Source organism: Ictalurus punctatus, chromosome 28 (genome assembly GCF_001660625.3).
Source record: "Ictalurus punctatus breed USDA103 chromosome 28, Coco_2.0, whole genome shotgun sequence".
In the NCBI taxonomy this organism is placed as follows: Eukaryota; Metazoa; Chordata; class Actinopteri; order Siluriformes; family Ictaluridae; genus Ictalurus; species Ictalurus punctatus.
The window spans coordinates 9,510,771-9,654,949 of NC_030443.2; the positions used below are offsets into that span (position 1 = coordinate 9,510,771).

Genomic DNA, 144,179 nt, shown 5'->3' on the forward strand with positions numbered 1-144,179 from the left:
ACAGGTTTGTCCAAACACTATATCTTGGTTAAATATAGGTGTGCAACAAATATTGGAAGCCTTTTAATCAATTCTTTGTGCTACCTCCCTTTTCCAAGATAACAGCTCTGAGTCTTCTCCTATAATGCCTGATAAGGTTGGATAATACATGGCAAGGGATCTGAGACCATTCCTCCATACAGAATCGCTCCAGATCCTTAAAATTTCGGGTCCACGCTGGTGGACTCTCCTATTCAGTCCACCCCGCAGGTTTTCTATGGGTTTCAAGTCAGGGGACTGGGATGGCCTTGGCAGAACCTCGATTTTGTGGTCAGTAAACCATTTTTAAGTTGATTTTGATGTATGTTTTGGATCATTGTCCTGCTGGAAGATCCAACCACGGCCCATTTTAAGCTTTCTGAAGGATGCAGTCAGGTTTTCATTTAATATCTGTTGGTATTTGATAGAGTCCATGATGCCATGTATCCTAAAAAAAATGTCCATGTCCTCTGGCAGAAAAATGGTCCCAAAACATTAAAGAGCCACCACCATATTTAACCGTGGGCATTAGATACTTTCCATATGGCTAAACTCTATTTTGGTTTCATCTGACCATAGAACCTGATCCCATTCGAAGGTCCAGTAGTGTCTGGCAAACTGAAGAAGCTTGAGTTTGTTTTTGGATGAGAGTAGAGGATCTTTTCTTGAAACCCTTCCAAACAACTTGTGATGATGTAGGTGACTTGTGTTTTTACCAAAGGTGTGCCAATATTAGTGGAGGGCACTGTGTATGTGTGTATGTACAGTATCTCACAAAAGTGAGTACACCCCTCACATTTTTGTAAATATTTGATTATATTTTTTCATGTGACAACAATGAAGAAATGACACTTTGCTACAATGTAAAGTAGTGAGTGTACAGCTTGTGTAACAGTGTAAATTTGCTGTCCCCTCAAAATAACAACACACAGCCATTAATGTCTAAACCGCTGGCAAGTAAAGTGAGTACACCCCTAAGTGAAAATGTCCAAATTGGGCCCAAAGTGTCAATATTTTGTGTGGCCACCATTATTTTCCAGCACTGCCTTAACCCTCTTGGGCATGGAGTTCACCAGAGCTTCACAGGTTGCCACTGGAGTCCTCTTCCACTCCTCCATGACGACATCACGGAGCTGGTGGATGTTAGAGACCTTGTGCTCCTCCACCTTCCGTTTGAGGATGCTCCACAGATGCTCAATAGGGTTTAGGTCTGGAGACATGCCTGTCCAGTCCGTCACCTTCACCCTCAGCTTCTTTAGCAAGGCAGTGGTCGTCTTGGAGGTGTGTTTGGGGTCATTATCATGCTGGAATACTGCCCTGCGGCCTTGCTCTGCTTCAGTATGTCACAGTACATGTTGGCATTCATGGTTCCCTCAATGAACTGTAGCTCCCCAGTGCTGGCAGCACTCATGCAGCCCCAGACCATGACACTCCCACCACCATGCTTGACTGTAGGGAAGATACACTTGTCTTTGTACTCCTCACCTGGTTGGCACCACACATGCTTGACACAATCTGAACCAAATAAGTTTATCTTGGTCTCATCAGACCACAGGACATGGTTCCAGTAATCCATGTCCTTAGTCTGCTTGTCTTCAGCAAACTGTTTGCGGGCTTTCTTGTGCATCATCTTTAGAAGAGGCTTCCTTCTGGGACGACAGCCATGCAGACCAATTTGATGCAGTGTGCTGCGTATGGTCTGAGCACTGACAGGCTGACCCCCACCCCTTCAACCTCTGCAGCAATGCTGGCAGCACTCATACGTCTATTTACCAAAGACAACCTCTGGATATGACGCTGAGCATGTGCACTCAACTTCTTTGCTCGACCATGGCGAGGCCTGTTCTGAGTGGAATCTGTCCTGTTAAACCACTGTATGGTCTTGACCACCGGGCTGCAGCTCAGTGTCAGGGTCTTGGCAATCTTCTTATAGCCTATGCCATCTTTATGTAGAGCAACAATTCTTTTTTTCAGATCCTCAGAGTTCTTTGCCATGAGGTGCCATGTTGAACTTCCAGTGACCAGTATGAGGGAGTGTGAGAGCGATGGCAACAAATTTAACACACCTGCTCCCCATTCACACCTGAGACCTTGTAACACTAACAAGTCACATGACACCGGGGAGGGAAAATGGATAATTGGGCCTAGTTTGGACATTTTCACTTAGGGATGTACTCACTTTTGTTGCCAGCGGTTTAGACATTAATGGCTGTTTGTTGAGTTATTTTGAGGGGACAGCAAATTTACACTGTTATACAAGCTGTACACTCACTACTTTACATTGTAGCAAAGTGTAATTTCTTCAGTGTTGTGACATGAAAAGATATAATCAAATATTTACAAAATTGTGAGGGGTGTACTCCCTTTTGAGAGATACTGTATATATACATTGCATTCTTGTATTTAATGTGTTCACTAGATAGTCTACTGTCAAACATCCCTTACTTGTACAGTGTGGTTTCAGGTTTTAGGCATATGGCTAAATGCAGGCAATTGCAGAAAGCTTTCCAAATATGTCCACATGGAATATTCCAATCATAAATAGTAGTGAGGTTACAGTGCCTATTACATGTCTTCCTAAATACTGCAACAAAAAATGGGGTTTTAAAAGTTGTAAACATGACAAGTAAATAGGAAATTTAAATAAGTGACTAAAGTGACCTAGAGGAAAAACTCAGAATAATGTCATGAAAAAACTATGCACACTAATCACTGATAATCTCTTTAAGAATTTAAGAATAGAATTTAAACATTGATATACACATATTAATTGGCACCCTGTCCAGGGTGTACCCCGCCTTGTGCCCTGTGCTCCCTGGGATAGGCTCCAGGTTTCCCCGTGACCCTGAAAAGGATAAAGCGGTATAAAAGATGGATGGATGGATGGATGGATGGATGGATACACATATTACCAGAGCTTTTAATAACTTAAACATCTGGGGGTCCAGAACAGCTAAAACATACTGTATGTTCCACTTTTGTAGGTTCACCATGCTTTCTGTTATTAATCTTATTCAGAATTCTTTCTCAGTCTGGGTTTAACAGTCAAAATATCCATATATAGTTAAAAGTCTGACTGTTAGAGTATCTCAATGTGACTAATGCTCTGTATCTGTCTTTATGTGAAGCAGAAAACAACCCCAGGCTTTCAATGCATCAAACATTCCATAGGAGCCTGGATGATGTCAGAGCTTTCTCTTACTACTGATGTCATGGCAAAACACTTCAAGCTATGTCGGCCCATCTGAACCCTTGGTGCAGCATAATGATGAATTTGTGTTCTGCTAAAGATGTCAAAGAGAGAGAATGAGAGAGAGAGAGAGAGAGATGTTTACAAATGATGCTAAAAGGAGGCAGAAACAAGTAAACAAGTGAGCAAGAGTGCTGAGTCAGTGCTATGCTGTCCTATAAACATCACCTGCAGTGTCACTGTCCACCCTCCCTTCAGAGAGCAGAGAGACCATATTGACTTGGCAGACATTGCATACCCTAGATTAGAAAAGCACTTGCACAGGCCATTTTTAAAGTAGGCTACATCTCCTGATATGGCCCCTTTTCCCTCCAAGGGAGCGATTTCTCTTTTTTTATTCTTCTATCCGTCTATCTGCGCCAAGCCAGCCACATGAGACTTGAGACAGGTGGCAGTGCCAAGACATTTGCATGCAGTAAGAGTGGCATTAGATTTTGCTGGCTGCAGGTAGTGTTAAAACAAAAGAAGCAATATTATATGCTTTTGCTTTTCAGCAGCTTGGGAGCAGAGAGAGTACTGAGCTCATACATGCCAGCACCATCTGGGCGTAAATAAGGAAATATCACCAAAACAAACAACACCCCAGTGAAATAGCAATGACAGCAGCATAATGGAGCTTACCTGCACAGCAGGCCTGCTCAGCGGAGACCATTTCAATTTGCTCAAAGCCTCCAGTTTGGCTTTGACAAGACAAATGGCAAAATGTGAGCACAGGCATTCTAGTACATTCTAATGTACAAGTGAACTAATATAAACAGAACAAGCAATATAAAAATTGCAACACCAGGCTCCAAAGCTAGTTTTATAAATCTGATCCAAACTGGATGTAAAAAAAACAAATCAGATCAAGTTGTCTTGCAGTCCAAATATTGCATCAAAAAAAGAGGTCATGACCATTTCACATTGCGTTTTCAAGTTCTGATAAAATATGCATTGCCATACATAACAGGACAATAACAATTTTCTTTTTATCATTCTCTTTGGCAATACATATCTTCTCAAAGCCACTACACAGACATCAGTGCTTTTTGGCAGAGATTTAGCAGATCTCCAAAGACGTCCCTTTGCCCCAACACAACAGTGCAGAGTAATCCATCTCTGTCTCTGCACTCCCCAAAATGACCCTCCCTCTAAAAAGAGGCCATCCCAGATGTGAAAGCAACACCACGCCCTCTCCAATCAAACTCAGAGAAGAGTCAGCCTTCTGACCAGGTTGCTGAGCAAACCAGGAATTTAAAAGGTTAAGGATAAAAAGAAGCATAGACTATTATATGAAGGTCAGTGCAGGTTAAATGATCAAAGAACAGAGATGAGCTTTTCCAGGGACTAAATGAGTGTCCTTGTAAGGAGGGCAATGAAACATAATCATGACTGTAATATATTTCTGCAGCTGTTTCCTTCAGACAATACAGAATGAAACATTAGTGCTCAATAGGGAAAAGTCTATTGAACATTAGCGTCTCAATCCGCAGTGCTATAACAAATCTATTGCCTTCCTTACTTTAAGTTCACCTTCACAGACACTCAAACAGGGCTTTGCTCTGTAGGTCTGTAAGCAAACATATTTAAAACCATCATGTATCGGTGATTGTATACTAGCAGCAAATTTAGTTCTTCCTAATTATTCATTAGTGAATTCATTAACGAATGCATGCAATTTTACATGAATGATTTATACAGTTCATGAATGATACAAGATCACAGAATAAGAAGAGAAAAACTGTCAGGGTACAAAAATAAAAAATTCACTGACATGAGTGAACTGAAAGTCACAAATGGGCTTAACATAACACAATGTAAAATATCACATGTCCAAAAATGGGTGGATCGAGAAAAAGCCAGCTGGAAACACAAAGCTTTGTATCTTGAAAGCTATATCGTTAAAGCAGGTCATTTTTAACACTGGGAGACAGCTAATGTGGCTTATATCTAATCTTTACTCCCGAAAAGACAGAGGAAGGTTGCCTTGAGTGCCACCAGAATCACACAACCCCCCAGTGCTAATGGTAAACGACTGTGGAGATAAATGCTACGTGTCAAGACAATCAACATCAAAAGAGACAAATTAAGCTAATCCTAGGTCCCTAAATAGCAAGACATGCAGCTTGTACCTAAAATAGTAATGTACTGCTAACATCAGTTACCACAAATGTTGGATTAATGCGTATTAAGTAAGGGGTCAGTTATTATATAATAAATGCATAACACGTGTAACTAGAACATTTATAATTTATGTCAGATCTTCAAGATAAACATACATACATACATACATATATATATATATATATATATACATACACACACACACAACAGATATAATATTCATATAATGTGTTGAGTGTAACATATTGTAATAATTTTGTGCATAATTATAACACACAACAGTGTGCTACCATTAACAAGCAAAGTTGATCATTTTCCTGTTACAGCACATCCCAAAGTGTTTTATTATTTATATCACAGCAATGATTACTTTTTTTATTGATTAAATAATGATAAAGCATACATTTTCATTGTTATCTTCTTGTCTGATGCTAGAAGTTGGTCCTGAACCAGCAACTGCTGTAGCCCCTGAAATTGTGTGAGATCACCATATCTACTGTGTCAGCAATGGACTCCAAGGTCAACAGGTTGGGTCCAAGGCCAAGTGGTTGGGTCTACCCAATGACTGTAGACTGTATATGGTTGAATGTCATAACAGGTTTACAAATGAAGCCAAAATGTTTCTGAGGACCTCTAGTGTCTGACTGTAGTAGAGTTTTTAACCCCGCCCATTCCCATGTTTGTGAATGGAAAATAAGCGAAACATTTTAGTTTAGTTGACCTTGATATTATCCCAAATAAATTTACTTACAATGAATACATTTGACAGAGTGTTTAGCACGTCCGCCTCACACCTCCAGGGTCGGGGGGTTGATTCCCACCGGGGCCATGTGTGTGCGGAGTTTGCATGTTCTCCCCGTGCTGCGGGGGTACCCTCCGGTTAATCCAGTTTCCTCCCCCAGTCCAAAGACATGCATAGTAGGTTGTGTGAGTGTGCCCTGCGATGGACTGTCCAGGGTGTACCCCACCTGGTGCCCGATGCTCCCTGGGCTAGGCTTCAGGTTTCCCCGTGACCCTGAAAAGGATAAGTGGTATAGAAGATGGATGGATGGATGGATGGACATTTTATAAGAGTTATTTGATGATAATTAAAAGGGCGTGGTTGACAGTATTGGGGTGGGCTGAAATGAGCTTCATGAATGCACACGCACTTTTCAACACATACCTGAAGCTCTTACTACGACCATAGCCCAGCAAACTTCATTTGACATTATTTAAACTTTGTACAAAACATTAATAGTGTTGACAATTTTCATAGTTCTGTAGCAAAGCCATGTCTTAATCTGCTGTAAACTGGTCTAACGGCCCCTCAGGGAGTCCTCCCCATCCAGTAGCTGCTAGGTAGCAAGCCAAAATGCCTTTAAGGGAAGATGAAAAATTACCTCGCTTGCTAGCTTTCATAATATTAATTTGGATCGGATATTAAAATTGACCAAATCAGAACCTATTGAAATAAATGATCAATTATATGAACATGCAGTTCATTTAGGTAGCTAGGTTATCCAGTCGCTACTTTTCAAACAAACAGAACATACAGATCATAGAGCATATTCAAATGGGTAACTTCCTGCACAGTCAGCACTAGATGAAAATCATGGAGATCAGCGATATCTCTAACAAGAAGTTTGATAGAAAACCTTTCCTGTTTACTTGTCAGAGGTCTGTTTCAAATGGGTCTAACATACCATTGCTGAAACATCAGCAGATTCTTGGCAGAAGAAAAGGCCTTGGATGGGTGGAAACAATAAAAGACATGGTCCTCAGCCAGTAGAGGAGGGAGAGGAAAGTGCTAGTGGTATCAGAATTAATCAGATGCAGAGTAGTACAAAGTTAAGACAGTCAGCCAACATCAACAAGGAAGCTGGACAACAAAGGAAGGCATAGTCAATAAAGTTATAAGCTGGTCTGATTGGTGGAAAATCCCACATGCCAGGTTTAGCTTCTTCATCAGATCCACCTATGACATCCTGCTGAGTCCCAGCAACCAGTGCCGATGGTCCAGGTCCCAAATTCAATCGTACACACTCAACAAACATCTTATTTTCTCTATTATTATTTTGTAATTATTCTCCGTTCTTATCTATATTGATGCTTTGGCAATATTATATGTAAACAATCATGCCAATAAAGCACTCTGAAATTGAAATGAGTTACATTTTGCCTCACAGGGAGCTAGATTAGTGTTCGTGACACAATTTTTGGTGTCTCTGGCTCTTCAGGCTGTTCTCAGTTGCTTGTTGACATTTTGGCAACATCGCAATCTCTTAAAGGGCATCTAAGCCACAGCAATGACACGCAGCACTCAAGACATGAGGATGATTAATAAGTTAGTCCCACTTCAGCGGTTGCTTGTTTTTCTCTGGCAAAATGTGTAATTTGCTATCCTCAGTAAACCCATACCAGACTGACTCATCTAAGGCCCTAGTGTCAACTAAGTACTAGCTAGCTTGATTTTCACCATTGCTTAGGTGAAATGTAAGCTGAAGGAATGCTAATCTGTTAGCTGGGTTAACAATAATTAAAAAGAGATGTTTTTGAAAGCACTCATTCTCTGGTTGTTTTTGTGTCAGGACATGTTTAGCTGATAGCAAAAAAAATGATACAAGAGTGGCCCATTCTTAAATCTTGCCTAGAGCCCCATAGACCCTCAGGCCAGCTGCTCATCCATGCACTGCATACAGCTTTATGACACTGGATCATTTGCACTAACATTTGCAACATAGATCCTTCCTATCAGTGGTTTGGGCAGAAAACAAGACATGAAATATTGTATCTAAGATTAAAGCAAAGCATCACTGATTAATATGAAGTTCTCGCTCACTGTCATGTCATTTCAGGTCAGTAATAAACTACCATGATCTTACAAGAACATCTTAGTAATAAGATCCAGTGAAGTGTCAATGTGTATGTGATAATGTCATATTAACTGCATATCAACCATACAGTTTATTCATACCGTATTTTACATAGTAATGAAATGTGATGTTACACTAACAATGCTTTCACAATGCTTCGTTGTCTCCTGGCCGTGGGTGGCTTTGGCATCGCTGGGGTAAAAACTCATGACTTCCTGATGCTATAGGGTGACGGCTTTTCTGTTGCACCACTCGGTCACCCCAATATCATGAAATCGTTGTTTGTGTGTGTGTGTGTGTGTGTGTGTGTGTGTGTGTGTGTGTGTTTTAAATTTAAGTATCATTAAACTCTTTTTCCACATTTTTTTAAGAAAGAAACACCAGTTTTGCTGGGAGTTTCTTATCAAAATTACAGTATATATCAGGACACGTGAAAATGTCTTTGAGAATTGAGTTATGATATTTGAGCCATATCACAGACCCCTATTTAAAATCTTTAAATCTTAGACACACTCCGAAATGTGGTCATATATTACTCTAATTCTTCAAATAGCGATAAACCAAAAATACAGCAAAAATCCAAAATGTAAATGAAGTCCACATCAAAATTATACCGATTTAAACCATTACCCTGAAAATTTGAGAATAACGTAAAGATCAGACCTTTCTCAAACATAAAATGGCAAAATTTGTGGTCATCATAAGCAAGGAGAAAAGCGGACTTGTGTAATTATTGTTGTATTTGGAATGTTAAAAGAAAAATGATAAATTTAAATACACACCATAATTTGTTCAACAAAATGTCTTCTAAAAATTGACTTTCATTAAGTATCTTAGTGTTACTGTGAAGAAGCCAAATTAGATATTTTCTTTTTAAACCTTCGATATAGTAATAATTGGCAGTGATATTCCATATAAAACACAAGCCCAGGGCCTTTACTAACAAGTGTAAACACATCTCACGTGACTGACGAAGAGCATCCATTTGTGTCCTCCAGAATCTTTTCATGTAAAAGAATATAATGACGCTCCTCAACTACTCCGCGTTTTAGAAAATCCGCAGAGACGACTGATCGATTAGCCTTTTGTCCCTGATATCTGATCAACATCACACAGATCGGAGAAAAAAAAAATGTCTTTCAACTTCAGACAAAAACAAATGTAGACACAATTCAACAGAAATCAAACCATTGCACAATTTAATACTGAGAATATATCACCACTTTATATAGCCCACACATTTCTGAAAAGCAAAATATTTAAGCATTAACATAAAACCCTTTTATAACTGATCCAAATGATAACTTAAGATTTGTGATTTCAAATATTATTAAAATTATTGATACTCTTGAAAGATACAGCCCAGTGCATTCATTTGCAACATCCACATAGGAAACGCTTAGATTCCCCGAAATATAACATCATTAATCCTCAAATAAAAATGATACAGTAACTGCCACTGAAAACATGACAAAGTCAAGGTTCATCCTTTAAAGGTAGGAAATCTTGTGTCTGTACAATTATCTCAGATCTGTACATTTATACAGGAAATACAGCCTAGCTTTTTCATCTTTTTTTTTTCTTTTTTATTTAAACGCCACTTTCAGCGAAAAGTAATTCAACTCAAATCTGTAAACTTGAGGCTCTGGAGTACCAAGGAATCTGCATAGTGACACTGCAGTGACTTGAGATTTGTTCGGAGTGTGTCGGCTAAAGTGCTAGAACAAAAATACCATAAAGAGACCATGAATTAAAAAAAACAAAACAATAATAAATAAATAAAAGCAAAACAACCTGCATTAACTGAAGACAAAAGCACAGCACCAAGCGTTTCCATTAGAACTACTGAGAAAGGGAGGTTAGTGAGTCTTTATACTGTCTGTAGAGCATTTACAGAGATATTACCCCACGTCCCAGCATGAGCACATCCAGTGGGAATTTTCACCGTGTCCTCCACAAGCGAAGGTTAAAATGCCCACCATGTTGCAACTAGCCATTAAGTCCAGACACATCCCTGAAGGACTACGTTTCCCATCATGCCATGCTCTCCCGCTCCTCTGATGGGCCGTTTGACACTTTCTTCACCTTTTTCACACCCTCCCCCATGGCAGTAGATGTAGTTACCCTGTGGAGAGAACAGATTCCATGCTGAAATTATTTGCAGAAGAATAAATGTTGATCTCTTCAGCTGAGAGACTTCTGCCCCCCGCCCCCCCACCAGTTTGAGGTGGGCGGAGACATACTGGAAGTAAGAGACACTGCATAAACTTACGAATGAGTAAGAATTAACTCATGTCTCTACTCCACCCAGTGTTCTTCACCACATACTCAACCTCTTATTAGAAACCACACGGTTGAGCTGTTTCTGTTGCTGTGAGGATGCCACCACCAATCATTATACAGTCTGATATGCACACACAGTTTGTCTAGTTCACCTATATATTCGTATGTCTTGACCATCCTTGGTAAATACTTATTAAGTGAAGACTTTATCACAAACTATTCCTTAACCTTTAGAACCATACTATACACTTGAAACTAAAACTTGCTGAAACACTCTTTAGAGGTTACACTCACCCTAAAACCTTTAAAACTGAAATGAATTGTTTTGTAAGAGACAGTCCCCCCAGGATTTTACGATTTTGCGCTTGCAGAAATGAACGCAAATTCAAGCAAAAATTGCAAGCTCTTCCAAATATTGCAAAATTACCGCAGATTTTGAGCAAATTTGGGGCCGAGAGACGTAGTGTGACGTCATCACAATGCGCATTCAGCCAAAGTCTTCCTCGATTCATGTGAATTGAACATGAGTACAGCTAAAAGGTCTCATTTACCAAAAAAAAAAAAAAAAAAAAAGTTGCATTGCAAATTTTGAAAAAAGACACACCAAAATCAAGCATTTTTAGTCATAAATCACACACACAAAAAACCTGTGAAATCCTGTATGGACTGGAAAGAACAAATAATGTCAGTGTTGCTAGAAATTATAATCTATCCATCCAAACTGTCAAAATATCAATGAATTGTCCATATTTCTGCCTCTACAGTGCTCCTCTGGTCTTGGCACTCAGGTACTGAGCACTGAGAACATGGCCACATTATGTTAATTAGTCAAGCAATCATATGCCTGAAGTGTTTTACTCCTTGCAGTAAGTTGACTCAGTTTTAATTTATTAAAGAATGACGTGTCATACATTTTTAACCATTTATAGTCACTTTTAATATCCATGAAACAAGCTAGTTCCTCATAAAAGCTATAGTCATTCCCTCACTAACCCCCCCATCTTGTGTTAAAAGAAAAAAAAAAAAAATACAGCTTTGCAGCTTACAGAGAATGCGCATCATGAAAATGTTCCTGTGGTGGAAAATGTTAAGTTACAGCTTTACCTCTGACAGTTTACGCTCCTTTACAGAAAACTTCAATAATTATGAGTTTATATGGAGCAACTGCGGTACAAGTTCAAGTGCAAGGTGTTACTAGACAAAACAATCACATATTTGAAGGAGCGCATTAAAGAAATCGATCGCAGAATTGTGAAATCCTGGAGGGACTGTATAAACCTGCGCTTTGCATTGCAGTCGGCACTACTGTCAGAGCTGTGCTGGTGTAGAAAATTAATCATATGCCATATTAATGGGCGATCCTTCATGGTCCTGTAGGTTCATTTTGTACAACATCAAGAGAATCAGACCCTCTCTCACCAAACAGGCTACACAGCTACTAGTCCAGGCTCTCGTCATCTCAAAACTAGACTACTGCAACACACAACTCTCGGGCCTCCCAGCCAGCTCCATCAAACCCCTCCAGATGATTCAGAATGCAGCAGCATGCCTCGTCTTCAACCAGCCCAAGAGAACCCATGTCACACCCCTCTTCATCTCCCTCAACTGGCTTCCTGTAGCTGCCCGCATCAAATTCAAGGCCTTGATGCTCAAGTACAAGACCTTGTCTGGAACAGCACCCCGCTACCTCAACACTCTCCTGAAGGCTTACGTTCCCTCATGCAATCTGCGATCATTTAATGACCGACACTTAGTAGTTCCTACTCAGCGTGGCTCAAGATCCCTTTCCAGAACCTTCACACTAACCGTCCCTCAGTGGTGGAATGAACTTCCAACCTCAATCTGCACAGCAGAATCTGTCACTATCTTCAAAAAAGACCCAGCTCTTCCGTGAACACCTAACTAACCCCTAATTTATTGAAGAAGAAGAAAAAGAAAAGAAAAAAAAAAAAAAAAAAAAAAAAAAAAAAAAAAAAAAAAATTTACTCTGGCTCTTACACCTCTACTTTGTGCACTTTGCTTCTCTAGAACTCAATTATAAATCTTGTATGGTAACACTACTTGTATTGTTCTCCACTCGATATATCGCTTTGCTTGTATTTCCTCATTTGTAAGTTGCTTTAGATAAAAGTGTCTTCTAAATGAATAAATGTAAATGTGATCAACACTTTCTGACCAATCAGAATCGAGGATTTGACAGTGCTGTGCTATAAGTACAGTTAGCTTATAATTGTTTGGGTTTCTTCCAGCTATATTGAGAAGTTGTGTGTTTGTACATGTTGTAGTTTTAGGCCTCGTGGTTAGCCTCATAGTTTTCAAGCATATTAAGAAGCTCAGTGCTCGAATCATTTCTCTTGCCACATTTTAGCACCAACAGACCCGAGCTCAAGCTGCACACTTTTCCTGGCTTCAGCAACCTGGATGTGATGTGCGTGCTGTGTGATGGTGTCTGTCACGAGTGGGACTGTAAGCTGCAGAACTAAGCTGCTCTGAGCTCCCAATGACTCATCGGTCATTTGATTTTTAATTTGCATTTCCTTTTCAACGGATTAGTAAACTGAGCTCAAGTGTTAGCAAGGTGCTATATAAAGAAAACCTGTTATTCTTAGCATTTCGAGTTTGTCCAATTAGCTCAATTTGTCTACATGATTATGACTAATCAGCTCGACCCCCACTCCCTCCTTCCCAATTCCACCTAAACGCAATCTCAAGACGTCCCCTTGCCTCCTTTCCAGCTGACGTGTATTAACAGTTCATTTTTTTTAAATGAACTATGGGTGGAGTTATCATAAACCAGGGGGTGTGGTTAATTTCTTCAGGAAAAGGTGCAAAGCTGAGCAGTTCAGTTTTAGCTAGGGGCGGAGCTAATTTCTGGGCCATAAAAATGTAAACAGAAGGCTGTAATGAATAGATTAGCCAGATCCATTACAAATCACAATTTTTTTATATATATTTAAATTACAGGATTATTTCAGGTCTACAAAAATTTATACATGATAACAAACTGAAATCATGATTCTGAATCAGTATTCCTGTCTCAAAAGCCTAATCTACAACCCTGTAATATTTATAACCACTCCCATTTTTAAGATAAATTGTTAAACATTTTATACAACATTTGCTGAAACAGTAAGTACGAGTCTATATTACATGTACGAATATTACGTGTGCAGTAAACGCATCATATGGAAAACATCTGGCAGCTTGACTCGCAGTTTAATGGCTTGTTGGTTTATAGTTTGAAGAGAAGAACAGGAGCCATGATCCAAGCACCAGGGTTCAGAATTAGGGGCAGATGTAAGAGGAAACCATCCCCCTGATTAAAACAATGACAGACAGCCTTTTGGGTTAATAAAATGAAGCGATATTACTTCTCTCAATATTTTAATTCCATCCACATTAGATTTACAGACCTAGTCAGCACAGACGTGCTGAGAGTTTTAATATTAGAAAAAAGTTGTACTATTTTTCGATTATATTATAATAAATTCTATTACATTAAGTTTATTAAGAAAGATTCATTCTTTAACCATCCCAAACTTCAAATAAACATCTCTTAGTGCTGTTTAATCACATTGTGTTGGCTACCAGATTTTTTTCCTGTTTCTGTTTGAAATCCAGCTAGCTGCCCTCTGAGCTCAGGAAAATGGAGGAGACGTTTATTGCAGGCGTTTACTGCAAGACGAGACAAAGAATCTGCTTTTATAAGATTAAATGTCACTCCCAAATATCATTATTTACATTACATAGAGTAGATTGTACCTTAAATGATGACACATTTGTGTTCTCAATATAATTTGAGATTACTGGGTGATTTTTACTTTCATACATTTCCTCATTTCCCCCTGAAATGGATTCCTGGCTATTCTACTGCTACCATCATTTTGATTATTTATTTATTTTTATTTAAAACAAACAAAAAAAAAAACATGTCGATCACTGCCTACCACACAACAAAATTAAATGTCTGAAAAATCTCACATCCACTCTGCACAGAATACACAGCTGGAGTGGCATGGAGCCAGCCTTGGCCGTAATGAACAGGAGAGAGGTGGTGTATTCACCTAAGGGCCAGCTGATCCTCCACCACAACCAGCAGCACCTGCAACTCTTTCTCCTGGGATCAGGAGAGGCCTAAAAAAATGCCAGGCCACATGGCGCCTGCTTGAGTAGCTGGGTCATGTCAGCTTCCTGGCAACAGCAAGGGAACATTCTGAAGTGAAAATCTAGGCCGATAACCGGAGGCTGCAAAACCATACGAACAGATCCTGTACTCACAATAGAGCCTGAATTCAGAACCAGACCTCACCAACCAAGCCTTGGATGATCTATTTGCAAATGTATGCTTTAATAGAATCCATTTTTGGCCCATGCTTCCCTGTCATCTATCTTCTCTGTTCTTTATATGACTCATCGGGCACAATTTGCACATCTGCCCTTCTAGTTCACTTCCCATCCATAAAAAAGGAGTGAAAAAAAGGCATGAGATCGCTCACCCACTGCCCTGTACAGATTGAGGTGAAGGACTTGAGGAAGGACTCACCCTTAGCGGGGTGAGCAAAAATGCAGAGAAATGTGGAGAGAAAAATGGTGCAGGTGAAGAACAAGGACACATGTTGCTAAGCTATTTCTGGCTGCGACAGAGCGAGGGACAGAACGAGAGAGAAAGAGAGTGAAAAAAACAGAAAGGCCCTGCTGGCGCTAGAGATGAAGCGGGGGCTAAATCCCACAGGCACTACTATCAGCAGGCAGTCGAACAGCATTGTGGGTAATGTAAGAATCTATTAACCAAAGTGAAAATAGACCAACATGTTGATTAAAAAAAAAGTTTAAACTAAAAAGTTATGTACACCGAGTACAATACATTTCATTACAATATAAACCTAGGACGTGATTGGAGATCACATGTTAATTTGTTTTCTTTAAGAGATGCAGGGAAGAGGCAGAAATTAAGAAATGGGACACTGGCAATGCCTTTACATGAGGGGAGCAATGAGCAGGGCTTCTGGCTGTACTGTGCATCTATTTACAGTATACAGCATGAGTCATATTTCTGTGTTTGTGTGAACATCTTACACATCATCCATCTCCATGTCCTCCTCGTCCTCCACAGACAGCAGCAGGTAGGGATTAGAAGAAGCTGGACGGAACTTGTGGCCAGTCAGGACGAAGAAGGTCAGAGTTGCCAGTTCATCCAGCAGCTGTGAAGAGCAGCATAAAGGCGTATTACATCACAACATTAATGTAAGCCAAAAGTTCTTTCAGTTCCCATCCATCCATCCAATCAATCATCCATTAATCCGCCATCCATTAGCTCAATTCAATAAAAAAATTTTGTATAGCACTTTTAACATTGAACATTGTCACAAAGCATCTTTACATATATAAATACATCAATTCAGGATATACATTTTAAATGTATAAATTTTTCCCTATTGAGCATGCTAGAGGCGACGGTGGCAAGGAAAAACTCCCTGAGACGATATGAGGAAGAAGACACAAAAGGGAACCCATCCTCATCTGGGTGACACTGGAGAGATTATAAATAAATCCCTTCTATAACTGTGTACTACATGGTCAAACAGTGCAATTGTGTACCTAGGAAACTCATTATGGTTTTCACATGAAGTCTATATTGTTGAACTTTTCCACTATTCACTGATGGAGACTTGAGTGCAAAACTGCGGTCCTAAGCCATCGTAGCATAACTGTTCATATGAATTGCAGTCCGAAGCCATTTTCCTGGTTTCCATCATCCATTAATCCAGTGGTTCTCAAACTGGGAGCCACCAGCTTGCGTTGGGGGTGGAAGAAATAGAAATTCTAGAACATTTTTTTTTTAAAATTAATTTGACCTGTATGTCAGGATTGACAACCTTTGAACTATGATGCACATAACCATGAAAAATATTAATAAATGAAATCAATTATACACAGCACACTAAGACACACACCAAACAGAGACATCCGTTGATATACTAGTGTACCGCTAGCTACACGCTGATAAAACCTAAGACTCTTTTAGATAAAGGAGGTAGTCTCTTAGCTGAGAAAGTTAATACAGAAGAGCCTATCGTGAAAAAAAAACAAGTTGTAAAAATTTGACGAGTCTAGGGGGCCACAAAGGGATACACCCCACACAACGGGGCCTCATGCTGAAGAAGATTGAGAACCACTGCATTAATCCATCCATCCATCCATCCATCCATCCAATGTCAAAACACTTAAAGGTTCTGGATGACTACTAGCTTCATTTCCATTATTCTGCAGTCCAAACAATTTTAAACTGGGAGAGAATGCAGTAAAATATTGCTCTGTTCTATTGAAGTAGCATGTGGTATTAATTTTCAGGCGAGACCATGTTTCTGGCTTTGTCTCAATACTCTAATTGATGGCTCCTCGATTCGGTGTCCTTTAGCCCATGACCTGGAAATCGATCAAAGTCCTCCATCATTAAGGATGTATCAATTATTTAAATGAGCACATTGAAATCAAGGATAAGGAGAAAGAAGGCTTCCAGATTGAGGACACACAGGTGCTTATTGTAAAGCGTGACACATAGTAGTGGTATAAACTCCCACCACAATATGTAGCGCACTATTTAAGTGTGAAAACTTACAAAAGGCTTTCAGTAGTAGGTGTTATGAAGGTTCAACTGGTGTACTGGCTGTAATTCTTCATAAGGTAGAGTGTTTGTCTACACTGTTACACCAGTATGGGACACATTTAAATAAGAAAATATGGAATGTTACGGATAATCTACAAAAAATGTGATGGGACAGAGGAAAAATCAATGACCAAAAGACATCAAAATATGTGTGAGTTTCCAGAAAACATGCCCAGATTAGACGCCAGTTGAGGATTGAGTAGAATATTGTACAGGCTAAAGCATCATCCTTTATATGTGTAAAGTTAAACGTACGTGTGCAATCCTTTTCTAATTGATTTTAATGTTATTCATTCAGTGTGCAATCCCACTGTGATCCATTATGCCACAGAACAAGCGATACAGCTGTGCGATCATTAATAAATGTCATTCTTTGAGAGAGGGCACCTCATTTAGCAAATACTTTTGGGACCGATTCCTGGATTGTCAATGGATCTATTGATCGTCAGGGTGAGGAGGAGTTAAGAAGCAAGGAGGGGATGCAGGGATGTGAAACAAGGAAACAACTAAAGAATTGAAAAGAACCCAAAGGCCTATAGTTGATGTATTCATCTTCTTTACACTCTTAATGCCCATGTCCACTTCCCTTCATTTTAACATAATACTGCTGTGTATCGCTTCTGTGAGTTTATTTATTTTCAGTTAAGAGCGTTCTGAATTTCTTCATTTTCTTCTTGCATATTTGAGTTTGGAAGGACTATATTTGCTAAAGGTGAGGTCATGTTTACAAGAGAGCTACTAATCAGAATTACTCACCTGCTTATTTTTGTACACAGAGGAATCAGATATTGTTAGGGAAATGTTGTTCCAAGAATTAAAAAAAAAAAAAAAAAAAAAAAAAAAAAAAAAAAAAAAAACATGCTCCTGCACACTGCAGAGCTATGCTCTGCTGATCAGTGTAACTTTTTCTTTTTTTAACTAGCTGGAATGGGGAAATAGTAGTTACAAGAAATATGAATTCTCTGCTTTTCATTCAAATACGTGAAAAATACAGCAAGACACCAGGCTACACCAAACAATTCCTGCACACTTTTCTAGTACTAGCACTGTTCCCGAGTGGTTTGCGCTGCTGGGGAGATACCGCTGTCGATCAATATGGATCTGCCACTGATAAATGCTTATTTATCATCAGATCTTTAGACTTTTAATAGTTGATACCATATTGCCAGGGACTTTATAAGCACATTTATTCACGTATTGTTAAAGTCACACGGTCAGAACTAGAGGTAGAAGAAATAATTCCAAAACGACCATAAAGCTTAAAACATAAAATTTTCAGGAAGCCAGCCATTCTATAATTTGTGATTCATCTCCATGTAGAGCGGGGCATGGTGGCTTTGTGATTAGCACGTTTGTCTCGCACCTCCAGGGTTGGGGGTTCGAATCCTGCCTGTTTGTGTGTGCGGAATTTATAAGTTCTCCCCATGTTTTGGGGGTTTCCTTTGGGTACACAGGTCTCCTCCCACAGTCCAAAGACATGTGTTGTAGGTTGATTGGCATTTCCAAACTGTCCACAGTGTGCATGCGTGCGTGTATAAATGTGTGTGTGTGTGAGATTGTGCCCCGTGATGGGTTGCCACCCTGGCTTGTGCCCCAAGTTCCCTGATATAGGCTCCTGATCCCCCGCAAGCGATATGGAAAATAGATGGATGGACCTACATAGAGCATTAGGACAACATTCACTCGCATAACAGATGAAAAGAAGATAAAAAAATTTTTTTTTAAAATTTAAATGTCAAATAACACAGTTTATAAATGGTGAAGTCTTGAATGTCTTATGCAGAGGGGAAAGAAATCTCTGAAGAAAAGTATGTTTTCATGTCGTATTCATGGCTAATACAGTCTAATTTGTACCTTTCACACACACCTACAGCTCCATCATCGTGTACTCTTACTGCTGAGAAGAATTTCAGGAAGTATATTGATGACTGAATAAGTTGGCGCAAGAGGAAAGAGAAACATCTTTCACCCACCTGATAGAGCCATTTCCACTGGAAGGGCACGATGACCTTGATGAGGATGGCGATGATACGGGTGAAATAAATATAGCACACGATCTGTGAAGTAGAAATACAGATATTAATCGTGCATACACGCAGACTTCCCTCACATCATTCAACTCAGTCAGTTATCTAATCATTATAAGGTAATTACTGACATCTGGAGTGTAAATAAATATGTAGGGCTCTGGCATTTGAAATCAATGAGAGAGAGCAAGGACAACAGTAACATCAAGAGTCGCATATTGAAAACATAATATGCTGTTAATAAGTGATTGATTACCCATAACTGATCGATTAGTTAAAGATTTAGAAAGCATCAGTAAGGAACAGGTATGAGTCCCTAAGGTAATGCATGACACTATCACTGCTAATAATGTTATATATACTATAAACACAATAACAGGCTGCTGCTTGCTGGTTAGTACAATGCCAGTGACAAATAGGTTCGCTCATAGAAATGCAGTGCATCCGGAAAGTATTCACAGCGCTTCACTTTTTCCACATTTTGTTATGTTACAGCCTTATTCCAAAATGGATTAAATTCATTATTTTCCTCAAAATTCTACAAACAATACCCTATAATGACAACATGAAAGAAGTTTGTTTGAAATCTTTGCAAAATTTATTAAAAAAACAAAACAAAACAAACAAAAAAAAAAAAGCACTGTGCGCTGTGAATACTTTCCGGATGCACTGTATGCAACTGTATTTCATGTTTATCTGAATAATTACGCTAGTAATGGGCTACAAAAGCTAATGGTTTACATACTATTTCTAATATATCGTATACATGTGTTAATGAAGGAAAATGGTCTTCTCTGATCAGGGCTGCAGAGTGGAACAAAAGTTTGGCTAAAGATCAATAGCTTATTTAATAGATCATAAACTTGATTAGCCAGTTGTTATCCAAACAAATGCTACTGCAGAAGCACTGGGATGTTCCCATTTGACCCATTTCTGTGAGCAAACCTACAAATCTCCACTGCAATAACCAGCTATTAGTAGATAGTTTGTATACTCAAAAACTATAAGGTTCTGATAAATTAATCTCAATTAACAGCTTAGTCAACCTCACCTTACTATATACATAATATTTTCTTTAGTACCCAATACTTAATACTGTAGTTGCTTAATATATACAGTTGTGCCCCAAAGTTTGCATACCCTGGCAGAATCTGCTAAATCTTAATACTGTTAACAAAATAAGAGGGATCATAAGAAATGTTTATTATTTAGTACTGTCCTGAATAATCTATTTCACATAACAGATCTTTACATATTAGTCCACAATACAAGATAATAGCCGAATTTATAAAAATTACGAAGTTCAAAAGTTTACATACCCTTGATTCTTAATACCGTGTGTCGTTACCTGGATGATACACGATTGTCCTTTTGTTTTGTGATAGTTGTTCTTGAGTCCTTTGTTTGTCCTGAGCAGTTAAACTGCCCACTGTTCATAAAAATCTTCCAGGTCCTGCACATTCTTTGTTTTTCCAGCATCTTCTGCAAATTTGTCCCTTTTCCAACAGTTGCTATATGATGTTGAGATCCATCTTTTCAACAAGGTATGTAAACTTTTGAACAGGGTAATTTTTAAAAATAAATTCAGCTATTATCTTGTCTTGTGGACTATATGTAAACATCTGTTATGTATCATAGCTTTTTCAGGACAGTACTAAATAAAAAATAACATGGGATTTTTATGATCCATCGTATTTTGTTAACAGTATTAAGGCTTAGCAGATTCTGCAAGGGTATGCAAACTTTTGGGTACAACTGTAAAAAAAACAACAAAAAAACAAAAAACATGCATTGGTAAATAACTACCAAGACGTCTCCATAAGGAAACCAAAAAGACAAACACGAAATACTCTACAAACTGGACAGCACCTAGCAATTTATTCATCAGCCAGACTATGTTCCACTCTCACGCCACGTCATCAGACTTATTTCAGCAGCAGTGATGCCCAACAAATTCATACCTCCGAAATGAAGAAAAGAATCTCAGAAACATCAGTGCTGCAGCTCAGTACAAATTATAATACATATTCCAACACGGTAAGTCATGAATAGATGAATATAAATCACTTGTGTCATTGTACAGGTCAAGCAGAACCGACATCTAATAAAAATTCTGCAATGAGGGAGAGCTCTACAAAAGAACGTGATATTATGTGAAAACCCATTACAAAGAGAGTGAGTGTCAATGGTCTGGATACAGAAGAAGAGAATCAGATAGCAAGAGAAAATAGGGGAAACCAATGCGCAAGTGAGAATCTTTCATGGATCGCACACTCAATACGTTTGCACAATGAGGAAGAAAGTGACGGACTTCTGGGAGGGTTCATGAAGGGCACATTCACATATGCAGTCTTTTTTTGTGGTGCAGTTCATTTGGATAGTTGTTAAAAGAATCAGGAAAAAACATTTGCTGGCATTCATGGAAATTATATATAATTTTCAGCCATAACGTTAAAGCCCTATACTGTGTTGGTCCCCCTCGTGCCGCCAAAATAGCTCTGACCCGTCAAGGCATGGACACCACAAGATCTCTGAAGGTGTGCTGTGGAATCTGGGACCAAGATGTAAGCAGCTGTGAGGTTGTTGTGAGGTGGGGCCACCATGGATTGGACTTGTTTGTCCAGCACATCCCACAGACGCTTGATCGGATTGAGATCTCTGGAATTTGGAGGCCGAGTCAACACCATGAACTCTGTCATGTTCCTCAAACCATTCCTGAACAATTTTTGCAGTGTGGCAGGGAGCAGTATCCTGCTGAATGAGGCCACTGACGTTAGGGAATACTATTGCCATGAAGGGGTGTACTCGGTCTGCAACAAAGTTTAGGTAGGTGGGACGTGTCAAAGGTAACATCCATATGAATGCCAGGACCCAAGGTTTCCCCGCAGCACATTGCCCAGAGCGTCACACTGCCTCCGCTGGCTTCCCATAGTGCGTCCTGGTGCCATCTCTTCCCCAGATAAGCGACGCACATGCAACTGGCCGTCCACATGATGTAAAAGAATGTGATTCACCATACCAGGCCACCTTCTTCCATTGCTCCATGGCGCAGTTCTGATGCTCACATGCCCATTGTAGGCACTTTCAGCGGTGGACAGGCGGTGGTCAGCATGGGCATTCTGACCTGTTTGCAGCTTGCAGCCCCATACACAGCAAGCTGCCATGCACTGTGTTCTGAAACCTTTCTATCATAGCCAGCATTAACTTTTTCAGCAATATGTGCTACAGTAGCTCTTCTGTGGGATCAGACCAGATGGGCAAGTTTTCACTCTCCACGTGCATCAATGAGCTGATTGGTGTAAATATATACACTGTAGATCGATAGATAGATTCTTTAAATGAGCATTTTTGTTTAACTGAGAGTCAGTACGTTTACATGAACAACAATATTTTGATATTTAACTCTAATGAACAAAACTAGCATGTAAACAGCAATTTTTTATTACCTTAATCCAATTAAATTCATACTCGAAGTAAACACAAATTGAATTGAGACATGTGGAGTACTCCTACTCATACTCCTTTCAAGAGAGTATGGCTGCGTCCGAAAATGCGTACTTACCTACTATATAGTAGGAGATATACATGTATTTCAGGTACTGTGTAGTAGGTAAGTATGCGGTTTTGGATGCAGCCCACGACTTCAAGCAGTCGTTTATTTGCGCGTTTAGCATGACAAAAAATTAACTGCACTTGAAGCTTTCGTAAAATTAAAAATGAAACACCCAAAACTGTATACGGTTCCATAACGAAGACATGTTGATGGGTGGAATTCTGGAGGGAATGTCGGATGGCGTGGTGTGGGGACGTAACGACGCAGACCATTAATCTACATTCAATAACATGTAAAACACGAGCAGGAAAGAAGTATTCAAAAAGCAACTCATGTAAACACCTTAATCTGAATTAAGGCACCTGAATATTGTCTTATTCAGAATAAGGTCAATAATTAGATTACTGCTGTCCATGTAAGTGTCAGTCAGTGTTTGACTGAATGCGTGATGTGTGAAGCTAAATTGGACCGAAGAGATCATTTGAGCACGCAAATGGACTAACAGGTGAGACAGTGATCCAAAACTGGGCAGTGGTGGCTCAGTATTGATTTACACTTCCTAATACTCACCTGTGCCTAACCCGTGTTAACAGTGGATAATCTTACCCAGATACTGTAGATTTATACCCAAGAACTGCTGCTGTAATCATAAAGACTGTCTTGTGCTTATCCAAGGACTTATTCTGAACAGCCTTTCAATATATAATACAGTAGACTCCTTCTCCTATGCAATGTTTTATAGTTGAATAGCATGGCTACTGTTGCAAAATGCACTGTAATATTTAAAGGTAATGCTATGCAACATATTTTAAAGTAAGGCAATATTAAAAATGCATTGTTTCTTGCAGCTGCAGTTCAAAAATAGTCTGCAGGGAAAAAAAAAAACATTAACTGCATGTTTAGTGGAATTTTTTTTTGTAGTTGTTTGAAGTACAACCTTATCCCTTAACTTGTCAACTAATTCTGCCTTACTTGCAAGCCATATTAAAACAACATTTTGATGCTCTGCCTAAAGATACAACCAAAACCGTCTTCTATTTCAAAGCAATGCGACACAGAACATGAAAGTGTGATCCCCTCTGGACACCAGAGTTTTCAGCAGGTGTGAAATGAGAAAAGGCGAGAGAGGCAGAAGGGGAAAAAAAACAAGAAGAAGAGAGTATTAGACAGTGAATAATGTCAGTACTTACCATCACATAGTAGTGCCGGAAAAGCTTCAGCTGAGCCAGATTGATGGCAGCTTTTAAAATAACAACACACAACAAAAGGAACGCTATTATCAATTGATTTGGGCACAGAAAGAAGCAAAACCTCACAGTGATTTTAATCACATAATTTAAAGCATGTAATAGTTGGTAATTAAGCATACAAAAGGGGAATCAGCATGTTATTTAAAACGGAACAATATACTGGAGCTGAGACAGAAACATAGTGTGACCTCTTTCTTTTATTTTTATACAAGGTTTTTTTCTGCAATCAAGTGAAGTGGGACAGACACAGGGGGGCTTTGGGAATAACCTGTTCTGATCCTAGTGTTTACACACACGCACAACTATTCCCATCTCATATTTCTATGATGGGAATTACTTTTTTTTTCAGTGAGATAGCTGGATTAGTACAGTGGCGATGTATTAAAACCGGGGCGGCCAGGGGGTGGGGCTGGGCTTGGGCAGGGGGCACCGCCACTCGGGTCAACATTGGTGGATGAACAGACATTGATCGTTCCATTTAGGTGGGCTTTTTTATTTTATTATGAAACCACTTTTACCAACCGACTGTTATTCACTTACTGCAAAAGGTTTTAAAATGGATATTCACTACACTGCTTGTCTTTTCATTTGTATCACCATCAATCACATCCCAAGACTTCTGGCCACTTTGTGTTGTTGCTAACGTGCGAAAACGACTTATGGTCAAGCACTAAACTTTAGACAGGTTCGGCCACCAATAATATTGCAAACGATAAGCTGAATAGAAAAGGGAATGGTCACTTTTGTGTGCTTGTGTGTGTAGAATATTATTTCCAGGATATAATGCACAATGTTAGCAGGTATGGCAAATAAAAACGTGAGGTTTGAACATCAAGTCAATCGAATACCGCTGCCCTAAACAAAAACATGTCAAGGGTAATTTCTCTCAAACTGCCAAACACTGACTCTTCACATTCAAAGCAACGGGGAATTAAAATGTGTTGATGTTGATTATTTTGAACACACAGTAAGCTGCTGATACCCATTATACTACTCACAACCATCCTCTTGAATTTTTTCTTGCCTTTTTTGTCTTGACTGCTATTAACCTGGAACACAGTTTGGGCTTTTTATACTTTAATGTTTGCATACATCGATTGTTTGGAATATCCACATCTTATGTAAAATTTGAGAAAAATAAAAATTAACAGAATATTTTGAAAAAGAAGTGGTCATGACCATAATTTCTATCTCCAGATATAATTTAAAAAGAAAAAAAAAAAAAAAGAGGGGGAAAAAAAAAACAACAAAAAAAAAACAGTACATGCCATCTGGTAGTGTTAGAACAGATAACAAGAAGGACAGGCTGGGCCACAGGGGGCCGAATATTACAACTAAGAGGATCCAAAAACCTCTCTGAGGATATAAAAGACAATCGAGTCAGTTGTAAAAAAGGAGGGCAAACAAGTTATTAAAGTGCAACTCCAGGGAAAAATGGAACAAAAACATGATCTTAAACAATATTCTCTTGATCATTTCTGACTTAGAACAAAAGTAATGTTCCGACACGAACACATTTTGCTAAAAAAAAAAAAAAAAAAAGCCTTTAGATACAAGAGATGCACCAAGCTGCAATGACATTTACCGCCTGTCTGACATCTGCAATCTCCCCTGGGGTGAGAGCACAGTGTGTTCTCCCAGACAAATGGCTGCCAAAAGGTAGGGTCTGAGGAGGGAAAAGCCAGCTCGGAGGCACCAAAACAAAAAGCAACTCCTGAAGAAATGCATAAAGTATGCACAACATTGCACTGTAACTTGACTGGGAGTTTTGAGTTTAAGGAGAAGTCAAATCTCATTTGCTGTCGTGTTCCATCGGGCAAATACATCTATTCAAGTCCGACTGAGGAAAGGAAGCCTGAATGTTGGGATTCAGTTATAAAACTCCTTGTGATGAATCTGTACATCTCAATACTCTAGTGTCAAAATAACTGCAGTAGAGCTGCTAAATAAGCAACGGCTTCAATCAGGAATCCCTGAGGTGCCAGCGAGGACTGTGTCATTACCTGCACTGTGTACTGCTGCTTTTACTTGCGCTACAACTTTACACACGGACTCGATCTTAAACTGTGCATACGACAGTGTTGGCATGGAGTTTTTCCATTGTCTTGTACGTTGAAAAAACACATGACCGAGCTATAACCATTCTATTTATTTCATAGCTAAAAGTATTTCAGAACGCTAAAGATGGGTTTTACTTTTCACATAAAAGCTGAAACATACCTAATATTCAGTGTCAAACCATTCTACAACTGTGACTGTATAATGGCCAAAACTAAGCAGTGGCTCACTGAAAAGGTCAAAGCAAAATGGCAGCCCATTAAGAGCGATAAAGTCTAATAGCACCTTAAACAGGACCCTGTAATAAACAGCAAGCAGCTGGAGATGTGCTAAAATGGGCGACGGGTGACCCCCTTTTGCAGTGACCGAGCACAGACGAGCATTCTGTATCTGCTGTAAATGAGCTAAGGGCTTACAATAAGCTAAGCATGCTGACAAAGTCGTGAATAACTTATTCAAATTGGCTAGCACCATAAACGACAACATGATTCCAAATATAGTCGGGAGAGCAATTCTGTTAAGGTCTACATACAGTATGAAGACGGTAAAATATTGGCTTGACTGGATGTGACAAACAGTATTAGCTCCAGGTTTATTTCCCATGAGCAGCCTGAACATACAGTAGATACTGGTGTAGTGTGTTTATGGAGTTTAAATAGACATTGTACACACTGTGAATACTACTTTTTAAACATTTACTTTAAAACTAAAAGACTAAATGAACCTGACCTCCAGGCTGAAGCACGCTTTCTACAGCTTTCATTTTTAATGCTATGTGGTGGAACACACACAGTGTTGGGCAGCAGTGTCACTACAATTACCAAACACCATCAGTTTAACTATATTTCCCTGAAGAGAACTGGTTGAGATCTGTCTCTGACACTGTCTGAGGAAAACGGAGTACCTGCACTGGTAATTCCCATTTTCTAGAAGGACATGAATGCAGTGTGTGTAAATTTGTGTCAAAAATATTTAATTTGTTTAATGTTAATCGCTCACTCAGGATTGTCCTGAAAACCATCCACACACTCACACACAATATAATTTGTTATAATTTGTAATAAGCTGAAGAGAGGACATGTATGCCAGCAAGGAGTGGAGTGTCAGTGTAGCTCAACTAGCCATGTAGTTTGTACAAAAGACCATTTCCTGCTGTAAAAACCAAATATTATGAATCAGTTATACATGACAGCCAACTGTGACCGTCACACATTACAGTTAGATTTAAAACAGGACTAGAAACAGACTTGACCTAGATAGGTCACTTCTAGATATTGTGTGGATGTGTGTTTTTGTTTTGTTAGAGTGATGGAGTATAAATGTAGGTTTTCACTTATTCAACTGAAAGATTAAATTTGATCATTTCAAATATTGAAAGTTGATTACAATAATGGCTGGAATAGGAAAATCATTCAAATCGACTGATTTATTTCTTTAATATATTAATTTGAATTGAATTCAAATTAAAATCATAATTTGTCAGCCCTGAGGATCTATCGTTATCAGAAGCTCAGTCCAAAGCATTCAAAGCCTTTCTCCAGATCACTGGCATGCTGACTCATATTGTTACAATGGAAATCAGTCAAGCCACCAACACATCCCAAATGGGTAGAACGAGTCAGAGCTGAAACGTGAAAAGTTTAAGTACTCCATCCGAGGCATAACTAAGACATTTTTCAAGGTCTTGCAGCCATTTCGCTCTTATTTTGTACAAAATATTTGTATCTGAACAGGAAAGTCTTCAGGACAGAGGAGTTTATATTTTTCTGTAAAATGACAAGCTGTGTGTTTTGTTTTGTATTTTTTGAGAGAGAGAGAGAGAGAAAGCAAAATGTAGATGCTGGTGAGGGAGCGACTGTTTATCTGTGCTATAACACGAGTGATAACGGGAATTAACTTGTCTCGCGGACATTCCGCAACATTAAATCTCGGTATAAACTGCTAAAACGTGCGACATAAAGAAATAAAACATTATAATCATTGGCAAATCATTTCGTTGTAAGTGGAATAACACACCAGACCGTACTGATATACTCCGGGGTGGTCCTTTGTGTGTTATTTCTTATGCATGTATGAAGAGTTGCTTCTGGCTTTGAGCATTGTACGAGTGCAATGAGAGTTGTATATATACACAATGACAATAAAGATTCGATTCAAGTCAATTATCAGACATGAAGTGCTACTGAATAACAGCTACTGAAGAGACTTGCTCTTATTACAGTGATTAGAAGGGACAGTTCCATGTCTAATTCATTAAAATATTGAATGACCTTGAAATAAGCGTAGATTAGAGCACAAACGATACATCAGATTTCAACCCATCCTCCAGTGCCACTTTCAGACATGTCCGTTCAAATAGTACATTTTTCAAACGTATTTCCATGCTTGTCGAGTACCCGAATCCCACAGTTTCTCCTTTTTATTATTCCTACTGATGCTACAGAAAGTAAGGATGATGGTTTAAAGCAGCAGTGTAATCTTAAGAGCCCTCTGTTGGCTGAGAACAGAACTGCATTTGCAGGTAAGTCCCTGAAACGTCTTCCAACACTGTTCATGAAAAGCACATATATTACAAAGCTTTGGTCTAGTGTAGGGAGGAGCTCATTTCCAGGAGGGAAAGATATTTCAGCAGTATTCCTGGACATGGCTCTTCAGGTTTCCTCTCTCCTCCCCCAAATCACTGGCTATGCTAAACTGCTCATACACAGTGTCATGCGATGGACTCCCGTCCCATCCAGAATGTATATTCCCACCTAGATCCCAGTGTTTATAAGACAGGCTCAGGGTCTACAATGACCATGATAAGGATTAAGCACTTACTGAAGATGAAAGAAAGATCTAGAAACTTCTCATGTTTGTCAAAACGTACGTTCATGTGCTTTCTGAACAAATGGATGCTTGGTACCAATAGGCAATCACAAAACTGATCAAAAGTTGGTCAGTTTTAACCAAAACTAATGGTAAAGTTTGCATATCCTCATTTTATGTTCAGATTTTCCTGTAAGCAAGGCCCTGTGTGTTAGAAATCAGTGAAGCATTACTTCGACAAAAATGCAGTGACTGAATTTCAAGTCTACCTTTTCCATCAGTTGCTGATGCCTCTTGTAAATGCCTGATAGACCTGCCAGGGGAAAAAAACAAACAAAAAAACAAACAAACAAACACACACACACACACACACACACACACACACACACACACACACACACACACACACACACACACACACACACACACACAGAGAGCAGTCAAACCCAGAGAATTCCACAGAAACATGAATATTTCTAATTTGCTTGAATTAACATGAATCATTAATATTTCAACAGTGTTTGCATTAATATTCAAATATAACCAGCAGGCCTTAAAGAGATCCATGTTAGATCTAGGTGCCATGACAAAGCTCTGGGAAACATGTGGCAGCTTGTGAGCACACTGAAGCAGGAGAGGAACAGGAACTCGTACCAGACAACCGGGAAGAGGATAGCACCACAGCACAGCAGGTCCACCAGGAACAGGATCTCCATCCATAATCCATACTCGCTGGAGCCTTCCTCTGTCGACTCGATGATGATGTACGCCACGTTTGCCAGGACCTGGAACCAAGTTTCACCTTGGATCACTACAGGTTTTACACTACTTTATCTTGTATCTGAACATCTCGTATGGTTCCAAATAGCTATTCCTCATATCATGTGCTTGAACAAGGCTAGTATAAATAACATTTTAAGCAAGGCATGTGTGTATGCCTTTACTATCGCACCACTGAACAAACACTACGATGACACTGATTCACAGATTCAAAAGAAGAATTATTTACAGGCTACGGTGCATAAAAATGGTTTCATTCCTTCTCGTTAGAACAGTGTGAAAAAACACCCACCAAGATGTAGCCATAACAACAATAGTCTAACAATAGCCTCTGTATGTAATTCAGGTAATGACTAATCAAAAAGAACACAAAGCCTCCATTTGTTAAATGCAAATCAGCAGCCCTAAAGAACAAAACATGACAGGGTGTGCTGTTTTATGGAAATAATCAATGATAGGGTAGCATGAAGATTATATTCTTATAGCAGCATGTTCCAAAGGGGTTTATTTATTTAATATAGAAACAATAACGTATTCGAACAAGTTCATTACTATAAACCTGTGATTTGCCTTGAAGCCGGTATTACTGTCAGAGCTGCTGATTAGACTCAAGAGTTCAACATCACTGTGGTATAAATACTAATAAGCAGCCCTAGAAAGTGTTAGAAAATACCTACCAAATGCTGTGGAGTTCTTCACCTCCACCTCATCCATTATTTTTTAATGTGTACTGCTGCATGTCTAGCTGTTATGGCATGCATTTGTTTTATCTTATGTTATGGTGTATGTTTGTGTTCATCAAAACATTGTTAACAATTAGACATCATCAAATAGCATGATAGTATTCAGACCCTTGGTTAAAGCACTCCAACTCGAACACTGGTGCACTCTGTTTGTTTTGATCACTTTGAGATGTCTTCAGAGCTTGACTAGAGTCCACTTGTGGCAAATTCAAGTGACTGGATAAGATTTAGTAAAAGAACACACCTGTGTCTATAAGGTCCACAAATCACAGCACATGTCAGACCAAAATCCAAGCCACGAAGTCCAAAAGAACTCTCCGTAGACCCTTCTGTGACCAAACTGCATTGAGACACAGTTCTGGGCAAAAAGGTATAAAACATTTCTAAATCTTTGTATGTTCCAAGGAGCATACTAGGCACCACTATTGTGAAATGGTAGAAGATTGGAAGCACCAGGGCTACTCTGTCTGCCCAAACACAGTAACCAAGTTAGAATGGCCTTGATTAGGCTGGTGACCAAGAACCCAATGGTCACTCTAAGAGAGCCTCAGAAATCCTCCATAGAGATTTGAGAAACTGCCACAAAGAATTACTCTCTCAGAAATACTCCAGCAATCAATCCTTTTTGGTTGAGTGGTTAGATGGAAGCCACTCTGGAGTAAAAGGCACATACAAGCACTTGAAGGACTCAGAGCACGAGGAAAAAGTCTCTCTAGTCTGGTGAGACACAAATTTAACTAAAATTTAAATTGAACTCTGGATGCTTCTGGCAAAACCAGGTACTGTGAATCAACTTGCTAATACCATCCCCACAGTGAAGAATGGTTGTGGCAGCATCATGTTATGCTTCTCAGTGGCACAGATAAGGAGACTGGTCTGAATTGAAAGGATGGATGCAGCCAATTACAGACAGATCCTTGTAGTAAACCTGCACACAACCTCAGACTGGGTTGATGGTTCATCTTTCATCATAACAATGATCCAAAGCATACAGTGCTGGAGTTGCTCTGAATGTCCTTGAGAGTCCAAAGCCCAGAGTTAAACATAGAACATCTGTGGAGAGACCTGAGCTTGACCTCAAGAGAATCTGCTAGAAAGAACAGGAGAAAAAGGCCATATCTTGGTATGCAAAGCTTGTCAAGACTTACCCAAAAAGATTCAAAGCTGTACTTGCTGCCAATGGTGCTTCTAGAAAGTAGTATCTGAACAATTATCTAAGTGAGACCTTTCAGATTTTGATTTTTTAAAAATAATTTTAAAAAATTCTTAATTTATTATTATGGATTTCTTTGTGGAGATTAATGGTACAAAAACTTTTTAAAGTAAACATTTTAAATGAAATCTCAAACATAAAGTGAGCAAAAGCAGAAGGGGTCTGAATACTTTCCAAACCAACTACAAAAAAAGACTTACAAAATTTGAAGGTGTACCTGTAGAGGGATGACAATCATGAAGATCTTTTTGTCCTTGTCTGAGAGGATGTGTTTGACAAAGGCCCAGCCAGTCCCTATCAAAGCTATAGTGATGAACAGCAGCGCCCCCTTCAGCCTGCAGAGAAAACAGTTCTTTACAACCATGGAAAAACACACACTGCTATATGGTCAGTTCTACAGTTCTGAATCACTCACAGGTGTGTGATGTAGTAAACCACAGCCCAGCCTTCAATAGGAAAGCCTTGGTTGGAGATGTAGTAGTAATCAATCTGCAGAGCAAAGAGCGTTCCATTAAAAACGTGAAAACGGATCTGAATTAATACTTACAAAATACAAGTTCGATTTAACTGCTGCTATTGCCACACAAGGTGATCTCAGCTAACATGGCTCAAGTAGGCTTTATAGCACTTCGTACTCTTAGTAAGCTTTAGAAGTGAGTGAAAAATGTTATCTTAATACATCTTAAATAGTCCTAACAAGTGATCCACTGATCATTCGGTTTCAAAAAATGTAAAATACATTGGCTATGTTAAAAAAAAAAAAAAAAAGAGAGAGAGACATTAAAACAACTTTAAAATAAATAAATTAAAAGATAAATGATTATCTTTATTATATTATAAAAGATTGCGTGAGTGTGTTCACTGTATTTTGTATTTGTATTTTGAAATGGTCAAACAACACTGAGGGAATTTCAGAAAGACCCAGTGTGTTATTCCACAAATACTGGATTGATACCAGAACATGCAAAAAAAAAAAAAAAAAAAAAAAAAAAAAAAAAAAAAAAAAAAAAAGAGCAAATTTACAGTTCCAGATCTTCCAGGTTTAACTGTCATAGAAATCATAAATGAATAATCATAAGCATATGCTCACAGCATGGAAAATGAGCGAGAGGGACTTGGTGAATGGAAGAGCTGCCATGAGCCAGTGGATTTTGTACACGTCGGCTCTGTAAAGAAAAGAAAGGAAGACGGCGAGAAACACAAAGCAAGAAACAGTGTATTACATTATGTCAGTGTTGTTATGGTTTGCGCTACTGCTTGTTTTAGTGCGACAGTAAGTCTGGTTGCTGTACCTGCGCGTGCGGAGAACATGGACCCACAGTGTCCCGATGAGAAGGAAGAACACAGACATGCAGATGTAGAGTTTGGGCAGAGGAATCTCTCCAGCAGACAGGAAGCTGTCTGGATTCTTCTCCTCTATATTGATCTGAAATCAGACCAATTCAACACCTTTGAGCGCTAGAGCATCAGTCAGTTTACATTACTTTTACTTATAGTTCACTTTCAGAAGCGAAACTTATAAGAACACTTTCCCACTTGTACTTTGGTTTGATACAATTAGTTGAGTGTGAAGCTGCTTTCAAACTGTGCTGTGGTTCAGAGAAACAATTCCTGGTTCAAGCAGCGGTCTGGGGTTCACTTCAGGTCAGTACCAAATAGAACTTCCTGTTTCAAGTTTCACTGTGGTGGGGAAAGTAATGTTGGGCTCTGCAGAAGAAATGGAAATCCTTCGTGATATATGGAACATTCACATGCAAGTGACTATAACTCAAAAATGCTGAATTTCTGCTGCATTTCAATGAAGCAGCTTGAAGCCTTCACCAATTACTGATCAGTCTCAGGTCAAATTAAAGAAATATTAATTCAATTAAATGAATAATAATGAGATGTACCCTTTATTATGCTTTTACCCAAACAGAAGAAGTGGCCCATAAAATGGCTATATACAGTTAGAAATGAGTGACCTATGGTGCATTCAAGCCATGTCGGAAAGATCGTACTAGTAAGTCCAACGCACAGTGGGATTTTCTTTGAGCTCCAAGTTGGGGGGGCGCGTCGGTACGAAAACATGGTGGAATCAGCAGTTGCACTGTAAACTGATGGTAAGTTTGTTTCAGTTTTGAAATTGAAGTTTACTCATCTCAGAAGCTGATTTTAGTTATTGTGTTTGGTATACGCAGCAAATTATTGTCAGGCTTTTTCTAATTTACGATAAAACAAGCTGACAGCCTGCACAAAATATGATAACATTATACAATTACGATTATAATACGTAACGAGAAAGTTTACAGTGGCTTCATAAACTGATTAAAAACACACTGATGGGCATTGTTTGTTCCACATTTTCTAGAAGTAGAGTTAACAAGTTTCTTTATTTTTTGTAGTTAATTAAGAGAAAGTACACCACCATCTTTGGCCAACCAAAGTGACTTGAACGCACACGACATCATAATTACGACTTCCCAACTCATAAATATGAACTTCCCAGAAGGACTTGAACGTACAGGCGAATCAGGGGTCTCAAACTCATTTCAGGTAACAGACTAACATTTACACCTAGTCCAATGTCAAGTGGGTCAAACATTGAAAAAAACTGTTTCATAGGACCTGAACACATCAACAACTTCACAAGACATTTTTCATTTAGTGGGTCAGAACAGAATCTTTACTGGTCCAGTCCCGGCCCACTGGCCACATATTTGACAGTCACGGACTAAACAAACCTGCATTGATGATGTACAAACTAGGGATGGGTGATAGCGTTATATAATGGTAGAAATTTTCCCCACAATAAGAATTAGTCTTCCCACAATAATAACAATAAAGAGTAGTTGATGACGTATTTCTACGTGGCGGTCTGCGACCCATTCGCAGCTCACGTGCAGAGTGAAAACAAGTACGGTGGAAGGCGGGCGTGAAGCTGAGGAGGAGTTTATCGCTAAACGAGTAGCTACCTCTGCAGTCTGGAACTGGTTTAGTTACAGAAAATCAGTTTTACTTTTAGATCAATGTTTGTGTTTCTGAGGCTCTCAAGATCACACTATCACTAGCCAAAAACAGTGGTGCATGATACTATATTTACATCGTCACTGATATCATTATCGCAATAAATACCAGAAAATATTGTGATATAGTTTTAAGTCCATATCGCCCATCCCTAGTACAAACTCAAGGACTTGGGCCAAACATGAAAACGTCCTAAAATTCACAATATGTTACTGTGTACAAAGCAATATCATGGGTTTTGGTACATCATGATATCAGCTTACAACATTGTACTTTCATAGAAGACATTAGCAATTGTCACATTATTCTGTTTTGGAAATATTTGTATAGTTCTTGAAACTGATTTGTTAAGATGATGACTGTTAGCCTTACAGCATAAGGACGTTCTGCACTTGGGAACATTAGCTATACTGTATGATTTCCTTATTAAAAGCTGCAGGATTCTTGAGGAAAAAGAGATGTTTGGCTTGAAAGAGAGATCACGATTCTTATGTTATTCTTTCGAACAATACGCACTGAATATTTATTAAATTCTTACATTACTGGAGCAGATGTGGTTGCTCTATTTTGCTGGCAGATGTTTGTGAATGATGTCTTGTCTGTATTTTGAATGACTGATTTAATCACACTTAGTAAAATCAGGGGCCAAGAGCGCAGTGTGTCCTCTCAAAGTTAAAAGGAAACCAGGGATATTAATGTCTGATTAAATAAGTAGCTCATGCCAAAGTTTCTGTCCTTCTGCTGAGAAAAGCAAAACAAGACGCAGAAAACTGGTCTTGATAAATACGCTCTGTGCGCAGCCATGATTCATTACTCCATCCGTTGCTTGTTTTAGTAATCAAACACTTTCTCTCTTTCTTCTTCTGTAGATTTGCTATGTTTCGGGTGTGTAGGTGAGATCATACGCAATGTCTGTTGGTCAGAACATAAGGGAGATATACCGGTGCTCTGTTTTTATGCTATAGGTGTGTGAACTGTGAACGCTGCAGAATCGACGCACTTCCTAAACGGAATTGCATTGGGAACAGAGACGGCGATTTTAATACGATTTTCGTGTAGTCACAGGTACAGAGATAGTCTGAAGACTGACTGACATTACAGTTATAATAGTGGGAATTCTGGGATTCAAATAATTTTTTGAAAATAAAAACCCTAAATAAATAAATAAATAAATAAATAAATAAATAAATAAATAAATAAGTTTGGCTCACGTCAATGCTGAAAGTAAGTGTGTTCGGTAAAGACACATCCTGGTTGGCAGCAATGGAGGAGAAGCAGTTGTGGAAGTAGAAGTTGTACAGGCCTTGCTGCTCCTCTGTCGTTACATTGAAGTAAAACTGAAAAAGCAGAAGCAAATCAATAAAGTCCAGGTGTGAAAACAAATTGATTGTCCTTACCAGAGGGCCTAGCTTTCTGCTGAGTCAGGTGTTTTTGGTATTACCCTTTTTTTCTCCTTTATGTGTGTGTTTCTCACACTGCAGAATTTCATCCTGGACAAGGAGCATTTATCAGTCCTAGAGAAGGCGCATTTATCAGGCATTTGACATGTTATAGAAGGCTATAAAGCGAGATTTCTGACACAGCATTTCTAGACCATTTAATTTAGTTTTGCACTGAACCTACGAGACTAACACACCCAAACAAGTACTGGGAATGCTTTAGGCCTGTCACGATAACTACGTATGTTAGAGGACATATTGTCCCAGAAATAATTGAGCCAAACAATATTATTGTCATGTTAAGACCATTTTATGTCGCTGATATAATGGTAATATAAATAGCATAATAATGCAAGAACACCCTTTCAAAGAGCAGCAAACTTTTAATTCTTAAGACTATCTAGACGTCAGAATGGGAATGTCAACAAATGAAATTTCACATCATATTTATTCATTTTAGTCAGTTTTACTCAAACTAAAATGGAAATGAATATTAGTCAGTGGAATTTTAGGTGAAAAGGAAGTGATGCAAACCAAAATATTCACACATTTTATATATTAACTTAAACATATAATAACAAAAAAACACGTGAAAACGGCTCGTCATGAAAACCTGATCTCCTGAAATAATAACATCACAATAAGTACGCTACTGTAATACAATATTGTGAATTCTTTATGGTTTAGTTATTCATTATCAGTGTTTCAGTGCGCTGTTATGGAAAGAGCGTATTCACGACGTATTCAACGCCTTACTGAAGTTCAAGTTCATTTGTGCCATTTACTGCAGAAGCGAGTTGGAATATGTTTATGTTGTGTAAATGTCTGATTAATCTCATACGTGTACAGGATGTGTTCAGGTGAGTTATTTAACCCGTTAGTAAAGCGCTTCAGTTTACCGCTGTTCATTCACTGTTCAGATTCAGAACACGCGGTTTATGCGGCTCAATCCCTGACATTAATGACGGTGACTGGATTATTTGAAACACTAAAACTATTCTTTCTAGATTTTTCTTCTTCATAGAACATTGTTAGTGGAATGTTAACAGCTTGCGTGTCATTTTTCAACTAGTATGTCTGAATTAAAATCGGTGCTAGCGCATGCTACACGTTTCAATTTCGAACGCACAGATTTTGCAATTTAAAATTGTTATTTTAAATTCAACAAATAGTCGAAGTTCGCATTTGACAGCCCTAGTGGACAGAAGCAATGCGAATATTGGTGACATTTTAAACAAATACACGTGTAAACACAATGGGCAATATTTGAGGTTGATAATGTAATTATCGTGACATGCCTAGCTCACTTGAAATTGTTGCCCACATTTTCATATACTTGCTACAAATCTCATTGCTAAGGTGCATAATCTCAATGTAAAATAAATTCTTTTTGTAAAGCAAGCCATAACTTGTTGCCACAGATGCCATTTGGGCTCAGAGAGAGTAATGTGTAGATCTGAGATCTCACTGAAACCAACACTAATGCAGCTTTAAGCACTCACCTGAAAGGAGTACTTATTGCCTTTGCTCTGCAGGGGATATGAGACATCAGCCTTATTCTGCAAGAAACAATACAAAAACAATCAATCAATCAATATTCCATGTCAAAAGCAGGTGAAGCACGTGAATCACATGACCCCCCAGAAGAATGAAAAGGACTGCAAGTGAATACTCCTACCTCAGTCACGTCCCGCTTGGATTTAGAGTCAGCTGGAAATGACACAGAAAACACAAAGCGGTTTAAGATGAGAACTAAAAACAATGGCCCAATGACAATAACCCAGTGCTCTGGACTTTCTCCTCTACAAATAAGCCCCAAGTTCTCACAGTTCACATCAGCTTGACTGCTTCTTTACCAGCATGATTGTTGCTTAAAAGATTCTATGTTGTTCAGACCTCAAGAAACCTCAAGAAAAGGAAATCTGATTAAACTTTCTTGCAGATGTTCCTGATCAGCACATGGAAACCTTTTGCATAACAACTACAACATGTATGGAATAATAATGTAAATGCAGCTTTTCCGGCCATTAGACTGAAGTGCCAGTGAAAGCAAACTCTAACTTCTGTTGTTGTCATTTTTCTAAATTGTTTTTTAATATTATTAATGTTTGGTTTTCATCTCAAATTTGACTCGATTTAGAGCTATTTTATGCATGCTGCATTTGAGTGCTTATCAGAACATCATACACACTGGATAATGAATTAGTAAATATCATGTCCTCTGATCTGCATGATAGATGATGCAAATAGAAATGTCTGTACTGAAGAAAAAAAAAGAAAAAAAGAACTGAAACTCATGAGCTATATATTTATATTTCTCCATGTTTCACTAAATGATCAAAATCCCAAAGTATTTCAGGGGGAAAAAAAAATATCTCTTTAAAAAAAATAAAATAAATAAATAAATAAATAAATAAATAAATAAATAAATAAAATCACAGCAGCAAATCCTTCAATTTTAATGACTGGAACAGAAAGTTTGTGTCGTCATATCTTATAAACTTGTGTATCATCCAGAATTCCCACTTTATACAACGTCACACAACTCCTCGGACATTGTACTGTATACATTTTAATATATTTCGGAGTAATATTTTGTATCCTTAGAGAAGTCGTCGCACTACAAACGAGAACTAGAGCTTATATGAAATGTTGCATGGAAAACACAAATGCTAAATAATTTCTGCCAGCTTAATTTAAATAAAGTCTTCATTTGCATGAATAACGTTTTAGTATAATTTCGCTTCAGCTGAGGAAAGCATTTTGCTGTTTTCATTGTGTAAACTATGTATAATAATCCTGACTGGCACTGGATGAACTGAACAAGTTGCAGCTGTACCAGCAGACTGAGCTTTCTCTTTAGACTTCCGTTCTTCCACTACAGTCTCCGGCACCACAGAAACGATGTGAGGAAACATTCCCGCCTCTGCAGAAGTCTTCATCCTCACACTGCATTGTGTAAAAAAAAAAATAAAAAAAAGGAAAGAAGTACAATCAGTAACAATAAGCAAAAGATATACATAGAAATATTCCTAAAGCTGAAAGGAGCGTCCCAATCCAGATTCAGTCCCCCTTTACGGTCATAATAAGGACTTTAAGCGACAGCTGCAAATGGACCGGTGACGACATTCTGACGTTGTACTGCACGTGTGCGACGTTAACTGCTACTTCCCGACGTTCTACTGTAACTGTCTACTACGGGAGAATAGCCGGTTTGCTATTATGTTTTATGGTATATGACAATGTAATTGCATCAGTATATGATTGTACCATTTGTCTTTTATTTAATCTGTGTTGATATGTTTTAAACTTAAGCTAATTTTAATTTCCTGACACACATTTCATTTAGGCATTCGTCTTCCTCCATGTAATCAGGATTAAAAGATGAGTACTGTATTGCTCCAGGTTTTTACACTTATTGGTATCACACAAGAATAAAAACTCTTCTTATGACAATAGATTATTAATTAACGCCAAAAGCAATCAATCATTTTCAATTTTTTTTTTTTTTTTTTTTTAAATGACTTCAATTTTTTTTTTGTATTTCAATAAATGACCGAATGCTGCATTGCGGCGTCTTGTTTACGGTCGCTTAATGATTTTTACGCTCTCGGCTACGGTGTACCGGAAGTAAGCTGATACACCACCGTCCCGTTCGCAGCTGATGCTTGAAGTCCCTAATAACCTCCGCTTTTCTGGGGAGGATTTCCACTAGATTTTGGCGCGTGGCTGTGGGGATGAGTGTTCATTCAGCCACAACAGCAATAATGAGGTCAGACACTGATGTTGGGTGAGGAGGCCCGGGGGTGCAATCGCTTTCCAGTTCATCCCCAAAGGTGTTCAATAGGGTTGAGGACTCTCAGGACTCTGTGTGCAGGTTCTTCTACTCCAACCTTGTTAAACATGCCTTTATAAAAGTCATTCATGCAGGAAAAGGCATGGGCCTCTTAGTTCCAGTGAAAGGAAACTTAATTCTACAAAACAAACAAACAAACAAACAAACAAACAAACCACATCCTATATAAATTGTGTGCTTCCAACTTGTACTGCAGGAGCTTGGGGAAAAACCCCATATGCGTATGATTGGTCAGGTGACCACATACTTTTGGCCATGCAGTGTATATTACCATTCAAATCAATTCTTACATACAATTTCATCTTTAAACTTTACGTCACATGACCTACCCGACACCGACACTTGCTCAGAGTGCAAAGAAACAAAAGTGATTGAGATGGAGCTGCTAGACCCAAAATGTCCTTTACTCCAGCTTTATTGACAGCAGTGTGTCAGAAACCATATATGCAGATCTGTCTAAGAAACAGAACAAATTTGGTTGGAGTAAAGTGTAAATAAGACGCTAAACTGAAGGCTATACACATCCCTGAAAAACTAAAGCAGCAAACCTATTATGGTTTTGAAATGTGCCTAACATTGTTGTAAAACTCTCATACAATAGATTTATATGCATCCAAACTCAAAAAAACACTTTAACGTGCTCATTATTTAAACTGCAGCATTACCTTCTTTTTCGCCCTAGTGTCACAAACGACTCGTTAAATGATTCGTTCTAAAGAATTCATTCTAAACTCCTCCTTTCAGAGAGCATACTCTGCTCTGATTGGTCAAATGTCCCAGTCTGTTGTGATCGGTCTACCGCTGTCAGTGAGCAGCCTATGAAGACCAGAGGTGGGGCTTTTTGTTACAAACCTATGAAGGTTAGTACCGGAAGTAAGTCTGGAATTACTAACGACTCGTTTCAGCTGTTAAGAATCAGTTCCTTCTTTTGGGAGTCAATAACGCTGTTTGTCATGTGCTTTGATTTTTGAAACTTTGCAGACTTTTTACATTCACAAACAGATATATAACACTACATGAAAGGTAATATTTGGAAAAAAAAAAAAAAACACAATAGGTGCACTTTAACTACAGGTCGTAAAGAGATCACACGTTAAATCCAACCACACTCTGCTGCACTTTATAACGATGATTTAGGATTTTAGACAACTTACAGGTTGCTTCTGAAGTCCAGCAATAGGAGAACCACTGCAAAATCACTGCTGGGCAGCTTTTTCAGCACACAGTAGTCTAAGCCATCGTCCTGCATACAACACGATTAAACATCAGCCATCAGGAAGGAAGGTATACTCTGATCATCAGAGTTACATCACAGGGGAGCAAGAAGGCTCTTCCTTACCAGGTAAGTAGAGAAGCCGTTACTGCTTGTGCGATCCAAGCTGAAACCGATCTGTGACAAAAGGTGCAAAAACAGACAGACTGCATAAATGCCTCTGACAACACTTAAACAACACAGTCGTGATAAACACTGTGGTACAGTGAACTTCCACAATGACGACTGCTTGTGATATTAGATGGGAGATCCAATTAGGATTTATTACTTCATGATAGGGATGCACCGCAATGAAAATTCTTGGCCGAAGCCGAATATAATGAAAAACTTGGCCGAAGGCAGAAAGCTGAATACCGAACATTTGCATTTCCATTTATTTTGCCATTTTTTTCACCATTGCATAAACTAAATCGTCAAAATGTGATTTTTACTATTTTGTCTTGCTTTTCAAAGAAAAAAATTAATTACAAAAACTATCATTTCAAAATATTTATTTAACACTGTACATTTTTTTTCATTCCAGCAGGCGTAGGCTACCAACAAGGCACAATATAACTTTAAATAAATGAGTAAAATAAAAATATTTTGATATGGTCATCTTTGAGCCCCCCTTGAATAGCCTATGTTAGGCCTATAACTGACTGCTGAAAGAATGGAACACTCTGCAGCCTACAACAAAAAAGTACATTAAAAAGTGCATTGACAAGAGTGCAAAAAATGGTTCTATTTAGTTCGATGCGGCTGATTATATTGGGGATATATACCGCTCGCGTCCCTGTACACCTCACGGAGTATTATAGTAGATATAGTATAGTTAGATACGTTGTTAATGTTATGTTCCTTGATAGATTTAGTTAGTTTAAACTATAGATTAGTTCATTTAGTCCCCGCTGGTTTTTCCGCTCCCAGTCCATAGTACTAGTTCATGTTTCTTGTTTTGTGTTTTGACCCTGTTTTCTGTGATCGCGACATTGATACCTGCTTTGCCCCGTTTATGCCTGTTTGCCGATCGCCCGACCCTTTGCCTGTCTTGACTACGTTTTTTAGATTACAATTTGTATTTGCCTGCCTGCCCTTAAATAAATAAGTCTTTACCTGCACCTGCTTCCGTACTCTACTCCCTTACGTCTCGCGACATGACAGAATACTCCGGAACAGAAACAAAACAAATGCACGTGTCCACAGTAAACAACATCCGAAGAGCATGCGCTCACTGAGCACTTGTGCACATAGCTCGTGCATGCGCGCGCCCCCTCATCTCTCCGAGCGCGCTGCCGGAAGTAGAGGTCGTGACATTCACACATTTCACTCTGGTTGCTAGGCTATGTGGTCGCGTCCTTAAACACATCATTGTTCGGTCAAATTTATTCGGCCAAACACCTGAAAGTGCTTTTTTTGCTATTTTCGGCCGAATAGTTTCGGTTGCCGAACATTCGGTGCATCCCTACTTCATGAGGTCTCAGAAACGGCACATTAAGAATGATGCGGGACAAACTATTACACACGCACGCACGCACGCACGCACGCGCACACACTTAAAGCAATTAGAATATTAAATGAAGGGTAAGCAACTCCTTCTGAGAATTTTTATATTGATATATTGTGTATGTGTATAATTGTGTTTTTTATTTTTATTTTATGAGAAGCCAAAGAAGAGCCAAAAAGCTTTCCAGCAGTGTTTCCTCCAAACGCTTACAGCACCGTCGTCTGCTTGTTTCATCAGCGGCAAAGCTGGGTGAAAAATATCAGCCCAAACGGAGATCAAATCTAGTGTCACTCTGTGTAATCACATGACTCGACTCTCACTGATAGATTGTGTGAATGTACAGTCTGGGCTAGAAGGAAATCAGCTCCAGCCTGATATCAGCCTGAAAAATCATATGCAAGTTGTTCAGGTTGAAGTTTTTCTTTCCAGGTAAAAATGCACAGTAGTGCTCAACTGACACGGGCTTTCAGTGGCTGATCAGCATGAAGTGAATGAAGATGGTGGCATGTCAGTTTGTATAAAACCCATTAAACTCATTAAATCAGATTCAATTCGGTTTTTACATGGACAAAATATTTTCTTATGAAAACTGCAAACAGTTCTAGTTTTTTTTCCTACAAAGTGGAATAAAAAAGTTTTTTAGCAAAACTACACAGAGTGACTAGAGCAGCCTTTGCAACACAGAACATGTGGATGTTTTTTCAGTAACGAGATCAAGCATTCATAAAAGCAATGCAGCTGAAGATTCGCTTTTCAGGTAGTACACATCCTGCCCGTCATGACTGAAAAACAACAGCAGCCATCCATTTTCTGTATCGCTTATCCTACACCGGGTCGCGGGGGGCCTGGAGAACTCCCAGAGAACTCAGGCCACGAGGCGGAGGGCACCATGGATGGGGTGCCAACCCATCGAAGGGCACAATCACACACATTACAGACAACTTAGTAATGCCAGTCAGCCTACAAAGCACGTCTTTGGACAGGAGGAGGAAACTGGAGTACCCAGAGGAAACCCCGAAGCTAAAGGAGAACGTCTAAACTCCGTGCACACAGGCTGGAGGTGGGAATCAAACCGTATATTATATTGTATTTCACTAGGGCATGGGATCTTCTCTAGAACAAGCTGAATTGATCAAAGTGATCATATCTGCGAGTTTATAGTTATTAATCAATCACTGATCAGAGCTTAAGGCACAAACACAGAGATTCAGGGTGTTTGGATGTGATGTGATGCACAAACATGTGAAAGCAGTTGTGTAAGTGGGAACCAGTCAGGAGCTTACTGTGGAGCTGTCGATGTTGTTGGTTGGAGCTCCACTCACACTCAGGCTGTTCATCTTCACGCTCATGTAGCCATTCTTATAAAAGCCGAACGTGTTGAGGTGAACCCTCTGACGGACATCATCCTGAGAAAAGAAAAAGTGTTTCACTAACAACATCAGCAGTCACCTATTGTATATAAATCACCATAATCATCACCACCACCACCATTATCACTTACTGACCAAACAAGAAGACATTAACCAACACTGAGGAGCTAAACAGTGGATTTATCAACACTGTCCAGAGCACAGACCCTCAGCATCACAGTATATTCACACATTAATCCACATTTAATCCCCACATTCAGTGTGTAAGTGCAGCGCAGTGAGCTTCAGCACCATCCCGCTACACCTGACTGGAATCACTCAGTGTATCACAGGAACATACCTTAAGCACCAGGTGATGGAGCCGAGATCGACTTGGGGTAAAAAGTAACGTAAGAATCAAGCTAGCGCATATAAACACATAACCTTTGTCGGTCGCCATTTTTAAAATGAAAACCCAGCTGTCGACAGTGTATAATCACTTCCGGGTCAAACAGCGCTGCATCCTGTGTGTGCTTTTTCCCTTCCCACCCGCATTCCCACAAAAGCCGCCTCCTGTGTCGGATCGGCCAGTAGTTCATATTCATAACATAATTATTCTGTGTTTTCATAAAGAAATATAGCAAGGAAATATACTAGCATTCCTTAAATTAAAGCAAGGGGATTCAAAACTTAAAACTGGATTTCAAGTTGATGAGACATTTCTTTTCTAATCCTACATCCTACAAAAAAAACAAACAAACAAAAAAAACAACTATTCCTTTCCCAGTGCATGATCATTATATAACTATATAATGATATTCAATATGTCTAGTTTTTAAAGCATCTTATCTTCAGTATTATTCCTAACTGCACGATTCTGCACATTTTATGTATTTTCTATTTTTTTTTGTATGCATGTAAACCTAATTTATCATTGTTGTTATTATTATTATTGTTGTTGTTGTATTGTTATTATAACTATTTTTTATTGTTGTTATTGTTATTATTCTTGTTGTTCTACTTACTGTTATTATTATTGTTATTATTATTATTAGTAGCAGTAACGAGTCCTCCGATTGGACACTGCAGATAAACTCTCAGACAATCGTGGCATAGTAGGCGGGGTTTGTCGGAATACGGGTGGGTGGGAAATGACGTGTGCCGCAGTGCCGGTGAAGGGGCGAGAGTCAGTAGTGCGGTGGTGTTCACGCGCTTTGATATTGTACGTTTTATGGGAAACTGCTGAACTGTAGATTTGGGTTATGGACAAGGTAAGCGTCTGGCCTTACATTATTCAAATAATAACTTCTCATAATGCTTTTATTTCACAAAAAGGTCTACAATAATCTGCAGATCAGATCACTGGTGGGAAAGAACGTGCTGAGTGACACACACACACACACACACACACACACATTACACTTCCTTAAATTACACTGTTTGTGTGTGTGGTTGGATTTAAGATACAACAACAAACACAACACAGGAGCAGAGGTCACTGGAGTTCATACAAAGAAATAAATCTAAAACTATGTGAAGTTAGTAAGAAATTCACAAATGTTTATTTTGGACGGTTTTTTTTCTGAGTAAGAGGGAAACTCACTTATACAGGTATGATCTGGCTCTGAGGAGCCTGTACAGTCTGTGAATAACATCTCATGCTCCTCATAAGCCAAGTAAAGTGGAAATGGTGGATGGTTGTAATTGATTTAATCGGAATACATTGTTTTTTAAAGTCTACACACTGACTGTATCTGTTGAAGGAGCTAATAAATAGTTGTTCTGTAAGTAAAGATACATTGCAGCTATTATACAGAAGTCGAACTGAGAACGTTTTCTCTTATTGGGGTTTTAAAAAAAACAGGGAAACAACTGTCAAGTATTGTGCGTATGGCAGAGAAATGATGAGACACCACAGAGACAGCGGTCTGAGAGCAATGAGAGCTTTAACAGACATCCTTCCCATCGTCTCTCCAGTGAATTCCACAGGCTTCTCTCTGGAAGGTGTTACTGGATAACTACAGCTAGAGCCAGTATTTTTAGGAATGTTTTTTTATTCCACAAGCTGGTGCTTTGATTATTTCTCAATTTAAATGATCTATCTATATATATATATATATATATATATATATATATATATATATATATATATATATATATATATATATACACTCAGCAAAAAGGGAAATGTCCAAACATTCAACTGCTTTTATTTCCAGCAAATTTCTTAACATGTGTCAATATTTGTATTAACATAAAAAGGTTAAACAACTGACACTTTTACTGAATGAGTTTCACAGACATTTGATGAACAGAAATGGATTAATGAGTCCCTGAACAAAGGGGGGGTCAATATCAAAAGTAACAGTCTGGTGTGGCCATCAGCTGCTTTAAGTACTACAGCACATCTCATCCTCATGGACTGCACCAGATTTGTCACTTCTTGCTGTGAGATGTTACTCCACTCTTCCACCAAGGCATTTGAAAGTTCCTCATCACGTCTGGGTGGACACACGGTTACATGTAATTTTCCACTACAGTGACGATCAGCTGTCCTTCCTGTCTCCCTGTAGCACTGTCTTAGGCATCTTACATTAGACATTGCAGTTTATTGCTCTGGCCACATCTGCAGTCCTCATGCCTCCCTGCAGCAGACCTATGGCATGTTCATGCAGGTGAGCAGGAACCCTAGGCATCTTTCTTCTGTCAGTAGAAAGGTCTCTTTAGTGTCCTAAGTTATTGTAACTGTGACCTTAATCACCTACCGCCTGTAAACTGTTAGTGTCTTAAGGACTGTTCCGCAGGTGCTGTGCAATAATTGTTTATGCCTTGTTGAATAAGCATGAAAAACATTGTTTAAACTCTTTCCAGTAAAGATCTGTAAAGCTTATTTGGATTTTTACAAAATTATCTTTAAAATATAGTCTTTAGATATGTTTAAAGAATCGGTCGTGAGGCACAGAGAAGGAAGATCAGAGTCTGAGTGCAATATGTTATATATATGTATAACAGCTATTTATTTTAACACACAATGAATTTTTATGACTTGTACATTATCGAGTCAGTACAAAAAACATTTTGATTTCCAAACATTAGTTTTCCATCACACACTTAAATGTTGCGGAAAAATGTTTGTATGTCAGTAAAGAAAGCCGCAGATTATGTAAGAGACACTTTTCAGACACAAAACACAATGAAGACTGTTGGGTTTTGCTGCAAAAATAAGAAGCAAGTGCCACAAAGTCTCCAGAAAAACCGTGTCTGCTTCTGCAAGATGCTCAATAAAACTTGCAGCTCGTTTCCTTATAAATCTGCACTAACTGTACCTGAGACTACTTATGTCTTTTTTTTCTTCTTTTTTTTAAATCAAAAGGTCATAACACCAAATATTGACTTTTGTTTCTTGTATTACTATTTACTGCTCTTCATAGTATTTATATTTAATAAGGAAATGCTCAATTTCATTATTCTTCAAGGCATCTTTGCTCTATTGCATTTTTTTGCACATGCCTGTGTTCTGTACTGAGGAATGGGCTAAATTCCTCCAAGCCGATGTGCAGGACTGATCAACAGTTACAGGTAACGTTTAATTGCAGTGTTTGCACCAGATACTGAAAGCAAAGGTTCACATACTTTTGCCACTCTAAGATATTGTAATATTGGATCATTTTCCTAAATAAATAAATGACCAAGTATAATATATTTTTGTCTCATTTGTTTAAGTTGGTTATCTTTATCTACTTTTAGGAGTTCTGATGATGTTTTAGGTGATATATATATATATATATATATATATATATATATATATATATATATATATATATATATAAAATCGAAAAATCTAAAGGGTTCACAAACTTTGAAGCACCACTATACATCTCTATCTGTCTATCTATCTATCTGTGTGTATGTGTGTGTGTGTGTGTGTGTGTGTGTGTGTGTGTGTATATATATATAATATCTTACAGAAGTAAGGTTATAGTATTTTTATGTAAAAAAAAAAAAGGGAGAAAATTGAATTAAAGATTCCATTTCTATTTCATTGACGTGCCAGTACATTGTTTTTTTTAGAAGCAAGTGCTGTACAACTGCTGAATTTATTTGCATGTATTTGAATATGCAATAAATAAGATGCACAAATGCTAATATTTAAAATATTAGTATGAAAATTTATCAAGGAATTATTGTTTTATTATATTAGATTATCTTATTTACAAGTTTACAATGGAAATTTGATCATCAGCATTATCCACATCACTCTCTGACTCATGGCATTTGAACTGACCTGTGTTTGCTCTTACATCACTGCTGAAATAAACTCTGCTGATTCATTCTCAGAAATCATCTTGGATAAAAATGAAAAAAAACAACAACAAATCCTCATTTTGAATAATACATTTGTAAACCGAATAGTCAATAATATCACTGTTAGGGTATCAATAGGTTTCAGTGGTTGAGGTTATGTTTATGTTTAAGCTGTATTCTGGACTTCACAAACGTCATGTACACTCTGAAGTGTGTAATAATGTAGTTTTGAGAATAGTCAGCTCCTTTTCTCTTCTCTCCTGATTCTTTCCTCTAATCGCAGACTAGTGTGGTGTAACAGGATGTCGAGTCACACGCTGCTGCTTCTGTACGGGAGTCAGACGGGCACGGCCCAAGACACGGCCGAAAGAATCGGTCGTCAGGCACAGAGGAGGAGGATCAGAGTCCGAGTGCAAGCTCTAGACACGTACAATGTGGTCAGTATACATGTAAATTCATGTGACGTCATAAAACCTGAACATACACAGTTTTTAACTCAGGAATATGAATGAATGAATAACAGTGCTGTGTGTTGAGTATTGCAGTGTATATCGCACCCTAGGGTTGAAAATGTGTCGGTCATGGGAGATGTTCATGCTTGTGTGTTGAACAGGCGAATCTGATATTGGAGTCTCTCGTGGTGTTTGTTTGCTCCACCACAGGACAAGGTGACCCTCCAGACAACATGAAGGTAGGAAAGAGTGTTATAAATAAGGGGTACGCTGCAGTACCGCTATAACACACTCTTAAAGGCCATGGCAATATGTTAGCTATACTGTATATTAGCTTAAGGAAAGTGTGTAAAATGACCTTATGGAGGATATAAAATGTCAGAGAAAGCTGTGTAGAAGTGTAAACAGGAATATTCCGACATCTGCACATTCATGCCGTTATCTAATCAGCCAATCACATGGCAGCAGCGCAATGCAAAAAAAAAAAAGCCTCTCAGGACACACAGCATATCAAACCTTGAGGTGGATGGGCTACAGCAGAAGACCACATCAGCTTCCACTTCTGAATGGGTACAGACTCTGAATGGACAGCTGAAGACTGGAAAAAGACAGTGTGATATTTTCCAATCTTCAACTGTCCAGTTTCGTTGAGTCTGTGCCCACGATAGCCGCAGATTCCTGTTCTTGACTAACAAGAGTGGAACCTGATGTGGTCTTCTGCTATTGTAGGCCATCCACCTCGAGGTTCAATGTTTTGAGCATGCTGAGATGCTTTTCTGCTCACCATGGTTGTAAAGAGTGATTATATGAGTTATATCCTTCCTGGCAGCTCGAACTAATCTGGCCATTTTCCTCTGACCTCTCTTATCAACAAGGCGTTTGGCTTTGGAAGGTGCTGTGTGACTGATATTGATACTTTAAATGAAAGCATTGTAACATGCCGTGGCCTGGAGAAGTTGAGGAGGGTGTGCTATGAGCAGTGTTGGAACACAGAACCTTCTCCAGCTCTGATATTTCTAATATGAAGAGTTGAGAATCGTAGCTGCAGGTTAAAACGTGTTTTTTATCCTGCAGAACTTCTGGCGGTTTGTGTTCAGGAAGTCATTACCCTCAGGATCTCTGTGTCGCCTGGACTACGCCGTGCTCGGCCTTGGCGACTCCTCATATCCTAAGTAATATTTGCCATAAAATTGACCTCACAGCTTAAGCGACAGTGTTTTGTATGAGTATTAAACCCCCCCACACACACACACACTTATTTTTGTCCCACATTTTGTAGTGTTACAGCCTGGAACTGAAATGGACTTTATTGGAAATTTATTTCAAGACTTCCAATATAATTGCTGTTCACTAGTGAGCTCAGTTCAATCTGACAAAACCTGAGAAATTGTACAAAGAATACTGAGCAGAAAATATCAGGATCTAGATGTGCAAATCTGATAGAGACATATATCAGAAGAATAGAAGCTGTAATTGCAGCCAAGGGTGGTTCTACCAAATATTGACCCAGGCTGTGGTAGCATTTATGCAACCAACAATTGCCTGTTTTTTGTTTTGTTTAAATTTTTTTTTTTGGGGGGGGTTGTTTGTTTAATCTCCCTTTTATGTCACAATAAAGACAATATTGTGCACATTGAAATGTTAGACATCTTGTAAAATGGTAAAAATTACAATTAAGTCCATTGTCGTTCCAGGATGTAATGCTGCAAAATGTGTAAAAGATCCAGGGAGGTGAATACTCATGCAAGGCAGTGTATTAATCAAGGACAAACTAATAAAAAATACTATTAAAACTCATCACTTAATCTGTAGTGAGCTACTCTGCCATTTTAACTGCCTATATATATATATATATATATATATATATATATATAAAATTATAGGCAATTCAGTATGTGCACTAGTCCATGTTAAAAAGTTTGAAAGGTCACAACTGCGAAAAAAAAAAATGAGTGTCTGCTTACTTTGGAAATGTAAGGATTTACATTTAACCTGTTAATTAAAGTTAATTCTGATTCTCCTGCATTCTAGGTTCAACTTTGTGGCTAAGAAGCTCTATAAGCGTCTGTTGCAGCTTGGTGGTAATGCGCTACTTCCTGTTGGCCTGGCAGACGATCAGCATGATCTGGGGTGAGAATCGTCTATATATATATATATATATATATATATATATATATATATATATATATATATATATATATATAGACAAGTCTTAGCAAAAATTACAACAAACTTTGCACATAGTTGATACGGGATTGCTCAAGTGCCGAGTCTAATGATCGTGGGGTTCAGTTAGACAGGACACGAGTACAGAGTGGACATGGACTACATATCTGGGCGACTATGTTAAAAGAATTTCCTATAAGAATACAAGTGTAATTTTGACTAGTATTAATAAATTGGGACTACAATATTGATATATTACTATTGCTGATATATCCATATAGAATTTAATATCCAGATGAGTTAATGTAAAGTGCATATTTTATGTAATATCTTTATAATCATAATTATGAATCTAATACCAGCATTGTTTCAGTCTGCCTGTTGTTCCTATTGTACATGAAGCTGCTCCATGGTTCAGTGTGCTGTGTTTACATTCACTCTAATCTTTATATCATGCTTTTCATGATGAAATCCTTTCAGGGGAATTTGCGATTGTTCTTATAATCTTAAATTAACTCGTCAATTAAATTAACTCGTCGTTAATCTCGTCAGCCTTCTGAAAATCATAATACAGCCAACCATAATGGACCATTTGTAGTTATGCCTCTGCAGTGATGCTCTGTAGTGATCAACTCAGGTATATGTGCAGGTGATCCCAAATACAGAGACATGTCATATTACAATGAGTAAAGCAATGTTACTGCCCTCTGATGATCACCCCCTCCTTCCTCCATTTTTCCTTCATCGTTAGAGCTTTGCTGCTTCTTTCAGTTTTGAATTATCAATATTTTATAACATGAAACATGCCATACACATGCTACAATGATTATAGTCCCCTCTGAAACTATTGGATTGGCCAGGTCAATTCATTTGTTTGTGCTATACACACAAATACACCCCCTGATAAAGTCCTTTGTTGACTTGGCAGTGTGTTTTGGATCATTGTCTTGCTGCATGATGAAGTTCCTCTCAATTAATTTGGATGCATTTCTCTGTAACTTGGCAGACAAAATGTTCCTGTAATCTTCTGAATTTATTCTGCTGCTACCACAATGAGTTACATCATCAATAAAGATTAGTGAGAATGTTCCAGAAGCAGCCACACAAGCCCAAGCCATGACACTATCTCCACCATGTTTCACAGATGAGCTCAATATGTTTTGGATCATGAGCAGATCCTTTCTTTCTCCACAGCTTGGCCTTTTTAGCACTCCAGTAGAGGTTAATCTTGGTTCCAGAACTTTTGTGGCTCATTACTGTATTTATTTACGAATTCCAATGTGGTTGTCTGATTCTTACTGCTGATGAGTGGTTTGCATCTTGTGGTATGGTCTCTATATTTCTGCTCTTAAAGTCTTCTTCAAATGGTGGATTGTGATACCTTCACCCCTGCCGTGTGGAGGTTGTTGGTGATGTTAATGGCTATTGTTTTTGGGTTTTTCTTCACAGCGCTCACAATATTTCTATCATCAGCTGTTGTTGTTTTCATTGGCCGACCCATTCTGCATCTGTTGCTCAGTACACCAGTGGCTCCTTTCTTTTTCAGGACATTCCAAATTGTTGTATTGGCTATGCCCAATGTTTGTGAAATGCCTCTGATTGTTTTTCCCTCTGTTCTCAGTGGCTTGCTTTTCTCCCATAGACAGTTCTCTGATCTTCATGTTGGCTTATCCTTTTTAACAACAAATGCCATTTTCACAGGTGAAACTGAAGGCTAAAACCATCAGTAGATGTTATTGTTTAACCGATTAATCTAACGGGACACACCTGAGTAATGAGAAACACCTGTCAGTAACATGTTCCAATATTTTTGCTTGCCTACAAATTGCTCTAATACAAAATGTGCTACGTTCTATGTCATTTAACAAATCTACATATAAATACTAGGAAATAAAAGCTGAAATTCTAAATTCATCTCAAACCCAAACGTCTTCAGTCTACAGCAAAAACAAGGGTATTGGCCTTGCTGTTCCAATAGTTTTAGAGGGGACTGTATATGAGCAAATAGGAATCCATTTTATTTTCTATCCATTTTAATATTATCTTACTGACGATGTACTTCCTACATTTCCACATCCAAATTATTATTATTATTATTATTATTTTTAAATATTTTTTTTCCACAAGGTTGATCATGGTGGAGAGGAGTCTTCCAGTTCAAATAATCTCTTAATCATTTGCAAAACTACTCTGATGCATTGCAATCTCTGCTATCACTGTCTGTATATATAAATACTATAAAGCTTTATTTGTGTGATAATGTTAATGTTGACACCCCTTCCCTCTCGCCTGGCCTAATACTCACCTCACATACTGCTCACTGCCTCCGACACACACACACACACACACACACGTGAAATGCAATGTAAGTTGGAGATTGTTGAGATTGGTATGCACAGGTGTTATTGCATCATTTAACTTTTCAGGGTCTAGTATCCAAATACAAGGCTGTTTACAACAGGCATTTACAATTTGCATATTCATAAAATTTGTGTCTGTACGTTTCATGCCTTTTTGCTGTTGTCTGAAGATATTTCCTTTGTCGAAAAATGCCTTGTACATTATAGAAAGATGGCATTCAAACCAGTTATGGGTGAATTTCATGTTTTCCAGGCCGGATGGAGTGATTGATCCCTGGTTAAGTTTATTCTGGCAAAAGGCTCTGGCTCTTTATCCTCCCCCGGCTGACTTAAGCCCCTTACCTGACGAAGATCCGTGAGTCTAATTCATCTTCTCATTCAGGCCTGTTAGAGGTGTTAAATGTATCTCTGGAGGATGCCAGTTTAGCACTGTGGCATTTGGATTAGCGTAGTTGTTTATTTACTTCTTTTGTAGTTTGCTCTGCTTCGTTTCCCTGCATGCAGAAACCTGTAAGTACTTAGAAAATATACTGGTTTTTTTTTTTTGCTTTTTTTTTTTATTCATAAGCTGACTACAAATGACTCCTACTGATTCCTATAGTCCCTCCCATTCTGTAACCTGAGTGTTTAATGATGAATGAAAGGAAGCGGAAAGATCTGAAAACAGGAATGAATTTAGGTTAGGTTGTGTTTCCTGCAGACTTCCTCCTCGGTATGTTTTCCACTTCCTGGATGACACTACAGAGGAGCCGGTTGTGAAGCCCATGCTAGCACATGGCCAGGCCCCACCCTCTTCAGCCCACCCCTTCCCAGCTCGAGTGGTGTCCAATCGGAGAGTAACAGCCCCTGGTCATTTCCAGGATGTGAGGCATATCGAGTTTGACATCACAGACTCAAACATCCAGTGAGTAGTAGAAGTGTTAATGTATCAAATGAATGTGTATCTTTGGGTTTGTGAGAAAATTTGGATCATTTGGAGGCAGTTTTGTCATACATTATTAAACTATGAATTTAACCCCCCCAAAAATAGGGTTTCATAAAACCTGTGTGTGGCAGGTACAGCGCAGGCGATGTGGTGATGATGAGGCCATGTAATTCCCCAGAAGATGTGGAGCAGTTTTGCCAGCTACTGAGACTCAACCCTGACAAATACTTTGTGCTCACACCCACAGATAACAACACAGGTGTGTGTGAGTGTGTGAGAGAGCAGATTGATCTCCAATTTTGTCCTCAAATTTCATGCCATGTGTCTCTTTTCCATTAGACAGCAGAGTGAAGTGAACGCAGTAGGTATGACTGTGTGTCGCTCAGTGTCTCTGTCTTGTCTCTCTCAGCTCCTGTCCCTGTGCGTCTCCCTCAGCCGTGTTCCATCAGGTTCCTGGTGCAGGAGTTTCTGGACATCGCCGCAGTGCCACGCCGTTCTTTTTTTGAGCTGCTCACGACGTTCACCGATAACGAACTGGAGCGAGAGAAACTGGCTGAGTTCAGCTCAGCGCAGGGTCAAAACGAGCTGCACAGTTACTGCAGCAGACCACGGCGTACAGCTCTGGAGGTAAAAGGCTCACTCAGTGGTGTCCACTATCCCTCTGAACTCGTATACATGGGTTTTAGATTTCTGAATTCTGCGTATACAGATTGGTATTTACAGATGACTGGATATACAGATTGGTATTTGCCTCAAATTTGTTACTACAAAGATTCTTCAAAACAAAGACTCCTTGTACCTTTGTTTTAAACCAACTCAGGGAAGGTTAGGGAAGGTTATTTAAATGTCAGTATGTTACCATACTAAATTCATTTGTGAGATTACAAAATATCCTCCATGGCTTTGGGTTTTGGATCAATTATGCATGATATGAACAAATTTAGAGGATGATGTGAAACCTGGAAACTTTTCACAACAGAACCTGTTTGCTAAGACTTCCTGAACATTAGTGATAAACCACTGAACATATGACAATACAGCTTGAGACTGAAATCCCACTCATGCTAATCTGTGACAAATTCAAGCTGATTTACTAGCAGTTAATGATCTGATGAGCTATTAGGGATGGCAGGAGAATATGGGGATGTTTCCAGTTTGCATGGAGTCGTATAACGTGATCTCCTAGCTTGGTGTTGAGAGGAGAGAAGATAACTTGATATGATAATGATTGATATTAAATATATAAATGTACAATACTTTTCAAAAATCCTTTTTTTATTTACCAACAACCAACAAAACCTCTCGTTTAACCAAAGAAGCATTTGGTTACCTTTGTAATAAAACTCTAATTGTTGTACACACACACAAAAAAAAAAAAACAGTTAGTGGTACAGCACTGCTTTAAACACTTAGTCAGACCATCTCTAGATACTGTTCATGTTTTTATAACAAGTTAATATTACAATGCTAACTTCACATGATTTCACAGAATTCAAGACTTTATAAACTCTATGAAGTACTGTACACTACATGTTAAAATGTACATAGTGCAACATTCAGTTCCAGATACCTGAAAGTAAGTTGTGTTTAGGAAAGTGTCATTTTCAACTGACGCCATACTTTCGTCTGCTATGATGAAAGGATCAAGTGTGCAAAGTTGGAAAAATTCAGAATATCCCACTTCTGAAGTAATTCTAACATTAAGGCTCGTCTGAATTTTTCCAAAACACACCTTATCCTCAAACCTTTTGGGAGAATGTTCTGTGGATTGATGAGTCAAAAGTGGAAGTTTTTAGAAGACAGGAGTCCTGTTACATCTGGCATAAACCAAACACTGAATTCCACAAAAAGAACATCATACCTACGGTCAAGCATGGTGGTGGAAGTGTGATGGTGTGGGGATGCTTTGCTGCTTCATGGTCTCGGCAACTTGCAATAATTGAGGGAAACATGAATTCTGCTCTCTACCAGAAAATCCTAACGGAGAATATCCGGTCTTCAGTCCGTAAATTCAAACTCAAGTACAACTGGATTATGCAGCAAGATGATGATGATCCAAAGCATAAGTCCTGACTTGAACCAATGGAGATGCTGTGGCAGAACCTTAAACGGGCAGTTCATGCTTGAAAACGCTCCAATGTGGCTGAACTAAAGCAGATCTACAAAGAAGAGTGGGCCAAAATTCCATCACAGTGCTGTGAAAGACTGATCTCCAGTTATCTGAAGTGTTTGTTTGCAGTTATTGCTGCTAAAGGTGGCACAACCAGATTATAATTTTAAGAGGCAGTTCGTTTTTCACATGGGTGATAGGTGTTGGATAACTTTTTTTTTTTTTTTTTTTTTGCTTCAATAAAAAAGTAAATAAAAACTGTATTGTGTGTTTACTCAGGTTGCCTTTGTATTATGTTCTATTTCATTTGAAGATCTAAAACTATTTAGTATGAGAGATACACAAAAACAGAAGAAATCAGCACATACTTTTTCACAGCACTGTACTTTTCCACATTTCTGTATGAAATGAAGGTCGTGTGTCTCATGTAAGGTCAGGTGTGTCTTTCCAAACTCTACATGTATTTCTTTCTGTGTTGTTTTGAGGAAGCTCCTGTGATGGTGCAACCTTTTACACAAACCCTATATTTTGCAAATGCAGACTCCACTTAAGCCCGCTAAAGCCTATCCATTCAGGTGGAACTGAGCAAAGAAAAGCTATTCACTCATAATAGCTTGTAATTAGAGTGCTGTTAACCTTTATTCAACATGTCTGCAGTTGTAGCACATTGAAATCAAACACAGAACTCCCAGTGAAGGATTTAAAAAGGTTTAAACATGGTTTGGAAACCTGCACACAGTCTCTGAGCGATTTTTAAAGCTTTATATATTAAGGTTATGGCAGTGAAGGAAATGCATGGTTGGATTGACAATCATTCATTTATTCTGATTACTGTTTTTCCCATTAGGTCCTGACGGACTTCCCTCATACAACAGCCAAGCTGAATGTGAACTACCTGCTTGATTTATTTCCAGAAATCCAGCCACGCTCATTCTCCATAGCATCCTCACTCCTGGTAATGTCCTGTTTCTCCACTTCCAATTTAAGTTCATCAACAGATTCCTGTGTTTACAGACCAGCAACAGGTCTCGTATGGAAGATTTGGTTTATTTACAATACTTCCGAGAACACAGTGCTCACCATTGCTCTCCCAGGAATAAGAGAGAAGCGGTTATACTGAGTACAGATCATATTATTTTGGTGTGAAATAGACAGGCTGGAAGATTCATTGTTAGATGTTGATTGGTTTGAGATGGTGAGGAATACCTCCATCAAATGGGTGGATAGTAGCAATCAACAACTGTGAGGTTTCATTAGTCAGAAACCATCCTGGCTGTTAAACATCCTGCTTCAGTATGGCACTAGGATAAAGTCAGAATTGAACAATAATGAGAAGTCAATAATAAGACACTAGTGCTGGTCAGATGTTACCCATCCAGGCATGTCATCATACATGCTAAGAAAACTAGATCTACAAAACATGCGTTATTGTATTATATTATTATAAACAATACCACAGCACTATTGAATTCTTGAATCTGATTGAGCATTAAGATGATTAATTTTCTATAAGTGCAGTTCTGATTCAGTTGCAAGGCAAATCATTGTACATTACTGTGTACATTATTGTTTCTATAGTAACAGCTAATTCACGGAGACTCGTGTGGTGGATGCCGACATAAAGGGATAAAAGTTGCGTTGTTACTTTTAACAAAGAATAATGTATCATGGGAAGGAATCTCCAGTGTCAGAATGTTGTGTCAGTCAGTAAGCTTTCTGCCACAGGAAAGTCTTCAGGACAGAGTCTGCACTTTTCAGGTTTAAATGTAACATTACAAGATGCTTTTTTTTTTTTGTTGCATTATCTTCTGGTGAGGGAATGGCTTTTATAGCTGCTATAACGCACACTCACTGTCCACTTTATTAGGAACACCTGTACACATGCATATAGTTATCTCATCAGCCAATCATGTGACAGCAGCTCAATGCAAAAAATCATGCAGATACAGATCAAGAGTTTCGGGTAACGTTCACATCAAACACCAGAATGGTTCGTTGTTGATACTAGATGGACTGGTTTCAGAAACTGCTGATCTTCTGGGAATTTCACACAGAACAGTCTCTAAAGTTTACACAGAATGGTTCAAAGGGTCCACAGGCTGAAACACCTTGTTGAGAGAAATCAGAGGAGAACGACCAGACCGGTCTGAGCTGACAGGAAGTGTATAGTAACTCAAATAAGCACAACAAGTCAAACCTTGAGGTAGATGAGCTACAACAGCAGAAGACCACATCAGGTTCCACTCACGGTAACCCATCTGGCACCGAAAACCACGGTTAAAGTCACAGAGATCACACTTTTTCCTCATTCTGATGTTTTATGTGAACTGAAGCGCTTGACCTGTATCTTCATGATTTATTTATTTATTTTTGCATTGAGCTGCTGCCACATGATTGGCTGATTAGATAACTAAATGTATGTGCAAGTGTACAGGTGTTCCTAATAAAGTGCTCAGAGAATATAAGTGATAGCAGGAACATTTTCTAACGTTAAATGCAACTATAAACAGAAACTATATGATCTGTTGTTCTTTAATTAATAAATAATTGTTGGCACTATGCAGTGGTATAAGAGGATTAAAACACTTCGGGACACACTGCCTTTGGAAATTACTGTAGTACTTATCTAACATGTCTATCTTGACATGTTCAGTTCAATTTTATTTACGTAGCACTTTTACCAGTGGACATTGCCACAAGCTTTCCAGACATCTGGATATAGATATAGATCTGTAATGAACAAGTCAGAGGCAACAGTGGCAAAGAAAAACTCTCTGAGATGATATGAATAAACAATGACAGGAACCTAACTGGAAAGGGAAACCGAGCATACAGGATTGATCAGTGTGTGTGCAGAGTAGAAGGCTGCTCTTAGACAACATGTGGCAAAAGACACAATACAGAACAAGGACATAGAGTGTCATTAATATGAGTAGCACTCTCACAAAGCACCCTGTCCATGCTCTTATCTGTAAACCAGCTAAAGTACCCAGGTCTAGGCTGAATATCTGCATGTCTGAATAGTTCTACATGAGATAATTGAAGCCTGTTCACGTTCAAATGTGGGAGTTGTTCTGCTTTTAATTGTAACATTGACCTGAAAGTGAACCAATTAGAATAAATAACGATTGATACAGAGCTCTAAGTGATTGATGGCTCTGTATGTACAATGTAAGGATATACCTATCCTGTCTGTTTGCAGTAAATTGTTTGTGAAGTGAAGAAAAGCAGTGTTTTTTTTTTTTTTTTTTTTTTAAACTTATAAACTCTTTCTAAACTCTCCAGGCACATCCTAATCGAATCCAGATCTTGGTGGCAGTGGTGCAGTATAAAACCAGACTTCACAAGCCACGTAAGGGCCTTTGCTCTTCCTGGCTGGCATCTCTGGCCTCCTCTCATGGTAGGAATATACACTTCACCTTGACTGTGTTAGGGAATCACACATAACTAGCTAGGTTTTAGACCTCAGACTGACTGCATTTACTGCTGTGTTTGTTTAACTGGCTCTTTGTAGGAAGATTATTAATGAAATAAAAATATTTTAATTTTGTTTTTGTGAAATATAGCTTTGGTTTCATAATGTTAGTGTCAAATTATGTCATTTTTTCCTCCTAATTTTATTAGAGGAGAAATATTACAATCGTATACTACCAACAACTCCAGTCGTACAATTATATACAACGACGTCATGTTTCGATATGCTGACAATCATTGTTATTCAATTTTATTTTTCCCTAGAAAGCAAAAAAGGAAGACCTCTGTAAGATATCTGTAACTTTAGTTCACCATTTCATCTTCTGTAGTTCTTATAATAAATGACATGTTAGATGAGCAGAAAGTCCAAAGTATTCTGTGAACATAATCCTTTCAACGGGCCAAATTTGAATAAAATATTCATCCTCTGGTTGTATTCTTATTTATTCTAATAATAGAAAAAATACATTACACCTTTAATCCATCACCTGGATGCTGCTGCTGCTTGGCAGCAAACTGGATCTGTTGTCCACAGCCGACTAAGAAAATATTAGTAGACAAATCATTTACTAGACTGGAACATGGATAGATGGATATGGGTTGATGTCTGAGAAACCCTCATATGAAATTTAATTCTATCTGAATGTCTTATATTGCTGTTAAATAATTTTGTCACACCACATATTTTATTTAAAAATCAACATGTTAATTAAACACTATGTTAAAGTGATAGTTCACCCAAAAATGAAAATTCTCTCATCAGTTACTCCACCTCGTGTCGATCGAAACCCATGAGACTTTTACTCATCTTTGGAACAAAAATGAAGACATTTTTAATGAAACCTCTCAGATTTCTATTCCTCCATTTATAGTCCATGTAACCAAAACTTTCGAGCTCTAAAAAGTTCATAAAGGCATCATAAGAGTAATCCATATGATACGAGTGGTTTAATCCCAATTTTATGAAGCGATATGAATGCTTTGTGTGCGCAAAAAACTTAAATACTACAACTTAATTTCCGCATAGATCTCCGACATGTGTTCACGAGAGAACCACGACGCATGCGTGCTGTGTTAACACGAGTGGACAAAAAAAAAAAATGCAAGCCCTCCTCTATGTTGAAATCTGCAGACATCTTTGTTACAAAGATTGTTCTTTGTGACTCAGTTTGTGTACAGCGTCCCTCTTCCTCTGCTGTAAACAGTGCAGTGATTCCGTGTCACGGAATCTTGTAGCATAAGAGCGGATGTTCTCACGAGAGCAGGCTTGCATTTTTTTTGCCCGCTCTCACAGACTTTTTTTTTTTTTGTCTGCTCTCGCATCAACATGGTTCTCTCGTGAACACATGTCAGTGATCTATGCGGAAGTGAAGATATTTTGTGAATAAAGATTTCATTTTAGTTTTTTGCGCACACATCATTCGTATCGCTTCATATAATTGGGATTAAACCAATGGAGTCATATGGATTACTTTTACAATGCCTTTATGAACTTTTTAGAGCTTGAAAGTTTTGGTTATTGGACTGTAAATGGAGTGACACAAATCTCCCAGGTTTCATTAAAAATGTCTTCATGTGTCTTCCGAAGATGAATGAAACTCTTAAGGGTTTGGAACAACATGAGGGTGAGTAACTGATGACAGAATTTTCATTTTTGGGTGAACTATCCCTTTAATTGTCTGTTAGACCTGGCACTATTGTGTTAGGACGTCCCCTCTATATTTTATTGTCCCATGTTCTGTATCATGGCTATTGCATGTGGTAAATAACAGCTTTTTTCAGCCTGCATTAGTGATGAATGATGGAATCTAGTTGGAATTTTCACCGTTTAAAGGTTTTTCACAGTTAAAACACTTCCTGGTAATTGGATCAGACTTCTGGGTAGTACCATGTTACAGATCGCAGACCCTTTTGAATTCTGTCCTCTTGTTTGTTATTTAGGTGACGTTTGTGTGCCCTTATGGGTGAAGAAGGGTAGCCTGAAGTTTCCTCAGGACCATAACAGCCCTGTGATAATGGTAGGACCTGGAACAGGAGTTGCTCCATTCCGAGCTGCCATACAGGAGAGAATAGCTGAGGGGAGAACAGGTTAGTGCCGTGTCCTCTCTCATTTCCAAACATGTCCTGCTTGATCAAGTGCATTTGGGTTAAGAGGAAATTTCCAAATTATAACTGTACACTCTTTTGTGCGCGTTCTCCTCTGTCTCAGCTAATGTCCTGTTCTTCGGCTGCCGCTCTGAGTCCCAAGACTTCTACTGTCGTGGTGAATGGGAGCAGAAAATCCAGGCAGGTCAAATGACCCTGTTCACGGCCTTCTCCAGAGATCAGGTGAGCTGGACCACAGACCATCTTCTGATAGAGTGCGAGTTAATATTGAATATCAGTATGAATAGGATACTGATTTTGTAGATATAACATAATTTGGATCATGATTAGTTCTGAGTTAGTTTTAGAGAAGTGTTTATATTCTACTAAGCATAAATTTGTTTAAACCTTACGCATACAGTGTTGTGAAAAAGTATTTGCAGATTTCTTCTGTTTTTGTGTATATCTCATAGTTTTAGATCTTCAAATGAAATACAACATAAAGGCAACCTGAGTAAACACGCAATACAGTTTTTTTATTGAAGCAAAAAAGCTATCCAACACCTATCCCCCATGTGAAAAAATAATTTCCCCCTTAAACTTAAAATCTGTTTGTGCCATCTTCAGCAGCAATGACTTCAACTAAACACTTCCGATAACCGGAGATCTTTCATTTACTTGTAGGACTAGGACTTATTCCTATGCTTTGGATCTTTGTCTTGCTGCATAATCCGGACATTCTCCGTTAGGATGTTCTAGTAAAGAGCAGAATTCTTGTTTCCCTCAATTACTGTAAGTTTCCCAGGCCCTGAAGCAGCAAAGCATCTCCACACCATCACACTTCCACCATCATGCTTGATCGTAGGTATGATGTTCTTTTTGTGGAATTCTGTGTTTGGTTTACACCAGATGTAACGGGACGCCTGTCTTCCAGTCAGTTCCACTTTCGAATCATCAATCCACAGAACATTCTCCCAAAAGGTTTGAGGATCATCAAGGTGTGTTTTGGCAAAATTTAGACGAGCCTTAATGTTCTTCTGGGTTAGCAGTGCTGTTCACCTCACCACTCTTCCATGGATGCCATTTTTACCCAGTGTCTTTCTGATAGTGGAGTCATGATGCAAGAGAGGCCTGTAGGACCTTTGATGTTGTCCTTGGATCTTTTGCGACTTGCTGGATGAGTAGTTGCTGTGCACTTGGAGGAATTTTGTAAGGTCAGACACTTCTGGGAAGGTTCACTACTGTGTTGAGTTTTTCCATTTGGAGATAATGGCTCTCACTGTGGTTCTTTGGAGTCCCAGAGCCTTTGAAATAGCTTTTTAAACCTTCCCAGACTGATGTATTTCAATCACATTATTCCTCATCATTTCTGGAATTTCTTTAAATTTTGGCGTAGTGTGTTACTGAGTAAGACCTTTTAACCAACTTCATGCTGTTGAAAAAGTTCTATTTAAGTGTTGATTTGATTGAAAAGGGTTTGCAGTAATCAGGTCTGGTTGTGTCTGGTTGTGTCTAGTCCACAGATTTATGGAATTAGTAACTATGGGGGCAAATACATTTTCAAACTGGCCCAGTTGGTATTGATATTATTTATTGAAGAAAAAAAAAATCCATTTAAAAACTATATTGTGTTTTTACTCAGGTTGCCTTTGTTTTATCTTTGATTTTGTTTTAATTTCTGAAACTATTTAGTACGTACACACTGTCACTCACATGAAGCAGCAGTCTATTCTTGTGCTCATGTTTGTAATCCAGTTATAATGCTCAGAGATCGGAGCTGAACATCAGGGTGAATGACCTGAATATTTCCATCCGGGATAATTAAAGCATGTCATTGTTCAAATCTGAAGGTTGTTCTGCTTTTAAAAGTACTATTTTACATAAAACAGTCAGCAGTCAACTCCATTATTATTGGCACCCTTTGAGAGGACACGACTGCAAAGACATATAGCAAAGATATTGGTTTCAAAACTTTGAAAGAGTTGAAAATTTGTCAGGAATTGGTAACATATTAACTCATTGTAAAATTATGATGATCAACCATTGATTCTTTGGGACAGTTTTGCAGCTTATGGTCCGGGACTCTCGTGAAGTGTTCATCATGAATTTTGTACCGGGTACCAGGATATTTCAGCCCAAATCTCAGTTGCCTGGGGAGGTTAAGACTTGGCTGTAGATGGATCTTGACCTCAAACAAACATTCAAATCAACACCGAACACAAAATCAGTTTTTTTGCAATCACTATCTCAGTCTCTGCATTTGAATCCCACTGAAAACGCACAGTTTCAATTGAAGAGGATGTCCACATGTACAAACCTAAGAATATAAACAGCTGGAATATTCTGTATATTGGAACGTACAAGATTCCTCTAACAGTGTATCCAACCTTGTTAGATATTACAGTTAAAGACTCTGTGCTGTTAATCTCTCCACATGAGCCTCAACAAACTACCTGGAGGGGTGTGGATCATTTTGACACTAGTTTTATGCAGAAACATTGCACTACTATTACAACTTGCTTGTAACAATATCTACTATACAGCATCCCCATAAGCTCAAAAAAGTATATTATATATAATCATTCATATGCACAGATACACTCACTAGCCACTTTAATAGGAACACCTATACCCCTGCGCCTTCATGCAGTTCTCCCATCAGCAAATCATGCAGCTACAGGTCAAGAGCTTCAGCTAATTCACAGCAAACATGAGAATGGGGAAAAATGTGATCTCAGTGACTTGACCATGGCATGACCGTTGGCACCATAAGCAGGTATCGTTGTTCCTATTAAAGTGGCCATGAGTGTATATTATTCTTTGCATGTTATGTTATTTGTTTTTGCTCATTTTTCATGAAAGGTGACAATAATTCTGGTGATGATAGTTGGTAAGTGTTCAGGTAGTACCTAATGCATGAACTGCGTCTGCAAATGACACATAGTATCAAACTAATAATAATCATTTTGTCTCTTTTTTTGTGCAGGAGGATAAAATCTATGTTCAGCACAGAGTAAAGGAACAGGCCAAACTGTTGTGGGACCTGATTGTGAACAAGAATGCTTTCTTCTACATAGCAGGGTAAGTAGTAGCTGGTTTTTAACATGATTTGAACCTACGGATGTTATACCATGTATTAAAATAAATACATCAAACCTGCAGCTTTAATTAAAAAACAAAATCAGTATTTTGTAGCTCGCTGTACATTTACAACCTGGTGTTTTAAGTGAATCAGTGAACATAGCAGCTCTTTCTGTGCTCAGGAACGCTAAGCAGATGCCCACAGCAGTGTGTGACGCACTGAAGGAGGTTTTTCAGCAGGAGGGAGGTGTGACAGAGAGCCAAGCTCAGGAAATGCTGGACACCATGGAGAAAACCAGCCGCTTCCAGAGTGAAACCTGGTCCTGATCAGCACAGCTCACGTCCATACATCATATATTCAGGGCCAACATGGCCTTTAGTACCAAGAGCACTTCAAATGCTATGCAGCTGAAGTCAGTACTTCACTTTCAAGTACAGATTGAAGCTGTAGTTTTACTCTAAAGACACATTCTCTTGCAGAGGTTGAATCATTGATGCACACTTACATGTACAACACTACAAACCATGAAAAAGTGTCAGGCTTGTCAGTGTTTTTATTGCAAGTGCAGTTTACCTCCTAAGCAGCAGAGGGCGCTACAAAATGACAACTTTCAGCTATGCAGTTCCTATAACGAATATACTCATTATTCTATTAGAGTATTTTAGGTTCCTGATTGAGTGAGTAAACAAGGGAGAGAAAGATGAAAAAAGGAAGGGAAAAAAAAAACCTACCCCACAATGCCTTCTTGAAATGACTATAAACAGCAATAATTGTTGTTTGTGTAAAACCTTCAATTCTTTTGAGATTTTTCTATTGCAAAAATTAAAGCAAAATCAAGGAAATGCCACAATATTCGGAGGAGCTTGCGATTTTTCACAAGTTTGCACCAAGACGCATGTGTCATGCGACATCACAATGTGCCAGGTCTCATTTACCAACAAACATCACTGCGAAAGACCATGCAAAACAATTTTGTGCAATTGCCAATACAAGTAGTTTTCTACTAAACATGGCAAAAAAATTTTTTTTTACATTTTTAAAAAAAAGCTAAATCAAGCATTTTTAGCTGCAACCTTCGCAAAAAAACTCTGCAAAATCCTATATGGACTGCTCTACACAATTAGTCAGACTAACATGTATTTTTGCTGATCCAGAAGTGGACTATGAAAAGGACCAAGTTATGCAAAATGAGTTGCAGTAGTGTAACTACACTGATGTATGTTATGAATAAACCCAAGACTGAAATGAAAATTGTGTCTGGTCTTGCTTCCACTTTCAGCATAAATGTGTAAATACAGACCATCTCTGCTACTTTACACTGTAATTTTTATTTAAAATGACATTATGTTGTATAATGATAGCTGCAGTGGTTAACATGTTGGATTGTTGATCAGAAATTTGAGTTCAAATCCCAGAACTGTCGAGCTGCCATTGATGGGGTTTTGAGCAAGGGCCTTAACCCTCAAATGTAAAACACTCTGGATAAGGGCATCTGCCAAATGTCATACATGGTCTGTGGTTGGTCATTGGCCACACCAATCAAACTGCCTCTTTCTTGATCGTGATTATTTGTTGTAGCAAATGCTCAAAGTCTGACCAGCAAGAATTTTTCTTTTGTAACAAAATAATTTTTAAGGGGCTTCGGAGCATAAAAGAAAAATACAATATTTTCTACAGAGCTATTTATGTATTTAAATCCACAGTCACTCAAAACAAATACAATACATGCACACATGAATCTGTCTCTTAATAACTTATGCACAAACTAGACACATTACTCTCACACAGAGTTTGGGCCAAAATTCATGTTACCTCAAATATCAAACATTATTTCCATGAAAGCACAAACATGTTCTTTTGTTTACATAGATTCTATCGTCCAAAAACATCCTGCGAGTAACTACAGATGAGCGGAGATTTAGATATCTTAAAAGTGTAAAATGGCTAACTATTATACTATCATATGAAATCTGTGTTCTCTGATAGCGGTAGTCCAGGGATCTGGGTGCAAATCAGACCTTGAAAACTGCCTTGCTTAAAACCGCAGACCCTTAATACAGGCACATATTGACCATTTTGCAGTGTCCCAAACTGATGCATCATTAAAAATGGCAGGAAGAAACAATTGTGTGTAACATCTTGCTCATAAAACGTTGCATTATTTAGGTAGGTAGGCAGGCATCTCCTATCTAAGAGCTAGTATGTGGACCTGGTAGATCTCCTCAGGGAAGTTCTGCTGCTGTTCCTGATGGATGATGCTGAGTCCAGCTCTGGCCACTATGCGGCGTAATAAGGACAGGTCTCTGCACACACTGCTGTCCACCTCGTCAGGCACGACGCCCTCGTATGCCACGTTATCCTTCACCACGATCAGGCCTTCGGGACGCAGGGCACTGCGGCATCGCCTGAGGAACTGCTCTAGGTGATCATCAGTCAGGTGACCTGGACAGGTAAGAGATCATATTTTAAGGTCCATCATACTCGTTACGTTTTAAGTCTTACTACAACTGAACTCTGGCATACCGATGACCCACTGGATCCAGATGACGTCATAACGATCCGGCTGAGGCTGGAAATCCTGCAGGCCGCAGCAGAAGTAGTTCTCCACTCTCTTGCCCTCTTCACCCAGGTACGAGCGTGCTTTGTCCAGGAACTCCTGGGTCACGTCTACCAAGTCCACGGTACGGAAGAGCGGCAAGAGAAGACGCTTGGTGATGCGGCCGATTCCTGCGCCACAGTCCAGGGCACAGCCTGGTCTCGTCTTACCTTTGCCTTCCTGGGGACAGGAGACACATTGTGAGAAAGATGAAAGGACAAAGGTTAAACTGGTTGGATTGACTAATCATATATTCATAAGCAAGGAAACTGGGCAAGTGACTTCATCAGTGTGCTTGGCCAATCTCATGTTTCTGTTGGTCTGAAATGTAATTACCTGGGTTAAAATTCTAGTCTTGAGGCTAGTTGCTTAATTCATTTCAATAATATAGTCTAGGGATGCAGACAGGGATATACACATTAATAACTTCATGGAGTCCTAAATATAGAAATGTCTCTAATAGTAATTATCCACCTGACAAAATGACAGCAATTTCATTCTCCCAGTGCACACAGCAGTTGTGGCTCAGGTGGTAAAGCAGGCTGTCCACTAATCGTAGGGTGGGCCGGGAATCGAACCGCCAATGTGCCACCCTGATAGCAGGGTAGCAGCCTGGTGTGTGTGAGAATGGGTGAATGAGAAACAGTGTAAACTGCTTTATAGAATCGCTAAGGTTAAAATGTGCCAGTACTTTATTCATGTCTAGCATCTTCATGTTTGCACATGCTGTTTTTCAATGCACATGTTTGTTTAACTAGCAGCTAGAGTTAAACAAGGTATCCAAAATGTTGATACTTATTCATGACTACAATGTCAGGGTGTGATTCAACAACTTTGATGCTACATTTAATTATGCCATACATTTAATTGTGCAGGCTAATTTGACTTGTGTGAGTGAGGTAGCATTCTGCATTACTCTCCCGTTACACTGATGAATTAATTGGGTGTTCTGTTTCAGAGAGCTCTTTTCATGAATGTTCAGCACAAGGCCCAACACTGTAATATAAATAAGGAAGGTGGAAGACCCCCAATGGCCTGCTATTTGTGGGTGGCGCATAGGAGCCAGTTGCCCAAATATGGCAGCATCCTGATGCCTCTGGCCATTAGTGGAGTGGAGACAGAGCTGTTTTCAGACATCTCGGAAACATTTGTGGCACTAAACAGTTTCTGAACGATAAAACTTTAAACTGGAATGCATTTCCTTGGAAGGCAAATGTCAAAAACTACACATCCTGGGTCGCTGGAAATAGAGGTCATGCCGATACAGCGACATGAACCAGTCCTGTGGTTGCATGAAATACAGTGCTGTGAAAAAGTATTTGTTGACTGTTGACCCGATTGTGTGTGTGTGTATATCTATCTATCTCTCTCGATCTCTATGTGTGTGTGTGTGTGTGTGTATATATCTATCTATCTCTCTCGATCTCTATGTGTGTGTGTGTATATATCTATCTCTCTCGATCTCTATGTGTGTGTGTGTGTGTGTGTGTGTGTATATATCTATCTCTCTCTCGATCTCTATGTGTGTGTGTGTATATATATATATATATATATATATATATATATATATATATATATATATATATATATATATATATCTCATCTCATATAATTAAAATACAAGATAAAACAAAGGCAACCTGAGTAAACACACAATACAGTTTTTAAATGATAATGTTATTTATAGAAACAAAAATGTCATCCAATACCAACTGGGCCTGTGTGAAAATGTATTTTCCCCTGTACTTACTAATTCCCAAAATCCATGAAACTGCATTCATAATGGGGTTCAGCTGGACTAGACTAGGGCTGCAACGAAGATTATTTTGATAGTTGATTAAACTGTCGATTATTTCTTCGATTAATCAATTACTTGGGTTAAAAGACCGACTTTTATTTTCTGTTATTTTCACATTCTGCCCATTGCAGTCCTTCAAACATTGTGCAAATTGAAGGCTATGAAAAAGGTATTAAATGTATCTCTGTGGGCTATGCTATATATTGTGCAAAGGATTTTTAAAAATATTAACAATATATTTTGTAAACAAACAAACAAAAAAAAAACTGATTTTCCACAAGCTTTAAAGCGGAAGTTAAATCACTAGATTAAAAATGCTAACAATAAATAAATAACACAAAAGCACAAACTAAAAAAACAAACACTTATAAACAAACACAATTACTTTTGTTTCTAAACATAGCATCAAATAGCATATTTGATCATTTTGTGCACTGTTTGATTGACGCGCATGCGTGGACTCGCGCTCATTCAGTGAAGTTTAATGGAGACCCACTTGTTGTCAGGATGAGCCTTTATGTAAAATGGAAATATTGCTGAGAATTTATAACATTTACAGATAAAGATGTAACGATAAAGACGGGGGTTATCCACAGTGATGCCACAGACCCAACTAATCCATAATGAAATTAGTTGTCAATTATTTTAATTATCATAAATTTTATCAATTAATTGTTACAGCCCTAAGCAAGACGCAACCAGGCCTGATTACTGCAAACCCAGTTCAATCAAATCAACACTTAAAATTTTACTTTTTCAACAGCATGAAGTTGGTTAAAAGGTCTTACCCAGTAACACACAAAGTTGAATGAAATTCCAGAAATGACGAGGAAGAAGGTGTCTGCAATACATCAGTCTGGGAAGGGTTACAAAGCTATTTCAAAGGCTCTGGGACTCCAAAGAACTACAGTGAGAGCCATTATCTCCAAATGGAAAAACTCTGCACAATAGTGAACCTTCCAAAATTCCTCCAAGAGCACAGCAACTACTCATCCAGGAAGTCAAAAAAGAGCCAAGAACAACATAAAAGGAACTACAGGCCTCTCTTGCATCAATAAAGGTCACTGTTCATGACTCCATTATCAGAAAGACACTGGGCAAAAATGGCATCCATGGAAGAGTGGTGAGGTGAAAAGCACTGCTAACCCAGAAGAACATTAAGGCTCGTCTGAATTTTGCAAAAACAAACCTTGATGATCCTCAAACATTTTTGGAGAATGTTCAGTGGATTGAGGAGTTGAAAGTGGACCTGTTTGGAAGACAGAGGTCCCGTTACATCTGGTGTAAACCAAACAAAGAATTCCACAAAAAGAACATTATACCTACGGTCAAGCATGGTGGAGGAAGTGTGATGGTGTGGGGATGTTTTGCTGCTTCATGGTCTTGGCAACTTGAGGGAACTATTTTTTCAACTAATTGAGGGAAACATGAATTCTGCTCTCTACCAGAACATCCTAAAGGAGAATGTCCGGTCTTCAGTCCGTAAATTCAAACTCAAGTGCAACTGGATTATGCAGAAAGACGATGATCCAAAGCATAAGTCCTGACTTGAACCAATGGAGATGCTGTGGCAGAACCTTAAACAGACAGTTCATGTTCGAAAACCCTCCTTGGGTGGCTGAACTAAAGCAGATCTACAAGGAAGAGTGGGCCAAAATTTCACCACAGCGCTGTGAAAGACTGATCTCCAGTTATCAGAAGTGTTTGTTTGAAGTTATTGCTGCTAAAGGTGGCACAACCAGATTATAATTTTAAGTGGGCAATTAGCTTTTTCACATGGGTGATAAGTGTTGGATAACTTTTTTGCATCAATAAAATAATTAAAACTATATTGTGTGCTTACTCAGATTTCCTTTGTTTTATATTGTATTTGGTTTGAAGTTTTAAAATATTTAATATGAGATATACACAAAAACAAAACAAAATCAGCACTGTATATTGTAATATGGAAGTAGGGTGCATTTAAGAATAAGTTCATTCCTGTCATATCTGGAATCAGACAGAAACGACCATCCTTCTTCTGAGCCAGGAAGTACAACAGATATGCTCTTGGTACTGAACAATGGGGTTTACCTTCATGATCACTTGATGCAGCATTCACTGTATAGGGCTCACACAAAGTTAGTGTGGCCAGTCTATATGGCTGTGCTGGTTTCATGCTTCTGAACCCTGCACTCTCCTTTTTGGCAGGTCCATACAGCATTCCTGGCACACAGAAACAATTTACACTCATCCCTGTATGCCAGAGATGCTGTATGGACATACTGCCATTTTTCTTCACAGTGCAACAGAATGCTACATTTCAAAATTTTAATCAAACCCTTCTTTAGAGCTCTTCGACAAAATGTTAGCATCATGATTCTGTCGTAAATGACACTGTGAGAAAAATGTTCCCTATTAATTGTGCGAACAGCAGGTAATTACTTGATATTTATTTACCAAGAACCTTCCCGAACTACAGTGCCACAAAAAACACATATCACAATGTTTTAAGTCAATCACTCGCCTTAATCTAGCAGGAAATTATAACAGGAACAATTTAGTTTTACTGCAAACTCTTAAATGGATCACAAACCGTGAAATCAGTGTAATTATTTCAGATCACTCTTTTTCACTCACTCGCTCTATATATGCAATAGGGCTGAAACTAATTATTTTCATAATGGATTAGTCGGCTGGTTATTTTTACGATTAATGGGATGGGGCAGGGCAAACCTTCAGGACTATTTTTTCGTTTATTTTAAATTAAAGCCACAAACTGTGTGTTACAAATATAAACTTCAGACTAAAACTTTACACAACTGTTTGTCTAATTATATAAGACTGAAAAGAACCCAATACCCACAGGAACACATCAGAATATATATTATTACTTTAGGACTGTAGTTTAATTCAGTGCCATAAAAAAATGCATAAATACTTATACATACATACATACATACATACATACATACACACACACATTATATATATAAAATATATAATAGTATATATGCATTAATTTTTATGGATGCACAAAAAGCAATTAATTAACCTACAGTCCTAAATTTATAGTAAAAACTTTCACTGCACCTTGTGGTTTCTGTTACTCACTGCCTTTAGACATATTATTTTACTTGTGTTTACTTTTGATCATAATGTTTTAATTAGACATTACAGATCTTACTTGCGCTCCCACTCTGTATCAGCGCGTCTATACTGTGCGAGGAGCAACGCAGCCTCGTTACTAATAGATCACTTCCGTTATAATAAACAACACCATTACACCGATACAGCATATAATGTCAATACACAAATTAAATTAAATCGTTTAAGCAACTTGCGGCAGCATCACTGTCGTGCTGGTGCTACACAAACTCCGCTTAATAAATTTTATAAATCTTCTCGGAGGTGTTTAATATAAAATGCCCTCCTGCCTTAGAGGACTTGGAGGTCGCACATTTTCTTCCACAGTCACTTGACGATTTCGCCTCCTTCTGATGTCGCTGAGAGAAAAGAAAGCCATGTATGGTGACTCTGGGAATTAGGCAAAAGCTAGCGCCGTCGCATTATGTGCGTATGACGTCATGTAGGAAGCGGCATATACTTCCCTTTAGTAAAAAAAACCCGCTAGTGTTCCATGTGAGATGATATGTTTCTAAAATTCACACACTAGACAGTAGTGCAGAGTGCATAGTGTAAGTGTACAGTACTTCATTTGGGACACAACTTTAGTATTTACTCTCCGAAGCGTCTTTTCTGAACAGAAAGTAACAGAAGTAATGTAATGAGTAAACACACCCCGTGCTGCGCGCAGACCAACTAATCGATAATGAGATTCATTGACAACGATTTTCATAATTGATTATTATCAATTAGTTGTTGCAGCTCTAATATGCATGCTTGATGCTCTAGGCCAGGGGTGGGCAATCTGATCCGGAAAGGGCCGGTGTGGGTACAGGTTTTCATTCCAACCAAGCAGAAGCCAAACCTGAGTCTATTGAAAGCCAAGATCAACTGATTAAACAGGTGGAATCAGGTGTGGCTTCTGCTTGGTTGGAATGAAAACCTGCACCCACACCGGCCCTTTCTGGATAAGATTGGACACCCCTGCTCTAGACTATCTAGACTGTGTAAACATATAAACAGTGGTCTCTCACCCCAAGGAATTTCTGCAGGAACTTTTTGGAACCGTTGATGTCGATGCTGGAAATGCTACCATACCCTCCAAGCATTCCATCCACAGTGGGCGGGATGTCTTTCCAGTACTGCTCCGCCTTCACGTAAAAGGAGGTCTCATTTTCAATCAGGTGGTCCTCCATCCTCTCTGAACTTCTAATAAATACAAAAGATCATTAGCCTGTCCTGCTGATCTGAGATGTGTGTAGGGAAACCTGGTCCACAAGTCCAAAAGTATGTCATTTTATTAAAAGAACATTTCTGTGATATTCAAGGCCACCAGGCCAGGAAGTCTGCAGAAATGTATTTCAGTACTTTCTAGGCTACAATGGCTGCTGGTGACAAAATGGTTGCGACATGCGGTGCATATTTATGTCCTACACTCATCACCTAACATCATGGTATGGCTGAATTCCAAATGGTGCTGTGTTAGAGACACAGTTCACTCACTATATAGGATGCAGGAGCCAACATTTCATTGCCTACGTAGTGTTATATATAGAGATTGTGAAGCCGTTTGTAATTCAGCTAATGTAAGTTTGCGCCTTGTTGAAGGAGTCACTAGAGAGCACTCAACACCAGCAAGCAGTGTAACACACACACACTTGCACACATACACAAACACACACACACACACACACACACACACACACACACACACACTCTCTAAATCTGGCCCTACTTGCCTTTGCTTCAGCAGTCATCGCTTCTCTTATAACCAGAAGTCAGGAACAGACAGGAAACTAAACCAGTCATTTAGTTTTATTAGCAAAAAGGCTACGCTAAAAAGACCCAAAAGATAAAGCCACATCTAATTGGACTGTTTTAACCAGGATCATTTTGATACATCATTAGCCAAATTCACCCCGCTAAATTTGGCATGAGTCAGAAACCTAGGTCAGCTAACAATATTTAGCTAACTTCAGTCCCCTCCAAAAGTATTGGAACAGCAAGCCCAATTCTATTGTTTTCACTATACATTGAAAACATTTTGGTTTGAGATCAAAAGATGAATATTAGATGATAGATCAGAATTTCAGCTTTCATTTCCCCATATTTACATCTAAGTGGTCTTTTTCCAAAGCGCTTTACACAGTGTCTCATTCACACTCACACACCAATGGTAGCACGCAAGGCGCGAACTTGCCATTGGGAGCAACTTAAGGTTCAGTGTCTTGCCCAAGGACACTTCGGTATGTGGAGTCACGTGGGCCAGGAATCTAGCCGCCAACCCTACGATTAGTGGACAACCCGGTCTACCACTTGAGCCACAGCCACCACATCTAGAGGTGTTAAACAACTTAAAACATGGCACCCAATAACAGACCACCCAATATTTAGGAGAGAGAAAGTAAAGAAACAAACAGTCTTAAAAGTAAATTGAAGTAAATAACACTTTATATTTCGTTGCACATTCCTTGCTTGCAATAACTGCATCAACTGTTGCATTCTTCTTTTGTGGTGCTTTTCCAAGCTTTTACTGCAGCCTCTTTCAGTTGTTGTTGTTTTTTTTCTGGAAGGGTCTCCCTTCAGTCTCCTCTTCAGGAGGTGAAATGCATTCTCAACTAGGTTCAGGATTGACTTGGCCAGATTAAAACCTTCCACTTTTCCCCCACGATGAAGTGCTTTGTTGAGTTGGCAGTGTGTTTTGCATCATTGTTTTGCTGCACGATGAACTTCCTCTTGATTAATTTGGATGCATTTCTCTGTAAATTCTCAGACAAAATGTTTCCGTAAACTTCTGAATTCTTTCTGCTGTTACATGAGTTACATCATCAATATTAGTGAGTCTGTTCCAGAAGCAACCATGCAAGCCCAAGCCATAACACTACCTCCACCATGTTTCACAGATTATCTTGGTATGTTTCGGAATGTTTTCATGAGCAGATCCTTTCTTTTTCCACACTTTCCAACCTTTCGACCATCATTTTGGTAGAAGTGGTACAACTTTTGTGGCTCATCTCTGTATTTCTTTGCAAATTCCAATCTGGCTTTCTAATTCTTCCTGGTGAGTGGTTTGCATCTTCTGGTATGGTCTCTATATTTCTGCTCTCAAAGTCTTCTTTGAACGGTGGATTGTGATACCTTCATCCCTGCCTGTGGAGGTTGTTGGTGACAACAACTGACTGTTGTTTACAGGTATTTCTTCACAGCTCTCACAATATTTCTGTCATCAGCCAAATACATTCTTGTATTGGCTATGCCCAATGTTTGTCCAATGCCTCTTTTCTCGGCTTCAAAAAGGCTTGCTTTTCACTCATGGACAGCTCTCTGATCTTCATGTTGGCTTATCCTTTTTAACAACATATGCAGTCATCACAGAAGAAGGAGCTATTAATTATTTAAACAAATAAATTTAACAGAGCACACCTGTGCCATCAGTCACATGTTCCAATATATCACTTGGGAAAATGGGTGTGTTCAAACTAAAGCTGTTTAACACATCTAGATGTAAATATCAGGAAATGAAAGCTTAACTTCTGATCCATCGTCTCATTCATCTTTTGATCTCAAACCCAAATATTTTCAGTGTACAGCAAAAACAACTGAATAGTCCTTGCTGTTCCAATACTTTCAGAAAGAACTGTACACTATTCTGTAAGACAAAAGTAAATCAAAGTTAATTAACTTTTATTTCACTAACACCAACATAGATATACCAATATATTCTGTCTGAGAAAGAATAAGAGATTTAGAACAAAATAACACTAAATGTAAATTAGACATGAACCACAATTCACAATCTGCCCTCAAAGCTCACCTCTTAACCGACATTGAAAAACTTTATTTAAAAAAACAAACTTTGAAAAAAAAATATATACAAATATATTAATGCAACATGGAAACTTCCAAATGTTTGCAACTGTTTTCAGAGTTCATTCTTTTGTAGAAAAATAAATATTCTGACAATTTCCAAAGCAGACTGCTTTCTAATTTTTTCCAGGTTTAATCTGAGGTTTTAATAGCTTAATAGTTTACATTTCCACAGAGTTTCAGCAACACTCACGAATCCTTTTATTAGTTAGATCTTTAAACACCAGAAGAAACATTCAGTTATAATATTCAGCTATGCAAAATATTGACATTTCAGTACACATTGAATCCCTAACTACTGGCAGCTCTGTATACACTGCATGATCCGCTTATGATGATAGTAATTAGGTGTAACTGTAAACAAATCCATTAAGGACATAGTTCAAGTTATTTACGAGTCACAGCCACGTGTTGCTGTAACAGCGACTAGTTACTTACCTAGCACTATAGCTAACAAGTCAAGCTAACCTAGCTAAAATCTTCGTGATGCGACTTTATTTTTTCATATTCCTAAAACCCAATCCCCGACCTAACCCAGGCTTACCTCCTCCCGTAGTTACGTGTGCTCATAAATTATCGCACCCTAAATTAGGACATGACCCAACTCAGCTACCACTTCTCCACTAACACTACTAGTTACCACTTTTCCCCAACTGTATTCCGACAAATCACGCCTTCTGTTCTATAATTGGCTGATACGTCCACGTTTTCGGCTCCAGGATTGGCTAAGTAATTCCCACTCACTGTAATGTCCAATCGGCGATCAGATTGTTCAAGCTAGCGGCTGTTCTGAGATATTGGATTTCCAGAAATACGGGTGGGGAACAAAATAAAGCGTCCTCTACACCTGTGCCAAACTCTTCTTAAATACGTCATTTCCTTATTTGGTTATCAGAATGTTTCTAGTTTTAAAATGTCTCCCTCTTGTGGTGACTTGGAGACTCGGTCTTCTCCACACTTAGTGACAGTTAAAGCTGAGTGCGGGAACCGCCATTTTCTGGTCTTTTCTTTCTTTTTTCTTTTTTCCTGTTGCATCAAACACATACGTACAGCAAATAACAACAATGGGGACATATTGCAACAAAGGGACACATGAGATATCACAGCAAAAGAACGACATTTTCAGTGTGATAGCCTTAAGAATGTTATACATTTTGGAAGCCTTGGCATTCAGTGGTTTAGACATATTATTATTAAAAGAAGCAAAAAGGCATTTTACATCAACAGAAAAAGCAGTAAAAAAAAAAAAAAAAAGTTTACATTTCTTGTCTAGAATATGGGTACCATTCATTGAAAATATAGGCCTGTGATTAGACAAGCTAGGATAACATAGGTGCACTCTAATTAAGCATTTTAAGATAATTGGGATACTTTTAATCACCTTATTGAAGTCTCTTATAGAAAATGCAGCAGCCTTCAGAGTAATACAACCCCAAGTCCAAAAAACTGTGTAACATGTAAATAAAAACAGAATGCAATGATGTCAAATCTCATGAACCCATGTTATTCACAATAGAACACAATAGAAAACATATACAATTTTTAAGCTGAGGAAATGTACAATTTTAAGGAAAAAATAAGGTAATTTTGAATTTGATGACCGCAGTAAAGTGGAAAACTGTTCTGTCATCAGATGAAATGAAATTTGAAATTCTTTTTGGAAACCATGGACGCCTCATCTTCTAAACTAAAGAGGACTAAAGAGGAGCGGGACCATCTGGCTTTTTATCAGCGCTCAGTTCAAAAGCCTGCATCTCTGTTGGTATGACGTACATTACTGATTATGGAATGGGTAGCTTTCACATCTGGAAAGTTGAAACCATCCATGCTGAAAGGTATATACAGGTTTAAGTGAAACATATGCTTCCATCCAGATTCCATCCCATCTTTTCTTCTGAGAGACTCTGCCTCTCTAAGATACTCTTTTTTTTATACCCAATCATTTACTGACTTGTTGCCAATTAACCTAATTAGTTGCAAAATTTTCCTCCAGCCTTTTGTTGCCCTGTCCCAACTTTTTTTTTTTTAGATGTGTTGCGGCCATCAAATTCAAAATTACCTTATTTTTTCCTTAAAATGATACATTTGCTCAGTTTAAACATTTGTTATGTATTCTATGTTCTACTTTGAATAACATATGGGTTTATGAGATTTGCAAATCATTGCATTCTGTTTTTATTTATATTTTACACAGCATCCCAACTGTTTTGGAATTGGGGTTGTAAGTTCATTAAATGAGAGAAATTCCCCTTGATTACTGAGGACATCATATTGAGAAGATTTCTTGTTGGTCGAGAAGAACAACGGTGATTGGTGTTTGGTGGAGATGAGCGATGGTGATCAGTGATTGGTCGAGAGGAATAATGGTGATCAATGATTGGTGGAGAGGAACAATTATCAGTGGGAGTGGGATTATGCTTAAATGCAATTTTCCAGGATTCAAGAGCTTGTTTATGAAAATTTCAAAGTTTGATAGGTAACTTGCAGCATTTAAAATGATAAGATAATAAGAATTTAAGGTCACCACATTTTTCAAAAATTAGATTAGGGATCCAAAACCAGGGTAATTCACTATTAGAAATACATTTATTTATCCAATTAATCTTAAATGTCTGGTTAATAGTCTGAAAATCCAGTGCATTAAGACTACCCTCCTTAAAGATTTTTACCAGAGTTTTTCTTTGAAAATTTTCTGCTTTATTTTTCCTAACAAATCGAAGCAGCAGAGAGTTTATAGATTTAATCTTTTTTTAATCAACATATAACAAGAGCAGGGTATAGTAAACATGATATGCCCTCAGATTTAGTCAATAAGACTCTCCCATAAATGGTTAAGTCTCTCTGCAGCCAACAGTCATGTATCTTTATTGGTTTGTCTAATTTTGACTGAAAATTTTCGGAAACTGATTTACATATGTCAATCACAAGGTACTTGACATAACTTTTCATCTTAATTCCACTAACAGATGTTTTGTCTGAATCATACACATACATGATTTTCTCCAAGAAAGAGACACATATCATCAGCTTTAATTGACTGATAATTAAAATGTTTTCTCCAATATTTATTCCTTCAATGGTCAAATGGTTTACATTATGTCTAGGCGAAGAAATTCTGTGGCCAGAAGAAAAAGATATAGAGAAATGGGACATCCCTGATGGATACCTTGACCAACAGCAAAATGGGGAGAAGTGCCAGAAGCTCAAGAAACAGATCTATTAATACCATTATAAAGAGTGTGTATCATGTTTATAAATGAACTACCAAAACCAAATTTAGACAGTGCTTCAAAGATAAAAGAATCCTCAACCGTGTTGAAGGCTTTGTAAAAGTCAATAAATAAGATACTAGCATCTTTATTAATTAATTCAGAATAATATAGAATATCTCAAATTAATCTAATGTTGGTAGATATGTGCCTACCTTTTAACAAAACAGATTGGGTGCTAGAAATAATAGCTAAACAATATTTCAGTTTTTCTGAATATATGGATGCTAATAATTTGCAATCTGAATTTAAAAGAGTGATTGAGTGCCAATTATCTAGGTGTTTTGATTCTTTATTAGGTTTGTGTATGAGTGATATGAGACTCTGCTTCATTGATTCTGCCAAATTCGCCATTCACAGCACATTCTTTAAGCGCTTCATAGAGAAGGTCTTGAATAGAGTCCCAGAAGACTTTAAAAAACTCAAAAAGTAAGCCACCGGACCCTGGATTTATTGTTTGGCATTCTTTTCACTATATTATAAATTTCAACTTTAGCAAAAGGTTTCTCACAGAGCTCTCTTATAATCATAAATTTTGGGATCACAGATTGAATCCTACTAGCCATTTCTTTTCTATTATTCAGTGGCTGTGTCCGAATATCTACTACCCTACTACACAGTAGGTGAAAAGCAGTACACCAAAGGAGTAGTATGTCCGAATTCTCAGTATTCATAAAACAATAGGCAAGAAATACCCGGATGACCTACTGCTTCAAACCAAGATTTTCCAGTATGGAACCACTGGACACTGCGCTATCCCATAAGGCAATGGGACTGGCGCGGAAGAGCTGTCAGAATAAAAAATGGTGGAATGCGGTGTGTCGGTTCTTTTGAAGTTGCAGGTCTCATGTATATTCCAATATGGCAGATGTAGTATGTCCAGATTGTATTCATACTACACTCATATACTGAACAATACGTACTGTATTGACGGCCAAGCAGTAGGTACCGAATCGAATGCAATAGATATTGTCACAGTATACAATTTAGGACGCTGCCAGTTTAATCTTTTTCGTATCTGTGCAAACAAACTTTTGATACCCTTACATTAACACACCACTAGATGGCAATCAAGTTTCCTGGTTGCAGTTAAGCATAGAATAAGAGAAGAGATGTCGCAATGCTGAGCCTGTGCATGTTGCAATGTTAGTTCCGAGCACTCATTAAAATTCTTAAAAGGATGATTCTTCTCAGATCCCCTGTCTACTTAAGATACAACAAATCTCATGTCTAATAATGAGTGTGTAAATTTGACTGTAACGCTGGTGATCTTTATTGTGCACGCGGGACCCTGTTTTTTTTTTTTTTGAGGTTGTTTGTTTTTTTTTCAATTGATTGTTGGGAACAATGGTGACCAATGGTGGGAACAGTGGTGATCATTGATTGGCTGTTGCGAACAATTGTGATCAGTGATTGGTTGAGAGGATTAATGATGATCAGTAATTTTTCTAGAGTAACAATGGTGATCAGTGATTGGTTGAGAGTAACAATGCTGATCATTAATTGGTCGAGAAGTACAACGGTGATCAGTGATTAGTTGAGAGGAACAATGGTGATCAGTAATTTTTCTAGAGTAACAATGGTGATTAGTAATTGGGCAAGAGGAACAATGTTGATCAGTAATTGATCAAAAGGAACAATGCTGATCATTGATTGGTTGAGAGGAACAATGGTGATCAGTAATTTTTCTTGAGTAACAGTGGTGATCAGTGATTGGTCAAAAGGAACAATGGCGATCAGTGATTGGTTGAGAGGAACAATGCTGAATAGTGATTGGTCGAGAGGAACAATGGCGATCAGTGATTGGTTGAGACGAACAATGGTGATCATTGATTAGTTGAGAGGAACAATGGCTATCATTGATTGGGCGTTGGGAATATCAGCTCACATTTGCATCTCAGTCAGGTTATTAACTCTGGTGGTGAGTGGAGTGAATCTGCTCTCTAAATTCCAGTAGCTGTAGAAGAGCCATATTGAGAGTAGGACAGTTACTAATATCTGCTCAAAAAGTCACTAGATTTGTCACTAGGAAATAAAACCATTAAAGGGCTCTAAAAGAAAAGGCCAAATCTAGAGACAAAAAAGGAACCAAATCTTGGCACACTGCCAGGACAATGCTAGTCTAGAACATTTCCTGACATGACAGGATTCATTGGAGCAGTTTGCTGATGCTGGGATCTCATGACCTTGTGATCAGTACACTGAGGCACCGCTATTATTATTGGAGATTACTTTACTTGCATTATCATTTGAGACCAGTCAGGGTCATGGTAAATCCAGAGTCTATTCTGAGAACACTGGGAATGAGGCATGGATGGGATGCCTGTCCATCAGGGCACCAGTCACACACACATTCATACCCAGAGACAATTTATCACAGCCTACTGACACATTTTTAGGTTGTGAGAGGAAACTGGGGAACCTGGAGGAAACCCACATAGACGCACAGAGAACATACTCAACACCACATGGACGGTAACTCAAGCTCAGTATCGAACCAGTGCCACAGTGGCATTCATTAAAATACCTCAAACGTATATCATTCACCCAACATTCCTCTGTCAGCTGCTATCTCTTTCTTTTCCCTTCACTCTTTCTTTGTCCTTCGTCTGTTTTGATTTTCATGTTGCATGTTACTTTGGGGATTTTTTTGTGCCAGAACTAATTATTAAAATTTACACTATGTAGATAAAATATTGTTAAAACAGTACTTCTATCAAATTTGATGTCAGTTACATTTCCATTTTCTATTTTCTATTATCCATTTAAATTTATCCTCTCCTTTATTATTTTCTAATATCAGTTTTAATTTACAAATGTGTTGCTTTTGTTTGTCATTTTGGTAAAGCCTAGAAAATGAAATTCAAATTAAAATGCAAATAATAAAATTAAATAAAATTGATAACAGAAAGTTCAAACTGAAAATTTGAAAATAAAGGGTGGTAATTGAAACAAATATTGGGAAATTAAAATTGAAAAGATAAGAAAAGGGTAAATTAATAATAGTGACTTTAAAATATTCTTTTTTCCACATTCCTTATCTCAAGCTTTTGTCTTATATTTATTGCTTCCCTTCCAACCCCTGTTGTATATTTTTACACGTCCCTCCCCCTCTCTTCGATCTCTCTGTCCCTTCATCCCCCCTCCTTCCCTCTGTCCTCCTCCTCCTCTCCGTCTCTGTTTTTAGCGAGCTGGCAGAGGTTCACTGTTGATGAGTCAGTGTGCAGCTTGTCTACACTGGACAGCTTGAAGTCAGTCGATATTTAATTTGATCCCCTCTCGCTCTCTCTCTCTCTCTGATACTCTTTCCCTCCTCTCATTAGAATTACAAAGCAGCAATGGAAATGGAGTGGAAATCAAGCCTTTTTGAATAGTCCTGAGTCAGCAGAGTCAGTGCAACCTCCACCTCTTTTTCACCTCCTCTGTTTTCTGCCATACTGCCTCTCGCTCAACCCTCCTTCGTCTTTGCTTATTCTACAATTTCACATTTCCTTACAAGAGATGAATGTCAGCAGCAACACCAATTTGCACACATGTGATCACACACATATTCACCCCACCACCCTACTGTTCACATTCACATACATATATACGAGAATTTAAGCTCAAATTAAGATAAAATTAGATTCTAAAGACGCTGTATCTGTATTTGTAATGCTTGAAAGAAAAACACAATAGCACAATTACATGTTATTGAAAATGTACAGCTTGACTTGGAATATGTACACACACACACACACACACACACACACATATATATATATATATATATATATATATATATATATATATATATATTTTTTTTTTTTTAAATATATGTATGTATATATATTGTAGGGAATTTAGCCCACGGTGAGCGGAGCACAGACACACAGGAGGCTGTTTTAGTGTTGTTCGTGGAGGGATCTTTATTTAAGACGGATGGTGAGGGGAGTGTGGGTGCGTGTGTGTGTGTGTTAAAGTGCGATCGGGCGGTGAGGGCCTCAGCCGTCTTCGGTTACAGCCAGGGGGTAGAGCCTTCACTCGCCTCGGATTCGTATGCTCGGAGATCCTCCTCTTCCCTTGTGAGTGGAATATCACCCGTTTATATTCTCCCCTCGCCCACGTGATCCGAAACATTGGTGGCGCTGAAGCAGCGCTGTCTCTTCAGCGCCACTGCGGCAGTCGCGGGAGGAGCGAGCTTTGTTTCCTATGCGATGGCCTGTCGCCACAGTACCCCCCCTCAGCTCCGAGCCCACTGCCGTCGTGTGTCAGGCCCACAGTACATCCCATCGCGAGAGGCCATCTGCATTCCCATGGTGGGTCCCCCCCCGGTGCTGGACCTGGAAAAAGAAATCCTGCAACGAGAGGAACCATTGGGTTACCCTGGCATTAGTGTCCTTTGCCTTGGACATCCACTGCAGTGGGGCATGGTCTGTCACCAGGATGAAGTGCCAACCGGCCAGGTAGTACTGGAGCTCTTCGATGGCCCACTTTATCGCCAGGGCCTCTATTACCACGGCTGCATACTTCCTCTCAGGTGGGGACAACTTTCGACTGATGTAGAGGATCGGGTGTTCCTCTCCGTCGAAGGTCTGTGAGAGAATGGTGCCCAGGCCGGTCTCAGAGGCATCTATGTGTATGGTTAATGGGAGGGCAAAGTCAGCCCGGCCTTCCGGAGTTCCTTCACAAACTCCCCCAGGTGGAACAGGTGGTCCAACCAAGTGGAGGAGTGGATAATTACATCATCTAGGTAGGTGGCCGCGAACATACGGTGGGGTCGCAGGACAATGTCCATCAGCAGCTGGAACGTTGCGGGTGCCCCGTGTAGCCCGAAGGGGAGAACCCGGTACTGCCAGTGACCGGTGGCTGTGCTGAAGGCCGTCTTCAGTCTCGCGTCCGGTACCAGCGCGAATTGCCAGTAGCCTTTCGTTAGGTCCAGGGTAGATATGAACCGGGCTCTCCCCAGTCACTCCACGAGGTTGTCCACTCGGGGGAGAGGATAGCTATTGAACTCGGAGACCTGGTTCAGCTTCCGGAAGTTGTTACAAAGTCGCATACTTCCGTCCGGCTTCGGCACGACAATGATGGGGCTGGACCAGGGGCTGTTGGACTCCTCTATGATGTGGTCCCGCAGGATTCGGCTAACTTCTTCCTTGATAGCCTTGCGCCGGGCCTCTGGGACACGGTAGGGCTGCTGTCTCACCACTACTCCTGGACGGGTCTTGATCTCATGGTGGACCAGCTGCGTCATTCCTGGGGAGGTAGAAAACACATCAGAAAATTGGTCCACCAACTCGGTTAGCTCTGGTCTTTGTGTGGGGGTAAGATCTTCCCCCAATTCTACCAAGGTACCCTTGCCATGATCTGTATCCAGAGCCGTGTACGCCGATACTACCGGCGCCAGTTCTACCCACTTCTTCAGTAGATTCACGTGGTAGAGTTTTTCCTCTGCTCACTTACCGGGCTGCTGCAAGCGATAGTCTATGGTGCCTTTTCGCTCGAGGACTGTGTATGGGCCTTGCCACCGGGCCAGGAACTTGCAAGAGCTACTGGGCACTAGTAGGAGCACCCAATTGCCTGGTTGGAACTCCTGAGGCTGTACACCCTGGATGGTTGTACACCCTTTTCTGTTCTTCCTGGGTGGCTCGCATGTGCTCCCGAACTATCGGGGTTGCCCGGTCAATCTTCTCTTGCATCTCCTGCACATAGTCGATGACCGAGCAGAATGGGGATGTTTACTCCTCCCACGCTTCAAGGGCCACATCCAGCAGTCCTCGAGGTCGCTGTCCGAAGAGGAGCTCGAAGGGGTGAAGCCCGTGGATAAATGGGGACACTCTCGGATGGCGAAGAGCATGTAGGGAGGAAGGAGGTCCCAGTTCCTTCCTTCCTCATCTACCACCCGGTGTAACATCTGTTTTAGCGTCTGGTTGAATCTCTCGACCAGTCCATCAGTTTGCGGGTGGTAGACAGACGTCTTGAGGTGTTTCATCTGTAACAGCTGACACAGATCAGACATTAGCTTGGACACAAAAGGCGTACCTTGGTTGGTCAGAATGTCCTTTGGGATCCCCACACGACAGAACAGGAGGTGGCTTTCCGTAGTGGCACCACCTGGGGTACCGGGTGGTGTAGTCCATGATGATGAGTATGTACTCCTGGCCCCGGGCGGACTTGGGGAGCAGCCCTACGAGGTCCATGCTCATCCTTTCAAAGGGGACGCTGATGATGGGAAGTGGGATCAGGGGCGCCAGTAGGGGCTTCCTTGGGGCGGTACGCTGACACTGAGGGTACTGTTGACAAAAGGCCCGGACCTCTGCATCCATCCCCAGCCAAGTGAAGTGGTCCTTCAGTTTTTCCCAAGTGTTTCGGGCCCCAGGTGGCCCCCAAGCGGATGGGTATGAGCCAAGTGCTACAGTGTTTGGGTTTGGGTCTTGGGGACTACTAGGAGGTCCATGTTTTCCCCTCTGCACTGGGTTCAGTGGTATAGTAGGCCTCCCCCGACTAGAAAGTTGGAGGTGGGTAGCCTGTGTTCTGGGTTTTGGTTGACCACGTCAATCTGCTGCACCTGGGCCCAGCAATGCTTCAGGCGGTCGTCCTCTTTCTGCTCCCGGCCGAAGTTCCCCTGCCAGCTCACTGCCCTACTAATCGTAGGGTTGGCGGTCCGATTCCCGGCCCACATGACTCCACATGTGTCCTTGGGCAAGACATTGAACCCCAAGTTGTCCTCGATGACAAGTTAGCGCCTTGCATGGCAGCTCTGCTACCATTGGTGTGTGTGTGTGAATGTGTGTGAATGGGTGAATGAGACACAGTGTAAAATGCTTTGGATAAAAGTGCTATATAAGTGCAGACCATTTCATAATGGGGCATGTGACTGAGCTCCAAATTAACCAATCACATTCAAAGTCATGGTCAAAAGTAATTATCATACAACTGTCATAAATGAAGTGATTCTGATTAACTCCAAAGTAAAGATCTGCTATTTCTGTAGGATTGTCTTGACATCTTCTTGGTTTCGTCTCACTGCTGAAGCCTTGGTCTGCTAAGAGTGAGATCTCACTGTTGAAAGTTATTAATGAGGAAAGGGTTACAAAAGAATTTCCAAAATACACCAGGCCATCAACAACAAGTTGAGAAAATGGGGAACACAGTGACATTAATAAGAACAGAACACCCTCCAAAACTGCAAAAAGACCAGAAGAAAACTTATCAGGAAAACTGCCACGAGATCAAGGCAATATTAAAGGGGCTGCAGGAATATCTGCCAAAGAACTGGTCACTTCCTGCATGTGACAATCTCTCGTGTCAGGGCGGCGGGGTAGAGTGGCTAGACAGAAGCCCTTTCTCACCCATTTGGCACAATTTCCCCTCGAGCCAGCGCTGCAGTATTGCAGCGTGCTCAGAAAACCGAAGCGCAAGTTTGTTGCACGAGCTCAAAGCGCGAGCCCGGGGCGTGAGCACTTATCCAACGCACGCTTTTCCGTCTTCAACGACATTGACTTTGTTTACTTTGGACATGTGCTTTTGTTATGGTTATGTTCTGTCTGTTATGTCCTGTTTTGTCATTGGTTGTTTCCCAAATGTGTCATCATAGTTTTCTGTCCTGTGTTTAACCCATGATTATGTTTGTCATTTAAACCCCTCATGTCTCTTAGCACATTGCGTAGTATTGAGTTTATCTCCTTACCTAGTGGTTGTTCCTTGTTTCTTGTTTTGTTTCATGTTCACTGACCTTGTTTCTCATTTTTCATATCTGATTCTAGCCTCACTCTGTTTATGCCTGTTTATTCCCTGTTTGGACCATGTTTGTGATTACTGTTTTGGATTTGTCTGCCTGTCTTGCGCTAATAAAAGTCTTTAACTGCACTTGCAACCGTCCTAACCTCCGTTACATAAATTAAGTGACACCATCCAAGTCCACCTAACTTTTGCCAAACCATCTGGCAAAATGTGTTATGGTATGAGGAGCCCTAGGTAGAACGTTTGGGATCACAATTCAAAAAGTATGTTTGGCACTAAAACAAAAGTGCTTATCTTCCCAAAAAAACATCAGACCCTAAGTGAAGCATGGTGGTGGCAGCATCACATGTTATGGAACGCCTTCTCTTCAGCTGGAACTGGGGCTCTAGTTAAGATAGAGAGAATCATTGATTGCTCCAAGTACTAGAGATGCACCGATGTATCAGACAATAATCGGTATAAATCAGGATAAAGGCTATTTTTCATGCTACTGGCAGATAGTTTAAAAACATCCTATGATCAGAGCCAATTATATCCTGTCAATAAAAAGAGGACGGGAAAACACATCAAATTTGTGCTGTGTGTAAAGAAGCTGTCTCTTGTGTGGAATTACTTTGAATTGGGTGACAATGATGACAAAACTACAATTTGTAAACTCTACACTGCTAAACTTTTACACCAGACGCTGCAGCAGAGCAGAAGCAGTGTGTATTTTTTTGGCATGCATGTTAACGAATTAGTGCTTTTACACCAGATGCCGCAGCAGTGAAGCGGGAGTTTGGGTGTCGAGTCTAATTTAATTTTTTGCTGTGCTGCTCGAGCTGCTCGTGCTAAATTAAAGCGCCAGTACATGGTTGAAAGATTTAAATGAAGATGAGTTGACAAAAAAGGTAGCCTATATATTGCACAGAAAAATATATTTGTAGAGTAGTATATTTCATATCCAGTTAATGTTATATGAGTTAATATATATATAAAAAAAAGTTTATATTAAGCCTATATATTATCAGTTTGATGTTCAGTGATGAAGCAGAAATGCTTTTGTTAGTGGTGAGTGAATGTGAGACTAACAGGAGGTTTTTTAGAATTCAGTTAATGTTAATATGAATTAATAACATTCAATAAGTTAAGAAATCTTACGTTACTGTGAAGCAACTTGTTGAAATGGAGAGAATAAAGTTTTTATTTGCATTTCTTTCAGAATTGTGGAATTAATTATTATTAATTTAAAAGAAGGTATAAAAGGCAAAACTGCCAAACTATCGGTATCGATATCAGCCGATATCACTTTGAATAATCGGCTATAGGTATCGGCTGAGAAATTAAGTATCTATGCATTTCTACCAAATACCATACTATAATGGCACAAAACCTGCAGGCCTCTGTAAGACAGCTGAAGATTAAGAAAATAATTCATCTTCCAGCATGATAAGTGCAAATCTCAATAAAGAAATGGATACAGAACAAGAAGAAAATCTGTGTTTTGGAATGGCCCAGCCACAGCCCAGTCTTAATTGCATTGAACACCTGTGTAATGACTTGAAGAGGGCTGTGCACAAGAGATCCCCTTGAAATTTGATAGATCTGGAGCATTTTTGCAAGGAAGAGTGGAATAAAATGAACAAATCAGGAAGTACAACGTTGATAGACTCTTGTCCCAAAAGACTGACTGCTGTATTACAAGCAAAATGTGCTTTAACAATTTTTTTTTTAAGGGTATACACACTAGGTCACTGTTACACAGTCTCCCCAACAAATGTATGTTTGTATCTCACTTGAAGTTTGTTGGTTGTTATATCTCATTAAAGTTGGAAAAACATATGCCATGATTTATCTTGATTTCATATTTTATATCACAAAACCTTACAGGTTGTGCATAATTTTTATATCCACGGTACATATACCTTTAAAATCTGCACTAGCTTATCATGTTTGTCTTATTGGCCCTTTGCCAGCTGGGCTGGAAAGCTGTTCACTGGGCAGTTGAAGTTTTTAAAAAGATCAGGTGTCCACTCTAGGCTCTTCTTGGTTGTCAGGAGAGGAACCTGATGTGTTTTTCTTGTGTTGTAGCCCAGTCGCCTCAAAGTCCAACCTGTTTTCTATGTTCATGTTTTTTGTTTTTCACACCATTCTGTGAAAACACTAGGGACTGTTATGCATGAAAATCCTAGGAAATCAGTAGTTTCTGAAATACTCAAACCAGCTATTCATGTTTACTGTGCAAATGAAAAGAGTTATACAAATAAAAAGAGATGGAAGTAAAAATAGCTGTGAAATATGAGTTGCAAGCATACATTTAGTCATTGTGTAGTGAGAATATGGGACAGATTTTGTGGATTTTAAAAAAAATCAGTCCTTCACAAACACAGCTCTAATGACTATGACCACAGTACACTGTGTGTATGTGTGTGTGTGTGTGTGTGTGTATATATATATATATATATATATATATATATATATATATATATATATATATATATATATATATATATAAAATATTTATATATAATGTATATATCTCCGTTTATATTAAATAAACAAACAAATACATTTTGTTTCCCCAGAACATGTCCAGCAGATATCTCAGACAGAGCCCATGTCTAGAGATATATTTATTGCATGACTGTGAGTGTGCTCAGCTGTTTTATAATAACATTTCCTTTAACAGTGCCATCTAAGGGCTGAATATGCTGCCAAACTCAAAATGTGCCCCTTCCAAACCCAATGTACCATGCTAAAGTAGGTAACATCCAGTAGGTAAGCACATTGTAAAATGAGTTGTAATATATATATATTTTTTATATATATATAGTAAAGATTTCTTATTTCCTTAAAAAGTTATTTCACCAAGGAGCCTAAATGTAAAATAAATAAATAAATAAATAAAAAATCAATATATTATTATATTATATTATAATATATTTATATTATATATTATATTACAGATATTATCAAACCTAAATCATAGTTTTGAGAAGAAGTAGAGTGATTCACTGCAGTGGCATGTACAGGCAGTTTTAAGTGGGGTAGCCAGAGATGGCCAGAGTAAAGCTTGAGTATCATAGCTGAGTTGTTGTGATTAAAAAATGGCTGCTCAAACGATGTGATTTATTCACAAGAGGCAAAGTAATTATTGCTTAGCTTACTTAAACAATTTTCTAATTATTGTCCCTTTCCTTTTATTCTTTCTTTTTTTTTTCTTCATTTTTTCTCCCTACACTGAACATATTCTCATAAAAACTCATCGGAGAAGTCTATGTATAAATTTGACCAGCCATTTTCAGATGTCATTTAGTTTTAGTTATCCAAGAATGCTTAAAAACCCATGTGTATCTTTTGTGATGATGTTTTGCCAGGCCTGTACTGTAGCCATTTTCAGTCACTGCTTGATTTTGGGGTTTATTTGCCTTCAGTCTTGTCTTAAATAAGCAAAATGCAGCTCAAGGGATTTCACACATTGACTCAGTCAGTTGAGGAAATTCAGCTTTTCTTGGCCCAAAAAACTCTACAGTTGCTTTAGCAGTATGTTTTGGGTGAAGCATCATCCCATGGGATTTGAGGCATCTTAGTTGTCAGTGTGGTTCTTTACGGTTCAGAATTTATCCTCCTTCTCACATCATCAATGTAGCCAAGTATATCGGTTCATGGAAGCCACATGCCCATGCCACACTGCTGTTTTGCTTTAGAGCATAAGTAGTTCTTTTTTGTGTTCACTCTGGGACAAAGCATTAATCTTTATCCTGCAGTAAAACAGCTACAAGTGATGTTAGCAGATGTTTAACTCAGCCAGACCTATTCACCCTCCACTGTCTTTGTTTAACCCTTTATCCAAGCCTCTTCCTAGGACTGTCCCTCCAAGCACATGCATTCTTATAGTAAGAAACCATGAAAGGAGAGGAGCAGCTCATTATTAGCTGTGGATTATCCTCCCAGTTACGTTACATAGCTTGCATGATTATATTTCCAGTTAATAACACAGTGCTGAAAGGATTATCAGTGTGAGTGTCATAGTTTTATCTACAGTATCCAGGTGAGATTAACCACTGAAGCCTGGGCAAAACTATTTTTTGGGAAGTGTCCACGTGGGACCATCTCTACTGTCACTATAATAATAACAACATAAATAATATCAATAATAGCTAAAATCTTTGGCCTATCATATGGCTCATAATGCAAGCAAGTAATGGTCTGTTCATTTATGTGGTCTGCCCGTACAAGCCAGAGAGAAGAACCTCTGTGCAAAGAAGTTTCTTAATTGCTTACTACAATTGGATCCTGTTGATATTTATTCTTTAGCGGTTGGTTATAGAGCCAAGAGTAATCATAGAAAAACATCACAGAGCATCTAATTTACCATTCAGAATGTAAAGACAGTTTAACTGAGTGTTCTTTCCAGGCCCACTGCTTTTTTCTTTATTTATGCTACCTCTAGTTAAAATTATTCATGAACATGGAATTAGCTTCCACTGTTATGCTGATGATACACAGCTGTGTGTTTCAGCAAAGCCAGACAACACACAGCGGCTTAATAAAGTTGAGGAATGTGTAAAGGACATTACACATTGGATGCTTATTAACTTCCTCTTACTTAATTCTGACAAGATAGAAGTACTTGTACTAGGACCATGTGTAGCTAGAAGTAAGCTTTCTGATCACATTGTAATTCTGGATGGACTTACTGTTTCATCATGTAAAAGACCTTGGTGTGATTATTGACTCCAGTCTTTCATTTGATGGTCATGTAGATAATATTACTAGGATAGCCTTCTTTCATCTCGGAAATATTTCTAAGATAAGAAATATAATGTCACTACATGATGCAGAAATTAGTTCATGCTTTCGTCACCTCTAGACTAGATTATTGTAATGCCTTACTGTCTGGATGTTCCAGTAGGTGCATAAACAAGCTACAGTTAGTCCAGAACGCAGCTGCAAGACTCCTTACTAGAACCAGAAATTATGACCACATCACCCTTATCTTATCCACACTGCATTGGCTCCCAGTGAAATCCCGCATTAATTATAAAATTCTACTACTGAGCTATAAAGCACTAAACGGTTTCGCGGCAAAGGACCTAAGCAAACTTTTGGTCTTCTATGATCTGCCATGCCTACTTAGATCAAAAGGTGCAGGCTATTTGTTGGTACCTAGAATAGTGAAGGCTACAGCAGGGTCAAGAGCTTTCTCTTACAAAACCCCACAGTTATGGAACAGCCTTCCAATTACTGTTCAGGACTCAGATACAGTCTCAGTGTTTAAGTCTAGGCTGAAGACGTATTTGTTTAATCAAGCTTACCATGAATAAACTTTCTTTTACACAAAGTACAGTCTTACTTAACAATCCCTCCCTCTCTTTTACCTCCCTCTCCCTCTCTCCTTCTGTCAAGCCGCACATGATTTTATGGAGATGCTAGTGATCCTGATCCTTTCTTTTCTCCGGACCTGTCTGATCCATTCAGATGCCCTACCTCTGGATGGAGCTGTCATCGACTGGAGGCTACAGCCTGGAAATTGCTGAGGATGGTACCGCTTGAAGTACCATGGAAATGATTTTGGACTTCAATTCCACATGGACATTTTCGCTGTGGTTGCTGGGACTATGGTTGCTACTAAGACCTTGGGATTGCAATTACCACATACAGTTTTGCACACAGGTCTCCTTTAGTGAACAGTGGATTAGTTCAACTATCCAATGTTACCCAGATGAGGATGGGTTCCCTTCTGAGTCTGGTTCCTCTCAAGGTTTCTTCCTCATATCATCTCAGGGAGTTTTTCCTTGCCACCATCGCCACCGGCTTGCTCAATTGGGATTAATCCACACACTTAACATCTGTATCCTGTGTTTATATGTTTCTGTAAAGCTGCTTTGAAGCAATGTTGATTGTAAAAAGTGCTATACAAATAAAATGTAATTCAATTGAAAATTTTATTGTTCTTACAGTAGTTTTAAGTATGAGTTAAATTGCTCATTAAAGCAATTTAAGGTTAAGGTTAAGGTTAAGCCTGATAAGTGGATTTGGAAACAAATAGTTTTTGTTAATCTATTCTCAATTTAAACAGAGAACTACTGTACCTCTAGCACTTAAATAAACCTTGACTTGTACTAACTCCTCTCTAAGAGGATTAAATGAGCCATAATGATCATAAAGACAACAGTTAAAAGCTCTCAGTTAGAATCAGCAAGATAACGCACTTAGTAACAGACTTAAAGAGAGACAGTTATAGAGCCAACCACACGATGGCACTGTTGTTCCGTAGAGTTACTACACAAACAAATGGCTCTTGGGCAAGAATGTTTTTCTTTCTCAGGCTGCAACGGCCTCAATCCAGGCCCTGTTTCATCACAATATTTAAGACACACTCGCTGACTCGTCAACATTTCCCCTTAGGAAAATCCCTGCTACTGTCTAAAGGGCGGTTCATTACTTTTTCAGCTCTAGTAAAGTTTGCGAGACGATCCCTTAGAGGCTTAAGAGATCAAGCTAACACCAGAGCAGTGTTTAGGAGCAGAACTTCCCCTGAAGGCACTGTGTTGTGACGTAATTATCATTTTTAAAGAGCTTCTGAAAAAGCAAAATGTCTTAAATGTCCAAAAGTCTGAAAAGGATTTATACAATAAGATTACTTAATATTTGCTGACATTATCCTGCCTTCGACTAAAGCTCGTAACTTGATCTCCGACTAAGAAAAACCAAAGAAAATGGGCCCTCAACTCTCGAATTCCTACTTGGAAAGTTGGGAAGGTAGCGCAGCACATGTCATCATGTCAACATGGCTGCTCACACCATCAACACTAAATAAAATATCACTTCACTACATTAAAAGACTTTATAGTAGTACTTGCTCTCAATCAATCCATCAATATAGATACATTAGTTAGTTAAAGCTAAAACATTGTCCATACAGTTTTGAGAAAGTAAATATCATAAACTCATGATCACTAATGTTAGCTGGCTAGCTTGTTGTTAAAAAAAGTGTGACTTTCATGGTGGAATCTGTTTTTTTCCCCAGCACTTTGTAGCTTGAATGTGCCAAGCTTGAGAATGACGTAATTCCTAGTTCAGACTTTGCATTTATGAGTTAATGAGTTCGAGAACAGTTTTATATCATTAGTGTTACCAAGACACTAGAAAACTTATATTTGTTTAGCAAATGTTTCTGTTATGTTTAAGCTAATCAGGCCAGGTAAAAAATATCGATTCTCCGATTTTAATCGATCTTCAGTTTAATGAAACGATATCGATTCTGGAAATCCCTGAATCGATTATTAATGCTTTACTTGAGAGGATGTGAATATTACCCGTAGTTCGCCTCTCGTCCTGAAGATGTCGCCATCTTTCAGGTTTTATTTCAAGTTGTTAATGAATTTCACTGTTGCACATTTACAATGTTTTTATTTATTTTTTTTGTCATGTGCAGTGTGCAGTTTGTGCTTACCTTGTGTGAACTGTTGCACATAGTTATGATTTCTTGTTACAATGTTTGTTACTCAAAGTAAAAGTAAAAAGTAATTAAACATAATTGCATGGGCCCTATTGTTAAAGTAAATGTCATATTTCAGTAATATACCTAAGTAGGAGGGTTTCAGTTACCAGCATTTATATTAAAACATGGATTCCATGTCTGCACAACTAACATTTTAAATGAAATATTGATAACTAATTGATATTGAATTGAACCGAAAGCATATAAATAAGAATCGAATCGAATCGCCAAATTGTTGACAATACCCAGCCCTATAGGTTAACATGAATTTATGGAAACTTGTGGTCAAATGTGCTGATACTGAAAGTTCTGCTTCCCATTAAACACTCTTTCGAATTGGCCTGCAAGTGGCCTCCCATCCGATGTTGGTGATGCACACTTCCGAATCATAAAGGAAGGCAATGAGGGCATGTTGGAAATAAGGAAGAAAACAACCCGAGCTACTGTATACATCTCCTGCCTGAATCGCTCCCACTCAATATTGACCAACTTCACACATTCGCACATAGGCTACTATGTAAGTCAGGCAGGAAGTGTAGATTGGTTTGTGACAGCACTCTCTGTCAGGAGGCCATGTATGGCCACTGTCTCTGTTTTATATCAGCGTAAAGTCTCTACATGATGCCACTCAGTGGCCAGAGGTTGTAAGAGACCCTAATTCAGCCTTATGCAAGCACTGCAAAATGCCTGACCTGGTCATAAAACGTATACATTTTGAAAATAAGCATTTTTTTCCAGCACTGTTGACTTCACCTGAGCAGTTGAGGGCCTTGCTCAAGGGCCCAGCAGTGACAGCTTAATGGTGCTGGGATTTGAACTCAAACCTATCTGATCAGTAGTCCAACATCTTAACCACTAAGCTACCACTGCACTTGTATGGACACACTGTAGGCTGTTGTCTACTTACAAGTGATAGCGTGTAGTCAAGTACCACCTTTAAAGTACTTAGTGAAAGGCACGTAATAGTGAAATGTGTGCGTGTATGCGTGCATGCGGTCGTGTGTGTGTGTGTGAGAGAGAGAGAGAGAGAGAGAGAGAGAGAGAGAGAGAGAGAGAGAGAGCACGCTCAGGAGAGAGCGCTGATATAATCAAGGTCAAAACAACCATATGGCTGGAAAATCTGTGTCAAAAAGCTAACACGTGCTTTATCATTTCTTTTTTTTTTAATTTTTTTTTTTATAATCCTCCTAAATAAATGCTGTCTTTTACCAGCTCTCAATTTTAATTGGAATGAGGCTTGGTTTCAAATCTTGTCTCATGTTTTCACAACCAAATTATGAAAACACTCCAATAAAACCAAATGAATTTTCAAGATAAAGTCAGGGATTTTTCAGCATATCCACTGCATCAGGCTGTATGTTATCATTTCAGTGATGATGAAATTGAGTCTGGTGGGAAATGTAACCATATTTATCTTGTTCAGCTTGTGGAACTATGCCTATAATTGGTAACACATGTAAGCCAGTATGCTACTAAAATGAAATGAACAATAACTTAGCTATTAATTCAGTAAATAAAGTGTTTTCTGTCTACAACATTTGTGTCAAGGAAAAATTTTGATGGTGTTAATGCAGTTTACCATTTAAAAAGCTCATTTGTGACACAACAATACAATCATGCTATAAAATAGTAATAAGAGGACAATAAGGAAGGAATTAAACATGACTTTTAGGTGCTGTTATAGGAGAATAATCGGTGATGGGGTGGTGTGACGGAGACCACAGTTGGCTGTTTTCCGATAAGTGCATATGCAAGAGTGTTTTATTCCTCTTATACCACAGCAATTTGCCCCTGCTAAGAATTTTTCAGTAATTAAAAATAAATATGGCCATGTTGTCTATTAAATTTGACATTTTACACAGTTATAACAGGTATACACATTCACTCCCGCATCAGCCTCTTCTTTAATCTCTCTTGAAGTTAATAACACAAGAATTCAGCTTGTCATGTTACCAAGTAACTGGAAAGCGCAAATCCTTCCATCCTGAACACTCTGTTAGTTACAAAGTGCTGACACTGGAGACTCTTTCCATTAATGTTACATAAATATCTCCTCACAGAAAATGTTTCTCCATATCAGTGATTACACGTTTGTTTTTTTTTATAACAAAAAAAACCTCTGTTTATTATTAGATTTAGTTTACGTATGTGGAGCACCTGCTATGCTGTGCTGTTACAAAAAATTAATCAACACCTTCCGACCAATCAGATTCCAGAACTCAGGGGCGAAACTGTGGTTCAATATGCAAATGACATGCTGTGTATAAATATCACAGTTTTATTCCATCAAATGAAATATGAAAAATTTTAATAGTGTTTCCAAAATCCATTATTTGTTTGTAATTTCAAACAGAAGCATGACCCCTGCTTGAGAAAAGACTTGTATATGTGTAGTTTATAAAATGTAAACGGGTTCCTAATATTTTTATTAAAACATTTTTCTATATAAAATACAATAGATGTTCATAACAAGGTGCATATATCTAATGGCATCTTCTCCAGATTTGGACTAAAGTATTTATTTCTACAACTAAATAGTTTAAGATTGTATATAAACAGCACAATCATGACCAACAGATTTGTTAGGGTTAAAATCTGCTCTGCGGTTCATGCCCATTTAATTAGATCATTCTGTGATCATTACTGACTGACGCTTTGGGAGAGACTTTTAGCCAGCTTTAAACTCACACACTCTGATAGAAAGAGATGCCGACAGCTTTGAAGTGTGTGTTTCTGGAGCATGTTGACTGCAGGGTCGTTTGAAGTTTGGCGTTACAATTGAATTACATCATGCTCGGCAGTGAAAAAGCACCTGCAGTTTGAAAGCAGAGATGTTAAATAAATGAAATAAAATAAGGAATTTGGTGATACCACTCATCTCGCTATCAAAAAAAGATGCAATAAGATGTAATGTTTAAAGACTAATAGTTAAAGGATGTGTGTGTGTGCATGTGTATATTTCATCAGTGCACAATTGTGTATTCCAATTCATATTGGAATAAATTTGTGCATTTTATTATTGTGAGGATTGTGTGATTGTCCACTGATGCAATTACTGGTTTATTATTCAGTTATTCATTTTAAATCATATTATATGTGACTATGAATTATTCATTAACTAAACTGAAACAAATAGGAAATATACAATGGTGCTTGAAAGTTTGTGAACTTATATGTTTTCTGTATTTCTGCATAAATATGACCTAAAACATCATCAGATTTTCACGTAAGTCCTAAAAGTAGAAAAAGAGAACCCAATTAAACAAATGATACAAAAATATTGTATTTGATCATTTATTTATTGAGGAAAATGATCCAATATTAAATATCTGTGAGTGAGAAAAGTATTTTTTGCTTTTATGTATATTTAATATGTACTGTTAAGTTGCTTTCAGAATCTGGTGTGACCACCATGTGCAGCAATAACTGCAACTAAATGTTTCTGGTAACTGTTGATCAGTCCTGCACATCGGCTTGGAGGAATTTTAGCCCATTCCTCAGTACAGAACAACTTCAACTCTAGGATGTTGGTGGGTTTCCTCACATGAACTGCTTACTTCAGGTCCTTCCACAATATTTCTATTGGACTAAGGTCAAGACTTTGACTTGGCCATTCCAAAACATTAACTTTATTCTTCTTCAACCATTATTTGGTAGAATGACTTGTGTGCTTAGGGTCATTGTCTTGCTGCATGACCCATTTTCACTTGAGATTCAGTTCACAGACAGATGTCCTGACATTTTCCGTTATAATTCGCTGGTATAATTTAGAATTCATTGTTCCATCAATGATGGCAAGCCATCCTGGTCCAGTTGCAGCAAAACAGGCCCAAACCATAATACTACCATCTTCATGTTTCACAGACAGGATAAAGGTGTTATGCCATTTAACTTCTTAAAGTGCCACATTGCGTTGTTGAGTGCAAAACTATGCTATGTACACAGCCACTGTGTGTATGTAGGTATTCATGTAATATATATTTGGAAAGCTAAGATTCATGTGATTTGATTCATATAAATTTTTTCAAGATACATTCACAACAGCAGCTACAATCAACGTCTCAGTCAGACCACCAACATACAAACAAAAATATACAAAATTTAGGCAATTCACATATGAAGCCTCATAGTAGTCCACTGATCGATAACATCCTGGCAAAAACAGTCTTGTTAGTCTTGTTGATCTTGTAGAGATGTTCAATCGGGTTCAAGTCTGGGCTCTGGCTGGGCCACTCAAGGACATTCACAGAGTTGTCCTGTAGCCACTCCTTTGTAATCTTGGCTGTGTGCTTAGGGTTGTTGTCCTGTTGGAAGATGAACCTTCACCCCAGTCTGAGCTCCAGAGCGCTCTGGAGCAGGTGTTCATCAAGGATGTCTCTGTACATTGCTGAATTCATCTTTTCCTCGATCCTGACTAGTCTCCCAGTTCCTGCCTCTGAAAAACATCCCCACAGCATGATGCTTCCACCACAATGCTCCACTATAGGGATGTATTGGCCAGGTGATGAGTGGTGCCTGGTTTCCTCCAGACATGACGCTTGCCATTCAGGGCAAAGAGTTCAATCTTTGTCTTGGTCTTGGTCTAAGAGTCTTTCAGGTGCCTTTTGGAAAACTCCAGGTGGGCTGTCATGTGCCTTTTACTGAGGAGTGGCTTCCATCTAACCACTCTACCATACAGGCCTGATTGGTGGAGTGCTGCAGAGATGGTTGTTCTTCTGGAAGGTTCTCCTCTCACCACAGAGACACGCTGGAGCTCTGTCAGAGTGGCCATCGGGTTTTTGGTCACCTACCTGACTAAGGCCCTTCTCCCCCGATCGCTCAGTTTGGCTGGGTGGCCAGTTCTAGGAAGAGTCCTGGTGGTTCCAAACTTCTTCCATTTACAGATGATGGAGGCCACTGTGCTCATTGGGGCCTTCAATGCTGCAGAAATGTTTCTGTACCCTTCCCCAGATCTGTGCCTCAATACAATCCTGTCTCGGAGGTCTACAGACAATCCTTGGACTTCATGGCTTGGTTTGTGCTCTGACATGCATTGTTAACTGTGGGACCTTATATAGACAGGTGTGTGCCTTTCCAAATCATGTCCAATCAACTGAATTGACCACAGATGGACTCCAATCAAGTTGTAGAAACATCTCAAGGATGATCAGTGGAAACAGGATGCACCTGAGCTCAATTTTGAGTGTCATGGCAAAGGCTGTGAATACTTATGTACATGTGTTTTTTGTTTGTTTGTTTTTTATTTTTAATAAATTTGCAAAGATTTTAAACAAATTTCTTTCATGTTATGATTATGGGGTATTGTTTGTAGAATTTTGAGGAATGTAATTAATTGAATCCATTTTGGAATACGGCTGTAACATGACAAAATTTTGAAAAAGTGAAGCGCTGTGAATACTTTCCGGATGCACATTAAAAATACAATTAAAATATTAATTTTCTTTAGTGGTTAGCACGTTCGCCTCACACCGCCAGGGTCGGTGTTCGATTCCCGTGGCTCTGTGTGTGCGGAGTTTGCATGTTCTCCCCGTGCTGCGGGGGTTTCCTCCGGGTACTCCGGTTTCCTCCCCCAGTCCAAAGACATGCATGGTAGACTGACTGGCGTGTCTAAAGTGTCCGTAGTGTATAAATGGGTGTGTGAATGTGTGTGTGATTGTGTGTCCTGCGAGGGACTGGCACCCTGTCCAGGGTATACCCTGCCTTGTGCCTGATGCTCCCTGGGATATGCTCCAGGTTCCCCTGCGACCCTGAAAGGGAGTAAGCGGTTGAGGATGGATGGTGTATTGTTATCAAATTTGAACTTGGACTGTTTAAGCTTCATGCTATGGTCCCATTATGTTTTCCAGTTAATAGCTCCCCCCAAAAATTGGTGGGAAAAAAAGCTTCTATTTCAGTGTGTTCAAACTTCTATTACTCAATACCAGTAGCACTTACAGTGATTCTGACTTCTGGGGGGAAAACTGAGTGTCACCTTTCAAAAGAGACCAAAACCATGCATGTACTCCAAATTGTTCAAGAACAGCTTTAATTTTACTTTGGCTATGCCTTGGATAGGCGTTTTAGACTAATTTTACAGGATTGTTAAGCGGTTAAACCAGTAAGTTCTATTTTGGTCTCATCCCTCCCCAAAACATTGTCCAGTAGCCTTCTGGCTTGTCCACGTAATCTTTAGCAAATTGCAGAAGGGTAACAATGTTCATTTCCAGCCTGATGAGCATCAACAACTTTTTTTCTGAGGTCCTCAGAAATCTCCTTTGTTCATGTCATGATACACTTCCACAAACATGTGTTGTGAAGATCAGACTCTGATAGATCCCTGGTCTTTAAATAAAACAGGGCGCTCACTCACACCTGATTGTCATCCCATTGATTGAAATCATCTGACTCTTATTTCACCTTCAAATTAACCTCTAATCCCAGAGGTTTACATACATTTTCCATTCACAGATATGTAATATTGGATCATTGTCCTCAATACATAAATGACTATATATAATATTTTTTGTCTCATTTGTTGAATTGGGTTCTCTATATCTACTTTTAGGACTTGTGTGCTTTCCAGTACTGATTTCAAATACAAAGCTGCATCACATTTGAGGACACTGGTAGCACAAGGGAGAGAGAGTATTACAGGTAGTATATTTTCTTTATTGTTGTTGCTTTTACCTGATTGTGTCTAGTTTTTGCCAGTCCTAAGTGTCTCCTATAGTGAAATCTTGGAGAGTGTTGGTTAATGTCTTTCCCTGAGGAAATACTGTACAGTAAATAGCATTTTAATTTACATGAAGTACTGTAACATAACCTTTAGTACTGAGCAAAAAATAAAACACACAAAACAACAACAAAAAACATTTTGTCCATGCTGATTACAAACAAATCTGTAAAACAACTTTTTTTTCTTATCGCACATCAGATAAATGAGTTCCTGAACCCAATAAGAAAGGAACCCACAGCTTTTTTGTGTTTCGGTCAGCTGTTATTCTCTGCAGTCTGTTTGAGGCTAATGTTCCACTTTTATTAATAATATGTAGCTGTATTTATGTCTATCCATCATCACAGATGTGCAGTTTTCTTTTTAAATCATATTCAACCTCACAATGCACAAAATGAAGCTTTTATGCTGCACAGATCTTCAGACTCCTCCAGGCTCTTAATCAGAGGCAACGAAGCAGCATTGCACCACGTGGCTCTGCATTACCAATGAATGAATTAGCACCAGGTCTGAGTGCTGTAGCAAAATTAGCTGTGTCTTTAAAGGGCTCATGTCTAATGTGTTTTTGTTCGTACTGTGAACTGGAGTGTGTGCGAGTGCATGTGTGTATGTGTGTGCGTGTGTGCATGTGTGTGTGTGTGTGTGTGTGTGTGTGTGTGTGTGTGTATTTTGAAGCATTGCGTGTGTATTTATGGAACGAAATAGGACAGTGTTATACAATCCCACTAGCTCTCAGCCCATGCCAGGCTTGACTAACCCATTTCTATCTTTCTGTCTCTTTTGCTCTTTTTCCTCTTCTCTTTCCTCATGCTTTATGTGGATCTATCTCTTGTCTTTCTTTCTTTTTCCCTCCTTCTGGTCTTCCTGGTGCGTCCTCAGACCCTCTATCCCTTTCTCTCGCTCCCTCTCTCATCTCTCATGGTATTGTCTGAGGTTGAAATCAGCTCAGGTTGGGCAGATTGGAGCAGACAGGAGAGAGAGAGAGAGTTAGAGAGAGAAAGAGAGAGAGAGAGAGAGCATGCTCAGTGCTGCCTAGCCGCATCAGTGCTGACCTAGAAATGGAGGGAGAGAGAAATAAGGAGAGAGCACAAAGAAAAGGAGAAGGTTACTGGGAGGACAACACTGTGGTGTCTGCAGATAAATGTGTCCATTTGTGTGTGTGTGTGTGTGTGTGTGTGTGTGTGTGTGTGTGTGTGTGTGTTACATTCTGTGTAAGTGTATCACACAACACTGCACATCATTTTCATACTCTCGTGCAAAGCTGCAGGGGTCCATGGGGAGTCCACTTCACTCACTTCATCTCATTTTTGTGTGTGTGTGGGGTTGGGGGGGTGCGTGCATGTGTGTGTGTGTGTGTGTGTGTGTGTGTGTGTGTGTGCGCGTGTGTGTGTACCAAGGCTCAGTCGTGGTTTATCAGACTTGATAGACTGGCCATTAAAGTTCCCATCACAAGATGCAAATGGTGCAAGTGAGCTGGAAATATTATTTGCTTGCTAGCTGTTGCACCTGATGCAGCTCTGGTGTGGATCTGACACTCATTATACATTTACAGAAAAGCTGTGCATGTGTGCGGAACTGGAATCGGTCCTGAGCACTGAATGAACACAACCAGTATTAGACTGTTGTGTTACATCACAGTGGACATTTACTGCAAGGAAAGAAATCAGTTTTGAATCAGAATGAATGTTTCAGGAAATTACAACAGCAAAAAAAATAATTCTGTCTGGTTAGATAATTATTATTAATATTACATATTGTCGCGACAGACTGATAGCCGGCGCACAAGAAATTAAAATCGCTCTTTCCCCGACTGCCATGCTGGCGCTGAAGAGACGGCCCCGCTGCAATGTTGTGGACGAGCAGGAAGCACGTGGTGGTGGGGCGGGGCCACCGACACACCCCTGGCCGATGACTGGTGCGCCACACGGGACAATTCCACCATCCAGCAGAGGAGGGGAGAGTATAAAGGGCCGCTCTTCCCTCAGCTCCGAGCCTACTGCGAGCTTATCGGGCCCACAGTGCGTCTCGTCGCGAGAGCGCATCTGTATTCCCATGGTGGGCCCCCGCTTGGTGCTGGACCTGGAATGAGAAGTCTTGTAATGCCAGGAACCATTGGGTTACCCTGGCATTAGTGTCTTTGGCCTTGGCCATCCACTGCAGTGAGGCGTGGTCTGTCACCAGGACGAAGTGCCGAGCGGCCAGGTAATATCGGAGTTCCTCTATGGCCCACTTTATCGCCAGGGCCTCTTTTTCCGCGGCTGCATATTTCTTCTCAGCGGGGGACAGCTTCCGACTGATGTAGAGGACCGGGTGTTCCTCTCCGTCGAAAGTCTGGGAGAGAACTGCGCCCAGCCCGGTTTCGGACATGTCGGTGTGCACAGTAAATAGAAGGGTGAAGTCTGGGTTGTGTAGTACTGGAGCACTGGTGAGGGCATCTTTCAGGGCTTGGAAGGCCCTCTCTGCTTCAGCTGACCACTTCACCTGGTCCCATTGACCCTTTTTCGTGAGGTCTGAGGGGGGGAGGCTACAGAGGAGAAGTTAGGCACGAATCGGCGATAGTACCCCGCCAACCCCAAAAAGGCACATACCGGTTTCTTTGATGTGGGCTGGGGATAGGTTTTTACTGCCTCAATTTTCTTCATCTGGGGCTTTAGCAGGCCCCGGGCGATACAGTACCCGAGGTACTGTGCCTCCGTTAGCCCCAAGTGGCACTTTTTGGGGTTGGCTGTCAGCCCAGCCTTCCGGAGCTCCTTCAGGACCTCCCCCAAGTGGAACAAGTGGTCCGACCACGTGGAGGAGTGGATAACCACATCGTCTAGGTAGGCCGCTGAGAAGAGGCGATGTGGGTGCAGGACAATGTCCATTAAACGCTGGAACGTTGTGGAGCCCGAAGGGGAGAACCTGGTACTGCCAGTGGCCGTTTGCCATGCTGAATGCCGTCTTCGGCCTTGCCTCTGGGGCTAGGGCCACTTGCCAGTATCTCTTGGTGAGATCCAGGGTGGATATGAACTGGGCTCTCCCTAGTCGCTCCACCAGGTCGTCCGCTCGGGGGAGGGGATAGCTGTCAAATTCTGAGACCTGGTTCAGCTTCCGGAAGTCGTTGCATAGCCGCATACTTCCGTCGGGTTTTGGCACGACGACGATGGGGCTGGACCAGGGGGTGTTGGACTCCTCGATGATATTATCTCGCAACATTCGGCTAACCTCCTCCTCGATAGCCTGGAGGCAGGCCTCCGGGACTCGATAGGGCCGCTGTCGCACCACCACTCCCAGCTGGGTCTTGATTTCGTGGTGGACCAGTTGCATCATCCCTGGGGAGGTAGAGAACACATCTGTAAATTGGCCCACCAACTCTGATAACTCCTGTTTTTGCCCGGGAATGAGATCTTCACCCAGCTGGACCACTGTACCCTCATCCTGGCTTGTCTCCAAGGTCACGAACGCCGACACTATTGGGGCTGGCTCTACCCACTTCTTCAACAGGTTTATGTGGTATGTTTGGGTGTTGGCTCGCTTACCATGCTGTTGCAGGCGATAGTTCACCGGCCCCTTCCTCTCAAAGATGGTGTAGGGCCCTTGCCATCGGGCTAGGAACTTGCAGGAACTGTTCGGTACTAGCAGGAGCACCCAATCGCCAGGTTGTAAATCTCGGGGTTGCACTGGCCGGTCGTACACTCGCTTCTGCTCCTCCTGGGCGGCTTTCATGTGCTTCTGGACGATCTGGGCCACTTGGTCAATGTTCTCCTGCATTTCCTGCACATATTCAATGACCAAACGGAATGGGGAGGGCTGTTCCTCCCAGGCTTCCCGAGCCACGTCCAGCAGTCTTCGAGGTCGCCGTCTGAAGAGGAGTTAGAAGGGAGTGAAGCCCGTGGAGGCTTGGGGGCACTCCCGGACAGCGAAAAGTATATAGGGCAGGAGGAGGTCCCAGTTTCTTCCTTCCTCGTTCACCACCCTCCATACCATTTGCTTTAAGGTTTGGTTGAACCTTTCGACGAGCCCGTCAGTCTGGGGATGGTAGATGGACGCTTTCAGGTGCTTAACCTGCAACAGCCGACACAGATCAGACATTAGCTTGGATACAAAAGGTGTACCTTGGTCGGTTAAGATGTCTTTTGTTATCCCCACACAGCTGAAGAGGAGCATCAGCTCTTCGCAATATTGCGGGAGGTGGCTTTGCGGAGGGGCACTGCCTCAGGGTATCGGGTGGCGTAATCCAGGATGACGAGTATGTACTTGTGACCCTGGGCGGACTTGGGGAGTGGCCCCACGAGGTCCATACCAACCCGCTCAAAGGGGACGCCTATGACAGGCAGAGGAATAAGGGGAGCCGGCAGGGGCCTCCGTGGGGCGGTGCGCTGGCACTGGGGGCAACGTTTACAGAAGCTCTGGACTTCTGCATCCATCGCTGGCCAGACAAAGAGATCCCTTAGCTTTTCCAGGGTGTTTCATGGCCTCAGGTGGCCGCCGAGAGGATGGCTGTGGGCCAGGTGCATCAGTGTCTGTGTTTTGGTTTTGGGGACTACCAGGAGGTCCACGAGCTCCCCTCGGCGACAGGCTCATTGGTAGAGGAGGCCGCCCCGAATGAGGAAGAAGGAGGATGGGAGCCTCTGGTCAGGGTCCTGGTCGACCCCCCTCTATCTGTCGCACCTGGGCCCAGCAGTGTTTCAGGCGGTCGTCTTCCTTCTGCTCCTGCCCAAAATTTCCCTGCCGGTTCACCTGTTGGAACACAGACAACATGGGGTTAGCGTTTGTGTGTGGCTTACCTTCGGCTGTGGCGTCCCCCTCGTCTTGCGCCAAGTAGGCCTGCTGGGCTTGGGTCTCCTTCAGGCGCCGATGTGCCCACCAACGCCACGGTGGCCTTACATGGCTTGGATGGCAAAGCTGGCCCCCCTAAATTACCTGATTTCAATGGAGAGAGGTAGCTCGCACCGCCTCCTCCACCTTCAGCATAGCTAAATAGCCATGCCGTTCATTCCCCACCATGGCCGAATAATTACGGGATTATAAATACGGTTTATGCATGGTTTTCCCCCAGGAGCATGATATTTTGTAATGCACTTCTGGAAAAAAATGGGAGATTGCTGCATTGTGAAGGATTTCACTGGGGAGAAAAAAGCTCATCCAGCCTTAGTAATTACTTCAAGCAGCTCTTTATATGCTGCTCTCAGATTTTAGCACACCCTCCTGGCTCCTTGGAGTCAGAGAAAAATTATTATTATTATTATTATTATTATTATTATTATTATTAGTTTGTGTGTGTAGGTGTGTGTGTGTGTGTGTTTGGGTTTTTAAATTTTTTGGCTTTCCATAGCGGAAGGAGGAGTCGCAACACGGGCTCCAAAAACCAGCGGAGAGCTGGACCTGGAAGACAGAGCAAGAGATAGAGCGGTGCTCATCTCCGACTCCACTTCCAGATACATACGAGAGATCCCCTGGACCTGAGACGGCTGGCTGCCATGGCAGCGGCCGACCAGATCCATGAGGCTCTGAAACCCGCAGGCAGAGCTGCCTAATTGTGAGGTGTTCACAATGCGCACAGTCACACCTCTCGAGGGCTGCCATGGCATGCTCCAAACCTAGACACTTCACTCAGAAAGTGTGCAGTCCTCCCCGTGATGAAACAGGAGCAAGGCATAATACACTTCCTGAATTCTCTCATTTATACTTTTATTACTTTTGTTTAAAGGGACAGAAAAGAAAAGATATTTTTCTTTTTTTCTGGAAAAGATGGAGAGGAAATTAAGAGTCTATTTGTGAGCATTATACAAACGAGCTACATGCAGTCTTGCTGAAGATAATAAGGTTGACGGTGTGGTTCACAAGTGTCATTTATATATCATGCGACGCGCTAAATTGCCACGTCACCTGATCAAGGCAGGCCTATAAATAGGCATGATGTTACACAAGCTTCAGATACCGCTCACACATGAGGGCACTTTCCACAGCGTTCAGCTAACGCAATGTGGAGTTCACTTTGAAAGAGAAAATTACGTCGAGATCACAAGGAAATTTTTTTTATGTCGATCATGAGAAAATTAAGTTGAGATCACAACAAAATTAAGTTGAGAACACGATAAAACTTTTTCTATGTCAAGATCACGAGAAAACAACTTTTTTATGTTGAGAACAAAATAAAATGATAATTAACAAGGCTAGACAACAACATGAATTTGTTATGAGAAAATTATATTAACAACTAAAGACTGACAAGGAGTGCTATACAGTTAGACAACAACAAGGTTCAGGTGCACTGGCACCCTGTCCAGGGTGTACCCCGCCTTGGGCCTGATGCTCCCTGGGATAGGCTCCAGGTTTCCCGTGACCCTGAGGAAGGAGTAAGCGGTAGAAGATGGATGGATGGATGGAAGATTCAGGTGCTCGTGGTCATGTGACATGGTATGTGCAGTGAGCATGTGACGTGCAATGGCTTATGGGTGATGTAGTCCAACATTGTGTAGTTTTGTAGTAAAAATGGACAAAAGTACTGTATGTTGTTGAGATAAAACTTACACACTGAATCCGTTTCTTCCTCAGAAAATATCACGCAAACCACGCAAACATGAGGCCAAACATCTAGGTCAAATTGTATGTTATAAGTGATTCTAGGGAAGCCCTTAGTGGCCATGCATTATTAATTTTTTTTCTTTGTTGTTTTCTCGTGATCTCGACATAAAAACAGTTGTTTTCTCATGATCTCGACATTAAAAAACTGTTTTCTCGTGATCTCGACATAAAAAGTTGTTTTCTCATGATCTCAACTTAATTCTAATGAATGTTTTCTAGTTCTTGTGTTTCATGCAAATAAACGGCTACCATTCCAGACACATAAGCTAATCTGAGATACTAAACAACTCAACAAAGCTGTTTGAGACAACTGCAATAATTTCTATATGCAATCTGCAAGATGCTAAAGCTTCCCTTGCTTGTTAGCTTCTTAGCAACAGTACAGAGGCAAACTTTGAACACTAAACATGTATTGACTGACATTTGTATTGTATAAAGTACATTTTCGGCCACACTATACCTTTAAAGCCAGCAGTTTGGCTGGGTGCTGTGTGGCTGTTGGGTCATCAAAAATGTATTAGCCATTTTCGTATTAATATTTCACACAGGCGAACTCTCCATCGCCAGCAGAGCACCAACCATGCAATAACTGCAGAGAGAAGGGTGGTGGAGGTGGGGGATCCACTGTAAAAAGGATACACAGTGAAATTAATAATAAATGACTACAAGTAATTCTATTTTTTAGATGCCATGACTCTTGCCCTTACCCACTTTTAAACAACATGAGGTCAAATAAATCTATTTGACTACAAGCAGAGTTGGGTAGTAACGTGCCACATTTATGTTGTTACAATTTACTTGAGTAACATTTTGAAAAAAAAGAGTACTTTTAAGAGTAGGTTTAATTGGCCATACTTATAATCTTACTCACTTATTTTTAATCACAAAAAATTTTCTTCACTACATTCGGTGGCATTGCTCTGTTACCATGAAATGTTAATGAATATATGTAGTATTAATAATTAGTTTATATCACGTATAATGAGGTCAACTGTCTCGCGATACACTGCAGTGGTCTGAGTGTGGACGCAACAACCGTTTACTTTTTTAGAGGCTTAGTCCTGAAGAGGGGAAGAAGCAAGAGGATGTAGGACACCCAGACCCACCCACACACACACACACACTTGTGGTGTGTGTGTATGTGTGTGTGTGTGTGTGAGTGAGAGAGAGAGAGAGAGAGAGAGAGAGAGAGAGAGAGAGAGAGAGAGAGATTATGTGTTGAGAATGTCAGGTTGTTTGTTATTGTACCCATCACAGGACTGGGATATGCTGCTTCATCTTGAACCAGGTTTTATTCATTTAAACAGAACAGACAGACTTTTAAGGAGGAGTGTGACTTACAGTTCTCCACGTAATCTGAGATATAGGATTTTCCCTTCATTTTAATCAGATCTGAAGTAACTAGTAACTTGCCACTTGCCACTCTTCTCATTGGATACTTCATTACTCTTACTCAAGTGATTATTATGACTTATTATTACATGAGTAATTTATAAGGAGATTTACTTGTACTTGAGTAAAATTTTTGCCTACTCTACCTACCTCTGACTACAAGTAACAATATTATCCTCTATCTAAATGAATAAAGATATGTAAACGACACATTCTGACCATAACATTATAAAGTTCTACCTGGATTAAGAATGAATGAGAGACAGAACTTTGGAATACTAAGATCACAAGATGGTTTTAACTTCACTGAGTGATTTCCCACATGACACAGTTAATTTACTGAAAGTGACATGTTGCAGAGCTCTGTACTGCATCGTACAGCCAGTTTGGGTTGCTAGAAGCTTCATGAAATGGGAGAGTTAGAGATCTTCTGTGAGAGAGAAACGTCAATTTAGCACCATCTCTAGAGCTCTTATGTCTGGCTCTACTGCTCTCTTAAAAACATTTGTATGGTAAATAGTGCTGAAGGCAGAGTTTAGCATGTGTGTTTTCAGAACAGAGTGCCTGTGTGTGTATAAATTTGTGTGTGAGAGTCGTACATTTCCAGTGCTTTAGATTTTGATATATGTGTCAGGTCTCTGATACACCCATACACACAATCATACTGTGTCTGAAAAACACATATGAGAGAGAGAGAGAGAGAGAGAGAGAGAGAGAGAGAGAAGAACCATTTGACAACTGAGAATCAGTTTTTCACATGACAGCACCATCTGGTGGTGAAATTATGAAACTGCATACTCCAATGTTGAACGTAATCTACAACTAAGTAAGTATCGGGAAATGTGTAATATTCACATATATCAGGGTTTTGCAGATTAGAAGAAAATTTTATAAAATGAAAGCCAAAGAATTGTTGTATTACTTGCTGCAGTTTTATATACTACATTACAAAAACTACAAAAATCAAAGCTTGTGTGCAAGAGCTAACTGTGGTGATTAGATTTATTTAGTCAACATTAAGATTAGCTGTGGTGACGATGAGTTTGTTTGAGTGCACTGAATTCATTGTAATGTTCATGGAACCAGTTTTTGGTGACTTTAAGACATGGTGCATTTGCATTAACATGCTGGAAGTAGCCATGATAAGATAAATTGTGAACATAAACAGATACATGAGGTCAGCAACAATACACAGATATCCTGTGACATTCAGTATGGGAGCAAATGTGTGCCAAGAAAACATTCCCTACACTATTATACCACCACCAGAAGCCACTGACACAAGGCAGGTTGGATTCATTGATTCACGATCCATCCATCCATCCATACATCCATTTTCTATACCATTTATCCTTCAGCGTCAGGTTTATCCTCCTTGAGCCTATCCCAGAAGACACAAGGCAGGGTACACTCTGGACAGGGTGCCAATCCATCACACACCCATTCACACACTCCGGACACTTTGGACATGCCAATCAGCCTACCATGCATCCAGAGGATGTCCCCACAGAACATGCAAGCTCCGCACACACAGGGCAGCGGCGGGAATCAAACCACCGACCCTTGTGGTGTGAGGCAAACGTGCTAACCACTAAGCCACCGTGCACCCTGGAGTCATGATGTTGATGAGAAATTCTGACTCTACCATCTGCATATTCTGGCAGAAATTGAGACAAGGCAACATTATTCAATCTTAAAGTACCTGGTTTGGGTGAACCTGTGCCCACTGTAGTCTCCGATTCCTGTTCTTGGCCGACAGGAGTGCGACCTGATGTAGTCTTTGGTTGTTGTAGCATGTTGTGTATTCTGAGAATTTTTCTGTTCACCACAGTTGTATAGGGTATTTATTTCAGAGTATTTATTACCGTAGCCTTTTTGTCAGATCAAATCAGTCTGCCCATGCTCTTCTGAACTCTCTCATCCACAAGGCATTTCTAGCCGCAAACCTGCTGATCTCTGGATGTTTTCTGTTTTTTTACACCATTCTTTGAAACTCTATAAATCATTAGTCACCAACCCTGTTCCTGGAGCTCTACCTTCCTGAAGACTTTAGCTCCAAACAAAGTCGTGCCCACCTGACCATCTAATCATTGCCTTAAGAGGTTCTTGATCAACTAAAACAGGTGTGTTAGATTTTGGTTGGAGATCAAACCTGCAGGAAAGGGTTGGTGACCACTGCTGTCATAAACTGTTGTGTGTGAAAATACCTGGAGATCACCAGTTTCTGAAAAACTTAAACCAACAACCATGCCATGTGAGAGCACATTTCCCCCCATTCTGATGTTTAATGCAGATACTCTTTACCTGTGTCTGCATGATTTTATGTATTATGCTGCTGCCACTTGATTAGCTAATTTGATAATTGCCTGAATGTACAATTGTGTTCCTATTAAAGTAACTGGTGAGTGTTTGCATACATGTATGTACAGTATGTACATGCAAACAGAAAGAGAGAGAGCACAATGAGGAGAGGAGATAGATGTACAGTGCCCTCCACTAATATTGGCACCCTTGGTAAATATGAGCAAAGAAGGCTGTGAAAAATTATCTTTATTGTTTAACCTTTTGATCTTTTATTAAAAAAATTCACAAAAATACTCTGCTCTCATGGATATCAAACAATTGCAAACACATCACAGGTTTATATATATAAAAAAAACTTTGTTAATTATATGTGTGCAACAATTATTGTCACCCTTTTAGTCAATACTTTGTGCTACCTCCCTTTGCCAAGATAACAGCTCTGAGTCTTCTCCTATAATGCCTGATGAGGTTGGGGAATACATGGCCAGGGGTCTGAGACAAGTCCTCCATAAGGAATCTCCCCAGATCCTTCACATTTCGAGGTCCACGCTGGTGGATTCTCCTCTTCAGTTCACCCCAGATGTTTTCTATGGGTTTTAAACAGGTTTTCAGGGGACTGGGATGGCCATGGCAGGACCTTGATTTTGTGGTCAGTAAACCATTTCTGTGTTGATTCTGATGTATGTTTTGGATCATTGTCCAGCTGGAAGATCCAACCATGGCCCATGGCCCATTTATGTTCAAACACCATGTAAAAGTGTATTTTGCATAATAGGTTACCTTTAATTCATGCCTTTAAATTTTAGGTACCTTGTCTGAAGTGGCATTTTAGATGCAGTACAGACATGTAGTATAAAAATGCGTTGTGCATCTTACAACAACGTTTTGGTGCAACATATAGAACAGAACATGAACCTTGGATCACAATATATCTAAGTCGATTCAATAGATGAGTGGTGAGGTATTATTACTAAACTCTTAGACATTCATACACATAATTCTATGAAAAGCTGTCACTGTGAAAGGGATCACACACACACACACACACACACACACACACACACACACACACACACACACACACACACATACACACACGTACACCAAAGTGTACACTGTACACTCATCTGTAATATCATTACTAAAAAAGCAATCCATTATTACAGTAGCTATTGGTATTATGTTCACCTCCACAGGGCCTAAAGCAGCACCCGGTCACACAGGCATCTCATTTAAGAGCTTCTGCATGTGTGTGTGTGTGTGTGTGTGTGTGTGTGTGTGTGTGTGTGTGTGTGTGTGTGAGAGAGAGAGAGAGAGAGAGAGAGAGAGAGAGAATGAGAGAGAAGCCGATCGATCCAGCCATTGCCAGCACCAGGCCCTGAGAGACAAGAAGCAGAGAGAAAGGGAGGGGGATTGAGTGAGAGAGACAAACAGAAAGATAGAAAGAGAGAGAGTAATGCAGAGAGAAGGAGAGAGAGAGTCGCACAGCTATTCAAGCTAACTCGTTATGTCCAGGGCTTATTGGAAAGCAGTCCGACTAAGGCCCAGTACTGAAATTAGTTATTGATCTAGCCCTCCCATCCCCAGCCTCCCTCCCTTCCTCCCTCCTCCACACGTTAGGCTTCAGGACCGCAAAACCACCTTCTGCTGATTCTTACTCTTTCATTTGTTCCTTTTTTCTCTAATCCGTTCTTCAACACTACCTCTATATATTTATACCCTCCATATACCATGCATCACCCTGGTCCTTTGTTTCTAGAACTGGCTTCTCTGTGGTTTGCTCATTTCACTATGCTTCATATACTTCTTTCCTTTCTTTCCTTTCCTCTTTCTCTCTCTCCTTCTCTCTCTCTCTCTCTCTCTCTCTCTCTCTCTCTCTCTCTCTCTCTCACACACACACACACACACACACACACACACACACACATGCACACTCTCACACACACATCTGCGCGCACATATACACATCCTACCTGCCATTTTCTGTTTAGTTCCATTTTCTCTTCCACAAACCTCCATCTCCATCCATCTTCTCATCTCACATCTTTGTGTAGTCCTTTACTTTTCCCTTATTCTTATTCTCAAATTATGTTCATGGAAATGCATGAATTATTACCAAATTACTGCCAAAATCTGATTATTTTCAGTTAACAGATTATTTTGCATGTAAACACAGTTGTTATTTCTTCATCTTTCCCTTTTCTCCAGGCTGCATCAATGCTGCCACCACGCACAAACACCAGCTATGATTAAAAGAAACAGAGAGAGAGAAGATAAAGATATGTGCACAGAGAAACACACACAAATCAAATATGACACAGAAGAATAAGCCATACATACATTCAAGCTTCAAGCACAAAGCATTTACACTCAACACAGATATGACAATACATAATAATCTTTTTAATCTTAACATTCCTTACAATATAAATAAATAAATAAATACATAGAATAATCACAAAGAATTAAGTCCATTAATTAATGCACTAGCTTAGATCTTTACATTTCTGAACTCAAAAGCATGATGTATAATGGTTAACCCCTCTAGTGTAAACAAAGCTGTAAAGTAAAATTTTCAGAAAATGTATTTAAACCAAAGACTTTGTCAGAAAATCGGCATAAAAGTGAATTGTGGGTGAAAATACATATGAGTTCAGTTTGCAATATCATAATATAAGTTCCACAGCTTTGGACCAATCATGTTTGACATACAGAATGACATCATATTCATCATAATATTTTTGCCTCAGGACCTGTGGGCTAAGCTAGCCAGGTAGCTATTTTAGCTAATCTTAGTGAAAAGCAAAATACAGTGGGGGAAATAAGTATTGAACCCATCAACATTTTCAGTAAATATACTTCCAATGAGGCTATTCACATGAAATTTTCACCAGACATCAGTATTAACTCAAGAAATCCTGAAATATAAAGAATTCACAACATTAAAGTCCATAAATAAAGTTATGTGTAATAAAGGGGAATGACACAAGAAAAAAGTATTGAACACACTAAGAAAAAGCGATTCTCAAAGGCAAGGTAAGGCAAGGAATCAGCTGAAATCTGTAAGTAATTATACCCCCTATCTGTGCAAATTAATATCAGCTGGGTTAGTAAAGTGATGGTCTTTAAAAAGGCTTTTCTTTACCAAGATGTCACACAAGAAACATCTTATGATGGGTAAAAGCAAAGAGCTCTCCCAAGACCTTCGGAACCATATTGTTACAAAACATATTGATACAGATGTATTTCAAAACTTCTCAATCTTCCAGTAAGCACTATTGGGGCCATTACCCGCAAGTGGAAGTAGCATCACTCCGTCATCAACCCGCCACACACAGGTGCTCCTCGCAAGATTTCTGACCAGGGAGTCAGAAGAATAGTCAGAAGAGTAGCCCAAAAGCCAAGGACCACTCGGAAAGAGCTCCAGAAACACTTGGAGGCAGCAGGTACCATCATCACAGAGAAAACAGTAGGCAATGCACTCCACTGCTAATGCTCACCACACAAGACTCCATTACTAAATGCATGTAAAAAGGCATGTCGAAGCTTGTTTAAAGTTTGCTATAACTAATTTGGACAAGCCTATGAAATACTGGGAGAGTGTAGTCTGTTAAGACAAGAGCAAAATGTAACTTTTTGGCTGTCATACTACACACCATGTTTGGAGAAGAAATGGCACTGCACATCACCCTTAAAACACTATACCAACAGTGAAGTTTGGAGGTGGAAGCATCATGGTGTGGGGCTGTTTTTCATCACATGGTACTGGCAGACTTCATATAATTGATGGAACGATGAATGGAGCCCTTTATTGGGAGATTCTTGAGAAGAATCTGCTAGCATCCACCATGATGATGAGGATGAGATGTAGGTGGACCTTCCAGCAGTACAATGATCCAAAGCATACAGCAAAGGAAACTCTCAATTAGTTTCAGAGAAAAAAAATCAAGGTGTTAGAATGGCCCCGTCAATCACCTGAATTGAATCCAATTGAGCTAGATTTAAAGACAATATGTTTAGAAGAATGGGCCAAAATCACACCTGAATACTGCGGCCGATTAATTTCTTCATACAGGAAGCATCTTGACGCTGTCATTACAAACAATGGCTTCTCCAATAAGTATTAAATACATTTCAGTTAGTGTGTTCAATACTTTTTTCCTGTGTCATTCCACTTTATTACACATATCATTATTTATGGACTTTAATGTTGTGAATTCTTTATATTTCCAGATTTCTTGAGTTATAATGTCTGGTGAAAATTTCATGTGATTAGCCTTGTAGCATATATATATTTACTGAAAAAGATGTTGACACGTCCAATACTTATTTCCCCCACTGTAAGGTAGCCACCTGGAACCTTCTTGCACAGTTCCTATTAGATCAGCACTGGTTCTAAATGACAGGGAAACCTTTAACTGTGTTCTATTCACCCCTCCTAATCACCAGGGCTGCTGAGCATGACCTTAATAATGTATGCCACAATTATATGAGGTACTGACACACTGTATGAAAAAGTGTTTAATGCACTCACATCAGTGGGAGGAGTGATGTTAACCCTGAAGCTGATGGAGAAGACACATAGTGATGTGCAGGCAGCAACGCAAACATCATGAAGGCACATGCCTTCAACTGATGCCCATAAGGAGAAGATTTGCAATATGCAGTGTCATATCAGTTCAATATCCACTTGGAGAAATTTCCTATAAACACCCCTAAAAACATAGACATAGCAATTGTGCACTCCTCAGATGAGAAACAGGAAGGAAAACCGGGCAAGACTTACTCTGCTTATTAGTCCATGGATATGGACGTTTGCGACTAGCAAGTTGTTTAGGCTGTGGTACTTGAGTCAGAGTCAACACTTAATCAGGGTCTAAATCTAAATTTCCACACAGTCTGCATAGGGATGTCTGAACTGAAGATTGCTTCCTTAAGATGGATGCTGAGACAGTACACACATAATTGGTACTCTTCTTCAGGTTCCCAAGGTTCCAGTATTGGGTGCAGGAGCACAAGTCTTTCAGCATGGCTTGTTAGTCACTGAACAAGCTAACCTGGCAACTAAATTGAGAGCAGTGTGTGTTATGGAGGGGAACCCACTTGAATACACTGGCAGTATGTAACCAAAGACCACTAGTCTGGCTGAAGGTGGGAGTTTAGAGAGAAAATGCAGAGGGAGAATGGACCAGCAGGGAGAATAAAAGGGGTGACAGAAAGAAACTGACTCAGTGCTGTACAGTGAGGGAAACCCACTTGAGCACATTAGCCTCATACCACCAGACAGTAGTGTTGAATGTGGAAAACTGAGCAGAATGCAAAGGGTCTATTTTTGCAATGCAAAGGGTCACCCAACAGTAAGGATTGTGTGATATAGCAAGGGAAGCCCACTTTATCACATTAGCCATGCTTAGCTGTAGGAGACAATGCAGATTGTGGGATTGAACCACAAAGTTTGATTGATGGCTAGTAACTTCAAAATGTAAAGGAAAAATGTATTATCTTTTTCTGATCCTCAGTATTCTTCATTGTACATTTTGAAAATAAACACTAATCTAAAGTGAACTCCTGTAAGGTAGTTTCCACACTTGAGGTTTTTTCCAGACTCTGGGCCATTTACTCTGAGAGTTTGGGATGTTTGATGCGGTCCAGAAAACTGATCCTCTAGAATGATCTTCTAGAAAATGGTGATGTAGGGCTTGCTTCCCTGGTGCAGTCATTATCGTGTGTGGAAGCTCTCTCTGATTAACCTGATCAGTTAAACTTGTCGCATTATGTCCTATTTCACATTCCATGATGGCATGGAAAGGGTTATCATAGTCCATGAAGGAGATGAAACACATTATTGATATATATATATATATATATATATATATATATATATATATATATATATATATATATATATATATATATATTTATATGGAGTAATGATGGCATTCAAATACATAAGGCCACATCACATAAAATCTCTGAAATCTCCGAATTGTTTTTTATATATTCGACAGCTTTTTTTTTGACAAATTGTGTTACCCTTCACTGGGAAAGATGGGAAACATTTATATATCACTATTACATAACAGTATAGGCCTAACCTAATAAAGCTACACTTTCATAGTACTGCAGGACGGTTACTGAAAATAGCTCACCTTGCCCTGAGCGCTTGGGCTGAAAACAGCATGGAAAATGGCTAATAATCTTCTTATACAAGATCAGGTCCTTGTTCCTTGCAAACTTGCATGCACAAAACTGACGTATGGAATTGTGCAATCGAGCCACGGTTCGGAAAGTGTTCTTCTATGTGAACGCAAACCTGTGATTATGTTCCCCTCCCCCAAACAAGCCCAGAATTGGTCCTGTGTGCAGACTCAAGTATTTGGGCCAAGTGTGAAAACGCCCTGTGAAAAATGCTGTGGAGATCCACCCTTTCTACTGACAGGTTGAAACAAGTTTGTCTCTTCCTAGTCACTTCAGTCATTTTGATTAGAGAGATTTCTGCTTAAACAATGCCTGGATTACTGTAAAAGATGGTAATAGCTTCCTGTAAGATTATAGAGCACAACCATTTACACCATAGAGAAAAAATTGCTCCTCTGTGATGCAGTTCCCATAAGCATTTGCTTGTATTTTTTTTTCAAAAGAAATAAATAGCTTGATCCAGGAGACCGATAAACTGAAATGTATAATATTCAGTGTGGATCTTTGGGCTCCCAGCACAAATAATTGCTTTTAAGTTTGAATTAAAGGCAGTTTTTGATAACAGCTGCAAGGGGAGGAATCGATGCATCGAGAAAACTAATAAATTGTTACATCGATATGTAAGATTGTATTTTTTGCAAATATAACTTGCTGGGTCGTCTAGCTAATGTATTAAGAACAGCTGGATTCCTATTAGCTCCGTAAGGAAGTAAAGTAAAATAGTGTGTTTCTGTAAAGGCATTTCAGTGCGGTGATTCTGCTGTCTCTGGGTTTCCTGTTTTCCCTCTGTTCGTCTCTTGTGACTTACATTCCATGTGGTCATGTGAACAGAAGCATGTGGAATGCAGCGTCACTGTCACAGCATACATGGTGAATGAAGAATGTTCACAAAAACCATAGGTCATAGTTCAGGCTCTGATCATGAGGACTAGATTTCCCAGAAACTGAAACCCAATTTGAAGACTTATTTAAAAGAAAATAAACAAACAAACAACCCTCCAAAAGATTAATTACAAAGTTCAAATAGTCTATACATGCTAAAATGGACTCTCCAGTTGTATACTTTCTGTAAAATGAACATCAAATCAAGAAACATATTATTCCAAATCCATGGCATCTGAATACCTTTGCGTGAATGAGAGAGGCTGTCAGTAAAGGCCTCTTATCATCGCACAAAGTAACACAAATTACCACAAAGTACTGGTGGCACAAAAAAACTATATTAATAGGCTTTTTCTCCACTAGCTGATTTTTTGGTACCTATTCAAGATGTCTGTGTGGGTTTCCATCAAGTTAGCCGGCTTCCTACCATCTCCCAAAAACATGCCAGTAGGTGGTTGGCTACACTAAATTGCTCCTGGGCTCCTTGGGCCCAGTGTCCCCGGGACAGGCTCTGGATCCACTGAGACCATAATCAGGATAAAATGGTGAATGAATGAATGAATGAATAAATGAAAAAACAAATCAGTCACTCCTTATAGAAGTGTAAAAATATAAACCCTGAAGAAAACCCTGTTCAGCAACTAGGAAGGGATTTCTGCAGTATCATCTTTATACTGTCTGATCTCTACTTCACATGGATTCATAATTCATATTCCTGCAGGGCTAAAAAATGCATGGATGCTTCATGTGTTTTGACTTTTGTTTCAAACCAGTTCTCTGACGAGCTTTAAATAACGGTGAGACTGTTCCGGAGCTGAGAAGGAACATTGCAGAAACAAAGGCCACATTCTCCAGGCAGACGGGAAGTAGCAGCCCAGCGCCCCTCCTTCTCCCTCTCTGCACCCCCCATCCCTCTTTCCCAACCGCCCGACTGTTTGTGTTCTACTAACATGGGCTGGGAACACGGGTGAGACAGAGAGAGAGTGAGGGAGAGAGAAGGAACGGGGGATGGGAGAGGGGGAGTTAAAGGAACAAAGGAGGAATTTAAATAGCACCCCCCTCTCCCCTCACCCCTCTCGCAAACCCAATTGCTCATGAGCCCCCCCTTTCAAGTGTCTGACATGGTGGGGGTTGCTCACCCGACTAGTGTTGAGTCTTTAGATAAGATTCGGCATTTACTCCGTGTGTATATGTGTGTGTGTGTGTGTGTGTGTGTGTGTGTGTGATGTTTGGGGTTGAAGTGATATCTAGAAGCTGAGCAGAATGGGGAGTGTTTGCACTATCACATAAGCAAAAGGGGATCCCCCGCTTGCTCTCCTGCCCAGAAAAAAGGCCTTAAATCGCTTCTCAGAGTGTACACCTCAGCAACTGGCACTGAGCTTGAGCCTTGTCTGCTATGCTGCTGGTTTGTTGGTAATACCCCAGCTCTGAAGTCCATGTTGAAGTCAGTATAGGTCCACATTACCAAAGGGAAGAGGCTTCAAGACACTGAGCTCTATTGGATCTAGTTGGTTCAATAGAAGCCAGGCTCCTACAAGAGAAATGTCTGTCATGTATAAAACACAAGCATGTGTTTATAGACCAAAGATGCCCTCCATTCATTTCAAAAAGAAGTCATTGTTTATGCCACTGGAACTATGATTACTATTGCTCTGAAAGGAAAGACCTCATACTGCAGCATTTATGCAGAACTGTCTGTAGTGTTCCTTAAGCAAAGGTTATGTGTAGTGCTTAACCACTGAACCATTGTCTTGAAAATAAATTACACAACACATAATTATAATGGACAAAATACTTTTAGCTTATAATAAACTGCCACCAGAGGATCATGTGATTGCAGCAGGAAATATATACATGTCCTGGCTGCTCCTTGACTATTGCTTAGTGATGAAGTGCCACCTATGTCTTCATTCAGACAACCAAACAGTCTGCGTGCATGTGTCAGCAAGGCAGTTACTTCCTCCTCCACAAAGCTGTGCTCCATCAGCCTTCATTTAGCCCATCGCCCAGTGACCTGCAGGAAGTGTGTCACAAACGAAGAAGTACTTCCAGGAAATGGACCAAGTGGACAAAAATGTGGGAAAGGTGGAAGTGTAATAGACTTTCCAGTCTAAAATCTCAGGCTTCCTCAACTGAAAAGGTTAAAAACACTGTCTTCTGCTGAATCATTCTTTCATTATACTTAACATGTAGCATTTAACTATGCTAAATACTGAAGAAATCTGAAATCACTGGAAAACTTGAAATCATTTGTTGGTTTCAGAATTTGATGCATACACATAAGAACTGAGGTTATTATGTGCTAAATCAAGGGCACATTTTGTCAGAGCAGTTGCAGCAACTTTCCTGTGGCAGTGCCATACTTATAAAGCAAGAAGCATGTTGTGTAATATTGACCCTCAGCCACCAGGTGGCAATGTTAGTAAGGGCTCTTGTCTGTTTCAGACCCAGCCCAAGCATAGGGACCTCGCTTTCTCTAGCCCAGAGAGTGCCAGAGAGAAGTGTGTGTGGCCCATCAAAAGTACATGAGCTGAGTTCAATAAATGGAAAAGCAGGTTGGAGGTAGAGGAAGAATGTTGAGAAGGCAAGATAGTCATCCTTGTCTTGGGCTTGGGAGCATTTTTGTCACCGAATGAATCACAACACACTAAATGGGTCCTTTTGGAATTTAAAAAACTGAGCATAAAACACTTAGTGGAATTCAATCAAATACATATAAATGAAGTATATATGAAAGACATGTTCATCTCTTCAGTGTCTCAGTCTTTGTGAAATATTTTTATATGCTCCTTCAGAATTAAACCATCTGACATGAAAAGCATTTCTATTATGGCAGAACTAGCCATCACATTTATATAATCTACAGAAATCTCCTTCGTTCAGCACAGCACAGTGTAGATGGCTCTCAAGGACAGGCGCTTCAAGGTGCCCTTGATTAACAAAGAGACAACCAAGGCAAGACACTGCTCATGATGATATGCTTTTAGTGGCATTAACATTAACAGAATGATACCACCATGACTTGCTCAGAAGACCTCTTCAGGTCTGGGGACACAGAGCTCATGTTTACTAGCAAGAGCATGATTTGTTACATAACCTGTCCTCATGGCATTTCTCAAAAGGAACTAACTATGGGGCAAGATCAGGAACTTGCTTTCCTTTTGTTAACTATGTTAGACCAAACAAAGGTGTGACACCTTTGTCTGAGTGGTGTATGAGCGAGCTCACTGTGGAGTCTATATCTTCAGGGCGACCACTGTCACTGGAATTATATAGTTAACGTTACTTCTAATTTTCTTTCACGCTAAAGTCTAATTCCCCTCTGTGTCTCTCTGTTCCCCTCCCTGGCTATAACATTTCCTTCTCTATCTCACCTCTGCTCTCTCTCTCTCTCTCTCTCTCTCTCTCTCTCTCTCTCTCTCTCTCTCCCTGTTTGGAGATTAAATGGGCATCCTGCCAGTTTTTCATATTTGCTGGCAGCAAAGGGGCCAGCTAACTTCCTGGAGGGGAGGGGCTTACTGAAAGGTTACATTTGCACAATGTGCCTATGGAAAAACACAGCGTCGGGAAGAACAGGGTTGCCAGATGCACTGCATTCTGGGAGAATTAGGGTACTTTTGAAATGCTGCCACGGGGTTGATTTTTTCCTGTTTATGGGATTTGAGCTTGAGGTTTGTGCATGTGTTAGGTTAGTTGTATCTATATTAAAGCAAAAACATATGAATAATAACGGAATAATCTATTTATACATGCATTAAGTAAGCTGACCCTAAAACTTGGAAATGGAAAATAGACCCCTTAATTGTGGTTACACCTCCTTTAATGGGATATAGGTTCTTTTTTTTTATCTACCATTGGAAAATGCATTTCAAAATACAGATCTTTGTCTTTACAATGTTTTATATCCACTCCCTCTAAATCATCACGACTAGACCAGCCATCATGTGTATCCCCACTTGCGTTTAACTAATTTGATAGAATTCAGCTGTTCACTGATATACGATGTTTCCTGTTCCTCAGGTGCATCTATCCAATGAGAACCTTGTGGACGTGTCCCTAGTAGCATGCACTAGAGGCCATTAGAGGTGGTCTCTCATACATCCCTCCCTAACCTTAATCACAATATTAGGTATGTATGTTACTGTATATGTGTTATATGTGTAATATGTTGTGCTCTGGTTGACTTATTCTCAGAGCTACTGTATTCTTTACTTATGACTGTATAATTAATAATATAAGACTTTGTTAGGTCCTTTGTGAAATAACTATGAAAACTGTGTTTTTAATACTACTTTGTTTAAAATGTAGGCTGTTGTACATCGCTCTGCAAATAGTCCAATACATTGGATCGTGATAGTCACAATGTTGGAAACAGTATATTTTGGGCTTTGCTATTTGGTTGGTGTTTGGGATATTTTTTTAATGACCAAGATGTTGCTTTTTGTCCTGCAGATCTGGCAACCCTACAAGAGAGTCAAAGCAAGAGTGAGAGGAATGGAGAGAGAGCAGGAAGGGAGGAGGGATGGGGGAACAGATAGGGTGAGAGAAAGGGAGGGGGATATTTGAAGCTTGCAAGAGAGAGAAAGAGAGAGAGAGAGAGAGAGAGAGAGAGAGAGAGAGAGAGAGAGAGAGAGGCAGCTCAGGCTAAACCAAACGACTCCGCCGTTCTGCTGTGCTCGGGTAATGGAAAAAGCCCTCCAGGGGAATATTCAGCATGCAAGAGTATCGAGTTGCTCTCCATCATTACAATGCTGCCTGACCCCCCTCCCCTTCTCTCCTCTCCCATCTCTTTCCCTCTACCTCCTTTCCTTCTTTACTCTCCTTCTCCAGCAACGGCCAAAGCCTCAACACCCCCCACGCTTAGTTTTTCCCCACCTTTCGTGTCTGTGAGAAATGAAAAGCCTTTCTGGGAGGCAAGCTATGGGCCACGGGAGGGTGTTTGTATCAGGCCTGTTTGAAATGGGCACATAGGTATGTGTGTATCTGTGTGTGTGTGTGTGTGTGTGTGTGTGTGTGTGTGTGTGTGTGTGTGTGTGTGTATTGAGCTGCAAGACTTGCCTAGCAAGTTTTTGAGAACATTGGAGGGCAACCGTTTGGTGTGCACATGAGTTCTGAAGACATCCTGATAAAACAAACACTAGACTCGTTGAATAGGTTACGTCATGGCAAATACAGACAGACAGAGACAGACAGAAAAAGAAAGAAATAGGAAGACAGCATTTGAGTTTGATTGGGAAGACATCAGGTAAAAGCTTTGGCAGTCACACACAGCAATGCCTACAAATGTTGGGTGTAGAAGGTCACCTATGCCTTCATCTGACTACTATTTGCATGTTTGTCCACAGACCATGCAATGATAAATATAATGTTTAAATGTCTGAAAATTACAGTGAAAAGTATTTTATGCTTACAGCTCATACAAACCTCTGTAGCTTTGCACAGCTTTGGCGGCAAACAATGTTTCTTATGTTCTTCCACTTTTAATCACAAGAACTGGAAGTCGGTGGAACACTGGGTGTTTTTACTGGGTGATTTTACACCAAATATTTTACTAAGTTTTTATATGTGCCCACATTATATGATGCAATACGCTTCACCAGTGAGCCCTGCCCCTGAGTACCATTAGTTGCTGTTGGTACTAAACTTGAGCAAGCATCAGAAAGCATACAAAAAAAAAAAAAAACATTAAAAAGGAAGTCAACATAGAAAGTATTCCAATGCTCGCAAGGTACAGTATCTTTCGATTTTGACCTGCCCCCTAGTGGACAATCCTTCATATGTACAATATGTACAGAGATATGTATGTGAACAATGCCACGTGCATAGGTGCCCCATCTACACGTGTTTGTAGTCACACATCAAGTTTAACCCTGGACTAACATGATCTACATCTGAGACATGGAATGCTAGCCACCCTTTTACAAATTTCTAATACAGTACATATTCCAAATGTTAATGCAACATCACTGGACAGCTGAATGAACTTTGAAAGTATTAAGAAAGCACAGCCCTATTTTGTATACATTTTGTAAGCATAAGCAAACAGATACCCAGAACTGACTAGTACCACTCTGATCAACTGGGGAAGTTCTCACTGACTCCTGGCCCCAGACAATACTGACAATAGGGCAAAAGCTTATACAGTTGTGCGAGCCTCAGAGTTTGTTTGGTTTTTTATTACAAGTTCTTGTATTACAACCAGAAGGAGAATATGTTCATAGTAGCAAAATATATTTAAATATAAAGTTAAAGTTTAAGTTAAAAATATAAGTTAAATCCCAGTCAAAAATATTCACTGATGACAGGCTGTACTAATCTGGTCTGTGACCTTTGTGCTATGTACTTTCATTTTGTTCATAATTCAATGTTTTTGCTTTATGTTTTTTAGTGCCTTGTATGAAATTACAAAGAAAAAAAATACTAAAAGACAATATTTTGAGAGCTACAGTTGGAACACTGTTTAAGCCCTTGTTAAGCCATTCCCATTTTACATCTTATCTCCCAACATGTCTGCCAACTTTACCAAGACCCGAGGTTGTCTTTCCTTAGATTTCTGCTAAATTGGTGTCTTTACACTCCATGTATCACCAACATCTCTATTGCTGACATGGTCTGAGTTTCTCCACCATCTTTTTCCTGGTTAAATATAAACACATGCCAACCAATTTAGTAAGTCCATCAGGGTTGCAACTAACAATTATTTTCATAATCAATTAGTTGGTCGATTATTTTGTTCCGATTAATTGATTAATCGGATGGGGCAGGGCAAACTTTCAGTACCATTTTTTGTTTATTTAAAATAAAATCCACAAACTGAGTGTTACAAATATAAACTTCACACTAAAACCCAATACACACAGACACACACCCACACACTCCAGAATATATATTATTAATTTAGGACTGTAGTCAAATTCAGTGCTTTTTGTTCATCCATAAAAAAATAATGCATAAATACTTATACATAATATAAACTAAAATAAATGTAGCTATTTAATAAAATGCATTATATATATATATATATATATATATATATATATATATATATATATATATATATATATATATATATATATATATATACACACACACCCACACATGCACACATATGTATTTTATGAAATAAAATAATTACATTTCCTTTTGTTATTTTTGTATTAAAATTTATATATATATATATATATATATATATATATATATATATATATATATATATATATATATATATATATATATTAGTTTATATTATAAATTTAAATATTAGTGCATTATTTTTTATGGATGCACAAAAAGCACTGAATTAAACTATAGTCCTAAATTAATAATAAAAACTCCCTTTCACTGCACCTTGTGGTTTCCCTTACTCATTGTGTTTAGACATATTATTTTTTACTTTTGTTTACTTTTCATCATAATGTTTTAATTAGACATTACAGATCTTACTCACGCTCCCACTCTGTATCACTGCGTTTACACAAGCGCACAAATACACCATATAATGACAATAAACTTAAATTAAACAAAACCTTTTAAGTAGCTTGCTCCAGTTTCCCCTGCTCCTTACACACAGTGGAGCATTTTGGACAAAAACATAAGATTGTGCTCGTGCATCTACGTGGTGTTTAATATAAAATGCTCCACTGCCTTAGAGGACTTTCTTCCTCAGTCACTTGACGATTTTGCCTCCGTCTGATGGGGACTAAGGTCATGTTGGGAATAAAAGGTAATGGTGACAAACAGTAAACTGAAGAAAGTCATTGTCTGTGACTCTGGGTATTAGGCTAAAGCTAGTGGCGTCAGGTTATATGCGTATGACGTCATGCACTGTCGACTAGTAAGCGGCTTATACTTACGGTTAGTAAAGAACCGCTAGTGATATATTTGAAACGATATTACATTTCTAAAATCCACACACTAGACGGTAGAGTATATAGTGCATCGTGTAAGTGCGCAGTACACCAAAGCGTGTTTTCGGAACAGAAGAATCGTTAGTGAGTAACTGCACCCCGTGCCGTGCACAGACCGACTAATCTCAACTGAGATTTTGATAATCAACTATTATCGATTTTATCAATTAGTTGTAGCAGCTCTAAAGTCCATCATTAAAAATGTTCACAAAACACATTTTGTATGTGCTGTATTGAATAAGCTAAGCATACTCAATGACTTGCTGCAACCATCACCTAGAAAACATAATGGTTTCTGTTGGACCATAGGGCCAATTATGTACAATCCTGTCTTTACTCAGCATTCTCAGCAAAGAAATAAGAGGCTATATGGAATGCCTTGATAAACTGTTCCTGCCAGATATGTATGTCTCGTGATTTTTTTAAGGTAAAAAAGCAACCTACACCTTAGTATTTTTAGTATTTCGCTCAGCATGTTTTTCCTTTTTTAATAATAAAAAAGCAGAAGAGGCAACCCAAAAGGAAAGGAGAAATTATTATCTGCCACATCCTTTCCATGTCTGTTTGAGTCTTACTACTTCAGCCACCCACCAAGAGAACACCATAGATTAGTACAGCTCTACACACATAATCAAATACTCTCTCTCTCTCTCTCTGTCTCTCTCTCTGTCTCTCTCTGACTCTGTGTACATGTTGTGAGACTTTAGGTTTATTTGATTCTTGCCCTCGCTTCACAAGCTGTGAAGACCCAGTGCAGTAAGGTTCCATAAAGTGGTCAGTAAAGAGCTAGACAAAGTTTGGAGAAGCCAAAGCAAGACACAGTCAGTGTAATTCAGAAGCAAAGATAAGAGTAACCAATTCAATAAAAAAACATTGAGGAAAAAATAGAAGAGAAGCAGTACTGATCCCCAATCCACAACTAGCGTACCCTATAACAAGGCCCTAACAGGCTACTCTGAAGTCCAAACTGCCCCAAGCATGTCTAAGCGTACCACCATCCATCAGGCATGTGACAAGTTTTATTCCAGTGGAGGGACACAGGCTGTGTGCAACCTCATTTTAATCTCATTGCACTTCCTCTCTCCCTCCCTCTTTCCCTCCCTCCATCTCTCTCTCCCCCTCCCTCCGTCTACTCAATGTACGTGTCTGTTTCCCATACCAGACAGTGTCTAGACCGAAGCAATTATAGACACGGCTTGAGCGTCTTACTGCTGCCCGACGATTGAGGGCTCCAGCCCCAGTGCTGTCCTGGCAGAACACAGTGGGGGGGGAGTGGGGGTGTGCATGATCATCACAGAACCCTCATTTCTCTTACCTATGTACCTGTAATAACAAGATCAACCTTTGCTGTTATGTCCTAGACTCCACCTCTTCCATTTTCCGTAAATGGGACCATCCTGGTAAATCATAAAAGCTAAGTAGAGGTCTCGGAGGCCTGAGCAGAACAGTCTCTGTCCTACAGCAGAACACTTCAGCTTTGTATGATTGAAACAGAAAGGAAAAGGACAGGAAAGCTCACACTTTTCTCAAGTCTTGTCTTGAATGGTAGAAAGCAGGAATGGAAAATAAACATCATGTTTTGTCAAGCAAATTGAGAAACTGATGCTCAAATCACCTCTGAAAATATGCTTAGAAAAACAGACAAATACATCAGAAAGAAATGCAGATGGGTATTTTTTTTCTTTTCAGGGCAAAAAAACGATGTTTGTGTGTGTTGCCCATGTTAAACTAGCTGCCAAACAATTTTAGAGGTCTTTTGTATACATTTATGAAGTAATGATGGCTGTAGCTGCCAATGCCACATTGATAATGTACATTCATTTACCAAATATCACCGGGATAACCTCTTGGGCATGTGCAAACAAATGGGCCATGGAGGATGGAAGACCTTCCACCAAAGTCACAAAATGACTGCATGATGTAGTATTTGCAATAAATATCATTGTCATACAGGTCTCTTTCTCCTTGCCAACCTTCCAATAGGTTGGGTCTCATTCCAAATGGCAGGGACCCTGGTGCTACACCAGTGTTCATAGAACCATAGTGGCACACATAACAAGCATTCTATTTCACACCTCTGAACTACCAGGGGCTGTGCCTTTATCTGGATAACATATGCCACAATGTCATGATTTGTAATGACTGCCACACTCATGCCACTGGGATTTTGGAGCACCTGGAGAAAGTGCACTGTGATGCCCAGGTAGCAGCAGCACAGACTTTCTGAAGTGGCACACCTACTGTATAAGTAATGCCCATGAGGAGAGTGGCAAGACATGCTAGGGCCTGTGCATCATGCTTGTTTCTAGGCCATGGTGATGACATCCATCACCCAATGGGCCAGACTCTGATTCCCCCCCCCCCCTCATTTTTCATCCATGAGAAATTGTTTATCTGATGATAAAATAACTGCCTTCCACTCTCCATAGTACTATAGGGTGTGTGCTGAACATAACATGGAACACTTTGCAGGTTTACCCTCATGGAACCCTGCGAGGTCAATAGAATGGTTAATAAAACTGGTGACAAGACCTTGGGCAGAAATCCTTGGTTTAAGCACAACATCACCAATCATCTGGCCACCACTGCATGCAAGGTGAGCTTATTTCCATGTCATGCTGTTCCCTCACTCATTTTCGGAGGCGATTGCTAGGAAAAAGGCAGTGTTTGGTGAAACCTATTTTCCCATTCTATATTAGCTCATAAATGACTCTATTGCATACATCTATTGTATGTGGAGATCCCCTGCCAGGTTTCTGGGTGAGAGGACAAAGGTAGAAGACAAAGCTGTGATAAGTTTATGAGCCCCCAGTGAGACCTTGGAACATACAATGGATGTGTACTTGGGGCTTTTGTGTTCAAAAGTGTGTCTTGGACTGCTCGTTCACAGTCCTGAACTTGCACTTAATGCCAAAAGAGCAGGACTAGATGCAGGTAACCTGACTGAGGGTGCCAGATCTCTCAGTCCATTTGGGATAAGTCCATTTGTGGAAGAACCTGTCAAGATGTTCCAACCACTAGTAAGAGCAGCACTGGAAACCGAGCTCTCACTTGCCATTTCAGGGCCACAAACAAGAATGTGGCCTAATTGCTGAATTCTTTGGGTATGGGCAGAATCAGTAGTAGAGGCAGAAGTGTGTGCAGACAGTGAGGCTTCCTGTCACAGTGGACTGTCCAGCTCCATTAAGGAGAATCATATTTGACAATGAGATGATTTGTCATCAGTGAAGAGATGTACCTGTGCCTTGCCAAACCTTTTCCAGATCTGGGACTCCACTTCCAGGTGCAAACACATTGTTGTCTGAACGGACCACTATGTGACACTGTCTTAGCAGGGATAAAAAATAAAAAAATAAAAAAACACTTGAATGTGTTAGCAGTATGTAGCCATAGTGCCCCTAGTCTTTGGTTTTTGGACAGCAGCGAGTGTGGAATCTGGGGACTGAACTGCCAACAAAATAGAAAAATGGTCTGGCAGAGAGAATGATGGTTTAACACTCGACTCCAAAACCAGTTGAATTGAGTTGTGTTAACAATCCAGTTAACATGGTAGGCTAGCTATGAGCAGGGCTTAGAAACTGCAGGGTTTAGCAACTGCTTGTTAGGTAAATGTCAGGGTGTGGGGAGGTAAAGAGTGCGTGCAGAGGAAGACCCACTCAATGCCCATTTCTGAGTGTTAGTAGGCTCATCAGTGAACATCAAGTGGTACAATGAAGAAAAACCACTCAACTGCATTAGTAACGCTTACCCACAGGCCCACTAGTCAGAGAGGCGAGTGGGGAGAACCCAACTCTTTCCCTGTATGAATGTTAGTGGAGTCCAGTTACCAGGTCAGTGGTGAAAAGTATGACAAGGAAGGAAAGATCTACTGTGTTAATGGCACATATTCACAGGCCTGCAGGTCACAGATAATGTGAATGCTCAAACAAAACCCAACCTAGCAAGAGGTGTGAGTGCCATACTGAGTATCAAGAACAACTCATAGTGATATTCACTGCCCCTGTCAGTAAAGAGGGGATAGAAATAGAACAATGATTTATGTGATCAGTGACCACATTTACAACGGTGCTTGAAAGTTTAACCCTTTAGAATGTTCTATATATCTGCATAAATATGACCTAAAACATCATCTTATTTTCACACAAGTCTTAATATAGACAAAAATAAAAAAAAATAAAAAAATTATACAACAATATTATTCATGGTCATGTATTTACTGAGGAATATGATCCAATATTACATATCTTTGAGTGACAAAATATGTGAACCTCCAGGATTAGCAGTTAATCAGTTCAGGTGTTTTCAATCAATGGGATGTGGTGAGAGTGAAAGCCCTGATATATTTAAAGAACAGGGATCTGTCAGACTCTGATCTTCACAACACATGTTTCTGGAAGTGTATCATGGCATGAACAAAGGAGATTTCTGTGGACCTCAGAAAAAGAGTTGTTGATGATCATCAGGCTGGAAAAGGTTACAAAATCATCTCTAAAGAGTTTGGACTCCACAAATGCACAGACAGACAGATTGTGTACAAATGGAGGAAATTCAATACCACTGTTACCCTCACCAGGAGTGGTTGACCAACAAAGATCACTCCAAGGGCAAGATGTGTAATAGTCCGCCAGGTCACAAAGGAACCCATGGTAAGTTCTAAGCAACTAAAGGCCTCTCTCACATTGGCTAAAGTTAATGTTCATGAGTCCACCATCTGGACCATACTGAACAACAATGGTGTGATGGCAGGGTTGCAAGGACTGCTCTCCAAATGAACACTGCTGCCCATCTCCCATCTACAGTTCAAAGATCATATGGAAGCCAGAAGCCTAATGGAAAATGGTTTGTGGACAGATGAGACCAAATAGAATTTTTGTTTTAAATGAGAAGCGTTTTGTTTGAAGAAAGGAAAATACTGCATTCCGGCATAAGAACTTTATCCCATCTATGAAACATGGTGGTGGTAGTATCATGGTTTGGGCCTTTTTTGCTGCATCTGGGCCAGGATAAGGTGCCATAATTAATGGAACAATGAAATCTGAATTATACCAGCACATTCTAAAGGAAAATGTCAGGACATCTGTCTGTGAACTGAATCTCAAGAGAAAGTGGCTCATGCAGCAAGACAATGACCCTAAGCACACACGTCGTTCTACCACAAAATGGTTAAAGAAGAATAAAGATAATTTTTTGGAATGGCCAAGTCAAAATTCTGCCCTTAATCCAATAGAAATGTTGTGGAAGGACCTGAAGCAAGCAGTTCATGTGAGGAAACCCAACAACATCCCAGAGTTAAAGTTGTTCTGTACTGAGGAATGAGTTCAAATTCCTCCAAGATGATGCACAGGACTGATCAACAGTTATCTGAAATGCTTAGTTGCAGTTATTGCTGCACAAGGGAGTCACACCAGATACTGAAAGCAAAGGTTCACATACTTTTGCCACTCAATGAAGTTTAAAATGTAGCCATTATATTTGACCTGTAAACTAAATAGTGTCTTTACTGGGAAGTTGCTAGAAGTAAAAATAAAGGAAACAAAAGACTGTGATCCCATTGGCTAGTTACATTGGCCTTTTTCACGACATTAACATCCTGTATACAGTGGCAGATTCAGAGTCTAGATCTAGATGGAGGGCCAACCACAAATGCATTCATATTATAACTGACAAGTTTAGACTTGAAAATGAATTAAATATAGTATAGCCTAGTTTTAACATCCACAATGATGGCTCTTCTTTGGTTGGACTTAATACAATATTGTTCTTATTATCAGGAATCAAAGACCAACCGAGTAACTCAGGGTGGACAGAATTCATCATGTACTGATTGTATGTGTGTGGGGCCCCACTTGGTGTGTAGGCCATACATTATAGATTATTCAACATGTTGGTTACAAAAAAAAAAAGTGGAAATCAAGTCCCAGTGAACTCCCTGTCGTCTAATAATTTAATTAAATCTGCAGTACGTTGTAAGTTGAATTCCTAGTACATGCAAGAGTACCTGGCCAATAAAGTGATTCTGATGTGGTTAGCATGTTTGCCTCGCACCTCCAGGGTTGGGGGTTCAATCCCCACCTTGCATGTTTTTCCCGTGCTTCAGGGGTTTCCTCCGGGTGCTCCGGTTTCCTCCCCAAAGACATGTGTTGCAGGCTGATTGGCATTTCTAAATTGTCCATAGTGTGTGAATTAGTGTGGGTGCGATTGTGCGCCTGCGATGGGTGTCCCCCACCTTGTGACCCGACTTCAATGGGATAGGTTCCAGGATCCCCTGTGACCCTGTGTAGGATAAGTGATATGGAAAATGGATGGATGGATGGATGGATGGATGGATGAGTAGATGCAAGCAGACATTTATAAACATTACTTAAAAATATTCTCAGGTCTTCCAGAAAAACAATCATTTTACAAAAAGTACAATAAAAAGTTTCAGAATGCATTACATTAAACTAAAAGCAAACTCTTATTTTAATAGCTGGGATAATTTTGCCCATTCACCATGATGCAGCCCCAAGCTAGCAGTTACATTTTGATAGACAAATGCTGTCAATTCTGTGACTTTACACAACTGAAATTTTGACCACTTTAAATTACACAACTTATGTGAACTGTGTATGTTATACTCTAGCTTTAGTATTTAGCACCAGGAGCTATATAGACAAAGATTGTTCTGGTTCTATTACCAATGTTACTTAACTTATACTTCCTTCCAGCATCAGATCCCCACATTAAACCACTGCAAACCACATGCACCTACCCAGCATCCACACACCCAGCCCTGACATTATATATCCCCTGTTTCCATTCCTCTTTTCTCATTTCCTCTCAATCTCATTTCCTCTCCCCACACTCGTTTTTGCTCCCTCCCTCTTTCCACTCTCCCTCGTTTACTTTTTATGAAGCTGTGGTCAGCCCCCAGCCCCCCCCATCTATCTCGGCCTGACGCTCACTCTCATCCACGTCTATCTATTTTCTCTCAGTCTATTTCTCACCTGCACCCTTTTTAGCCTCTCTCTCTCGCTCGCTCTCTGTGCCACTATCTCTCTTCCTTCTGTTTCTTTCTTTTTAGTGTGTCTCTCCCCTTCCCTGCTTCAACCTCTTCCACTCTAAAACCCCTGCGGTGGTGTACTCCCACCCACTCTCTCTGACACTGACACACAGAGACGGCTGTGTGTGTGTGCGTGTGTGTGTAGACAGCATTGCTCTCCCATCACCACAGACAGGGTGACTTCAGCGGGAAAGAATTCTCTCTCTCTCTCTCTCTCTCTCTCTCTCTCTCTCACACACACACACACACACACACACACTTTTCCCAGAGCCCCTGCTCTCTGCTCAGCACAGCACACACACAGAAATGGATACACAGACACATTCATGTGAGCACGCACACACACACACACACACACATGCACACGCACACACACACACACACACACACACACACACACACACACACACACACACACACACACATAGTGAAATGGACCCATGTTCTCTAACACACTTCGAATATTGTTATATTCATCAACAATACAAGTATTACACAAGCAGTACACTAGAATAACAGCAGTATTACAGGATTATAACAGTAGTGTTACACAAATAGAACACTGCTATTACACCAGTATAACACTAGAATTAAATTAGTGTGGGGACAAGCAAATTCAGATTGTTTAAAATTCTAAACTTTAACTTCAAGTGGCTTTTTCTTATCTGAAGAGAATTCAGCTTTTTTTTCTTTTCAACCTCAGAGTTGTTGGCGGTATCAAGCAAGTTTGTCTTTATAAAACACCAGTATGATACTTTAAGATGAAACTAACATAATAGTGCACTTCATATACCATTTTCGTAAACACAAACTATGTTTAATGCTGTGGTTAAAGAGGCCTTGCTGTGTTTTTGTCCACTAGAGGGGGAAGCTGTGCTATAGTGAGCAACTAGCTCTGAACGTAAAGATCTTGCTTTCGCAAATCGTGTCTGAAACATACCTTGAACACTGTTCTTTAAATTAGAACCGTTCAAAATGTTTCTAATCAAAGCTGGAGTATGTCATATGAACATTACCACAAATGAGATCTTGGCTTTCCTGCCCTCGTCCTTCAGACCAGACTACCTACGTGTGCTGAAGTCTTCATTTTGTCCAACACCCTATGACTCAGGTGTCGGCAAACATGAATAAAAGGTGTATAGTGACATGGCCAAACTCAGATTCTAGCTTTCATTTTGATATAGATGTTTAACCAGTGATTATAAACACGAACTGATAGAATTGCCTCAAGACTGTCAGGTTTGAACACCCAAACCTTCGCCCTTTGGCCAATTATGGAAATGAGTGGGTGTCAATTTTGGTATGTGGGTTTCAGACAGCAATACATTTTCTCTGTACATGAATAGCGCAGGCTGATGACGACAGTGGGAATCGCTGAAATGTTTGGAAAGCATTTTCAACAAAAGTATAAATCTGTAAAGTGTATGGAAGTATACTTCTTAAATACTATTTGAGTTTCCAGACTTGATATATAATCAAGCACAGTTATGGCTAAATATATGTTGTCATAGTTATAAGTTTTTCTCCCTGAATTGAGCACAGTTTGTTTATAGAATGCAGTGATGGTGACAGTAGGTGTTCAAGTGGTTAAAGTCTATGGAATGAAATTTGTGCCAAAAGTATTGAACGAAACTGTTCACGGAACGAACAAAATTATGCAACAAGAAAGAAGAAAGCATGGTCTTCAAATAAATAGTTTTCTAATCTTCCTTTTCCCTAATCATGGTTTATGAATGCGCTGCCAGAGTTTTTGTTTTCGCTTTCAAAGTTTTCATTTGCGCTCCACAAGTTTACGTTCACAATTCTCTCAGAAATTTGTAATGGGGGTGGAGCTTAACAGCACTTTACTCTGATTGGCCAGTGAGATTTGAATCGACAGCTCCCTGATCTGGAAGTAGAGATGCTCCTGAGAGCTCATCTAAAATCAAAATAGCTGTATGAGACTATTCAAACCTCAAATATTAATTTACGAACTAATTTCCTGACTAAGTATGTAAGTAATTTCCATGACAATGTACAAACACTATAACTATACAGAGAAACACATCCAGAATGCTCTCCAAAATTTGTGCCACTGAAGTCTTTCCTTCCAGGACAGGGAGCTGTCAATCCAAATCTCATTAGGCAATGAGAGTAAATCACTTGCCCACACGTCATATTTGTTCCAAAATGGTAAAAGTAAACTTTGAAAGCGTAAATGAAACTCTGGCAGCTTATTCATAAACTATAATTAGCAAAAATGAAAAATTTTAACAAAGAATGTAGTTTACTTGAAGACCACTGAGTTTATTGTTTTCAGTTTCAGAGTGTTTTTCTTCTTTCTCATTGTATATTTTTGTTTGATCATTGAAAGGTTACGTTCTATACTTTTGGCACAAATTTAATTCTATAAAAGTCCTCAGAGCACAGATATGCTAGTAAATTACAAAGAAAAGATTTGGTATAGCTAAAATTACAATGTAATAAAACTACAACTGCTAACGTCCACCATATTGTAAAGCCAGCGTGGTATCACAGGCAGTGAACTCTTGAGCTGTTAATTTAATTCAATTTTATTTGACTAAGCCAGAGTCAATAGTGGCAAAGAAAAACTCCCTGAGATGACAGAAGTAGAAACCTTGAAGAAACCCATCCTCTTCTGTGTGGGACCAGATAGTGGGATACATCATTACTCTTCTACACAGTCAAACAATATTAAATGTGTTGAATGAATGTTCAGTATGAGCATATTTTGAACAAGGGCCCTGTGATAAATACAGGACAGTCTTTATGATTACACCAGCAGTTCTTAGGTACAAGTCTACAGTATTCAGATGAGATTATCCACTGAAGCCAGGGTGAGACTTCTACATAAATTGCTTTTGGGAAGTGCAAGTCTTTAGGACATCAATCTGGGATATCCTCAACAGCAGTAAGTGAGTCACAAGTGCAGCAGCTCCAAGTAGAATTAAATCATAAGGATGAATCAGGCAGGTCTGGAGGGCGAGCGGATCCACAACAGTAGAAGTGTGTCAATATCTGGGAGGGGCATCACATCAGGCAGAAGGTGTACACGTATAGCTTGACAAAGAAAGAGAGAGAGAGAGAGAGAGAGAGAGAGAGAGAGAGAGAGAGAGAGAGAACCAGTTATTAGGTATTAGGAGTGAAAGCAGAGACTCATGCAGGTCAGCATATGACAGTATAACTAAAAGAGAGAACCGGAAGGTAACACATGAATGAGGGCACCATAAGACATGAAGTGCTCTCTCTTCACCACTCCACCATGAAGAACCCTGAGTGATTTCATGGGGGGGCGGAGTTGAGATGAGATTTTGATTAAATTTGGTATGATGAGGAAAAGCAACAAATTCACCCAATGGTCTACTTAAACAAACACGATAATTCTGCTTCTGACACGTCCACTATAATGGCAATGGCATTATACAGTAACGCTCCCAAAGACGTCAGTGATGTTCATCATATATGTAATAACACTTCTAAAGCTCCTTTCACTAAGCTGGAGCTGGCATCAGACTGTATACTTCTGAAGGTAAGAAAATGCTGCTTAGTAGAAAGAAATGCCCAAGCTAACGTTAGCCTAACCCTAAGACTTTATTGTAAGACTGAAAACACTAACATTAGATGTTGCTGTCCCACTGTACTGACGAATGTAAACAATGTTGCTGGAGACGCAAGATTATTCCAAAACAGAAATAGGTCATAGCCCTAAAATACATCATAGCTCGAATGTTTCCTCAAATCAATCATATGGTGTGCGTGGTGCAGCATTTTTTTCATTTCCTTTTTCACAACTTTAATTCCTACCTGCAATTAGTTCCTATGTATTGCTTGACTCAAAAAAAGAAGAAAAACTAACTGAAAAACTGTGGTTTCATTTGAGCCTTTTAAATAATGTATATGACCTCTAAATAAATGTGTATAGTGACATTTATGACGAAAAATAAAGCTTGAAAGGAAGAATCAGGGAGACTCTGGAGAGTTTGTAGCTAGTACAGTTAGCTTGCACTTTTAATAGCTAATGCATATTCTGGCACATAACATGTAAATCAAACAACTAATTCACACTGATCTGTGCATTATTACACTTTAAACGGTTTTTAAAACAGTGCATCCTTTACTGTAGTAAATTGTGCTTGATAGGCTATACAATTCAGCTACTATGTGTTCTAATTGCGACTAAAAGTGCTGGATGGACAGTGCATGCCCACAAATGACAACAGTAGCACTCACTGTGCACACACAAGAGACAAACTACACATGACATAAGGGACTTCTCACTCTCCTGTGTGAGCATTGGGACAGAGAAGAGCTATTTATATATATAGTGTCATGAACACTAATTTCTAGGACAATGCTCTGCCCCCTGATTATAGTCTTCATTATTTAATGTACTGCATCACAGTTTCACTCAGGGATTGTAATGTGAGACCATTCATTTCTTTATAAGTTATTATTAGTATTTTATAAGCAATGTGAAATTAATTTCACATGAATTTCAACTTTTTTAGGAGCAAATGCAGTGTGGATAAGTTATACTTAGGCATTACAACCGCCCAACATAAAGTTAACAAAAGAATGAACTTTTTTCTTTTTACATCACGTAACATACTCTTTTTCACCTTAGAAAATTCAGAAGGCCTGAATGTCACAAGACTGGGCAGATTTTTACACAGTAAAATGACCTATTCGAAAACACCATGTTTTCCCTTGCCCCTTGGCTGATTCCATCGCATCTCACAGTTTTCCTGTGTGCACACAGTGTCACAGTAACCTTAAATTGACCTGCATTCTTAATCCTGTCCTTCTGGTCCAGCAGCGATTAAAGACATGAGCCCAAAGGTCAATGGAGTTGCCAGTCTATAATTAGATCAATGATTCTCCCAGTGGTGTTACAAGAATTAGAATGGTGTTCACATGATGCTTGATGAAAAGCTAAATACAGTAGTAAGGGTATTTAGTACAAACGTACATATTAATGCCAGAAGATAGGTATAGAATTGAATAACTAAGCTGTTCAGTAATTTTTGATTGCATGAAGTAAATGAATGTAGGAAAAGCAAAAGACACTCTTGAATAAGTAATGTGCTTTCCACCCAGAACAAGCTTAAATATGTTAGTAGCTGATCTTAAAAACAAGCCAATCTTTCTGATTTCTATCTGATTTATCAGACAAAGACATTGCAACAATAAGAATCAACAGTATTCAACTAGTATAAGCCAAAGAAGGAGAGAAAAGTTCAGTAGATTGTCAAACATAGCAATTTTACATGGATCAATTATGGATCAATTATCATTATGGATAATCATTAATGGATTACTGAAGTATTAAATAAATTGCATGGCCACTAGTTAGACTCTCTGCAAATGTCTGTGTTTTCATCCTCACACTCAGGTCTTGTGTATGTATGCATAAGATGCATATCTGTATTGCTGTGGGTAGTGTTTTAATCTAGATTAGGAGGATATTTAGAAGAAGTCAAATGCTCCCACAATCCTACACCTAATGTTAATCTTGAAGCCTAAGTGTATAGTCATAACACGCCTCTGTAACTGCAACTTCTTGTAACATTTGTTGATTTTAGCTATCAAAACCCAAAAATGCTATGGCTCATTTTTTGCAGAGTTTGAAGACATACTACAGTAGAACCTAAATCTGAACTTGAATTAAATAATATCCCTATTTTTGTGCAATTGTAGCATATGATCTTCATTAACAAAGTTAGCCGATTAACTTCAGCTGTTTTAATGAGTGAGAACAATTTAGTTGAATTTTATACAAATAAAGATGTAGGTAAGTAACTCCACCCATGCTAAAAAGTCCACCCCTAACCATCTGTATTTAATTTAGGTGAACATTGTTGGCATTTCAACTGCAGCAACCATTAGTCTGATCAAAATGAAAGTTGCATAGTGCATTTTGTAAGAATATTTCAACAAGACAACTAGGCCAACAATGTTTCGGCATTCAAAAAAAGTTGTATTACATCTGTTAGCAACTTAGGAATTCTTAGCAGGCTTAGGTCCGACTATCATTGTGAAACTTGCATGCCTAGTATTTGTGTTTGCACTTTCTAATATCCTGTATAATAGTCTAAAAGTTGTTTTCACTTTTGATTATGTCCTGATGTCAAAAGCAAAAATTACTTTTCAAACAAGGACTGGGTGTTTTAAATTGAAATACTAAATTAGCCTTCAGCAGTCATAACATTGTTGAAATTGATTTGAAATTCCACAGTGATTTCAAACTAGTGTTCAGTGTAATATGGAAATGTTAATGACTCTTTATTTACATATTGTATTTAACTGAATATCTTTGCAAATACATGTTTTGTCAGAAATTGTACTGCTCTTTAGATATTTTGTTTAATTTATGAAAACCTCTGTGGCATACTGTTCGACTAAGATCCTTCATGGATTGAGACCTGTCCACTAACCTTGGTGAACAGAGGGGAGAGATCAGACAAAGAGCAATCCCAGAGGCCCCCAAGAAATGTACATTTAGACTAAGGTGGTTTTCACACTAGGCACGTTTGCTGTGGTCCGAATCCAAGTGTGATTGTTCCCGAACCCCTACAGCACTGGTCTGGTTTCAGACTCACCAGATTATATCGAACCCCGGTGCATGGGAGTTCATCTTAAATCATCACAAACGCACATGGAGAACACAATGCGACTCACCTTTTTTTTTTTCAATTAATTTTTTATTTTTATTTTGGTGCTGTTATGCCCAGCAGTGGACCTCTTCGGTGTCCTGCAATGTTCTCCTGCCACACACGGTACATGGTGTGTTGTGGAAACTAATGATGTCATCATTGGTTAAAACACATTACTTCCTGAACACGTCCAGAGTTGAGTATGAGTTGCGTTCACATTCACGGGAATCGTGGAACAGTTCCAGTGCAACCAAACTCAGACCACCTCTCTCAGGTTTGGTGCACTGCGGTGCACTTCCTGGTCCACGCGACAGATTTCACATTACCAATTTTTCATGCAAACCGTGCTCTGTTTCAGACTAAACAGCCAGTGTGAAAGCCCCCTAAGTGGACCCTGCCTGTATTAGCAATACCAGGACCCTTCCCTGGAGCCAGGCCTGGGGGTGGTATCTGCAGGTGAGTGCCTGGTGGCAAAGCCACCATTGTAACTTGGTCAGGGTCAGCTCAAAATGTGGAGTTGGGTGGCGTTAGACTTGACCTTTGCAGTGGAAACAGGCTTTGGGAATATGGAATATCACTTCTGCACACAGTATGGGTCGTATTAGAAAACATTTCAATCAGCTTGACTCAGGAGTCCCCACATGACATAGCCTCAGTTGGGTGCAGATATACTCACCAGTCCCAGACTAGGGGCTTTTTTTGGATTGAGTTTTTCTCAGTGGACAAGAGGATTGCCTCTATGAAACTTCTGCTTTCATGGAGGAATTAGGAATGACTGAGATTATTGGAGGAGCATGACTGAGATGAATGGCCTCCCAGATTTGAACTTTAGTAGCAAAATTTTATTAGACTTCATTGCAAGCCATTGTCAATAACACATCTTTTACTTGAATACAAGGTTGCTTGTACTGTCAGTGATACAAGTGGTACATGGTACAAGAGCATTTTGGGCCAGAGGTAAGTTATCACATTTTGTAATTGTTTCATCAGACTTGAAGACATATAAGTTTTGGACCTTCAGGTAAAGAGAGGGGTAAAGTTGTCAACTGATCACCACTTAGTGGTGAATTAGATTTGTTGCACATGGCACCAGCCAGATTTACCTGATAAACAAGGGAGAGCCTACCAGAGCATTTGGCAGAAACTTCAGTGAGAGACAAATTCAACTCCCACCTTCACAAGGACTTGTCTCTTGTTTCTCTCTTAGAGAAGTGGAAGGGGAACTTTGAGGAACTCCTTAGCCCAGTGGACATGTCTTCCTTAAGTCTTGAAGTCCATCTCTGAGGCTGAGGTTAAAATGGTGGTTAGGAACATTCATAGTGCTCTCAAGTGGTGCATGAGCAGCAGTTTGAAAAGATGTGGTTGGCTGGCATTACATGTCTCATTACATGAGGAAGCATGTGTTGCCTTTATCCTCCCTTCATCCTTCTATCATGTGATAGGGAAGAGCTGGCTAGTAGGTGGGAATTGGGAGCCACTATAAAGAAACATTCATATTGACAAGGTTACAGGGGTGGATGAGATTCTATTATTGACAGTTGGTCCAGAATCGTCCAGAGGATTTGTTGCAATCTTCAGCCTCTTGGGAATCATTGCCAGGTTCCTGTATAAGAAGCTCTTTCCAATAGTTGAACCTAAGAGTTAGGAGGAATAATGTGGGTTTTACCCAGTCCATAGATGTCCTGTGTGTATTGTCTCCATTCCTGTTTGTGGAATTCGTGGACACATCAACATGCAGCCAAGTTTGCAGAGGTGTCCAGTGAGGGGACTAGATGTAATATGTCTGTTATTTGCAGATGATGTTGTTCTCTTTGCACCTCTCTGCATTTCTTTGCACCTCCTAGTTAAAAAAAATGTTCCTCTCCCAGAAGATTGGGGTACTCCCTTTAGGTGAGGGGAAAGACCGTGCCCATGGAGGAGTTTAAGTACCTTGTTCACGAGTAATGGGTGGCAGTGGCAGCAGTCAGTGTATCAGTCTGGGTGGTGAAGAAGGAGCTATTTCTATTTTTTGACAAAGCTCCCATTTACCAGGCAGCGACACATGAGCAATGGGTAGCAAAAGAATGAATGCATGCAGAATGTATTTTCTGTGATGTGGGAGAAATTCAGCTGAAAGAGAATTTTACTAGAACCACCACAATGTTGGAGATGAATGAATGAATGAATGGATGGCTGGCTGGATGGATGGATCAATCAATCAATCAATCATGTTCTACTAAGGTCGTAATTTCAAATAGTTTGGTATACATGTATTCTGGAGAAATAGTCATCATGCCATGATCAGTATGGTTTTACGGAAAATACCAGTTTAGCATCCCATAATTTTTCCTTCACTTTGTTTTATCCAGCTGTCCTGTGTACCAGTGCTTGGACCCGTATGAATGCTGTTTACAAATTCTGTATATTTAGAATTATTTCTATCCATAACTTTGTTCTGTCAGAGCCAGACATGGCTCTTTATGTTGCTATATGCAAAATTTATGGAGATGTTTGATGTCTGATGCCTGTTACACCTAGTGATTCTTCACATGACCTTCATGGTGTCTTAAACACACTTAAGTAGGGTGGCTTCTCAACTGACCTCCTGTTCAAGCTAATATAACAACCATGACCTGCTTTTGTGTGTTTATGTGTACATGCCAGGGTTCATAGTAACCTTGTTCCTTATGTTTTACAAACATGATGGCAGTAGCCTGACCTTAACCCCAGGGCTGAACTGGATTTGTCTCAGTTGACTGCTTGCTTTCATTAGACAGAACTGAAGCATCAGAGACAATAGGGGCACCTACAACAGCTAACTGACCCTCAGTGTGTTTGTACCTTTATCAGTCTTTATAAATTCTCATGACACCTTCTGTACTTCAGAATTTACACACGTGGATTACGGCCATTGCTTTTACAATATCGTTGTCCCCTTCCTCTCACTGTGTTCTAGCTTGATATCCTACTTGCATCCTCAATAATTCATGTATGCAAGGCAATAACAGTATAATCACAGATATACCAGCCACATTTACATCTATTTATTGCAAATGAAAAAGTGAAGTAACAAAAGGGGACCAGATAAGCACACAGAGTGTAGCCAGCCTGGATTTGACAAATAGAAAGCAAGCGCAGGCTGGCTGTGAAAGCTTTCTCCTTGTTTTCAGTGTTTTCAGCATGGACCCCTCAATCTACTTGTCTCATGCTTCACTCGCAGTCTCCATTACCCTCTCCGACTGCTTGCTAGCAAAATCCTTCTCTGGATGCAATCTTTTTAAGTTTATTCTCTCTCTCTCTCTCTCTCTCTCTCTCTCTCTCTCTCTCTCTCTCTCTCTCTCTCTCTCTGGTGAAGCTCGGTCAGAGTCCAACATTTGGAATCACTTCTGGTCCAGGGCGTTTCATACTGAAACACTCTGTGCTTTTCCATCCTCGGCACAGGCTGTTCTCATTCTCTCTCCCTCCCTCTCCCTCATGCTCCCTCCTTCTTCCATACTCATATCCACACAAACACGCAAACGGCTGTGTTTTTAGAGCTGCTGTCTCTGATGGCTATGCTTGGTTTCCATAGGTTTCAATTTTGAGTGAAAAATGCATTTCCTACAACGAGAGATACCTATATATAACTATAGCTAGAAATCTTAAAGTCAGTCTTTATTATGTGAATTATGTGAATTAGACTTAGATGAACTAGACTATCTATTTATCTATCTATCTATCTATC

The 144,179-nt window shown here is 39.5% G+C and overlaps 3 protein-coding genes across 8 annotated transcripts; 1 reads left to right on the plus strand and 2 right to left on the minus strand.

The window, feature by feature from the left end:
* Positions 1 to 9,408: 9,408 nt before the first annotated feature.
* gpr107 (G protein-coupled receptor 107) lies at positions 9,409 to 44,522 on the minus strand. The gene is made up of 18 exons (XM_017460601.3): positions 44,379 to 44,522; positions 43,952 to 44,074; positions 41,249 to 41,299; positions 41,064 to 41,152; positions 38,893 to 39,002; positions 37,732 to 37,763; positions 37,556 to 37,612; positions 35,826 to 35,951; positions 32,901 to 33,034; positions 32,699 to 32,774; positions 32,024 to 32,097; positions 31,826 to 31,943; positions 29,527 to 29,657; positions 29,142 to 29,185; positions 23,947 to 23,996; positions 19,150 to 19,233; positions 15,586 to 15,710; positions 9,409 to 10,351 (listed from the first exon to the last, which is right to left on the minus strand). The coding sequence occupies exons 1-18, from the start codon at positions 44,475 to 44,477 to the stop codon at positions 10,261 to 10,263; spliced, it is 1,614 nt and encodes a 537-aa protein (XP_017316090.1). The 5' UTR covers positions 44,478 to 44,522; the 3' UTR covers positions 9,409 to 10,260.
* Positions 44,523 to 45,153: 631 nt separating this feature from the next.
* ndor1 (NADPH dependent diflavin oxidoreductase 1) lies at positions 45,154 to 66,227 on the plus strand. The gene is made up of 15 exons (XM_017460488.3): positions 45,154 to 45,288; positions 48,606 to 48,759; positions 48,936 to 49,013; positions 49,849 to 49,946; positions 50,806 to 50,904; positions 53,554 to 53,655; positions 54,001 to 54,204; positions 54,357 to 54,484; positions 54,635 to 54,852; positions 57,183 to 57,290; positions 59,621 to 59,735; positions 61,751 to 61,897; positions 62,019 to 62,137; positions 64,881 to 64,975; positions 65,158 to 66,227. The coding sequence occupies exons 2-15, from the start codon at positions 48,625 to 48,627 to the stop codon at positions 65,300 to 65,302; spliced, it is 1,791 nt and encodes a 596-aa protein (XP_017315977.2). The 5' UTR covers positions 45,154 to 45,288; positions 48,606 to 48,624; the 3' UTR covers positions 65,303 to 66,227.
* Positions 66,228 to 66,643: 416 nt separating this feature from the next.
* Positions 66,644 to 117,838, minus strand: ntmt1 (N-terminal Xaa-Pro-Lys N-methyltransferase 1). Of its 6 annotated transcripts, none has more exons than XM_053676784.1 (4): positions 117,835 to 117,838; positions 73,510 to 73,681; positions 67,500 to 67,752; positions 66,644 to 67,418 (listed from the first exon to the last, which is right to left on the minus strand). In XM_053676784.1, exons 2-4 carry the CDS (start codon positions 73,669 to 73,671, stop codon positions 67,162 to 67,164), a joined length of 672 nt encoding a protein of 223 aa, XP_053532759.1. In that variant the 5' UTR covers positions 73,672 to 73,681; positions 117,835 to 117,838; the 3' UTR covers positions 66,644 to 67,161.
* Positions 117,839 to 144,179: the final 26,341 nt, after the last annotated feature.

Bases quoted from the DNA above. Each gene is read 5' to 3' on its own strand.
- gpr107 (XM_017460601.3), bottom strand. From the start codon at position 44,477: ATGGCGACCGACAAAGGTTATGTGTTTATATGCGCTAGCTTGATTCTT. The intron at 32,098-32,698 runs GTGAGCATATGC...TTTGCTCTGCAG, and splicing joins TCTCGCTCATTTTCCATGCT to ATTGATTACTACTACATCTC. The intron at 29,186-29,526 runs GTACGAGTTCCT...TTCCCCTGGCAG, and splicing joins ATCCTCTTCCCGGTTGTCTG to GTCTATCAGGCATTTACAAG.
- ndor1 (XM_017460488.3), top strand. From the start codon at position 48,625: ATGTCGAGTCACACGCTGCTGCTTCTGTACGGGAGTCAGACGGGCACG. The intron at 59,736-61,750 runs GTAGGAATATAC...TTTGTTATTTAG, and splicing joins ATCTCTGGCCTCCTCTCATG to GTGACGTTTGTGTGCCCTTA. The intron at 62,138-64,880 runs GTGAGCTGGACC...TTTTTTGTGCAG, and splicing joins CGGCCTTCTCCAGAGATCAG to GAGGATAAAATCTATGTTCA.
- ntmt1 (XM_017459356.3), bottom strand. From the start codon at position 76,912: ATGAGCACACGTAACTACGGGAGGAG. The intron at 67,753-73,509 runs GTGAGAGACCAC...TCCTGTCCCCAG, and splicing joins TCCTGCAGAAATTCCTTGGG to GAAGGCAAAGGTAAGACGAG. The intron at 67,419-67,499 runs GTATGCCAGAGT...TTACCTGTCCAG, and splicing joins CTGGATCCAGTGGGTCATCG to GTCACCTGACTGATGATCAC.